The following is a 144,179-nucleotide window of genomic DNA, read 5'->3' as shown; positions in this document are numbered from 1 at the left end:
ACTAGAGACTACACTACCCTCTACACCCCAAGGGTGTCTTATTTCCCTTCACCCCAATAAACTTTGCCACTATACTTAAACTTCTATGCACATGCCCTTTGCAATTCCTTTCTTAACACCACAAGAACCCACTTACACTGGCAACTCTTTGGCCGCAGAGCTGGGATTAGCTAATCCTAGTGCTTTTTCCCTCTTGGCAACAGTGATTGATCAAGGTGTGAGTCCATGACAATGCAGGTCATTGTCTTTCCCTGGAGTTAATGAATAAACAGAGGAAAAAAGTCCTCTCTGTCTAGCTGGGTTACTAAATTGGGACTGCTAGAGGACAGGTTTCCTGCTAAGAGAAGATCAACAGGAGAGATGGACCCCAGATAAAGGATGAGAGCTGGGGGAGATAAGGAAGCCTGGCCTCAGTGATCTCCAGGACGCATCTCTCAGCTCAGCTCCTGAAGCACTGCCTTTAGGTTTGCTATCTACCCAAGTAGTTGAGCAATGAATCATCTTTTTTGCTGCTTAAAAATTGAGTTACTGCAACTTGCAAGCACAAAGTCCTAACTAATACATGTACCATTTTACAGCACTTATTTTTGACTTGTTCTTAAATTTAGTTTTAATTTACATGTAGGAAGACTCACTTTTTTTGGATCTGCAATTATATCAGTTATGTTAGCTTTAGCAAGTACATAGAGTCAATCCAGTCACCATAACAAGATACAGGACAGTTTCATCACACCTGAAAATGCTGACCCCTTGTAGTCAATCCCTGTGCCTGAGCCCAACCCTTAGGAACCAGTGATCTATTCTCTATTACAATAATTTTCCCTTTTCCAGAACATTATATAAATGAAACCATATGATACATAGTCTTTGGTGTCTAGCTTCCTTTACTTAATACACGTTAACCTAAAAGTAAAAAGTCCTTTCTAAGTAAGAGGCAATAAACATTTGAGATCCAAGAATACCTCATCGGAACACACAGGGATTGACAAACTTTTCTTAAAGGGCCAAGTAGTAAGCATTTTTAGCTTAGTGGAACCTATGTTCTCTGTTGCAACTATTCAACTCTGCCATAGTAGAGTGAAAGCAGACACAGACAATACATAAATGAATAGATGTGGCTGGACTTGGCCTGTGAATTAAATAGTTTACTGACCACTGACTTAGCATTGTGCATTTGCGGCTCATCCTTCTTGCTGCCTGGATTAATAGTTTGTTCCTTTTGTTTGTTGAGCAGTGTTCCATCGTGTGGATGTTCCAAAGTGTATGTGTCCATTCAACAGTTGAATAGCATCTGGGTTGTTTCCAGTTGTTGGCAATTATGAATAAAACTTATCAATATTTGCATACAGGTTTTTATTTGAACTTAAGTTTCATTCTCTTGGGTAGAATACCCAGGAGTGAAATTGCTGGGCTGAATAGTTGTTGCATGTGTAGTTTTATAAAAAACTGCCAAACTATTTTCCAGAATGATCCTACAATTTTTGCATGCCTACCAGCAACATATGGCAATTGCATTCCTTATTTTGCTGGCACTTGGCATTGTTAGTTTTTTTAAATATTGCCTTTCCACTTGGAGTGTCTTGATATCTTGTTATTTTAATTTGAATTTCCCTAATGGATAATGATGTTGAATATCTTTCCAGGTGATTATCTATGTTCTTTGCTGAAGTGTTTTTCAAATCTTTTGCCCATTTGTGTGTGTGTGTTGGCGGGGGGGAGTTATTTGCTTTCTTTTTGAAAAGTTTTAAAAGTCTTTATTTATACTAGATATAGTTTTATGTCATATGTGTGATTTATAAATATCTGCTCTGTGGCTCATCTTTTCAGCCTGTTAACATTGTCTTTCACAGAGCAAATGTTTTTAAATTTTCATGAAGTCTGGTTGAACATTTTTTTTATTTTACAGTCATGCTTTAGAGTCATATTAAGGTATCTTTCTCTCATTTAGGATTATAAAAATTTTCTCCTACATTTCCTTCTGAAAGTATTATATCATCATATTCTACAATTATGTTTATAATCTAATTTGGGTAAATATTTGTATGAAGTATGTAATTTCAAGGTTTTTTTCTTTGCATATGGCTGATGACTGTTCTTTCTCTGTTGAATTGCCTTTGCATCGTTGCCAAAAATCAATTGACTGTATTTCAGTGTGTCTACATCTGGGCTGTCTATTCTGTTTCATGGATCTACATGTATCTTCTTTTGCCAGTATCCTGCCATTGTGTTTACTGTGGCTTAACAGAAAATTTTGAAATCAGGTAGTGTGTATCCCCCAAGTTTGTTTTATTTGACAAAATTGTTCTGCTTATTCTAGGTTTTTTTTTTTGCCTTTCTAAATAAATTTTAGTTTTAGGGTTTTGGTTTTTTTGTTTTTTTTTTTTGCTATCTAAAAACATCTTGTCTAAGTTTTGTTAAACCTGTAGATCATTTTGGGGAGAGTTAACTTCTTATCAGTATTGAGTCTTCCATTAACATGACACATCTTGATTTATTTATGTCTGCTTTGATTTTATTCAGCAGTGTTTTATAGTTTTCAGCATAGAGAATCTGTTGGGAACCGCCCTGACTGGTATCAGAAGCTGAAACCCCCGCCTAGGCTAAGGCTAAGGGAACGCCCTTGGAACTGTATGTAAGCCAGCAAGGAGACAAAAGCTTATCTTCCTGGCAGGAATGCTGCTCCTGCTGCTTTATTCATGACTGAACCCCAAAAAGCTTGGTCGGTTAGCCAAAGACGGGTAAGATTCCCCACGGGGGGAACGACCTAAGACAGGCACGATCACTTTGGGAGGCCCCCCAAAAGAAGGATTTGGGGGGCTGCAGCAAAAGGGGGTGATGGACCCTCGCTCCTCGGCTTTGACATAGCCTGAGTTCTCAGCATCTGGGAAAGAAACCTCCTTGTCTCCCAGTTGCCTTAGTTCCCTTGCTCCACCTAAGCCTGAAACAATGACAGGGTGGTGCAGCTCGGTACTGAGAAGTGCAGATTCCACAGGGTGATCAGGCCTAAGAAAGAATATGTAAATTACTGTGAAACCTTCTTTGTTTAGAATGCTCTCAGTTGAATGAGAAGGGTCTTAGGAGGAAGTTATTTTGTTCCTCAGTCTTACAGCTCTTTGACCCCCAACTCAATAGACTGGCAGAGTTCTTTGTTTTCTATAGTTCCTTACTTCCCCCTAATGAGTACTGTACTTTACCTGAATTATTATGCAGAATGAACACAGTAAAAGCAGGTATGGACTGTAAATCGGCGTGCTCCTCACTAGAAGGGGTGGCCATTTCGTCCCTAGTTCTCCACAGAAACTAGTTTGTCTCTGTGCATGTTTTTTCTCACGTGTTTATCGTCGAGCCATCCACAGCGTTCTGTGATCACTGCTGGCCGGTGACCCACACAACAAGAATCTGCATATATTTTGTTAGATTTATACTTAAGTTTAATTTTTTGAAAAGGGTAATAATAGTTTTTAATTTTTCATTACTTGTATATAGAAATACAATTGATTTTTATATATTAACTTTGCATGCTGTGACATGGCACACTCACTTATTATTTCTAAGAACTCTTTTGTAGATTTCTTGGGATTTTTAAAAAAATCATTATCATTGAATAAAGACAGTTTTATTCTATTCTAGTCTTTATGCCTTTTATTCTTTTTTTGCTACTCTGCACTGTTTAAAATATATAACATTATACTAAATAGAGTAAATGTAGTTAGAATTAAATATAGTTAGAAAGAATATCCCTGCATTGGTGCCAGTATTTGGGAGAAAGTGTCCAATCTCTCTCTACTAAGTATAATGTTACTTGTAGGAGTTTTTGTAGATGCCCTTTACTAAGGTGAGAAAGTTCCCTCTATTCTTAGTTTGATGGAAACTTTTATTATGAATCATCTATTAATATGGTTAATAACATCGATTGATTTTTTGATGTTGAACCAACTTTGTGTCATAGTGCTTTGCCTTTTTATGTATTGTTGGATCCTATTTGCTAAGAATTTATTGAAGACCTTTGCATCTTTAATCATGAGAGACATCATTGTGTGGCTTTATTTTCTTGTAATGTCTTGGTCTGGTTTTGGTATTACAGTAATACTGGCCTCATAAAATGAGTTGGGAAGTGCAGCCTCTTCTATTTTCTTGAAGAGAATTTTAAAAAAGGGTATAATTTCTTTTTTAATGAAACTTCTCAGGCCTGGTATTTTCTTCATTGGAAAGTTTGCAACACAAACTCAATTTTCCAAAAGATGTGGTACTATTTTTGAATGACTTTTTGTAGCCTGTATCTTTCAGGCAATTGGTCTACTTCATCTAAGTTACAAAATTTATGGAAGTAAAAATGTCATAGTCTATTATTATTTCTTTAATATCTCTTAGGATCTAATAGTAATAGCCTTTCTTTCATCATTTTACTGGCAATATTCTTTTCTTGGTCAGTCTAGCCAGTTTTATCCATTATTTTTTTAAAAACCTGGCTTTTTACTGCATTGATGTCTTTTCATTGTTTTTCTCTTTTCAATATCACTGATTTCTGCCCTTTATTATTTTCTTCCTTATTCTTGCTTTGCATATAATTTGATCTTATTTTTTTAGTTTCTTCAACAGAAAGTGTAGAGCATTAATTTGAGACTTCTTTTTCTTTTTTATTTATTTTTTTATTTTAATTGTTGTTCAAGTACAGTTTTCTGCCTTTGACCCCCATCCCAGCCCATCCCCAGGAGACTTCTTTTCTAACATGAGATTTCAGGCTATAAATTTCCCTTTCAGTATTGCTTTAGCTGCAGTCAAAAATTTTGATGTGTTATTTTTATTTCATTCAGTTCACAATATTGTCTAACTTCCTTTGAGTCTTCTTCTTTGACCTATGTGGTTTTTGAAACTGTATTTCTTAAATTTCTGAATATTTGAGGATTATCCAGATATATTCTTCTTATTGATTTCTAGTTTAATTCCATTATTGTCAGAGAACATATTTTGTATGATTTCAAGTTTTTTCAATTCATTATTTTTATTTATTTATTTTTAGCCAAGGACATGGTTTATCTTGGTGAAGATTTCAAATACACTTAAGAAGAAAGTGTATTTTGCTATTGTTGACTGGAGTGATCTCTGAATAAATAAGAATATTTTCACAGGATATAGAATTCTGGGTTGACAATTATATTTTTTAGCATTTTAAATTAGATATTCACAGTTATTTGAATCTTTATTCCTCTATAAAAAGACTGTCATTTTTCTCTGGCTCCATTGAAGATTTGTTTTTTTCTTTATCTTTGGTTTTGAGCAGATTTGATTATAATGTGCATAGGTGTGGTTTTCTATGGGTTTATTAAGTTAGAAATTCCCTGAACTTCTTGAATCTGTAAACATGTCTTTCACCAAATTTGGGAAGCTTCCATTCATTATTTTTTCAAATATATTTTCTTCACAGATCTCTCTTTTCTCTCATTCCAGGATTCCCCTGGCAATGACTTAGACCCTTTGATAGTGTCCAACATAGCTATGAGGCTCTGTTTGAAAATCTTTTTCTTTCTCAGTTCTGTTTATTTTGCTGCTGAGCCCATCTAGTAAAGTTTTTTTTCAGCTACTGTATTTTAGAACTGTACTGTTCTAAAATTTCTGTGTTTCTTTTTTATTGTTTGTAGTTCTCTGCTCATAATTTATACTTTTTATTTATTTCAGAAATGCTCACCTTTACCTCACAACACACAATATTTATAATAGCTGCTCTTAACCCTGATAATTCCTACATATTGTCATCTTGGGCTTGCTGTCTTTTTTTTTAAGATTTTGTTTAATTTTGAGAGGAAAGGGAGAGAGAAAAAGAGAGAGAGAAACATCAATGTGTAGTTGCCTCTTGTGCGTCCCCCACTGGAGACCTGGCTAGGCATGTGACCCAACTGGGAATTGAACCAGCAACCCTTTGGTTTGCAGGCCAGCACTAGATCCACTGAGCCACACCAGTCAGGGCAGGCTTGCTGTCTTTTGATTGTTATTTCCTTTGATAATTATTTGTGCTTTCTTATCTTTTTATATGTTCGGTAAATTTATATTATATTCTGGACATTTTGAATATTATATTGTGAGACTCTGGGTTCTTTTAAAATCTTTGGGATAATATTGAATTTGTGTTTGTTTTGTTTTGTACTCAAACAACCTAGAAAGGAAAGATGGCATGTTCTGTCTTACCATTTGTGTACAGTACTTCCCATTTTATGTTTTCAAAGCCTATCTGTGTGAAGCACTGAGGTGTTAGTCTGGGACTTGGGTAGTAGGATAAATTAGGGTTTTATTCTCAAATACTTTACTAATTTTTGCATCTGTTGTGTACATGTGAAGCTTGGGAGTCAACCTGAGACTTGTACATACAGAGAATTTAAGGGATTCCTTTCTCTGAGGGTGTAATTCCTGATACTACCATTTAACTCTGTGTATCTGAGGTTGCCCTTGGGGTGGATTTCTGAGAGAGAGAGATTGAGAAGGAGAGAGAGGGGGTGGGGGAGGAGAGGGAGAGCACATGCAAGAGCAAGCCCTGGCTCCGTAGCTAAGTTGGTTAGACTATGGTCCTGATTCCCCAAGGTTGTGGGTTGATCTCTGGTCAAGCCACATACCAGGAGCAACCAACGAATGCATAAATAATTGGAACAACAAATTTATGTTTCTCTTTTTCTCTTCTCTCTCTCCCCTTCTCTTCCTCTTTCTCTCTAAAATCAATAAATTAAAAAAAAAGAGATAGAGGGGTGGGGGGAGAGAGAGAGTGAGAAAGAGACCCCCACAGGAGTTTTTTTTTTCCTGATTCCTCTAGCCAGAGAGATGGGATTTTAGGTGCTGTAGCAGAGCACCTTCACAGTGGGAGCTGGTGCAAGGCAGAGGGAAAAAGAGGAGGAAAAGGAAGAGCCCTTAGCCTATCCTCTGGTGAGACAAAGGGGGTTACTCTGAGTTTCTCCTATCCAGCTGCACTGTACAGTTTTCAGACTTGGCTCATTATTAGGTCAAAGCTGTCAGATAATGAAGGGAAAGAAATACAGGAAAGTAATCATTGGGCTGGTGGTTTGTGCTGCAGGTTTTGATTCCCTTCCCCAATCAGGCTGCTATGTGTACTTTTCTAAGTCCCCAAGCAGTTACCTTTTATATTCTGTGCAGAGTTTCAGTTATAATCAGTGAGAGACAGACTGGAGTGAGTTTGGCCAACATTGGAAGTTCACATTGCTTATTTTTAAGGCTAGTCCTCATACTTCTTAGAAATTGCTATGTAATCATTTCCCCTTTCATTTGAAAACTCTCGTTTTTACACCCTCTTTTCCTAGTCCTTTTGCATATGATATCCCATTAAATCTGTTCCTATGCCCTACTCTGATTGGGGTCTCAAACTGACACTTAAAAATTGTACCTATAACCTGAAAAATATTTATTTTCTTTTTAAGTTTGATTTGGATGCTAGAAAATAGTTAGCAGTTTTCAGAAGAAAATGCTAGCTATGTTCTATGGATTTTTGAATTCCTTCATGAAATCTAATCACATAAAACCACTAAACGTTCATTATTTACCTGATTTTCAGAAGAACCGAACTGTGTTTGCACCACCTGCTTTCCCATCATCCAGGTTTCTGCAGCCTCTTAAAAACAGCATGGATTATACTAAAAATTTTCAACGTGTAAATCAAGAGAGCTGAACTTTCTTTCTAACACTACCATTGACTGGTTGTGTGACCTTCAGTAGTTTATTTAACTTCTTCAACTTAATATCCTCATTTGTTTAATGGACCCATTGGACATCATGTCTCTAAAGTCTTTTTTTTCAAGGTCAGACATTCTATGCATTTTTAAGAGATGGTTGAAAATAGGCTATGCCAAATGTGAGACCCAAATGGAGAGTTAGGGAATCTCTACCATTCATACCACTGAACATACCAAAAAGGTAGATAATCAGTACAATTCTGTTTTTAAAATAGGCAATAATCACTGAGTAATCAATTTAAATTTTTAAGAGGTAGTTACTATCCAAATTAGATTACAATCTGAAAATGCACGACCTGCAGTTAAGCTAAGGGCAAAGCATGAATAATTCTGAATTTATGATTGCATTGGCATATCAGCGTTGGATTTGTAGTGAGGCTGTGGGTTGTTGACAGACTTTAGATGATTGGAAAGGGACAGCATTCCTTCGAAAGCAGAGGCAGTTATCATATGTTAAATGCAGCTACCCCCATCACCACTCCCCACTCGAAATCTTTGGGAAAAGGGAAAATGGAAACTTTTCAATGTACAAAGCAGAGCTGACATATCTGGCTAAAATTTTTAAATTTAAAAAATATATGAAAAATAAATAATACCAAATAGGCACATGAGATATTACAAAACTGTCTAAGCTTTCATAAAAGAATCAGAAAATTCTTAGAAATTGTGGCAAAAAATTACCAATACATGAACATATCAATGTTAGACCAATTTGTTGGATTTTTGACAATGTTAGTCATTCTCTTCCCTTTCCCTCTCACGTTTTTATAGCTTAGAAATTTAGATAAATGTTATCATACTTGGTATAGACTTTGCAACTTGCTTTTTTGTTCAGTTTATCTTATTGACATGTGCTGTTCCAGGTCATTCACATGACCTACATTACTGTTAACCTTGAACATGCTGCAGACATTTACCCAGTCCTTGGGTGTGGTTGTTTTCCCTACTTACACTACTACAAACAATGCTGTCTTGTTCCTACCTTCTCACTTCATATGTTTTGTTTACTCATGTTTTTATTTCTTTAATTTTCCTCTTGCCGTTTTGGAAGCTATATCTTGTATTTTATGCATGACAAATTACCTTTAGTTTTAAATATAAGTATTTAACTATGTATTTTTCAAACAATACTTAAAGTTTTTCAGTATTTCAATCTTATCTTTTATAGGACACAGACCTTACCATGTGTTAGCTATTTGTTGAACACCACCTTCCTTTCTCTTATTTCTATCTAGTTTTAATTTTTTAAATTTTAATAAAAAAATAGTACAAATAGCATGTTCAATAGTTAATTAAAATAGTTTATTTGAATCCCTTTTATGATAAATTTTGTTTCTTATAGTTCAGGTTTTATGAATTCCTGTCTCTCTGCATGGCACATCCCTTTATAATTCTTTAGTAAGGGTTTATAACTAATACACTTCCTTAGTTTAGTTTGAAAATATCTCTAGTTTTATATCTCAATCTTAAATAACACTTTATTCAGGCTTAATATAATTCTAAGTTGATAGCTATTGTCCCTTTAGCACTTAAAGGATATTAGTGTATTATCCTCTGCCATCCATTGTTGCCAGTGACAAATATGTTGTCTATCTAATTTTCATTTCTTTGTGATAACAGCTAACACTTTTTGAGGGCCTGCTCTGAACAGTGTGCTAAGCACAAAATCAACTCATACTATACAACAGTGCTATGAGGTATATTTCTAACGTTGTGGATAAAGAGAGCTTAAAGTTGAAGTATCTTGATCAATATCCATAACCAATTAGTAATGGAGCTAGAAGTCTGTATTTAACTTTATTGTGTTCAGTACTCTGAGTGTGCTTTTGGGTCCATAAATCAGGCCCTTCAAGTCTGCAAAACTGTCAGCTCAGATCTCTTCAACACTACTTTGCCACTATTCCCTCCTTTCTCTCTTACCAAACTCCTATTTTGGCAAAGGTGCTGTGTGTGCATGGTTGTGTGGGAAGTACACTGCACAACACCCGGGGCACCATTTACACCATAGGCTATAAGCCCTTATTTCCAACCAATTCACCTAGAGACATTTTTGTTAATTCTCAATCAAAGAATTGATGTTTAAATGAAAAAAATCTCTACTACATGTTTGTAAATTAGCCATTAGATATCTTGTACTCCAGGAAAGAAGATGGTTTCTGATGACTAATTGACAAGTAATTCAGGTTAATTTCAGCTTCCTAAATAATAATAATAATAATAATGACAATACCTTTCTCCTATGTTGTGCTCTACTGTGTTAGAAATGATTCATGTAGAATGCATTATTTAATGGATTCTTACCACAATCTTGTGAGACAGTTTGGGAGTATGGTATTGTTATCCACCCTCTGCCTCTGCCATTTGATAAATAAACAGACTAGATCTTAGAAAAACCAGTGGCTTACTCAAGGTTACAAAACTATTGAGTGACAACTGGACCCTTGTCTTCTGAATCTAAAAGTGCTCATGACACTCTCAAAGAACTAGCAATGTGCACAGTAAGGTACAAAACCAAAGGAAGCCCTTTGGAAATCAACAAGGTCTGTTACACTCGCACTGGCTTGTCGTTATAATTATTAACTTTACATAAAGCAGCGATTTTCAACCTTTCTCATCTCATGGCACACATAAACTAATTGCTAAAATTCTGCATCACATAAAAAATATTACATTTTTTGCCAATCTGACAAAAAATAGGTATAATTTTGATACATTCATACTAGATAGCTATTGTTGTGTTAGCCATTGTTGTTTTTGTATTGGACAACCTAAGGAAAAGAAGGTCAGTGCCCATAACTAGTCAGGTATCACACGTTTAAAAAATCTTGCAGCATATTAGGGGCCACAGCTCACCAGTTGAAAATTGTTGCCATAAAGTAAAGCGAATTAAGTAACACAACAAACTATGGTACACAGTGAAAAGTTTTGATTTGACATGGAATTACTTAACATAATATAACTGGTAGTTTCCCATGACTGAAGGATGAAGTAGACTTCATGTAACCTTTGGCAATGTAACCTTTCACATCTTGGCTCTTCCTTTCATATCTTTGGCCACTTTCTTTATTATTCTTTATTATTTCCTTAATATTCCAGGCACTGTAGTTTTTCAACATTCTTAAACACCTCAAAACATTTTAGAGCTGACGTTTCTCTTCTCTCTGGTTTCTACCTCCTCAGCCCCTCTGTGGAGCCCATGGAGCAAGGAACCACCTATGAGGTTACCATGGGTGAGATGACTTCTCTCCTTTTCTGTGCCTGCTTCTTTTCTGCAAACCTAGGAGTTCCTAGAGAGTGGGGGCTAGTTCTTGAATGTGAATCCAGAATCCTTAGCATGGGATATGGGCCATACACAATGAGTGTCCACCATTTTTTGAATGAACAAATAAGTGGAAACACAAAAAGTGTTTCTAATCTAATTCTAATCTAATTTTAATCTAATCTAATTTTATATCTAAATCTAATTTATGAAGTATTACAGTTTGAAAATATTTTATGTCAATATCTAACTTTTTATTTTCAAGCTCTCTGAAAACCACTAAATGCTGAATTAACTTATGTCAAATAAACAGTGAACAAATTCACTAATGAATACTTCACTCATAACAATAAAATAATGCAATACTTCCATGTGTGTTTAATAACTACTCTCATTTTAAAATTCAGTGCATTTCCATGTGCAATTAACTGTTAACCTTCACTGATATTTAAATCTCTAAGCTCACAAACTTAATCCTTAAAGTAAATGCAATGTAAAATCTTTAAAATTTGTCAGGGAATCTGAATGAAAAAGTATGGGCAAATATAACTCGTCATGTTAGATATTGATTCCATCATTTCTGACCTGGGAAAATAAAATCGATGTTTAATATGGCAGTGGATGACAAATGGTGGGGGCTAAATGAGCTTCCTGTGTGCATTCATTCTGATGATAAGTGAAACAAAAGGGATCCACTGTGAATCACATCTGTGGCTCTGTTGATTAAACCTGCCTGCGCAGTCACAGTGTGACTGAAATATCATGGGATCCATGATGAGTTGCTCTTCCGGATGCCATTTGCCCGAGGGAGCAGCAGGCAGGCAGCTCTTCCTCAGTTCAGTGATTTTACTGCATATATACAATTTCAGCCAAGTGCAAGAGAAAATACTCAGAATAAGAGCAGCACCAGAAAGATAGCCAAGCCATAAATGGCAGGATGGCTATTTCAGAGAGCCAGGATGCAAGGAACCAGGCAGCTTCATAAGACTGAAGAAAAGAGCAGTGAAAGCAGGATTCCATTACATTGTCAAAGCTGGACCAGAGAAAAGCATGTCTCTGCTGGCTTTGTAAGCAGGCAAGGGAGGGAAAATACAAGCAAATATTCGAGGAGAGAAAAATATAAAAGAACTCTCTCACCTGCCTCACAAGTACACCACATCAGATTAGAAGAGTAATTTAACAACTGTAGGGGAAGGCACTACTACAGTGACTGAAAATTCTGTCATGTACTTGTTTGTGGGAGTTTACTTCTCTTCTCCATTCAGCAGATATTAATAAGGATCTTGCCAGGACAGGTAGAGAATGCAAAGGGAAGAGGTCACATCTGAGCTCAAGTTTCCTTATTTGGCTAAAATTCACTTTGCCATTATCAATTTGATTGTAGTTGGGGGTTATAATGAAGAGCATCTAATTTTTGCATGAACACATTTCCCCACAGAATCCAGAAACTTCTGTATTACTCTGGATTCCATTATTATTATATTATTATGGAGATCTGCCGCGGCCAGCGAGGCAGTGGGTTCGAGACGCGCAGTGACGGACTGAAAAGAGAGAGCGACCAGTTGCTCTGGTGGCAAAAGGCAAGTTTATTGAAAACTCTTGTCATTATATAGTGAAATGTTCTAAAAATAGAATGCTTGCTACACGAAGAGAGTCTTTGTTCAAGAAAGTTTACACACCCCTTCAGGTCATGTACAGAACATCCTGGTTTAGATTAACTCCAAGGACACGACGCATCGCCCCAAGGCTCCGGCACCTCCCCGTCCTTCTCTTGGGAACAATCCGATAACCAACAAGGCCGGGGTAGTGTCAGGTCACCTCCCCCGAGGCCAAGGAACAGGCCCAAGCATCATTCTCACAATGCAGGACCCTAACTCTTGACCCCTTCCTGGGGGCTTGGTTCCCCACATCTCCCCCTTTCTTGTTTAGGACAATTAAGGCAGATATTCCTGCAATGAGCATTCCTACGAACCATTTTGTGCGGGCCAACATTAAGTCATTAACCTTTTGGATGATAGCAAAACCAGGGTCCTCATACCAAGGGGTGGAAAGGTTAACAGGTACAAAGGCAAAAGAAGGTTGTTTCAATACAGCAAATGAACTAACATTCATAGATAAATTAAGGCAGTTAGTTAGATAGCACTGATCACAGGTTAGGTTATATACAGTATTATGAGAGACCTGCAAGTCTCCAGCAATGAACGCGAAAGGGTCGGGTACACAAGCTATCACAGAAACATTCTTCTGATTTCCAGACCAAGAGATGGCGTCCTGAGCTCCTATGTGCATCCACTGGACCGCTCTCTTTGCTACGGTAATATACTGAAGAGAGGCCACAGCTTTCCACAACATAGTCTGATAGGTTCTATTGTTTTTGGTCCAAATTCCGTAGAGAAGATTTTGAGGCCGCAACGAGCCGTTGCGAAAGTCACTCCAGTCACAAACCCCTTGGTCGCAAACTGTTTGATTGAGATGGCAAATCCTCCAGGCCGGTCCCCATTGGCTGGGCGATGGGGTCCGACTTCTGCAAGTTGGAATGTCGGCAGGGGGAGTTCCCTACGCCAATCGTGGCGGAGGTATTGTTGCGTTTCAAATACAGCATATCAACACCCCAGTGAGTCCCATTACTAAAGTCACTGTCCCAGTCCTCATACCTCTGAATAAGAGTACAGTTTGCCAGAGAGATGGAGAAGCAAAGCGGCTGCGTCGTAGATATGCCTGAATAATTGACCATCGCACTCACTGGTATCACGTGTCCGACGGAAGGGGTGCCCAGTACCTGGGTGTTGTTGACATAAACTGGAATGAACTCGTTGTCTTCCCAAGTGACTGGGTGCATGACAGGGGGGTTCGGGACGAAAGCCCAATACACCTCCGCGCTCACCGACAGCCTCAAGAGCCAGATAAGGCTAAGTAACAGCGCCAGCCGGCGCAGCTTCTTCTCCGGCCTCCTGATCCGAGGCTGTGTCGTCAGCGACATCTTCTCCATCCTTCTCGTCAGCTTGCGAATTTTGCTCTTGGGCATGACGAACACAGCGTTCAGGCAGCCAACGAGGAGTCTCAGCGTCTGTAGGAAAAACACACACATACCCTCTTCCCCATATTAATACTGGGTCTGGGCCATGGCGTGACCCGTCAATGGGATCTCTCCAATAAACTTGTGGGTATTGACTCATACGTGGGCTCCAATGACGGTCAGCTGCAGAGCGCCCCTCGGTATCTAGAGTGAGGAAATTTAAAACGAAAAGGGAATGGGCTAACAGTAACTTTCGGGGACCGAGGATCATACCATCTCCCCCCTTTTTAGTTTAGTAAGCTGGTGTTTCAAAGTAAGATGGGCGCGTTCAACAAGTCCTTGGCCCTGTGGATTATAAGGGATACCGGTTTTGTGAATAATTCGAAAAGAGAGACAAAAATTGTGAAAAGTACGGCTGGTATAGGCGGGAGCATTATCAGTTTTCAGTACACGAGGGGTTCCTAAAATGGCAAAACAGGAAAGGAGGTGAAGAATAACGTTACGGGTATTTTTCGCCGGGAAGAGCTGTAGCGCATAAAAAAATGAGAACAGGTGTCAATCGTAACATGCAAATATTGAAGTTTCCCGAAGGAGGGAAGGTGGGTTACATCCATCTGCCAGAGATCGTTAGGGCGAAGGCCCCTAGGGTTGACGCCAAAATGAGGAACAGGGGATAAGGGAGCACAGGAAGAGCATGACTTGACAATCTGTCGTGCGGCATCCTTGGTCAAGCGGAATTGATATCGTAACGAGCGGGCTGACTGATGGTGAAGGGCATGAGAATCCGTAGCTTGCTGTACCTGTGACAGATAGACTTGTGTATGAAGATCAGCAAAATGATTACCTTGCGTAAGAGGACCAGGGAGCCGGGAGTGACCTCGAATATGTCCGACAAAACAAGGGGAAGAACGAGATTGAAGGAGGGATTGAATTGTAAGGAATAATTGGAAAATAGTAGGGTTGTGAGTATGGATCAGAGGGACTGTTTCAAGGACAGATAAGGCACGAACGATATATTGACTGTCAGTGTAAAGATTGATTGCCTGCTGAAAAAGCTCTAACGCGCGGGACACTGCATAGAGCTCAACTTCCTGTGCAGATGAAAAGGAGGTGGACCATACAAAAGTTTTATCAGGAGTAACTAAAGATGCTCTGCCATTAGAGGAGCCGTCAGTGAAGAGAGAAATGGCTCCTGCGATGGGGTCACTGACGACAACCTTAGGAAAAATGAAAGAGGCAACGTCGCGCGAACTGTAGAATCTTGTCATGCGGGAGGTGATGAGCTATTTCACCTGCAAACCCTTCAAAGGCAAGAGCAAAGGAGTCATTAAAATTCATCAACCAAGAATATTGCTCTGCAGTATAGGGGATAATAATTGTGGGAGGATCCCTGCCTAGGACTTGTATAGATAATTTACGGCCTTGCTGAACGCGCTCCGCCACCAGGGTAGGGTAGGAAAGAAGGGCTTTCCGCGGGGTGGCAGAGCCATGGAGCCACTGCAAAACACCCTGTTGGTAGAGAACGCTTGTTGGTGTCAGCGAGGTGGGAATGATAATTAACTGCCAGGGCCGAGCGCGGCGACGGTCTCGGCTTCCTCGGCCCCGGGATGCGGCGAGCGCTGCTGCCGGGGGGCTGTAACACTCGGGAGGGCGGGCCCCCGCCCGACCCTCCCGCGAGGGGGGAACGAGACGGGGCCCCCCCGAGCCACCTTCCCCGCCCGGCCTTCCCAGCCGTCCCGGAGCCGGTCGCGGCGCACCGCCGTGGCGGAAATGCGCCCGCGGCGGCCGGTCGCCGGCCGGGGGCGGTCCCTCGGCGACCCCACCCCCGGCCCCCGCCCGCCCGGCCCCACGCACCCGCCGGGTGGCGGGGGAGGGGAAGGGCGGGGGAGGGACCGGGAGGCACGGGGAAGCGGGAAAGATCCGCCGGGCCGCCGGCACGGCCGGGACCCGCCGCCGGGTTGAATCCTCCGGGCGGACTGCGCGGACCCCCACCCGCTTTACCTCTTAACGGGTTTTACGCCCTCTTGAACTCGCTCATCCCTTAATTCTTTAAGCACAGACAATAATTCTTTCAGGGTTGGATCCGCCTCGCCGGCCGGCTTCTCATCCTCGGCCGAGGCGAGGAACACCTCCTGAGGGGGGGTGATACGATGCTGTCTGCTCAGCAAGGTCCCCCCCCAATCAACTTCTGCTGGACCGGGAACCCGCGATTTCTCCGATAAGTTCACTTCTGACTGATCATACTTGGGCGGTTCCCATTTTAGGGGGGTGCGGTCGGCGGAGGTGGAGGGGAATATAGATTCTCCGCCGAGCGAGCAGCACGGAGACTGCCCCGCGTGCTGCGCTCCCACTTGGCAAGCTCAGAATCCCCCCTTAAGCAGTCTCGAACAAGAGACCAAAGAGAGAACGCATCTACAGGTGTCTTCTCAGGACCATTAGTTTGATAATGCTCTTTGATGCGCTCCCCCACTTTCTTCCACGTATCTATATTTATAGTCCCTTCTTCCGGAAACCACGGGCAGATCTGCTGAATGAAATCTACAAAGTGATGGATTTGCCCTTTCGACGTGGAAATTCCCCGTCCCCTCAATAGGGAACATAATACCTGCTCAAAAAGTTCCCTCTCAGTAGAAAGTGAAACCCCCCATTTTTATTAGCTCTCTTCGTCTGCTCCCTGCTACTTTCGTTTTTCTTTTTGTTTCGTATACTTACTGGGCCCCTGTAGCAGCGGTCCTGTCAGGCTCTGCTGTCGTCAATCTCAGGACTCTGGTGGTCCCCCGAAGACCTCTGGTTCCGGTCCCTTGTTCGGGCGCCACTTGCCGCGGCCAGCGAGGCAGTGGGTTCGAGACGCGCAGTGACGGACTGAAAAGAGAGAGCGACCAGTTGCTCTGGTGGCAAAAGGCAAGTTTATTGAAAACTCTTGTCATTATATAGTGAAATGTTCTAAAAAATAGAATGCTTGCTACACGAAGAGAGTCTTTGTTCAAGAAAGTTTACACACCCCCTTCAGGTCATGTACAGAACATCCTGGTTTAGATTAACTCCAAGGACACGACGCATCGCCCCAAGGCTCCGGCACCTCCCCGTCCTTCTCTTGGGAACAATCCGATAACACAACAAGGCCGGGGTAGTGTCAGGTCACCTCCCCCGAGGCCAAGGAACAGGCCCAAGCATCATTCTCACAATGCAGGACCCTAACTCTTGACCCCTTCCTGGGGGCTTGGTTCCCCACAGAGATCTCTACTTTTGGAGGCATTTACCATCTTTTGGGCCATAGAAAAGTTGTTTAGAAAATGATTTCTTCAAGTGCCTGAGCATTAGTATCTGTTTCGGCAGAAGGTAGGTGTTCTGGTGTTTTATTTGTTTATATCAAGGGTGTGAGACTCATTTTCACCGGGGGCTACATCAGCCTCGCAGTTGCCTTCAAAGGGATGAATGTAATTTTAGGACAGTACAAATGTAACTACTCCTTAACTAGGGGTAAGGAGCTCTACATTAGGCCCTTTGAAGGCAACCACAAGGCTGATATGGCTCCTGGTGAAAATGAGTTTGACATCCCTGGTTTATATGTTCATATTCAGCAATTTACTTATTTCCTAAGGCTTTTTACTAATCTGGTATTCTCCCAGTTCATTTTAGAAATCTCTTTGAGACATGCCCATTAAAATTGAATTATACTTCCTCAGCAGGTAGGTAAGATATTAATACTAGGTGTCAGTTACTTATAAAGTCTTTTCAGCTTTTATGCTAACATTCCCATGAAAACAGACATGGGTCTGTAAGTTCATAGGCTACAGTATCTGCCTAATGGAAATAGGGGTCAATGTACTTTTTGTGGGATTCTGCATTTGTGAGTTTTCAGAGCAACTGTGTGCAAATATGTTAACATAATCACTTTACAAGTTAAAAATGAGGAACAGAGGAGATAGAGAAAAACATTATTAAATATAAGTAAATGCTTGAGGAAATCTATGCAAAAAGTTATTACTCAGACAGATGTTAAATAGTTTACTACCTATGTTTTTTCTAGAAGCTTTGTGGTTTCAAGCCTTACATTTAAGTCTTAATCTATTTTGAGTTTATTTTTGTATATGGTATAAGAAAATGGTCCAGTTTCAATTTTTTTGCATATATCTGTCCACTTTCTGCAATACTACTTGTTGAAGAGACTGTCATTACTCTATTGTATATTCCTGCCTCATTCATCATAGATTAATTAGCCATGTAAGCTTGCATTTATTTCTCAGCTCTCTATTCTGATCCATTGATCTATTTGTTTTTCTTCCAGTACCATACTGTTTGATTATTAAAGCTTTGCAATATAGTTTAAAACCAGGGCGTGTGATACCTCCAACATTGTTTTTTTTCGCCCCCAAGACTGCTTTGGCTATTCAGGGTCTTTTGTGGAATGTCATTGGTATTTTGAAATGCATTGCATTGAATCTGTAGATTGCTTTACATAGTATGGGAAAGAAAAGCAAAAATAAATAGGAACTCATCAAACTAAAAAGCTTCCGCATAGTGAAGGAAACCATCAACAAAACAAAAAGACAACCTACTGAGTGGAACAATGTATTTACAAATGATATATGGGATAAGGGGTTGATATCCAAAATATATAAGGAACTCATAAATCCCTACCAATAACAAAAAGTAAATAATTTAATCAAAAATGGGTAGAGAACCTAAAAAACTTTTCTCCAAAAAGGCATACAGATGTCCAACAGATGCTCAAGATCACTAATCATCGGGGAAAATGTAAATAAAAACCACAGTGAGATACCACCTCATATCAGTCAGGATGGCTATTGTCAAGAAGCCACAAATAACATATGTTGGTGAGGATAAAGGGAGCTTTGTCATGTTGGTTAGATTGCAAATTGGTACAGCCACTATGGAAAACACTATGGAGATTCTTCAAAAAACTAAAAACAAATCTACCATATGACCCAGTAATTCCACTTCTGGGTTTTTATCAAAAGAAAATGAAAATACTAATTTTAAAAGATAAATATACTCCTATGTACACTGAAGAATTATTTACAATAGCCAATATATGGAAGTTACCTAGGTGTCCCTCAATGGATGAATAGATAAAGACAATGTGAGATTGTGTGTGTGTGTGTGTGTGTGTGTGTGTGTGTAATCTTGAACAGATTCACAGCTTGGCTTCACCTGGAAATCTCCAAATCCAGCATAAATAGCAGCCATTTCATATTGCTTTATAGCTTAGGCAGAAACCAGGTTGGGACTGACCTTGGCCTGCACCACCCAGGAAACCCAAGAGATCACATTGGAGCACTACCATCCTGCCCCTGCACAGCTGATCCTCCACAGAGGGTAGACATTGGTGGTAAGTGGTCATAGTCAGTCCTTGCTGCTGACTGGTCTGGGTAAGTCATTCCCATTGATTTGTCAACAGCAACCAAGACTCAACTATAAGAGAAGGGTATACTCAGCCCATGCAAAGGGCACACCTTGAGTACCCAGGCTGGGTTATAGGGGAGGCTGCGCCCCTGGACCCTACAGGACACCTACTACATTAGGCCACACTACCAAGACAGGGAGTCAAAGCAGCTCTACCTAATACATAGAAACAAGCACAGGAAGGCTACCAAAATAAGGAGACAAAGAAATACAGTTCAAATGAAAGAACAAATCAAAACTCCAGAAAAAGAGCTAAATGAAGTGGAGATAAGCAATCTATCAGATGCATATTTCAAAACACTGGTTATCAGGATGCTCAAGGAACTTAGTGAGGACCTCAGCATCATAAAACAGATCCATTCAGAAATGAAGGATACATTAATTGAAATAAAAAACAATTTACAGGGGAACAATGGTAGACTGTATGAAGCTGAGATTCAAATCAATAATATGGAACATAAGGAAGCAAAAAACAACCAATTCAGAACAACAAGAAGAAGCAGCCTCTCAGACAACTTCAAGAGGTCAAACATTCACATTGGAGAGTTTCCAGAAGGAGAGGAGAAAGAGAAAGGAATTGGAAATCTATTTGAAAAAATAATGAAAGAAAACTACCTTAATTTGGTGAAGGAAATAGACATGCAAGTCCAGGAAGTACAGAGAGTTGCAAACAAGATGTATGCAAAGAGGCTCACTCAAGACACATCATAATTAAAATGTCAAAGGTTAAAAATAAAGAGAGAATCTTAAAATCAGCAAGAGAAAAGTAGGTAGTTATCTACAGGGGAGTTCCCATAAGACTGTCAGCTGATCTCTCAAAAGAAACCTTTCAGGCTAGAAGGGATTGGCAAGAAATATTCAAAGTCATAAAAAGCAGGGACCAACAGCCAGGATTGCTCTATCCAGCGAAGCTATCATTTAGAATCGAAGGGCAGATGAAGAGTTTCCCAGACAAGGAAAGACTAAAGGCATTCATCATCAGCAAACCATTATCATATAAAATGTTTAAGGGGCTTATTTAAGAAAAAGAAAAGGATAAAAACTATGAACAATAAAATGGCAAAAAAAATACAAATCTATGAATAACTGAATCTAAAAAACAAAATAAGCAAACTTGAACAGAAACAGAACCATGGATACAGAAAGTGTGTTGGTGGTTGCCAGATAGGGGTGGTATGGGGAATGGGTGAAGGGGGTAAGAGACAAAGAAGTACAAATACATAGTTATAGAATAGCCATGAGATGTGAAGTACAGTGTAGGAAAAGGGGTAGCCAAAGAACTCATATGCATGGACCATGGACATGAACAATGGTGGGGGATTCACTGAGGTAGTGGAGGGTTCTGGGTGGAGGAGGGGCAAAGGAGGAAAAATTGGGACAACTGTAATAGCATAATCACTAAAATATAATTTTTAAAAAGGAAAAAGAAAGAAAGATGTGCTCATAGGGAAGTTATTTACTATCTTTAGGAATTAGCTAATTCTTTGAGGAGCAGTCCCTCTGGAGTCAGCAAGGTCCCAAGAAGTTGAAGTATCAGGAATTAAAAAAAGGCATGGTTACTACACCAACTGGGTGGAATTGGTGTCTATATTAATGATACAGACATTAGTACTAGAGGAGGTCGTTAATTCAACCCTTAGGGTTACAAAAGGAGTGGTTGAGAATAACTTAATGAAGACCAATTAGAATAACAACTACAAACAAATTACTCTAAATTATCTTGGGCATAGTTCTTTCCTATAAGCTATGAACACTATGTAAACACAGTGCTACTTGTAACTTCTAATGTTATCTTACTAGGAAACCCTAGAACCCTTAACAGTGTGGCTAAAGAAAGTTTTTTGTGTTTCCTCTTCTCTACTTCAGTCCTAGTAACTGGTCACCTGTTGAATCTATCTTATTCATGTCATTGTGTTGACAGGGTCATTTCTTTATATTTCTTATAACTCAGTTCAAAATTTTTCATTCTTTTGATCTATTACCATCAAAAATTTGAATTTTAAAGAAGACTAATTTTCTCCAGTTGTATTTCCACAAATGTTATTAACCTTTAAAAAATTTAGTTGTTGCCCTGGCTGGTGTGGCTCAGTGGATTGAGTGCAGGCCTGTGAACCAAAAGGTCACCAGTTTGATTCCCAGTCAGGGCACGTGTCTGGCACATGCATGGCCAGGCCCCCTGTTGGGGTTATGTAAGAGGCAACCGATTGATGTATCGTGTGCCAATGTTTCTTTTCTTTCCCTCTCTTTCTCTTTTCATTTCCCCCTCTAAAAATAAATAAATAAAATCTTAAAAAAATTAAGTTCTTCATGAAAGGCCCATTGACAATTACTTACTGGAGAATCAGGTTGATTTCCAGAATGACAGAATTCCAGTGCTTTGTGTGGTAAAAGGTTTTACCTAATACTTGATCATGAGATAAGTGACAGTTTCTTTGATCAGCCTTCAAGTTTTACCTTTCATCTTTAGGACTAACCCATTTGGAGTCCACCTCATGTAGTCTGCTTCCCTGTGCTCCATGCAGACTCACTCCGCCTGCACTGAGAAATCTGCTAACATGTGGGGGCTCTAGTGTGTTTTCACAAGGGGAGGGGTTTTTGTTGGTGACATTATTGCATTCTTCCAATCAAGCCCCATGTTCAAATTCTGTTTCTGGCATTTACCAAATGTCTGAAATTCAGCAAGTTAATCTAATCTGTATTAGCCTCCTTTTCTCCCTCTATAAAATGAGGTTCATAATAATACTCTTTTTATAAGTTGTTATGAGAATTAAATGAGATAGTGCACATAACTGAGTACAGCACCTGGTACATTATAAATGCTTGATAACTATAATTACTATCACATATCTCCAAATTTTTTAATTTTTACCCAAGGACATACTTATTGATTTTAGAGGGAGAGGGAGAGATCTCCAATAAAGAAAGAGAGAAACATCAATGTGAGAGAGAAACATTGATCAGTTGCCTCCCATACGTGACCCGAAGGGGGATTGAACCTGAAACCTAGGCATGTGCTGTGAGTGGGAATCAAACCTATAGCCTTTTTGGTGCATGAGATTATACTCCAACCAACTGAGCCACCTGGCTAGGCACATATTCCCAATTTTGCTCCTCCTGTATTTTAAGTAGTTTTGTAAATTATTGCTCTCATTTATTATGTTGACTTACTAGTTTAACACTCAAATATAACTTCATCTTTGTGTTAACACCAAGTACTAGCTACTGGACCTAGAATGCAGAGATTCTATAGTGTCTTCCAGGTTTCATCTCGTTGGGAGCTATATAAATTCCCGTTCATCAGGACCTACAGTGGATAGGGCTGCATTATGACTTGTGAGTCCTCTCCTCCATAAAAATATTATTAAAATTGTAATTTATGACTTAATTGGTAAAAAAGACAAGTACAGTCCAGTTTGCATTAGTTATATTTTCATCAGTTATGTTCATTTTTCTTCTGATCTTAAAAGGAATTAAAATTAAAATATTTTGTGGGCCCCTAAAATTATCGCGGACCCTGCCATATCTTCCACTGTGTATATAGGTAAGTCAGCCCTAATGAGACACTCAGACCACAGTGAGAGTCAAGGAACCCCAGTGATGGCATTTCTGAAAACACAGCTAGAGATACTGCTATAGCTGTTTTGTTAACAGGGACAACAAAGCTATTACCAAAATCATTCTTGTAGTAATATATTATAGAATGACAAAGGTGTCAACCCCCCTTGAGACCACCTAGTTTAAGACCCAGGGTTCACATGTGAAAAATAAAGACGCAGTGTCCCGAGGGCTCAGTGTCCAAGTGAATTTATAAAGAGCTCCTGCTAGAACCAGTTCTCCTGATTCACCAGGCTTCCTTTTTTTCACCACAGTATTCATTATTCTTTCAAGCTTAACTTAAGTGCATGCCAAAATGTAGTTAAAAATCATCTCTTTTGTTTCCCCAGGAAAGCAGTACTCCTGATATTATATACTTTCACAGATATTTATAGACTATTGTGGAATTGGACATGAGCTATTATTTGTGGGGTGGGATTTGAAATCTCTCCCTTCGCCACTGCATTACCAGCAACTGTATTTCAATGTAAACTGACACAAGGTTTATAACACAGTAGTCCCTTCTTGCTCACGGAGGACACCTTCCAAGACCCCCAGTGAATGCCTGAAACTGAAGATAGCACCAAACCCTATAAGGCTATGTTTTTCCCATGCATACACACCTATGATACAGTTTAATTTATAAATTAGGCACAGTAAGCGATTAACACCAATATGAATGATAAAATAAAATATTCCCAATACCCAACCTCTATTTCTATAGTTCATTGTTTTTGCTAACTCTTAGTTATAGTGGTTTATTTACTCTTGAATTTAGTGGTTTTAAATCTGAGGTCATGTTTTCTGGGATACTTCCTAGAACATGTTTCCTCGAGTGTTCTCTGGAACATTTTTGGTAAAATTTTTTTGTGTGTTCTGGTTTTACAATATCTACAGTAGAGAGGAATTCCATGCCCTACTGCTTGTGACCATGTTTGGAGCAGCTCCGTCAGAGCCAGCCCTCACCTCTGTCTTGTCTCACTGTCCCTTCCATGCAGGTCGGTGGCCTGGTCATGGCATTCCTGAAGGAGGCCTCCTTGAGACGTGGCACCTTCCTCGGGTTTGCAGTCTCTAGGCAGGGAAGCAAAGTTAAGAAAAGGGGAACTGACGTTTGTCAGGTGATTATTACATGACAAGGTCCAGCCTGGGTGTTTTATATCTGATCTCCCTTCTGATCTGGAAAGTGGTCAATATCTTCTGTCTTGAACCTTACACCCCCACCATTGGATAAGTAACTCAAACAATTAGGGAGAGCTAGAGATAACTTGTCTCCTCTATATGCTAGCCCTTCTAGATACCATTTTCTTTTAACTCATTATTTTCAAGTGAATTTAAACACTAATGTAGCCTCTGAGGTTTTAGATCCAAGCTTCTCATGACCCACTTGTATGTGAATATTACCTTCTCTGGTGGAATATTTCAAGTGGCCTGATGACCATGATTACAACTTTGCTCTAATATACAGGTTAATTATATTTTTGTGAAAATGCCAAAAAGTTTGGTTTAGGTGCCCAATAGACTGTGTTGCTCTACAGAGGTATCCACAGACATTTCTGAGAAATGCCCTAGCATTCCAAAACCTTCCTAATACAGATAGGTCAGTCCTCTTGTGTGCAAATCAGTAGTATTTCCATAGGATAGTTTCCATATGGATCATCCTTATGCTAACATATTAAAACACTATTTAAGATGAAATATTTAGCCTAAGTGGAGAGGTGTTAAAAACAAAGACCAGCTGTTGTGTCTATGTCCTTGGTTAAAAAAAACAACAACAAACAACATCTGGAATCTATATACTATTTGGAGGCATGGCTGAAGATGTGATTTTTGTATGGAATTTGCCCTTGGGGGAAAAGAACCTTTGCATTTGTGTACAAATGAAGTGAAAAAAGGGAGAATCTTGAAAGCCAGAAACCATCTTCAGATACTTGAGAGGAGTAAAGAGTGAAAACTTTGAACATTATGATTACAAGGAGCCCTCATAAACCCTGGAGTTTTAACCAAATTCTGTGCATTGGCAGCATGGCCCAGACCCAACTTGTACACGTGTTACAAAGTGAGTATTAACAGAGCCACTGAGGGTATGAAAGTGCCCTGCACATAGTAGAGCTGTGCTGTCCAGGATGGTAGCACTAGCCAGTTGTGGCTATTTAAATTTAAATTAATTTAAGTTAAATACAGTTCAAAATTCAGTTTCTTGGTTTCCCTGGGCACATCTCAAGTACTTGGTGGTCACATGGCTGGTGGCCACCGTATTGAACAGCACAGATCGTTCACATCATTGCAGAAAGTTTCTCTGAATAACACTGTACCAGACATTCAATCAACATATGTTAAATGAGTGCATGCATAAATCCCCAACATTTGAGAGAGGGGAAAATGTACTACTTTTATAAAAAGTTCAACTGGTCCTCTTAAAGAAGACAAAGTTCAGTTGGAAAAAATAACCCAGTAGTGAAGTAATAGAATGTCTTTTTAGGAAATGTAATGCCATGGTTTAGATTTCCATAATAAATCATCCTCTGCAATCTTCAGTTAAGTCTATTTTCTTCCAAAAAGGCTTATGGGAGAATTTTTTTTTTTGAGGAGCTCAGTGAAGCATCTGTGACACATAACATTCGAGTCAATGACAAATCCCAATTCCAACAGTGGTCCCCTTAAATTACAATGGAGCTGAAAGATTCCTATCACCTAGTGGTGTCATAACATTTGCACAAAAACAGAATCACCTAATGACGCATTTCTCAGAAAGTATCCCCATTGTTCAGCAGTGCATGACTGTATTTCATAGGAGGGTGTAGAAGAGAGGCCAGACATGGAAAGGAGCAATCAGGAAGTTGAGAGCTCATGATAACATATTACCACCAAGAACAGATAGGAACTTTAGGGAATTCCACAGGCTAGGGAGCCAGGCTCGAGCCAATTTTAGCTCTAATTAAAGTACTTTGGGTGATCACTAAGCTGCACTTTAATATACTATGTAGCCAAATCTGGCACACCACCTGAATTTACAAAGTTTGCATGCCAAAAGTGGCTTTTAGACCTTTCAATGATTGCAAAAAGAAATTAAAAGACTATTTCATGACACTGAAAATAATATGTAATTCAAATTTCAGGGTCCAAAAATGTTTCGTTGGAATATAACCACCTCACTTGTTGATGTATTGTCTATTGTTGGTTTCATGCTACAATGGCAGAGTTGAGTGGTTATGACAAGGACCACATGGCCTGCAAAGCTTAAAATATTTACAGTCTGGCCGTTTATAGGAAATGTTTGCCAACCCTTGTACTGTATCATCAATAGTGAGAAAAAGGATCTGCATCGCAGATATAACAAAACATCAAGGCCAAGAATGAGCTGCACAAAAGCATGGCTGCTCCAAGGAGAGCCAGAACAAAACAGGCTTTAGTAGATTAAAGATAATGGGAGGAGTAGAGAACTGCTTAACAGGAAAAAACCCTCTGCATCAAATGTAAACTGCTAAATTTTTATTGATGATGACAGCAGAAAACTGGACAGATAAAAAGAAAACTGTACAACTTAAGGCAATAAATCATCTAACCTTTCTGGCGATCAATTCAACATCACTCATTTGTCATACCTCATAGGCTTATTTTGAGGTTCAAATACAAAACTATGTATAAAATGACTTTGTAATATGTGTCATACTAGCGTAAAGTATAATTCCTACTGATAAATAAGTATGACTAAGAAGTTGATTCTGAATACTTATTAAAGACAGAGAAGATGATGATCAATACTTCACGGAGGAGTTGGTAGACAAAGTGTTCCAAAATACCCGCTAAGAATATCACTGAGTTGCATTTGGGGTCAAGTGACCTCCCTACATCAGGCAAATTCCAAGTATGACAAGCATTCAGCTAAATGGGCTACGGCTGCCTGCTCACATGCTGCCCCCTCCCTCCAGCCTGTGGACCCTCCCAGCTGCCTATTGGACATCAGGCAAATGTCCATATGCAAGATGGTGTAATCCAGCACCAAATGCTACTGGTCATTTTCTCAACAAATGCCTATTTAGTGCTTCCCACAGAAGGGCCCATGCTGAAGGCAATGAGAGGGAAGAATAGGAAGCCTAAATTGTGGCTCCTATTCTCCAAAATATATATTCTCCTTGGGAAGATAAGAAAACACATTTCATCATTGGTGATAGTCAAGTGGCAAATGAGAAATTCTGAAAACAACTTCCAGAGTTATGTAGAAAAGACTGAATTACAACTAGCAGAAGTGATCAAGAAAGACCTCCTAAAGAAGGAAAGAAAGAGCTTAAAGGCTGATGGGGATGAGGAGAGGGGATGAAAGGCATTCCATGGGGAAATGGACCAGCAATGGCTTAGCACTGGGTGGGAGAAAGCCACCCACTGAAAGAGCAGAGGTCAGCCAGGATGAAGAGTGGGTACGATGGGGAGAAGATGGAGAGAAAGTGGACAGGGGGGTGGGAATGCTTACTTAACATCTGTCACCATGCACAGTTACAGAATTCCTGTATCTTGTGAGAACTTCTTTTTGGCCTCACAGTTAATTTCATTGTTAAATTCCCTTATTAATTAATGGTTTGCCATAGATTCTTTTAGTTTATTTCCATATATAGACATGTCAGATGCAAATGACAATTTTATTCTTCCTTTCCAAGCTTTATAACTCTTATTTATCTTCCTTGTTAAACCAACTAGAACCTCAAGCAATGTTGAATAGAAATGATAATAGTGAACTGTCTTGTTCCTGAATTCAGGGAGAAAAGTGCTGTTTCACTACTAAGTATAACCTTTTTTTTAACCCATCCCCCCAATCATGTCCCTTTTGACAACCACCAGCTTGTTCTGTATATGTATGGGTTAGGAAAGTAGAATTGGATTATTAAAGCTGAAGGAAACTCTTCCAGAAGTAAATTAAAAAAAAAAAAACTTCAAATGAAAAGACAAATTGCTAGCTTGGTAAAAATTATTGTGTAATTTTAAGATGAAAAAACACACTTACATGTGTAGTCTCTTAAAAAGGTTATTTTAAAAACTATGAAGTTTCGGTCAGTTCTGCAGTGAATACTAATAAGTGGTGAATAGTTATTCTGGTAATTTCTCCAACTCCATAAATTCAACAATATTGCAAAGTCAAAATAAAGGGATATGTTTACTTGTCTACTGAGAGCACCACTTCCTGAACCCTAATTAGAGGGCTATGCATAAAACACTTTTTTTTTCTAACCAACCTAACATAGTTTGAGTTGAGATACTGTCCAGGGAATATACATTTAAATGAAAAAAGAGAAGTCATTTTAGGTAATGATTATTCTTGATTATTAAATGTCTCCCTCTTCTCTGCTTAAAATTGAATTGCTCCAAGAGAAGTGTTTATTTTAAAGCAGGAAATCAAGGACAGGAAGGTGAATACAGCAAACTTCAAGTACTATTCTGAATACAAATAAGGAGCCCAGAGGTGGAACCAGGAGACGGCACAACTGCAGTCTCGGTCCACCTCAGGTGGGGCTCCCTACACAGCAGACACAGCCGCAAGGTGGCTGACTATGGGCCTGTCTTAGGGAGGCTCTGCCCAACCAGACAGAATGTGGAACTCAAGAGACTAGAATTATCTGATGGAAGGTACTCTGTTTTGCTGAGAAGAGTGTTTATGAACTGCATGTCACAACACAAGAGCAGACTGTGAAATTAAGTTACTGGGTAAAAATGAGAATGTCATGGACTGCCTTGTGTCCTCCAAAATTTATCTGTTGAAGTCCCAATCCCCAATACTTCAGAAGGTGACTTGTTTGGAGATGGGGCTGTTAAAGAGGGCCATTGGGGTGAGAGTCCCTAGAAGAAGAGGGAATTCGGACACAGGAATGCACAAAGACTACATGAAGATACAGGGAGAAGATGGACACCTGCAAGCAAAAAGAGAGGTCTCAGAAGAAACCAACCCTGCGACACCTTGATGCCAGACTTCTAGCCTTCAGGAAATTTATTTTAGCTTCTGAGAAAATTTGTCATTCTAGTCATGCACTCTGTGATACTTTGTTATGAAATCTCTGCCAAACAAAGACACAGGAATTTTAGAAATGAAGTACACTGAATTAGAAATATCAGGGAGCTCTGTACATTGGAAGAGTAAATAATGCAGCTTTATTATGAATATAACATGTGTTTTTTTGTGTGTGTGTATGTATTGGGTCTTGATATGTGATGTGTTCATCCATGTGGCTCATGGTTAAGAAGTTCAAAAGCTGCTGGTTTAGAATATAGTAGGTGCTAAATGTGTGTGCTAAATGATCACCCTGTCAGGTCCCTTCTGGGGCTCACTGACAGATTTCTGCTCTCTGTCTCCCCTTCTCTGTGAGGACTTCTCTTCTTTTCATATTACTTCTGATATCATATTGTGATCAGTCAGGCTAGATCTTCTTTTATACTGTCATGTCCCTGACCCTGCCTTAAATGAAGTTCTGGTTTTCACAAAGATTTATTCCTCCCTGATTTGCGTGGCTTTCGATCGTTTTTCAGAACATCTACAAATGGTTAATTTCACTCATTATTTGGGAGGTAGTAGACATCTGTTATTTTCATCTAATCAGCATCGCTTCTGTCATCTGGCAATAGCCCTCTGACTTTTTTGGAGGGGAACTACCCCTCACTACTCCATGAGGTTCTGGTAGACTCTCCTTTAGGCTGGGATGTGATCCAGACTGGCCAAAGTTTCCTGGCATTTGACATAGAGTCCATGAGAACCTGGGGCTGTTTCTTCTTTTAGCTTGAAAGATCCTCTTGATGGAATGAAGCCAGATAAGACTCAGGAAGACAGCTGGAGAAAAAGATACCCAGCAACATGGCTGGAGTCTCCAGATGCAGCCACGCCTAAGGCCTTAAGTCCAGTTCTCAAATCAGTATTCTGTTATCACTTTTTGAATTTAACAATTCAGTGGGTTGGCCCATTGGCCTGCCATCCAGAGTCATCCTTGGGCTATAGTTGGCCACAAGCATGGATTGTGTGAGCTGATAATTGACACCGGGTACCCCGTGAGGAGCACTGGTATGGAGAATGCAGTAAGGTTAAGAAAAGACATCGGGAGCTAGATTCAGCATCAGGAAGAAGACATAAGAGCTGGAGGAAATGACAGTAAACGAGTAGTGTTACCTGGATGGAAACCATGTCTGGGAGGTCTCCCTGCAAGGCCAACAACTAAATTAAACCAATTGGCAGGCAATTTAAAAACTTTTCGGATTTATGATATTTTGTTTAGAGAATTATTGTATGTAGTGACTAAGTAAAAATAAAGACTCCTTTAACTCCCACACTTTTAGTTTTAACTACTTTTTATAAAAGAATACAAAAATTATGAGAACAAAAGGACAGCTTCAAATGAAGTTTCAGTGAGTTATTCTAAAATAGGGGAAGGCAAAATTAGACAAAGCCAGTCACCCAGGTGTCTGTGAGGTTTTGTCATTCATCTGCAAGGAAGCCTTCCTGTGGGCTTTTCTTCCTGAGTGGAACAGATCCCCAGAAGCATACAATTTTTGAAGACACTAAAAAAATAAATTACTGTGATAAAGAACCTCTCTCGGTAGCTCGTGGACTGTGAAGCATTAAGACACTACAAGAACATGATGAAGCCTACCCAGTTTCTAACGCACCCAGGAGTGGAATGTGGAGAGGTGACAGGAGGCCAAGTGCTTGGAGAGCTCCCAGCACATTGTGTGGCAGGTATGGCCACTGAGAAGCAATTAGTCATGAAAGACCAATAGGCAGGGTGAACTCCATATACCTGCTCTTAATAAGATGGCACAACACTGAAGACTATCTTAAAGACCCAAGTTTAAAAGAGAGTCACCCATCTCTATCACTTAGGTCCAATTTTCTTCTTTGTTTCCCTTCCGTGAAAATGTCACAGAGCTTCTAACACCTCTGATCTTTATTTCTCATTTTTCCTTCTTATTTTCTGAGCTCCCCATGCTACAGTTGGCTTTTATAAGATTTCAGCTGAAGCATTCTCCTTTTCAAGTGGCTTGCCTGCTTCCACGAGAGTTTTTAAAATCACACCTGCTTACTATAAGCCCACTTGCCCCAATGTGTTTTTTTTCTTCAGTAGTTTTCTACATGCATTTACTGGTCTTATTCCACCTGTATTCACTCTCCCAATTTCAGCAATTCTTTCTTATATATTTTTTGCATGTAAATAATTAAGGAACTTACTCCAGACTTCCAGAATATCAAGTACAAAGGATGTGTTCTGGTAGTTCTTTCATCAGACCTTTTTTTGAAACTCTTCTCCCTCTCATCTTTCCATACAATACTTTCCACTGGTTTTCCTTCTCAGGGTGGTCCTTCATTTCCTGTTCTTCCAGAAGTATCTTATCACAGCCACTGTGTTGTCCACCAGTAAATTTAACCACCTGTGTGTTTCACTAGCACCTCAAACTTGTAGTGCAAACAAGCAGCCTCATCATCTCCTGCATTTTTGTTAACTACATCCATCAACCAAGCCAGAAAGTATGGGTGTTACCCTTCTCCTCCCTCTCCCCAACAGATGATAAAGGCATTTCCATGGCCATGACCCTAGTTCAGGCCCTCTCATCTCTGCATTAATTTTCTAATTGATCTCTCAGCCTCTGTTCTTACCCACATCACCCTTGCCTACACCCCATCTTCTCCGCTCACTGCTAACCCTGTGATTTTCCAAAAATGCAAATATCATTCTTTGACGTGCTTTAAATCCTTTAATGCCTTCTGCAATCTGCAGCAGTGCTTCTCAAACCTCAGTCTGACTCTGAATCATCTGGGAGCTTATTAAACATGATTTTGCTGCTGCTCCTTGGACCACACTTTGAGTATGAAGAGTTCCTGGTTCATGTCCACATGTTAAACAGGGACCCTTTACAGTCTGCACCCTGCTTAACATGACGGCTGCAATTCCTGACATTGTCCGAGGAACTCCTGTGATGCCTCCGTCACTCCAAACCTTCCCTCCACCTGAACCCAGAGACCCTCCCAGTTTCCTAGCCACATCTCTCATGTCTTTTGTCAGTCAGTAAAATAAGCCCCAGCTGGGGATTAGTCCATAGTCAAAAGATAAAAATCAAATAAAATTTCCCTGATAGCAGGGAAATACGTGTGTTACAAGCTCTTTGTGGGAAATGGTTCAATAACATCACATTTGTTTCTCATTTCTTAACAATTCACCTTTGAGTCTTTACCATGGTAATCTTTTTTTCTTAATGAAAATTTCACTGAAATTTTATGAAGCCAGCGGTGAGAGAACAGAACCATATTAAGAGCCTTATGAAAAAAATATATATCTTTCTCCAGATATTGTCTTTTAATATTTTCATTGGATTATCAAGTGCTTATCTTCATTCTAGCTTTACAGCTCACTTTTCTTTTATCATTAGAAGTGGCTAATAAAAAGGTAGATTAAAATGCATTTGGCTGTTTGACCGGGGTTGAACATAATTTCCTACATCACTGGGAAGAAATGTTTATGCGAGGGATCAATCTCTGCTTTTTTAAAGCACAGAACAGATACTATCACAGGAAAGACAGTCTTATAATGTGTTGAGCCATTAGGTTCAGGCTCATCTCCCACTACTGCCAGCAAGACAATGCAACATATTAATCGTGGAAATTACTGAGCTATTTTATACATTTCTGTACTTTTGCATATGCTATGTGCTCTGCTTAAAGCTCCTTTCCTCTCTCCCGTAGCTAACTCTTCTTGATCTTTCACAATTAGGTCAAATGTTACTGGAATGAGGAAGCCTGAACTGATCACCTCAGCTGAGCTAGCTTCTTACGGAGTTTCCTACAATCACCACCATTTGTAGTGCTTGAAAATCTGATTTATTTCTATGACCCTCATCCTCACGCATTTAGAGGCAGGGACTTACAGCTGCTGTACCTGGCTGAGACAGTGGTGACTTACAGGCTGCTTCTGGTAGGCAGAAAGAATCCTCCCAAGATGTCGCCTCCTAATCCCCTGAATCTGTGAATGTGTAGCTTTCTGGCAAAGGGGACTTTGCAGACATAATTAATGATCTTTAACTGGAAAGTTTATCCTTAGATTATTATCTGGGTGGGCCCAATGTAATCACAAGGATCCTTTTAAGAGGAAAGAACAACAGAAATGTCAGAGACAGAGGAGGTGTGAGGTGAAAGCAGCGGTGGACTGATGTGGCCTTGAGCTAAGGCAGGAAGGCAGGCAGCCTCTGAAAGGTGGAGGAGGCAAGGAAAGGAATTTTTCCCTAAAGCCAACAGAAAAGAATGCATCCCTGCCAAAAACCCCATTTTACCCCAAGACCCATTTTGGACTTCTAACCTCCTGAACTGTAAGATATATTCGTAAGAAACTAATACAGTGCTCAATTAATGTTCTTGTTCAGAATCCACGAATAGAATATGTTCTTGGGCTTATTTTCTCTGTCCTTCTGTTTTTTTCTATCTCCTCTTTCTCCTCAAGCTGCCAGGGAAGCTGCAGGAGATGCTCTGATACCTGGCCAAGGCACCTTTCATGCCCACAGGTGTTGAGCCCCTTGCGTTCTGCAGGTCCAGCTGGGTCAGGGCTGCGGAGGGCTACCTGCTATATCTCTCTGCCGAAACTTAAAGCCATGCTACTCGTGCAAGTCTGTGTGGTTGGTTTCATCTGGTCCACTGCAGTTTACTTTAAAATTCTCTAGGACGCCTTTAGAATAAGAACTGAAATAAGGTAGATTTAAACACAACACCCCTTGTGATCAGCTCCTGCTTTCCACCGGTCTTCCCACTCCCTGCGCCCCCTCCCCGCCCCAGAAGACAGGACCACCTACCTCGATTGAGAAGCCGGATTGCCCGACCCACTTAGCATTCTAAAAAATACGTCAAAGATCCCCCTTTCTTAGGCCTTTATTTCCAATTGAACGTATGTAACCATATACAGAAAAAGACTTTTTCAAATGTAGATTTCCTTTTCACAGATAACTTCACAGGTTTCTTTAACTGCTCGGTTTACAGTTAAAATGCAACACGAAAGTCCGTTTTGTAACTTGCACGCGGCTGTCAGGCCTCTAGGTGTCGCCACCACCCAAGTCCTGTTATCAAAGGATTCCTAGCCATTTTAGTATTTTTTAAAAAGATTACCCAGGAAAAAAATGCTTATAATATAGATTTGTTATATAAATATATATTTTCACCTCTTTCATGTAATATATATTTTTCACTCGGTGTGTTTAATAATCACAGAACATTGCCATTTCCTTTGTTTCATTCTAACCCTAGTGTTCTGTGCAAAGTTCACACTAAAAGAGTTAATGATGTACCTGAACGCTTTTCCAGTTTATTTTTGTTCTGTTTTCACATAAGCAGTGGAACGACCCAGACTTTGATTGGCTATCAGAATACTCATGAAAGATGCACCCAGTTGCATTGTTCTCCTTGGACAACACCGTTGCGGGGCTTTTTCTCTCTCTGGATCGTATACATTCTGGGAGGCTTCTGTATGTTGATCTGGATTTCGAAGCAGGAGTTCATTTAGAGGTCTGGAGATAGTCTCAAGTTCACTAGTCACTAACATTTGGTTCTTCTACAGTCTGAAATTCGACAACTTGTAAATTTATTTATGGTATATTGACTCTGAAATAGGAGTGCCAAATGGGAGAATTTAGAAGGGTTCAGAAAGGTTGAAACACTCTCCAGTACTGCCCCTTTCTGATTTTGTAATGTTCTCTACATGGCTCAACTGTCTTGATTTCAAGACATATGATAAACTTCTACAAAAAATGATCAGCTCCTTCCTTTTTCTTTATGCTAGAATTGCCTTCTTGGTTCTTGTGCCCTTATTTACACCATGGCATTGCTACCACTTCTGCAGTTCCACTGGTCACCCTTTCCCTGAGATTCTTCTTGTTGCTGACTTCATAATTATTACATTTTACTTCTGACGGCTGCTGTAGGTCATATTTCACAGGCTAGGCCAAGAATTAAAAGGCGTAACTGAGAAGAACATTCTGTTTAAAGATAGTCCTTGCCTCTCTTTTTTTTAAACTAAAATTTGGTATAATTAAACATTGAAACAAGTCACCGTTATGTGTATACTACACCCACAAATAAAAATGAAAGCTTCTAAATCTTACATTTAATATTTATGCAGTCATTTTCTGACAGCTTTGAATAGAACCAAAGCTATTGTTAGGCAAAGAACTTTGACTACAATCAAGGTTATTGTAAGACAAGAGAACATGCTGTTTTTATCATCCACCCACTTGCTCTACCCAAGAAAAATACTGAACAGCAGTTAGCACATATTGAGGGCTCTATCTAGTTGCTGCTAAACTGGCAGAACTCTGGCAGGTTTCTAAAAGCAATTTGTATTGTTTTCTGACTTTGGAGCTAAAATTAATAAGGAGCCCAGGAAGACCAGGATTTTTCCTTGGACAGAGAAACAACCTCCTGGTTATATTAGTGACTAAACTAGCTATGCTAGTTTTTTTTTATTATGTATATAAAAGGATATCAATCAAATGGAAAAAGTGAGTAGTTACATAATAAAAGTATCTGATTTTGGTCTCTTTTCATTATAAGCTAGCAGTGATGCTTCCATCAGACTCTTGGAGAAATTAGAGTGTGTATTGAACTAATACTTTTGTAAAATAACAGATGAACCCAAACCTCCCTGGCATACCTGTTAACAGGTGACAAAGTCTGGGCTTGTGGAGTAAGGGTAATTAACTCCTAGAATTAACACCAATGTTACTACTGATTTATAGACACCCGTAAAATCCGTGCCATGGAACCTAACAACAGGGTGCAGAGGCTCTGTGCAGGTCCTCACTATCACAGAAACCATTTCTACATGTGGGCTTGGTGACAGTGGCACCACAGTGACATCAACACTGTCAACTCCCATGAGAGAGCCACACTGGAAGTTACTTTTATGTTCCCAACAATGTTCAGAATGATGCTGGTGGTCTGAATACATTACTCTTGACTTTGTAAACCTGTCTTAAATTCACAGGAAACCCTCAAATACTGATGAGAATATCAGAAAAGAAAATGGGAAAAACCAGCATTCCAGCAGTAAGATGAGAGGGTGTGAGAGTATCCTGGACTAGCCATCTTTTGAAGGTAACTACTTTCTCAGTAAAATTAATTTTTCTTTCACTTACGGCTCACTTAAAAGTTAATAAAGGGAGGATATCTGGCAGGATCATCTGTATCTTTGTCTACCAACCCACTTAATAATCACTAGTTGCCACAGACTGTGAGGCTGAGAGCTAATAGCTAAGGACTTTATAATACTGGGGCCTTCCAGTCAAGATGGCGGCATAGGTAAACATGGCACGCTGCCTCATAGGACCACATCAAAATTACAAATAAAATACAAACCAACCATCACTCACAACCATCAGAAATTAAATGGAAGAGTTAATGGAAGAGTTAAATGGAAGTCTGACAACTATGAAATTGAAGAAACCACATCCCTCCAAATTGGTAGGAGGGGCAGAGACACGGAATGGGTTGGTCCCGTGTCCACATGTAAGAGATAAAAATTGGGGAGGGATATCTCAAGAGCAAGGAGTCCAGCCACACACCAGTCACACCAGTCTTACCAGCCCAGGGTTCCATGCCAGGAAGATAACTTCTAGCTGCAAAAAAACAGCAGGGATTAAGTCAGTGGAAGAAACTTTCCATTTCCACTTTCCATGGAAATGGAAACTTTCCATTTCCACTTTCCATGGAAATGGAAACTTTCCATTTCCACTTTCCATGGAAATGGAAACTTTCCATTTCCACTTTCCATGGAAATGGAAACTTTCCATTTCCACTTTCCATATCATAAGTTTCCCTTTCCAAGGGAAACTTATTCTCCTGAGTGGAGGGGAATAAAGGAAATGGGACAACTGTAATAGCATAATCAATAAAATATATTTAAAAAATAAAAAAAATTTTAAAAGGTACCCACACACTGACTTAGACTCACTCCCTTGGAGCTCCACCACTGGGGTAGCAGCTTGAAAGGCACCAGTGGCATACAGGGAGGAACTAAAGTGTCCTGCATCAAGGTGGGAGCTGGGGGACAGCTTTCTCCTAGACAGAAAGGCAGGCAGAGGCCACTGTCCCTTTTCTGAGCCCCCCACCCCCCACAGAGCTGGTAGGCTAGTGCCATATCTGAGACTCCATCAACCTGGCTAATGCTGTTTGCCCCTTTCTGGAGATCCCCTGAGACTATGATCCATCCAACTTATGGGCCCACCCAAACTGTTGTGACTTTTCCATGTGATTGGCTGGTCTTGTCTCATGCTTCACAACTTCCTAAATCCTATTAAGCAAGCAACAGCTGACCTCAGTAAGCCCCCAACCCCATACCTCTTTCTAAGTGGCCCCAAGCCTGGCACTAGCAGTAGCCAACCTAGATTCATAGCATGGTTTTTCCTGGGAACCTCCAAGCCCAGAAAAAGTAGCAGCCATCTCAGATTGCTTTATAACTCAGGCAGTGTGGCCCTGGGCAGAACACAGGTTGGGACTGACCTTGGCCTCTACCACCCAGGAAACCCCAGAACCTGCACAGCCAGTGGGCAGTTAGAGACCACGTTGGAGCACCACCATCCTGCCTCTGAACAGCTGATTCTCCACAGAGGGCTGAGGTTGGTGGTCAGTGGTCATAGCCAGTCCTTGCAGCTGACTGGTCTGGGTAAGTCACTCCCATTGATTTGTCAACAGCAACCAAAGATCAACTATAAGGGAAGGGTATACTCAGCCCACCTCAATTACCTAGCCTGGGTGATAGGGGAGGCTGTGCCACTGGACCCTACAGGACACCTACTACATTAGGCCATACTACCAAGAAATGGAGTCAAAGAAACTCTACCTAATGCACAGAAACAAACACAGAGAGGCTGCGAAAATAAGGAGACAAGAAACATGGCCCAAATGAACAGAACAGATGAAAACTCCAGAAAAAGAGCTAAATGAAATGGAGATAAGCAATCTGTCAGATGCACAGTTCAAAAGACTGGTTATCAGGATGCTCAAGGAACTTAGTGAGGACCTCACCATCATAGAACAGATCCAGTCAGAAATGAAGGCTACATTAATTGAAATAAAGAGCAATTAACAGGAGAACAACAGTAGATTGGATGAAGCTGAGAATCAAATCAGTAATATGGAACATAAGGAAGCAAAAAACAACCTATCAGAACAAGGAAAAAAGAAGAAGAAAAAACAAGGACAGCATTAACAGCTTCTGGGACCACTTCAAGCATTCCAATGTTAACATCATAGGGGTGCCAGAAGGAGAAGAGAAAGAGCAATAAATTGAAAATCTACTTGAAAAAATAATGAAAGAAAACTTCCCTAATTTGGTGAAGGAAATAGACATGCAAGTTCAGGAAGTATAGAGAGTCCCAAACAAGATGGATGCAAAGAGGCCCACTCTAAGATACATCATAATTAAAATGTCAAAGTTAAAGATAAGAAGAGACTCTTAAAAGCAGCAAGTTACCTACAGAGAAATTCCATAAGACTGTTGGCTGATTTCTCAAAGGAAACCTTGCAGACTAGAAGGGCATAAGATATTCAAAGTCATAAAAAACAGGGACCTACAGCCAAGATTGCTCTACCCAGCAAAGCTATCATTTAGAATCAAAGGGCAAATAAAGAGATTCCCAGACAAGAAAAAAATTAAAGGTGTTCATCATCACCAAACCATTATTATATGAAATGTTAAAGGGGCTTATTTAAGAAAAAGAAAATGTTCTAAACTATGAATCATAAAAAGGCAAAAAATACATATCTATTAACACATGAATCTAGAAAACAAACTAAGAAAACAAGAACAGAGACAGAGTCATGCATATGGAGAGCATTTTGATAGTTGCAAGCTGGAAGGGGATGTGGGGGAATTGGTGAAGTGGTGAGGGGATTAAGAAGTACAATTATGAAGTTACAGAATAGCCATTAAAATTAGGATGTTGAGTATAGGAAAGGGAGGAGCCAAAGAACATATACACAGGGACCACGGACATGAACAATGGTGTGGGGATTGCCTGAGGGTATGGGAAGTGCTGAGCGGAAGGGGAATATGGAGAAAGATTGGGACAACTGTAATAGCATAATCAATAAAAATAATTTTAAAAAGTACTGGGTTCTTGGTATTTATTGTTTTGGAATTAAAGAGAAATTTACTGCTAGGCTAAAACTAATGCTCTAAAAATAGTTTGGTCCATAGCCTTTGAATAACTGATTACATGGACTCATTTCTAGAAGTTTTAAATATATATTTTAGCATCATGCTCTCTTTAAATGAAATTTTAACACCTTTATAAAACCAAGAACCACAAAGATGACAAGAACAAGCTTTGCATCTTCCTGTGACATTTATATTTGTGACAAGACACTCACCAGCTTAGTTAACTGATTTGCTAGCTCTCACTATGAAGTTTGAACACTTGAAAGCAAGGCATCTGTATTGTTTGTAAAGCAAATTTTCATTTAAATTACCTGTATTTCACAAAACACTAATACTCCTTGGCTAATTCCAGGTGAGAAGTTACTGAGAGAATCCTTTTATGATGCATGTGAGTTATCAATTAATTTATGGTGTCTTAGCTCCATATTTACCCTCTAGCACATGTTCAGAACTCCTTTAAGCCTCTTTCCTGACAGTGGACATGATTTTAAGCTATCTCGGTTGAGGGTTCTGGAGGAACACTGTAGGAGGAAGGGGCTCCTCTGTGGGGCTCCTACACAGTTGGTCTTCATTGTGGGTCTGATGATGCTGCCTCAGCTCGGGGGTCCCAGAACATGTGGTTCCCTGGGGACCTTGCAGCTGTGGTGTGGTCTGATAACCTCGCCACAACCCCTTGGCATGGACAACACATCTCCCAGGTCTCCTGTCTGCACTGACAGCTTGACTCACTCTGCAAGCACACACTCTGGGCTTAGGCTCCTCTGGCCGCTGCCTGCACTCCAGAGGGTTGCTTCCTGCTGCCAATGGCTACGGCAGGCCCACCCAGGTGCTCAGAGGTTTCACTCAGGGAACCTCTGCTATGCAGCTGGCTGCTACTATCATTTCTCCAAGGAGCCTCCCTTCCAAGTTATTCCTTCCCTGGGAAGTTTTCCTCAGTTCCAGGGTAAAATATATCTGGTACTATTTTATTAGAGTTTAATAATTCTTTATGTTTAATTTCCTGTTCAAATCACCATGTAGTATTTCTCTCCTAATTGGTCACAGTCTGATACAACACATCCATATTTAACAACTGGTAATTGCCCAGCAAAAGAGACATAAAGAATGCAAGTTACTAGTGATATAATGATAATAATAATAAAACTTACTTTTCAGTACATGGCCATGTATTTAGTTATCAAATAGACTAATGAACACATACTAATAGGTCATGTATATCATTTGACTGTAAGGTCAGCTTTTATATAACAAATTTGTTCTAAGTAAAAAGAGAACATACAAGTAATACTAAGCTGACCAAGACTAAATAGTATAAAAATAACACCCAAAAAGCAGCTTCTGAGATACTACACAGTAAATACTTATGCTCACAAAGGACACTACTCTTTCATCACCATCATGAAAATGTAAAATACCAATACCTGGTATCAACAAATCCCACAGAATTGTCTTAATACAAGGCAAGAGATAATGGAGCTGGTTTTTATATCATATTTGGTCTTAATTGGTGAATGGAGATTATGTCCTTACCAAAATAGGGAAGGGCTTAATCTCTCCAGGTAATAAAGGGCTTATTGTTCACCAGGTAAAAGATATAAGCCAGGGTACAAAAAAGGTGATTTAGTAGCACAGAGTTCTTGGGCTTTGGCTGGACAGCTTATTTGGTGATTCCTATGTCTGCCATAAGTCTGCAAAGCATGCTGTTCCAATTAGAAAAAACAAAACAAAAAAACCCCAGAAAGTAAATTAAAATAATATGTACGAGGTCTGTCCATAAAGTGTCCAGCCATTATTAATATAATGAGAACGGTTTGTCAGACATTGGTGTAATCTGACAGCCAAGGAGAGTGGACTGGAATGTGCATGTGTGAACAATGACTTCACTATACTAGTCAGTGGGGGCAGTAGACACCATTGAGTGAGCATGTGTACTGTGTGGCTATCACAGTCAAAATGGGAGTAGAACAACAAATCTGCATCAAATTTGCATTAAGCTTGAACATTTCTCCACAGAAACTATTCAGATTCAGAAGGCTGCAACTATGAACAACTGGTGATGGGCATCTTCACCACAACAGGACTGCTCATGCATCATGCCTGGTGCAAAGCTTCTGGTGAAACATCAAATCACCCAGGTGACTCAGTCCCCCTGCAGACCAGATGTAGCACCCTGCAACTTCTGGCTTTAACCCAAACTACAATCACCTTTGAAATGGAGGATATTTTAGACCATTGATAAGATTCAGGAAAATATGACAGGCAGCTGCTGGCAATTGGGAGAACTGTCTCTTGCTTTGAAGGAGACTGAGGTGTCATTGTCTATGTATGTTTCTTGTATCTTGTGTCTTAATTAATGTCTTTATTTTTCATATGACATGGCTGGATACCTTCTAGACAGACCTCATATATTGAAAATGTTACTGAACAGAAAGTGGGGTTCAGCTGTCTGCCATCACCCATAGGCAAATTCCAGAGGCAGAGATTTTGTGAAAAAGTGGTCTTTTATTCAAAAACTGAACAATCTGGAAGAATGGCAGGCTTCTGCCTCAGAGTCCAAAGCTGCACGTAGAGTTCCTTCTCCCATTTAAAAATACTACCCTTTGGGAACTGCAGCAGGACCATCCAAGCACCTCAGCTTCTTTCCCTGCCATTGTCCAGCTTCACGCTCCTTCCTGAAGTCTGTGTGCAGGGCTGGCACTGCTATGCCCCTGCCTCTTCCCGCACACTGGGAGCCTGGGGCCACTTCCAACCACTGTGGCTGGCCATGTGGAAGCTCTGTCACGCCGGCTCTGGGTCCTGTGCCCACCAGTCCCACAAAGCCCTGGCCCACATGTCTGCATGGTGGATCCCAGAGAAGCACATGTCTCTCCCTTCCCTTGGTTTAAATCTCGGCTGCCGGAACTTCAGTGCACTCAAAGAGGGTCCAGCCTCTCCAGCCAACCCTGTCCTATTCCCAGGCTAGACTGACCAGACAGCACCTCCCCCTGCTGCTATGTTGGCCTTTGTAATACATGTGCTACTGTGTCCCTTGCCCCACCTTTAGTCAGGGACTGGAATGGGATAGGAGGTCATACTTGCTAGCCTTATGCATTCTTCGTGCAAGGCATCCTTCGCATCTTTGACTGGGGTGGGGAAATCTGTTGTCAGGTGCCTTGCGGCCTCCAGGGTTTCCTAAGGCCCCTCCCTCACTCTGGGGCCCATACCAGTATCAAAAATACTACCTAACAAAAGGCCATCTTCAATGAGAATGACTAACAAAGGTTTTCAGTTATGACAAAAACACTGGGGAAAATAGATCTTCACCAACACTTAAAATCCATTCTCCCCTTAAAATGAGCCATTTTAGGAAGACCATTATCTGTTTGGTAGAAACCACTACCACCCAAATTCCCCTATCATTTTGCCTGCTCTTCTACCTAATTCCAGTAGCATCTGTCCATCCTCACTACAGATGTAACTCTTTGTTTTGGAGTCTCTGTAGAGCTCTCCCTAGGGAACTAGGTCTCTCTGGAATGGTCTCAGAGCCACCCTGGTTCCTGAATGAGTCACTGACAGGGTAGGGAAGGAGGGCAGTTCTTGGAAACTGTCCCTAAGTCAGAATGCTGTAGTCATTTTACCTCTAAATAGGTAACTGCTAAAATTCTGCTTGCCCAGTCACCTTAGCATTTAGTTTCTCATTTATGACTGGGACATAGGATAATATTTATTAGGCATGTAAACCAGCACAGTAAGGGAAGCTGCAGCTGGAGTCCTTTGTTCTGGTCATCAGTCTGGGGAGTGAAAGTATTGCTGCTGTTAACACTTTTGCTAATCATTATACTAGTTGGTTGGGATGTGGCCAGAAGCAGATTATTTAAGAGTGGTTCACCACTAAAGACAGGGAAGAGAAAAGGCTCAGTCTGGTGGGATAACAGAGTTGATGCCAAACTGCTGGTCTTTTTGCCCCAGCTACTGATCTGGGAGTCATCTCTGGGCCTAGCTGTGAGCTGTCCCAGGGCCCAGAATCAGCATTTTAACCTACTGATGTTATTAGTACATGATGTAAAATGACTGACAGGGAGAAAAGATAAAAGTATCATCCCAACATAACAGATGGGACAATATCAATAAACTAAATCAGTGTTAAAAATGTTTGTTTATAATGTATTACAGAGAAGTTGTTCCGCCCATCCCCAAAGGCAAAATCCTACGTAGGTATGGTAGGTCATTAGAATGACAGATAATGAGCCCCAACCAGCATGCAAAGTAGCTACAGGAAAACAGATGACTGGTGGCTTGCAAGGCTATACTACTCTTGGCTTGCAAGGCTGTAGTACAGTCACTCTCTTATTTCAGGGAAGGGTCCCAAACTAAATAATCCCCCCAAATATTCTTGCACTCAACCCAGTACTGTTACCATCAATTAATTTAATACCACAACTAACACAGGTTTCCCCAAAAAACTGTTTTGCTAAGAGAGTAGCAAAAAGAAAATGTTTAAAGGAATATATTTTCCCTTAATACTCACATTTTGTTTTCATTTTTGGCAGTAAGATCAAAAGAAAATTTTAAAAAGCAGATTACCCATATATTCTTATGAGCTCAAATGGGTTTTACAGAGTATTAACATTTTAGGAAATCTAGGACAAAATCTTATTAATATTCATCCCTGTTCTGCAGATTACAGATGGTATCTGTGTTTCATTAAATTCCCTCTTTAACAAGGAAAAACACAGAAGTGCCACCGTGACTTAGTTTGCAGATCTGGGTCCATGCAACAGGGGACACCAACTCCACAGGACAATAAAGAAACAAGGGGCCAGACACACCGAGAGACGTCCCGCATTATAATACATACACAGTACTCCTCAGTTCAGGAAAAACAGGACGGCCCCTCCCCCACACTATAAAAATGCTTGAACCGAGAGGACAAAAAAGCAAAATGAGAAAAGCATGTATCTTGGCAGCATAGAAAACCGTATTCCAAGAGATATTTACATTTCCTTTCATAACCACAAATGTCGAAAAGAGATAATTTTGCCCAAACCCTAAAAATCTTGTTCAGGTACTAATTTATTGTAAATCCAGGTGAGAAGGCTGGTACTGTAATGTAAGCCACAGACATAATTTAAAATTTCCTAGTGGCCACATTAGAAATTTAATGTTTAATTTAACACAATATATTCTAAATACTATCATTTAAAAAAGTAATCAATAGAAAAATTATGAAGATATTTTAATTTTTTTATGCTAACTCTTCAAAGTCTGGAATATATTTTACACTCACAGCTTATCACAAATGCAACTGGGTAATTTCAAGTGCTAACAGTTCTATGTGGCTTGTTGGTACCATACTTGACAGCACTGTTCTGTGCTATAGAGCTTTCATTTGCATAACATTAATGACATGTTATCTGCACTAGAGTTTCTTCAGGGGAAAGCTTGCTTATAGTGAATTTTATTATAGAACCAAAAATGATGTATATTTTAAGAGTGTGGAAAGCTGCTTTATAAAAACGTCTAAATCTTTGTGCAATTCATTATAAGCAGTATGAGATTTCCAGCTGATATGCTGTCAAATGCCAGGGTCCTCAGTCTATTAAAAATTTTGTCCTCTGGTTGGCAGGAACCTCACAAAGTAAGACCGCATCGTAGTCTCTTGTTCTCCTACCAGCCAATCAGTTTACGGCAGGAAACATGCTACTGTCCCAACACACTGGGTCTCAGTGACGCTGACCTTCCTCGGGCAGCTTCAGGACTGTTTAATTGTTCAGAGTACAGGCGCAATACAATCTCCTGTGACTTAAATAAGTGGTTTTTAAAATGTTCATTTACATATAATGTCATTTCAGCCTATTGCTGTAAGCTTTTTATGTGATGAGATACTAAGGAAATGTGCATACATAAACATGAAGTCCATATAAAGATTTCTCCTGGTGAAATTCTGTAGCAGAAAACCGAATCATGACATTCATTTCCTACCAAATAACTGGAACTGATGAGCCTTAAAATAGCTTCAGAGAAGGAATACTTTTGGAGCATAGAGAGATTTCCAAAGTACATCTTCTCTGGGCTGATAATACTGATAAGCTGAAAATTAGCACACAATAAAAAACCACAATATATGCATTTAACTTTATTTTCTCCAAACAGAATAAAGTTTCACATGCTTTTCATACTCCTGGAAATGGTGTCAGAAGTTTTCTCTTCTCTAAATATGGTTTCTCTTTAATAGTTAAATAAGTATTAACTGGTAAGAGATTTAAGTATAAATAACTTTTAGAAATTCATAATTAAAAACACAACACAATAGAAAAAAGGTAAAAGACCTGAAGAGGAATTTTCAAGAAGACGTAAGAATTCCCATAATAAAAAATGTTCAAACTACTGGTAATCAAACACTTGCAAAATGAAATCACACAATCCCACAGCTGGTCAGGATCTAGAGAACCAGAAATTCTGGTATACCAGTGGGAGCGTTAGTTCATTCCATTACTTCAGAAAACAATCCAGCCTTATATATTGAAGCTGAGGGTGTGTTTTATTATACGACACACCAATTCTACTCAAGGTATACATCCACACTTGTGTATGTGCATCAGAAATCACATAAAAATGTTCATAGTAACATTTCCTTTTCTGTTTAAAAGATGCAGTTCAACATCCAGCAACAGAAGGGAAAAATTGTGACACAGCCATACAGTGAAATAAAACTTATTAGTGAAAATAAACAACTAGGGTACTTGTTTCAAAATGACAATACCCAATTGCAATGGACATACAAAATAAGTGAAAAGAATAGTTTAATTTTATTATTATTTAAGGATACATACATAGAGGTAAAATTTAAAAGGACAGAAAGGCTATGATCAACAAAGAGCCCAGGAGAGGGGCTCTGCTGTCAAACTAGGATTGGCTGGGGTCGGAGGAGAGCTCACGGTGCTTGAATGGAAAGGCAGTAAGCTGGTGGCAGCACACAGGTTTATCACTCTTTACATGCAGCAATATATATATATAATATGTGTATGCATATATGTTCCATTGCATATATGATATAGTTTTAAATTGGAGTGGTTGTAACAAACACAGAAAAAGATTATCCATCACCTTTCAGATAATGCCCATCGCCTGGAGCGCCACGCACTGACATCAACTCTCACCACTCCGCCGTGACTGCAGTTTTTGCTTCTCTGTTTCTCTCATCCTTCAGTGTGGAGACTATTGTCCTGGCTCAGACAGTGCCCATAACATTCTGAGGGATGATTGAAAAGATGACTAAACTAACCTGACCTGCATTTCTGGGAGAACTGGGAAAACTTTGAAAGTCAGGGTTACAAGTGGGTGGCTTATTTGGTTTTACACTTCAGCACATTCCACAAACTTACAGCCTGTTCTCTTTTATCTCCTCCTTCACCCTCCCCCTGTCTTGGTGTTCAAGGTTGGAAGCAGTTCAGTGATGAGATCAACTTTGGACGCTGCCTTCAGAAATGTTTTCTTCTGCTTTCAGAGATGGCTGCACCAAAGGGGGCCCCCCTATTGAGGGTGGCAGCTACCCTGCACTTAGTTTCTGCCCCCAGGGGGGAGGACAAATCCAGCAGCCTGGGGATTCAGTATACTCAGGAAACCACAGTCATTAGTCAAACCAACCAAAGGACCAGTGACTTGATGCCATTCTTGGCCCTGGTTGCTGTCTGCGATGATTCTGTGGTCACTTCCCAACACACACATGCACGCGCACGCGCACACACACACAGCCCACATCTCCTCAAATGGTCCAATGACACGTCTGCATTTTTACAATGGATCTGCAGCTATGGGGCCCCCAAATGGGAGTGGAAACCCCAACTCAACAGGAAGGTTTCAGCCACACACAGGGCTAAAATTAGAAAAGGTGTAAGAAATGGCAGGGAACAAACACTCCATTTTCAGAAGATGTGTTTTCTGGAATTTATTCCTCTTTAATAATGAATATAAAATCTGAGACGTCACCAATGCCTTTAGAACAATCTCATACAAAGTGAAATGTAAAAATAACAATTGTGTAAATCGAGGTGGGCCCTGACACTTAAGAAAAACTGCTAAATGAAAAGCATTTCTAAGAAAAGCAAAACCCTCTACAGCAAAATCAAATTTTAAAAAACCAAAACAAACGAAACAAAAGGAGACTTTGGTACCTTTCAATGACAGAGGAAAAAATAGGTTTAGTTCATTATAAATTCATGTAATACAAAAACATCTACATGGGATGTTGAATAAATCTATAAAACAGAAACAAATCTAAAATATATTAAATTCTGAGGAAAAAAAATCTTCCTTTTCTCCTCTTTGATTTTAGTAGAACACCAGAATTTAGAAAAAACAAGTACTTCCCCAACTAAATTTGCTTCTGGTCTGCATACACCTAGCAGGATGGCACTCTGTATTTTAGCTAAGTTTGAAACGGCATACTTTGACTTCTGGCAGCACATTTCCTTGGTCCCAACAAGTGTCCTACAGGAAATAAAGATTCTGTCTTGAAATGCCCTTGAAATTACACCTATGCCTGCAATTCTCAGCCACTTTCCTTCCTAGGCTGTTAAGACTGTGATTACCTGAATCTAAAGGTGGCTAGTTAAAGAAGGGAACATGAAAATCATTACATGTTTGAAATTTATCTGGTAAAACAGTGAGAGGAAGGACACAATATTCTCTGATGACAGTGTGGTCCCAGAGCGCAACCCCTCAGAACTCTGCAGGGCCTGGGTATGCTTCTAGCTCACTCAGAACAAGTACAGCACCGGCTGATGCTGATCTCTCCTATTTCTTTGCTGATTTAAAAAAAAAAAGTGAGGTGAGGGGTAGACAGTGTGTAACTGTTGTAGTAATTTAGCACTACTATCATCTAGTCTGTTTAGGAGAATCACCCTGGGTCTACCATAGCCACAGTCATTCAAAAGTTTTCAGAAAAATCTTTGTTTAGCAAGTATTGCATTGATCCTATGACCCCAGAATTTAACTTACAAACCCTCAGTCTTCACAAGTTGGTTCTTGGTGTTCACTGGCAAGAGTAGACAACATAAATTAGATCACTACTGTAATTTAAAAAACTTTAATTGCTGTAGCTTAAAAAGAAATTCTGTCTTATCAGAAGACTCGTATACTCAGACACATTATCCAGTTAAAAAAAATTCCTGGATAGTCCCTGGGATTTATCTAATGGAATTTGACCTGGATCTTATTTAATGCCAACTAAGCAGTAATACCCATGATTTCACAACAGCTTTCCTCAGACAAAAAACTGCCGATCATGTATCTGTTCCAGCCAAGTAGAAGTCTGTGGCATACTTTGCTTCTGGTTGTAGTTCTGGGCTGCAAGTCTCAGGCTGGGATTTCGGCTTTAGCTTTTAGCAAGTCCACATTCAGCAAGTTGAAGGGTGAGAGAACATACGAGACAGGGCTTTAACACTTCTGTTCTTTCAATTTCTCATAAACTTCCTACTCATAATCTAAATGGCAGGTCTAGCATCACGATGCTGAGAATAGCAGAACATTTTAGGCAATCCTCTGATAGTTGATCCCTAGTCAATCAAGACTGTTCCCATGTTTGGCAACTGAAAACTGTAGAAAATGTAAACAGGGACAAGGAAGCATAAAAGTAGCCTCTGCCCTAATACAATTGACATGTTCAGTGTTTATAAGCATCCACTCCAAAGGGAGTAAAGGTTTTACATGCCAAGTATAATTCAGATTTATCTCCAACAGCCCCTTTCTCATGAATGCTGCTCTGAAAACTCACTGAGCTTATCTACAGAGTGAGAACATGTGTCCACATTACTCTGAAAAATCTGGGACTATGCATTGGCCAGAAACATAAACTAGCAAAGTTAGAGAACCAATGGAAAGTAAGACAGGAAAAAAATTAAATTGTGCAGCAATATTAGTATCTTTTGATATGCCTCATCAGGGGTTCATAAAATATATCCAACCAAGATCTTCCTTTTTAAAAAAAAATATAATCCCTTCACAAAATAGAGTAAGCAGCTGTTAGGGTAGCTGCGTTTAAAAATATACTGATGTGTGTACTTACGTATAAGTTGCTAGAGCTCAAAATGCCTTCAGGTATGAGTCAGATACTTTCCTTATAAATTTACTATCTAATTAGTGCAGCTCTTAAAAAATATATCTTTTAAGCAGTCTTATGCATTTAGATGAAACATTCCCCTTGCAAGAGATAAAACAGCATCTATTTTCCAAAATAGCAATTATTTCCGTCCCTATACCTTGGTTCTGAACACACTGTTGTAATAGTGATTTCTGGAAACGTGTAGGAGCTTGGAGGTTTTAAAGGGGTAAGGTTTACATTACCAGAAGGAGGCTAGAACATCCAACTTTTTTCTGTAGTTGCTATCACAAAGCACTAGAATAGTGACATTTGTGATTCTGTAGCAGAAATCTTCATCCCTTTATCAACCAGCTTTTTTTTCTTTTTGATCAATACATTTTAATAGCCCAGCAGACTAATTTTAAGGATACAATCCAGGCAGCTTAAAGAGAAGCAGGCAATACTGGCATCAACTATAACCTAGGGCAGATCCAGCATTTTCTCTCTGATGGTGCCACTTATTTATCTTTCAGTCATTAAGGAACACACCTGTAACAGGGTATAGTACCTCCAGGTGAGTGAGGCAACTGCAGGCAATTCTGAAAATAAGGAAAAACCCAAAACAGTTCTGATTTGGTTTAAAGCAATCATGCAATCCCATTACACCCACGTCTTCCAAAAACACCTTTTCCAAATGCAAGCAAAGTTACTGATGATGAATGTGGCTTTTGTCACAGTGATGCACTAGGTAAGCAGGTGTGTGCTGAGTACCAGAGGGTGCTCCAAAATGCATCTCCATCATCTTCCACTTGTCTTCTCTAAGGTTCTGCCTATTCATTAAAAAAAAAAAGTCAGTTATTGCACTGTGTTAACAAGAAAATTCACCGTCAGTGAAATTTTAAATGTTAGGAACAGAGATTTTGGGAATCACGATAAATCACCCCTGTGTGATTGATAAGAACAAATCCTGGGTTCAGCCTCTCAAAGATACTGTTCCACTTGCACCTGGGTGAGTGGGGCGTGTGGGGGTCACCGCCTTCTGAGGGCCGGCGGGGGGTGACCCGAGGGGAAGAACAGCACTGCATGGCCATGCCTCCTGGTAAACAGCTGCTGCCCCACTCCCCAGGATGGCTCCATGATTCAACCACTGAACAGACCCTTGGCGTAGGGGCCTCCAGGCTGCTCCAGCCCTGGCTGGTCAGGGCCCAGGTTTACCAGTTGCTATCACTCCCAAACGGCAGCATTCTGAAAGCAGAAACTTCTACTTTAGTCCCTGCTTTGAGTCTGTTAAAAGAGCAAACTGGATGGTTTTCTACCTGAAAGTCACTGGAGACAAGGTTTCCTTTTTCTTAAGTAGGCACCACGGTGGGCCAAACACTGCTGGCTCTAGACAGCAAGAGAAGACAGTGGGTTTCCCCCGGGTTTTCATACCTTTCAACTTTTCGAGAAAAGTGGGAAATCAGTTATTTTAAATACTAACAACTCATTTAAATTCTTTAAAAAATTCTTGTGCAGACAAACTCATCCAGAGCCAGTGCGGCCTGCAGGCCATCATTTAGTGACCTCCTACCTGCCCTGTGTGCCTCTGAGAACTGCTAGAGTGTGCACTGCACCTGTGCCCTCTGGGCCCGGAGAATGTTCTTTTCCTACCATCTGTCCTCACTGTGTCAGAGCAATTACAGATGCTAAGGGTGTCTTCCTATGTTCCCTGGCAGGCTTTCTAGCCCTGTTGTTTAGCTCTGTGTACTGTAGAGAGGGTAGGAAAGGAGATAAGAAAAGGGGCTTCCGTCTTTTAGTGCATTACACCTGTGAATGCTCTGCCCAGGCCTTCGTGTACAGACTGTATAATGAATTACCACCGAGGCAAAAAACAAGTAACTAGAAAGGGGGGAAATGCTCTGAAAGATACCTTTTCTTCTCTCCTATGGAGATGAATGTAGTATGAGTTGCCACTAACCCTTTAGGGCCCCAAACGGTTCATGACATGGGTGGCACGAGCCACACCATGCACTTCCACCCTGCTTCCATGTGCTCCTGCTCAGGTATGCCTGACATAAGCACCTGCACACGGTGGGCTGAAGGGTAGGTGTGCCTGGAGCCCTCACTGCCTTTGGAATGGTCTGCTAAAATCAAGGCAATGTCAACACTATCAAAACCAACTTTAACACGATGACCACAAGTCATGTGAGAATGCATATTTTATAGGTCACAGGTTTCTTGAGAAATTTCTGAGAGAATAAATATTTTTAAAGAGTGGAACAGTCAGCCTTGGCCAGTGTGACTTAGTTGGTTGGAGCATCATTCCTTAGACCAAAGGGTCACAGGTTCGATTCCTGGTCAGGGCACATCCACAGGTTGTGGGTTCCTTCCCTGATTGGGGGGGCCTATGAGTAGGCAACCAATTGATGTTTGTCTCTCATATCACTGTTTCTGTCTCCCTCTCTCTCTCTAAAAAGAGCAATGAAACAATGTCCTCAGGTGAGGATAAAGAAAAACACATGAAGAGTAGAATAATCAGCCCACAGTCTCTAAGGAAGAGGAAAATAAGAGCAAAGAAGGCAGGCACACATGGTACTTTTTGAAGGTTTTTGCAGAGACAATGATGACCACTGGGTTTATGCATCCATTAGATTACTTCTACTTCAGTTTTTTTTCCAGTTCTTTGAAGATAAATCTGGACTATTTAATATTCTTAGATGAAACATGTTATAAAATACTATAATTTTCCTAGCAAGTATTCCAGTGTTCCATCTTTATAAAAATAGTCTTAAAAACCTTTTAATATTATATGTGTGGGTTTTGCCTCTATTTAAAACATGTACATGGAAACCGCCCACAACCATCTGTAGACTGACTGATGTAAAACAAAAGCATGATTTCACATTGGTTATAAACTACAGGGCCTGTTGAATAACTTTTATCATTGATAGCCCCTGCCTTCCTTCCCATAGGTGTTCCGGAAATGGTACAACTCTGAGATAGCCTCAAAAAGACCTATTACTTACAGACATCAAAGATCCCAGCAAGGCACTTTCAATTCAGTGTTAAAAATGACACTTTAGAACTTTTGGCCTAGATGGAGTCGTAGGTAGACACACTGTGCATCCTCCCACAACAAAAATAAGGGCAACAATTGAAGAACAAAATAACAACCAGAACTGACAGAAAATTGATCTGTATGAAGGTCCAACAACTAAGGAGTTAAAATAGACACATTCATCCAGACTGGTAGGCAGGGTGGAGTCAGGCAGCCGGGCAGAGAGGGTTTGCAGCACAAAAAGCAGTGGCACCAGGCGCACAAAACAGAAGCAGGCAGACCCCGGGCACGGGCTGGCAATGGGCAGAGCCAGTGAGGTGGCGATCGTGAAGTGAGATACGGCGCGCAAGGAGGCTGGCTGACCAGGCAGTCCCACATTTGCACACAGATGAACCCAGTGAGGCTGGGGAGCGAGACAGACCAAGCAACCCAGGGTCCCAGTGCCGGGAAATAGAGCTTCAAGGCACCGACTGGGGACACGTGTGGGGGTTGAGGTGCAAGGAGTGACTCCCAGCCTCACAGGAGAGTTTGTTGGAGAAAGCCACAGGGTCATGGAAGGTACACAAGCCCACCCACATGGGAATCAGCACCAGAAAGGTCATGTTTGCTTGGGGGTAATGGTGGAAGGGATTGAAATCCAACGGAGAGGGGTGCAAGCTCCATTGTTCCCTCTCAGACTCTGCCCCCACATAAAGTGTCACAAACCAGTGACTGGGTTGCCTGGCCCTGGTGAACACCTAAGGCTCTGCCCCTCATATGTAACAGGTGTGACCAGACCCCCCCCGCAAAAAAAGGGCCCAAACAGAAGAACAGATCACCAGAGCAAATATAATTGAACGACTGAGACAGCCAATGTATCAGATGCACAGTTCAAAGCACTGGTGATCAGGATGCTCACAGAATTGGTTGATTTTGGTCACAAATTAGATGAACAAATGAAGGCTACACTAAGTGAAATGAAGAGAAATGCACAGAGAACCAATAGTGATGGGAAGAAAACTGGGACTCAAACCAATGGAGTGGACCAGAAGGAAGAAAGAAAGAACCAAACAGAAAAGAAGGAACAACAATTCAAAAAAATGAGGAGAGGCTTAGGAACCTCCAGGACATCTTTAAACGTTCCAACATCCGAATGATAGGGGTACCAGAAGGGGGAGAGGAAGAGCAAAAAGTGGAAAACTTATTTGAACAAATCATAAAGGAGAACTTCCCCACTCTGGCAAAGGAAATAGGCTTCCAGGAAGTCCAGGAAGCTCCGAGAGTCCCAAAGAAGTTGGACCCAAGGAGGAACACACCAAGGCACATCATAATTACATTAGCCAAGATAAAAATGAAGGAGAGAATCCTAGAAGCAGCAAGACATAAGAGATAGTAACCTACAAAAGAGTTCCCATCAGACTGTCAGCTGATTTCTCAAAAGAGACCTTACAGGCAAGAAGGGGCTGGAAAGAAGTATTCCAAGTCATGAAAGGCAAGGACCTACATCCCAGATTGCTCTATCCAGCAAAGCTTTCATTTAGAATGGAAGGGCAGATAAAGTGCTTCTGAGATAAGGTCAAGTTAAAGGAATTCATCATCACCAAGCCCTTACTATATGAAATGTTAAAGGGACTTATCTAAGAAAAAGAAGATAAAAAACATGAATAGTAAAATGACAGCAAACTCACAATTATTAACAACCACACCTAAAACAAAACCAAAAGAAACTAAGCAAACAACTAGAACAGGAACAGAATCACAGAAATGGAGATCACATGGAGGGTTAGCAACAGGGGAGTGGGAGGAGGAGAGAGGGGGAAAAGGTACAGAGAATAAGTAGCATAGATGGTAGGTAGAAAATAGACAGGGGGAGGGCAAGAATAGTATGGGAAATGTAGAAGCTAAAGAACTTATGACCCATGGACATGAACTAAAGGGGGGAAAGTGGGTGGGAGAAGACGTGCAGGGTGGAGGGGAATGAAGGGGGGAAATGGGACAACTATAATAGCATAATCAATAAAATATAGATTTAAAAAAAAATAAAGTAAGTAAACTTGCATTTAAAAACTGAAAGTACCTACTACTTTTTGCTACCTTAAATTCTTCTTAGAAGAAGGGGATATAGATGATAAATAAATTAAATTATAAATAAAAAACTCTAATATACAACAACAATTGAGAACTGGAAAGAAAAACTAGGCTTCTTTTTGTGTTTACACTGGCAGTCTCTAATTGTGCATTCAAGAAAGTGAAAGCTGAATATTCAGGGTATATATGCATTCCTCTAATACCCTCAACCCCAACTGAGAACAATTAACAACAACTAAAGAAAAATAAATTTAAAAAAATGTTATTTATCAATTTTAGAGAGAGAGAGGAAGGGAGAGAGAGAGAAAAGAGAGAGAGAGAAAAGCAATGACCTGATGCTCCTCCTACTTATGCATTGTCGGTGGCTTCTTGTATGTACCCTGACTGGGGATCAAACCCACAACCTTGACATAGCAGGATGATGCTCTAACCAACTTTGCCAAGAGGGCAAAAAAAGACAAATTTTAAAACAAGAAAAGATTTACCTACCTTTGATGCCAACCGTGATTTCAGGCCTAAGAATGAAAAGACTGTGTTGCTTTCCTTTGATTCAAAAAAACTGTCATAATCCTAGAAAAAAAGGGGGAGGAGAAAATAAACAAAAGCAAACTATTGTCTTTGTATCTGGTGCTTTTGACAATTCTTTATGGAAATAAAGAAAAAAATGTACCATTGCTCCATCCAGACCAGGGAAGAAGAGCTATATAAATATACTGATTGATTTGTTCTGCTTGAGCCTAAAAATTTCTTTGAGTATGATGGTAAATGTAACAAGTTTTTAACCCAATGCCTATGACACGATTAAAACATAAAACACTGACAACAGAAAGTAAATTGAAACACAGTCCCTGTCTTTCATGGGCCAAACTAACATTTATTTGTGTGAAATCATTGTGACCTAAGATTTTATTCTAGCACTTCAATATGGAAGGCTGCCTCCCAATTCTACTCTTGATATTGTTATCTAGGGCTCTAAAAATATATATCCCTGGGTAAACAGAAACCTGTAAAGGTCTCCCCATGTGTCAATATGAGTGCTTCTATTCTGTTTTTGAAGTAGTCCACATTCTCTAAGACTGTGTCTTTAGAGAGAATAAAAAGATCAAACAAAAACTAGAGAAAACTATATTCTTTATAATATTTACCTTTGCCTCAGAAGCAGAATCATTTTTCTCTCCTTACTTTCACAAAAGAAGCCATTAAAAAACCCTGGTCAGTATGTTAATCAATTGTTTCTTTTCAAAAGCTTGCATGTATAATACTACACAGTTTCTAAGTTGATATAAAGTGGTCCTAAAATTTGGCAAGGTCCCTTTGATAACGTCATCCTGAGGATAAATATGGTAAGCAGACAAGGATCAGAATCATTTTTAGGCATTTCCTTTGTGTTAGGTGCCTTATAGTCACTCTGTCATTTAATCCCCATCACAGCCTACCTGGTTGGAGAGCAAGCAAAAAACAAACAAACAAAAAAAGCCAAAGTTTGACAGTCAATACATGAGAGAACTGAGATTTGGGCCCAACACCCATTGATGTTGTATTTGATTTTTTTTGTGCTCTCTGATGCTTCTCACCCAAGAGGAATGCAAGTGTGGAGCACCCTGTATGAATCTCTAAGCCCTTATGAATCCACTGCTAAGCTGAACCGATGGCATCACAGGTCCTTGTGAAACCTGTCTAGGAACCTAAGTAAGAGTCAATACTTACAGAGTAGAAATCATGTACAGGTTCTGAGCAAAGGAGCTGAACAGTCTAGTAATTTCCTTTAAGAAACCAACTAAGTCAACTCTGTGAAGAATGGCTCAGAAAGAGGGCAGAGCAAGAAGGGAAGCAGGGGAAAGTTAGAAGGGTACTGTGGTTATTTAAGCCAGAGATGGTGGCAGCCTGAACCACTGCAAATGATAGTGGAAGACAAGAGAGAAGTGGACAGACTAGAGGTAGATTTTGGAGGAAGAAATATAATCATAATCAATTGTGGAATTAGTGTAGTGGGTTAGAGTGAATTAAGAATTAAAGCAGCTCTGAGCTTTGTGGCTTGATAGAAAAGACCAGAGAAAAAGCACATTTTGAAACCTGGCTAGGAATTTAAATGAGAGTTGATGACTTACAAAGTGGAGATCTGCTTCTTGCAAAGCATGCCTCAGTTGATAAAAAATCTTTGAATTACATGACTCAGTGTAGAGACCCTTTGTCCAAATGCTTTGTCAGGGTAAGGATGGAATTAAATTTCAAATGTTAAGTTTGAGAAATTGTATGAGACACCCAAGTGAAGAAGATTATAAATAGGCCCATTGGAGGTTCCTAGTGACTTTACAGTATTAAAGATTTTGCAGAATTTTATGGAAAAACTTATAATTTTTTAAATAAGAAAACTGTTACAAATAATACAAGTCTAAAGTTGATGTGGAATTTAGGCAAAATCTCACAAACTAAAAATGTTACAAATATTCTTTATAACAAAGCTACTTCCTAGCAGTTGAGTGGCACTTCCCTGGGCTCAGGAAATAATCCTTATTGATGCATGCATTTTCTGTCCGGTCACTTTTGCTTATATTCAGTGTGGCAACGGGAGGGAGATGGCTGGACCACAGCCACATTTATCCGACCCTTTTGGACGTGCACTGCATGAACACCAGTGAACTTGTCCCTCCCCTTCCACACTCGGCCACTATTCGCTCTATATTCTTTCCCTGGAGAACCTTGTTTAGAGTCACCGCCCTAATCAAATTCACATCTTTACCTCTGATTTCTCCTCTCAGTTCTGGCTTTATGTAAGAACGAACTGTTTGCAGACTCTTAAATATAAGGGATCTAAATTGCAATTCATGATCTTCCTGCCACACCATGAGATGGCCCTCTAAGAAAAATGGCACCGCCATCTAATGGACTCCGTCCACCATGTCAGCAACCAAGGTACCGCAGGCAGGACTCCTCTCTTCCCTGAACCGGGCACTACCTTACACCTTCGTTCAACCTCTCCCTGTTTGACACCCACTTCATCGCCCTAATTCAAGCTAGACCTCTGCAGTAGCACCCCAATTATCACCCCTTGTCCAATCTAACCTATTTCCACCCCAACATTTTCAAGTAAGGACAGACTGATCTTTTAAAAATGGAACACTGACCATGCTGTCCTCTTCTTAAATCCCTTCCTTCTTAAATCTTTTCATTGCTCTTATAATACAGATTAAAATTCTTCATATGGCATAAAGGCGCTATGTAGTCCAGCTCTGACTTAGTCCAGAGGTCTTCATTTCCACACACCAACCACTATCTGGTTCACAGATTCATTTCTGAGAAACTAAGTAGTATATACGCTCAGTCCATTGTGATGTCCTACAGTCTACTGAGTTACATGACCTCGATCAACTCATTTAAGCTCCTTGGACTATTTCTTCCATTCTGCATTGGATACTATCAAAGTTCTTCAAAGTACCAATATTCTATGAAAGGATGGAGCACAGAATGTAGTTGCTGTTCAGTGGGCTATTTAGCTGTGTCCAGGTGTAAAGTGACTCACATATTCCAGTTACTAAAATATCTATTTGAAAAACTTACCCCTTTCTGGTTTAACTGACTAGGAAAGGGAAGAGACAATAGTGAGTGGAAAAAAAATGACTAGTGACTTAGTCATCAAAATACTGTCCCTGTTTTGAATTTTCAAAGGTCTTTACCTGTTTCTACTTGATTAATAATCTCTGACATCAGTACGAAATCCAGGAATGAAGAAACTAATAATGTAAGGAATAAAAAATGAGAAACAATGCCTGACTCAATCTCTGTAAATGTAGCATGCTTTTTACTTTAAAAGACTGAAGTGAATATCCTGCACATAAAAGATCAAAAGACAAGTTACAATGGAGATGTGTACAATTCAGGTTTCAGTGTTTATATTAAAAACCTTAATTTACACCCCAGCTGGGTAGCTCACTTAGAGCATCATCCCGATAAGCCAAGGTTGTGGGTTCGATCCCTGTCAGAGCACATACAAGAATCAACCAATAAATGAATAAACAAGTGGACCAACACAGTGATGTTTCTCTTTTTCCCCTCTCTCTAAAATCAATCAATAAATTTTTTAAATACCTTAACTTAAAAATAAGTACAGTTCTTCAAATCATGAAACAGGACATGTGAAATCTATACATGTAGAGAATATGTAACTATGAACAATCCATTTAACATTGAATCAAAACTGTTCTCAGAAATTTTAGTCATCAACAAAAGTATACAGAAATTTCAGACATTCAGAAATCTCAGAAGGGCTTTCTGATTTCTCATTTAGATTTTAAAAATCCTCTTTAACTGTATCTCTATCATAAACATCATAAGCATTATCTTTATTTTACAAACCTTTAACTCAGTGCCATATAACTTTAGCCAGGGAGGTTCTTACCTGAATTAGATCCTCCTAACGTTTTATAAATTGTCACTTAAGGTAATTAACTCCTTCCAAAGTGACAAATATACAATTTGGTAATTAACTTTAAAAGCAGAATAATTTCATGAAGTCATTTTAAAAGCCAGTTTTAGCACAACACCTGACACACACCAGGTTACCAGTAATACCTGTCAAGTGGACGAAGTAGCTGTCTGCTAATCAATGACTGCTGTGCCAAGTTTTAGGCAGTCTCATGCTAGTAACATAATGTGAATAAATCCTATTTCTATGTTATTGCATACAGGTTTTAAAGAATTATGTACACAGTTCACCGTCTGATGTTCAAAAGCTTTTGACTGGACTGATGAATCTGAAAATGTAAAAGGTTAAATTATTTTCCTTGTCATGTTTAGGCAGAGTACATGATTGATACTTTAAAACCTAGGATTTCTAAATAGTTAATACTGCCTTCCAGAGATAAATTAAATAGTATGATGTGAACTAATTTAAAATAGTGTTAGAAATTTTAAAATCACATCCTACTGACTATAAGTACAAGTTATTATGGCCTTAGGCATTCTCCAATAAAAGAGAAAAATCTGCTTTCTTATCAAATTCATTTCACTTATCAGGCTTATACTTTTAAAAATACACTATGGTTTATACTGCAAATGTTAAAAAGCACTGTATTTTAAAACTTGCTATAAAGCTTCTCAATGGGCTTACTGAATTCCTTATAGTCAGATACTGTCTCTGAAGTGCTTTTAAATACATGCCTGCAAATGACACATTTCAGGACAATCAACCTTCCATTATGACCAGTTAAGAGCACCTTTGGAGAAGGGTACAAACACTTAGCACATTCAAGATCAAAACTGCCCAGTTCCCAATGCTGGTACATTTTTAGTACATTAAAGAAAAGGGATAAAAAATTCCCTTTGTTTCTAGTGTTGACTACTTATGAAAAGAAAAACTTCTGGATTATATAGATATCAATATACCTGAGCACTATTACTAATTTAACATTTATCTGAATGTTGCAATGTTAAGAAGAATAAAGCAAGCTAAATAGCTGTTAAAAAGGGAAAAAAATAACTTCCATCATCTATACTTCTGTTTGTGTTTAAGTGAAAACCAGTATTAGAAACATTTATAAGCTCATGATAAAATCTACAACAGGTAAAGTCCACAAAAGCCTTATTCTTCCAAAGGGCTTACTTAAGGACATTGGCCGTACACTGAGATTAGACTGTTATGGACTAGACGAGCATTTGAGACAAAGACCTTAAAGTTCTTTGCCCTTTTAGTGTTCCCTAAGAGAACAGGAAGGAAAACCCACAGCAGCCACTCTCAAAAGCTGTGCTGCTTCCCATGCTAAGTCAAGGGCACATCTAAACAGGAGGCTGCAGGGAACAAAAATAACACGTGGCCTACAAGGAAAGGGTGGCAGCAATCAATTCTAAATGAGCCAAAGCAAATTGGGTTTATCCAAAAGAAGAAAATGTTTAAAAAAAAAATCTTCCTAAGACTATAAGAGTTGCTGCTGCTGCTGCTGCATAAAATAGGCTGAGGCCCCTTCTTAAAATTTCTTTCAAGCCTGAGGGTACCCTCTAAGGAGAATTTCTTGATTTAGTGGTTAAAGAGAGTTATTACTATATTTATTCTATTTTATGAAATCTTGGTATAGAAGGAAAAAATAGTTGGCAGTTCCAATCCTGGTAGGAGATACAAGATGTAATTGTCTAAAACAGCTTCATTCAGCAATTTTTATGCCAAATACTAAAAATTTGAGTAAGCCAAAAGCTGAGGATTTTAAATTCCTAGCTCATGTCTAACATTTCCAACCACACTGGTACGAGATGGCAAGGCAAACAAATATGGCTAAGTACCAACTGAAATTGGATGAAAAAAATTTTATGCTAAACATAGGAAAAGGAACCAGCAATAAAATTTTAATAACTACCCAGAGGAATAAGTGAAAAGGCTAAACTTAGTTACGAGAATCTCTTAGGTATTGACACTGCTGTCACTCTCCTTTCATGGATTTAAACAGCATTATATACCCTCCCGAACGTGACTCCTCACCGAACTAAACGGTTCCGTAGATAACAGTATTTGTATGTTTAAAACAATATAATATACACTTATATAATAGTTATTATAGTTACAAAAGAGAATGTGACATAAGCTTTAGCAATGTCAAAGTGAGTGCATGTGTAAATCAAAATGGAAGGGAATGAGGGAAGCAATGAGATTACAAATTTCTTTTCATCTTTCAAGGAAAAAAGTAAACACCGTCTACATTTAAAATCAAGGAATATAGATATTAGTATATGAAACGCACAGGTGATAACTTAAGAATCTCATAGAAGTGGCTGCGTCTTGGGAATCTGGGGGAGGTCACACATACAGAAGGGCAGAGGAAAATAGACCCTCCTGTCAACAGGCTTTATTGTCTTAACACTGATATTAACATGGCCTTAATATCTTAACAGTTTTGTTTTCTTTTCATTAGTTTTATCTACACAAGGCTCAGAAAAAAAATGTTAATAAAAAGAAAACTGCCAGTTTGGATATTAGTTAAAATACACTACTAAACAGGCACCTAGGGTGGCCTGAAACTGTCTGGGTGAAGATTTGCAATATTCAGAACACAAGTCATCTTCATGAAAGACATGTCCCAGGCACTCATCACTGTTGAATATTTATTTAGTTTTTTAGAGAGAGGGGAGAGGAGGGAGAAAGAGAGGGAGAGAAACATTGATGTGCCATTGGTAGCCTCTGGCACGCTCACAACGGGATCTGGCCGGTAACCCAGGCCTGTGTCCTGATGGGAATCAAACCAGTGACCTTTAAATCTGCAGGCTGGCACTCAATCCACTGAGCCACACCACCAAGGGCGGCTGTAGAATATTGAAGCAAATATCTCAGGAGAAATGGTCAGTTAAACATTTATACACAGAAGAATAAAACCTAGAGTTATACAGAAGAGATAAAACTGTGAAGAATATCTAATTGAATTGTAATGCTTTGGGCATACAGCTGATCAGCCATCAGTGGGAAAGAGGACTTGGTATCACCCATATCCCAACACCCAGCCTTTCCTTTCCTAGCAGCTGTCAGTCTGGATGCCGTATGAGATTATTTATAGTAAAATATCTAAAGGAGAAAATTCTTCTTGATTAGATAAGTGATCTTCTAGACAGAAGGACTTGGAATACAGATTTTCAAATTCAGATCAGAAGTCTTCTAAGGAAACTCTACCCATGGGATATGTGAGCTTCTATTAGAGGTAATTTCTGAAATAGATGTCATTGTACAATTTAGAAATTTCAATAAGCTCGCTTATGAGATATTTGGCTTTGACTTTTATTAATAAAATGTGAATAGAAATGCTCAGAACCTTGACAAGGCAAGACCCAACATAATGGGGATAGCTCCCTACTCCACTAAAAACACCTGGGTAGTCACCCATTCACTGAACCAAATTTTGTTAAATACAGTCTATGTTCCCAACATTCTGATAGGGAACAGATACTGCAATAAATATGCCACTGAGCCTGCAGAGGGTGAGCACAGGGACTCAGAGACTGGCTGAAGGTAAAGACATGGGGGAAAAAAAGAAAGAAAGAAAATTCTGAGATAAATGTCCTAATAGCAGTAATAAGGCACAGGTTTGCTGGGCATGGGGGATAGGCAGGAATAAGCAGAGTCTTAGTTAATTAGAGAACATTCAATAACAAGGCCCTTTTAGAGTGTGATAGAGAAACAGGGCAGAATTATATAGGAGGTAAAATTACAGGACTTGGTTACAAACTGAGTATTGAGATGAGGAAAAACAGGTGTATGGTGACTTTTAGGGCTTTGCCTTTAGCACCATGGAGATGATGCCGCCATGAACCCTACATAAGTAACACCCATATTCTGGAGACAGCACAATTTCCTGGGGGTAACCAATTTTGAACTTCAGTCCCCCTCTTTCCTTTCTTGACTCTCACCAGTTCTATTAACACAATTAATGCAGACAGGCTTCAACATAGGTCAAAATTTCTGTCTATCACCATAGTCTATTCTGCCAGAAGACACAGTTAATTTTCATGAAGGAGGCTTGGGAAACAGCTAATCCCATGTTTCTCAGATATAAGCAATGAAGATCCCCAGGAGGCAGAGGAAAATGTGAATGGACCATCTAGAGAGGGGTAAACTATGGCAGGGCCTGAGAGCCCACTATGGTGTTGACGTTTTTAAAGATCAGAAAACAAGCAAAAACAACCAAACAGAAAATAATATGCAGCAGAGAACTATGTGGCCTGCAAATTCTAAAGTATTTACCAGGTGGCCCAACCCATCACCTAGAGGACTGGAGAATGTATTTTCAGGCAGCCGCTGACAGTGTGAAATTTCCCTGAAGCCTTGTTCATCTTAAAACTTCATGGGAATTAGTCATCCTACCCCATAATTTATTAGTGTTTGTTCTGCTGTTTAAAAATACTGTTTTGCCACATACTCAAAATCTTCAAGCCAAATGGCTGCTCTTGGCAAACAGGGAGTCTTTATTCCACGACTTTGGGTGCATCCTCCGGCCCTGAGAAACCCAAATGGTTTTTACCAGCAGCAAATATAATACACATCCTGTTTCAACCTTTACTAGTTTTTGTTTCACCAAGTGACTTTTTCTTGACCTTGAACTTGAATTCTGGGGCCACCAACAATAAACCTTTACATTTTGATAACAGTATACCTCAACATATTTTTGTTATTTGACAGAGGACTCTAAGGAAAGGAGGAAGAGTGGAATAGTCTAAAATGAGAATGCACTTTCTTCAACCTAATGCACTCTTCAGTAAGCTTGCCAGTTACAAACTATTGTTTCCAGTGGCTGGAAACAACTAAGTAGCCGGCTTAAGGGGAATAATTATGTTAATGATAATAATCCACCAACGGCAATAATATGCAACCTTTAAAAAGTTTACAATTTCATGAAAACTTTTGGTTACAGAACAAAGCAGGGCACAAATGCCATAGTATTTCCTGCCACAGTATGGTCAAACTATGTGATTAAAAAAGATTAACCTACTTATAAGAAAAGAGTGTATTAGAGAACTAAAACTGTTCCTCCTTTCTTTCTCATTATCATTTAAAAATTTTCTCCCACTTGCATATTCATTTTAGTGCTGGGAAAAAAAAGAAATGATGATGATGATGGATAACCAGTGCAATGTGAAAACTTTAAATATCTCTTTCCAACAAACTTCTTGTGAGATCTTTGGCTAAAGATCATTTATTCGTGTATTCATATATGAGGTTGGTCTAGAAGATATCCAGCCATGTAATATGAAAAAGAGACATTTATTAAAGAAGACACAAGATACATTGTACATAGGACAATGACACCTCAATCCCCCTCCAAGTAGGCACCTTGAGACCTCACAGAGTTCTCCCAATCGCCATCAGCTGTCCCATCATATTTTCCTGAATCTCACTGACAGTCTGAAATTTCTTCCCTCTCAAATGTGATTTTAATTTGGGGAAAAGCCAGAATTCACAGGGCACCAAATCTGGGCTGAAGAGGGGCTGAGTCATTGGGGTGATTTGCTGTTTCACCAAAAAACTGCACGAGACATGACACATGAATGGGAGTGTTATTGTGATGAAGCTGCCAATCACCAGTTGCCCATAGCTGCAGCCTTCTAAATAATCTGAATAGTTTTCGCAGAGGAATGTTCAAGCTTAACACAAAATTTGATGCAGATTCATTGCTCTACTCACTCAGTCATTTTGAATGCAATGGCCACACAGTACACATGCTCATTCAGTGGTGTCTTCCACCCCCACTGACTAGTACAGTGAGGTCATCATTGTTCACACAAGCCCATTCCAGTTCATTCTCCTTGGCTGCCAGGTTACATCGGGGTCACACAAACCGTTCTCGTTATATTAACAACAGTTGTTAACATAACAAGACAGACCTTGTATATGCACACACACACATTACTTTTTTTTTCTTTTTTTTAAATTTTATTTTAATCATTGTTCAAGTACAGTTTTCTCCCTTTTACTCCCATTCCAGCCAACCCACCCAACCCTTTATTAAAAATAAAATTATATGTATGAATCAGGAATTTGTAAAACTGATAATTAAAGCACTTGGTTCTTCATGCTTTCAAAAAGACCCCAAGCACAATTAAAATAAATTATCCCAAAACAATCTTCTCACAAGTCTTAAATAAACACTGCAGTTGGAAACAACACAAGTCATACATTTAGGTGTTCTTGTGCTGTGCTTCTGAGCCTCCGCTAAATGTGATGTAATACATTTCCTTGTCTCCTCATATTGGAAAGACAGCACAGGGGAGCAGATGCCACAAAGAACCACTGCTAGTCACTTAGCTTTCCTGTGTCTCCTGAGATCAGTCTAACCCTCTGCAGTCCACTTTCAGGCTCCAATTAATCAAGATAACATGGGGAAAGGCCAAATCATTACTTAAACTGGTCAAGTGCTTTAATTGAACCTTATTTGGTTAGCAATACACGCAATGTTCTGGTGCAAATTTAACATTCTGTAAGTACCACCTAAAAGTACAAAAGAGTAATTTGATAGTTTAAAACATAAGTAATCTCATGGAAAATGATCAAAGTTTATTTTTCTATAAAAATTGTCTCTCAGCTGAGCTCTCTCTTCATTGTAGGTAAGACAGGGCTTTACATGAGTAACTCTAGCTCCATGTTCCACCATACAACCATCTCTCTCCCCACCTTCTCTTGCTGAGTATTGGTATCCTCAGCCACACCTATGCCCACTTGTCTTGACTACCTGAATGGGCACTATGTTTTTCCCCCTTGACGATTAATTCACAAACTGGTTAATGTGACCCTTGGTCAAACGAAATTTGGCTGCATTCCCATTTCTACCAGTTTTGATTAAAAAATAAAAACTAATACATTAATTTAGCAAGGTTGCAGGACAACATATAAAAATCACTTGTGTTTCTATACATTAATAATGAATAACAAAAAGTAAATTTAAAAATAATTGCATTTACAGTAGCACAAAAAGAATAAAATATTTAGGAATAAACCTAACCAAGGAGGTAAAACACTTACACACTAAAACCTACAAAATATTGTTGAAAGGAATGAATGTCGACAGAAATAAATGAAGACACTCCATGTTCACATTGAAGACTTAATAGTTAAGATGTGGATATGACTCAAAGTGGTCTAAAGATTCAGCGAAATCCCTATCAAAATTTCAATGACATTTTTTGCAGAAATAGAAAAAAAATCATCCTAAAATTCATACTGAATCTCAAGGGACCCCCAAGTAACCAAAAGAAGTTTTAAAAACAGGGCAAACTTTCTATAAACTTTAAAGGACTCACATGTCCTCGTTTCAACACATACTATAAAACTGTAGTAATCTGTGGGCTGGGGTGGGAGTAAAAGAAAATTGTACTTGAACAATAATTATAATAAAATTATTTAAAAAACACAAAAAAACTATAGTAATCAAAACAGTGGGGTACTGGCATAAAGACAGACATATGGACCAGTGTAACAGAATGGAGAGTTCAAAAAAGTAAGCCCTCACGTACGTTGTCAAATGATCTTCAACACAAGTACCAAGACCTCTCAATGGGGAAAAGACAGTCTGTTCAACAAAGGTGCTGCGAAAACTAGTTATCAACACGCAAAAGCATGAACATGTACTCTCACCTTATTGCATATATAAAAATTAACTACAAATGAATCAAAAAACTAAACATAAAGGCCCAAAACTATAAAATTGCTAGAAGAAAAAAAAAGTGGGGGAAAAGCTTCATGATGTGGTATTTGGCAAATAATGACTTCTTGGACATGACTCCAAAAGTACAGGCAACCAAAGGAAAAATAGACAAATGGAAGAACATTAAACTTAAAAATGTTTGCTCATCAAATGATATAACCAACTGAGTGAAAGGCAACCTACAAATGGCAGAAAATTTTACAAATTAGATGTCTGATAAGGTGTTAGCATCAGATTATACAAAGAACCCTTACAACTGAAAAACAAAAAATCAAATAATCTGATTGAAAAAAATGGGCAAAGGATGTGAACAGACATTTCTCCAAATATGATATACAAATGGACAAGCATGTGAGATGCTCAACATCACTCATCAGCAGATAAATACAAATGAAAACCACAATGAGATATCACATCATACCCGTTAGGATGTCTACTTGCAAAACAAGACCAGGAAATAACAAGTGTTGGCAGGGATGTGAAGTTGGAACCCTATGCACTGCTGGTAGGACTTTAAATTGGCACAACCACAACAGAAAACAGTATGGCAGTTCCTTGAAAAATTAAAAATAGAACTACCATCTGATACAGAAATCTGATTTCTAGGTATATATATCCAGAGGAATTAAAAGTAAGATCTCGAAGAGATACTTACAAACCCATGTTCATAGCAGCGCTATTCACAATATCCAAAAGGTGGAACCAACTTAATGTCTATCCACAGATGAACAGATGAACAAAATGTGGTATACACATGCAAGGAAAGCCTTAAAAAGGAAAGAGATCTTGTCACAGTTTCAATGCTCTAGGCTGAATGTGTGTATCCTGCCAAAATTTGTATGTTGAAATACTGATGCCCAAAAGACATCAGTATTGGAAGGTGATTAGGTCATGAGGGCTTAGAGACTGATGCCCTCCTAAAAAGGTCTGAGACCTCCCCTGTCCTTTCTATCATGGGAGAACACTGAAGGAAGTTGGTAGCCTGCAGCCCAGAGAGGTCCTTCACTGGAACCCAGCCATGCTGTCACCCTGTTCTTGGACTTCCAGCCTTCAGACTGTGCAAAATAACTTTTTGATGTTTTTAAGTCACCCAGTCGTGATTAGTCCATAGCAGCCTTATGGACTAAGACGTACAATACGGGTGAATGCTGAGGCCATTATGCTAAGTGAAATGAACCAGTCACAAAAGGGCAAATACTGTATGAGCTATGTCTATGAGGTATCTAAAAGTAGTGAAATTCATAGATATACAAAGTAGGATAGTTGCCAGGGACTGGGGGGTGGGGGATGGGAAACAAATAGGATTTATTTAATGAGTATAAAGTTTCAGTTCTGCCAAATTGAAGCGCTCTGGAGATCCGTTGTACAACAATATGAGTATATTTAACGTGACTGAACTGTACACCTACAGGTGGTTAAGGCAATGAATTTTATTATATATATCTTTACCACAATAAAAATATTTTAGTAAAAAAATGAAACAAGAAAAATATATGAAGAAATCCAAATCCTTTTTTTTTTTTGCTTAATAGGGAGGAAATAAAAAGAAATGGAAGGGGAGTAAATATTTTCCTTTTGCATAGATGTAAGGATTGTCATTTTTAGTGCATTCCACCCTTGCCAGTTTCACAGCAAAGTCTGCATCTTGAACATGACGACATGAACTTTCAAAAACCCAAATCAGACAGTAAAACCATCAGAAAAATCCTGATTTTTCAGGATTTTTTCAGGGTGTTCAGACATTTAGTGTTAGATCCCCATCTCCTGAGAAGACTCTTGATCGTAGTATAACACTCCAGGGTGACAGCATGAACAATCAGTCTGTGCCAGTTTGAGTTGTGGACGACAAACAACAAAAACGGACACTGACGACTTGGAAGGGATTTATGGAAATAATGTGGGGAGTTCACATAATCTACATTTAAACCTGGAGAATTCAGGAAAAAAGGAGAAATTTCCACATCTGGGTAGCCAAGAATTCACCCAGGCCACACCTCAGGATCAGCCTCATGAAGACATACACCATGGCTATGTCTGGTCCCATCACCTCGAACACTCAATGCTAACTTTCAGCTAATCATGTGTTTCTGCATTATCTGCTCCATGTTCAAATTCTGGGGTGGGAAGAACTGATGAGGCATGCCAGGGAGTTTCCTTTCAATAGGGACTTCCCAATAGGCAGAATAACGAAAGGCTGAAAAGAGAGAAGGCAATTGTCCACATTGATTATTACCATGTAGCTTGGCAGCTGTGTATGTCTCAACTGTCCAGCTCATCCATTTAAGATAAAGCAGTAAGTTTCTAGTCAATTCCAGGAAATAGGAGAATCTCCATGCTTACTGGGTCCTGTCACTTCCAATGTGGCAGTTTTCCACAGGTTATCTAATCAAGGAACAACACTCATAACTATCACTGGGTAAAGCAAGATGCATAGGAGCAGCTGGGATGTATGATGCCATGGTTATTAGTTGCCCTCTAATGCTTTTGCTTTTGTCAGTCAAATTTACTTGACCTTTATGAGAGCAGACACTGTCTTCAAAACTCCTGCCAGAACAGACTGTACGTCAGAGTGAGTGTATCAGCACTGCTGTGACCATCTCCATGGGACCAACCCTGCTCAAGCAGAGAAGATGCTGTTTATCCCACACAGTTTTATCAATTGTAGCCTCTAGCCAGATACCAGTCTATCTGAAAAAATTTCCATTGACTCTAAAAGGCAAAGATACATAGAGATTCAGAAAGTCATAAACAGGTAAAAATAAAAAGATTTATTTCACAACATTACACTCAAATACATTCCTCTATTCAAACTGCTCTGAAGAGTTCTGTTTTTATGATAGAGCAAAGATGTCTCTACCTCCTTTCTCTTGCAAAGTCAACAAAACAACAAATATTTAAAAAGCCAGAATCTCCATTTAAAAAAAATAAAGCTAGGAGACATCTATCGCCCTGAATTACAGCATATGCAGGGAGTGGGTAGAGAAGTGGCGAGGGCTGTCAGAGTGCAGGACAGTCAGACCTTAGTGTCTGCAGAGGCAGCATCAACAAGGCACAAGCTGCAGGGCCCCCAGGAAGCATCAGGACCTGGAGGCATCTGCTATTGTGAAGGTGGGGTGAGTGGGCAATCAGAAAATAAGGAGACTGTTTGAAAAGCTATATGAGCAGTAGTGAGACTCCAGGGTGCCTCCCAAAGGAGCTAGAAGGTACACAGCTAACAGACATGGTTTCTGGGAAGCACCAAGCTTATAAACACCAGCGATGGAGAGAGTGGGGGTGGAGAGTGGGGGTGAATCTACCACAGGGATATGAAGTGAAAAAACGTGTGTAACAGTGAGACCCTCCGGTTCTCTCACTCTACACAGCCAGAACACCGTCAGCCAGGCTGATATTTCCAAAGCAAGAAACCAAAAGGCCATTCTCTGAAAAAATTAAACTATCATCTGAGAAAAGACTTACAGTTACTACTATAACTATATGCAATGAGAATGTTGACAGGTTACCCAATCATCCTACAGAAAAGGATGAAACACAGTCCGGAGGGAAACATAGCTTCTAATGAGTTTTCTTGTGTCTCACCTACTAAACAAAAGTCAAGGATCACTCAACATCTGAGGAAAGTTCAACACACTCCAGAGAGAAGACCAAAATAAACAAAGTGAAAAAAAAAGGAAGTTAGGGAAACAGGGACAATACTAGCAAGAGAAGAAAACTTCAAAAAAAATCACATTAATATGTCCATTGAGGTAAAAAATCTTGCATTCATCTCACAAAAACACAACTTTATTAAAAACAAAAGACCAGAAAGTAAGAAAGGGGGAAAATATGACATAAAAAACTGCAATGAAAGGATTCAGAGGTTAAGTTAAAGAAATCTCCCAGAAAGCAGAAAAAGTTAGAGAAGTGGACAATCCAAAAACAAAACAAACAACAAAAAAAGAATATTAGAAAAATCAATGTAAGAAGTCCAATATCTATCTAAGTTAAAAGGAACTCCAGAGAAAAGGCACACGGAAAAAAATTTCTCAAAGAAAATAATATAAGAACATTTTTAATGACTCCATTATATAACTCTTAGATTATAAGAACCTGCTGAGTACTCACACTAATGAATGAAAAATAGCTTATATTGTAGTAATGCACCAAAAAAAGTCTAGAAATCACATATGTGTAAGAGATCTTAAAACCTTGCATAGAAGAGACTGACAAAAATGACAGATCAAAGAAAATGGTATTAGACTTCACAATTGCAGAGCTTGAAGCTGAAGTTGAAGGACATTGAAGCAAAACCATCAAAATTCTTCCCAAGAATTCTATACCCAGCTAAACTACCATTCAACTACCAAACCAGAATAATGGCACTTTCATACCTGCAAAGTCTGAGAAACAGAAAACTACGGTTTTTATTTAAGCCTTCTAGCACTATTTGACTAACAGCTTTACTTTAATTTCATACTGTACAGTTTCCACATTTTCAACTATTACCTCAGTTTGGGCTGCAAGCACAAGAGTACATTTTCTAGACTTAGTAGTCATGAATGAAATCTACCACATTCTTACCCTAACAATATATGAGATCATGGTATTAAAAAATCCCACAGAATAACCTTCATTCTTCTATGATAATGTACTTTAAAAGCACTTTAGAAACAGTCATAAATATTTCGTGAAGATAGATATTATCATCCCTTGCTTAAAGATGAGAAAATTGTTGAGCACTGGCTGTGAACCAAAGTGTCGCAGGTTCGATTCCCAGTCAGGGCACACGCCTGGGTTGCAGGCCACGGCCCCCAGCAACCGCACATTGATGTTTCTCTCTCTCTCTTTCTCACTCCCTTACCTCTCTAAAAATAAATAAACAAAATCTTGTTAAAAAATTTTTTTAAAAATGAGAAAATTGAGATTTTCAGAGATGATTTTCCAAAAGCACCACAGCCAGCATGAAGTAATACTAGAACTCAAATCTATATCTAGTGCTATGTTCAGGATTCTCCTCTTGGCATGTATGTGAAAACTCTGTCCACAATCCTGATGGCTTTATGTTTTGGTATCTCATTCTCCCTTATGCACACTGGAAACTATTTCCTTTCAAACCACCGAAAATACTCTGCTATCCCTTTTCTCCCCACTAATGACAACCCCACCATTCATTTCCCCTCAGGCACCGAGCACTGTGGCCTAGCCCCTTGCCCTCCTCCAAGACATCCTTAAAGCATTCTAATGAGTCCCAAAATAAACACTGACTTATACAGTCAGAGCTCTGGCACATTCTAACTACTTATTAGAAAGAACCTTCTTGATTTTTTTCTTAATCTAAGGGTGAGAAGGAAAATAAATAATTAGACAAAAGGGACTTCATCTTCTCATACGCTATATACGGCAGGAAGGCACCTAATGTATTTTAGATATTCATAATAATCTATCTGGCTCATTATAATAAAAAATAAAATATTGTTTATAATCAGCTATTAGTTTTTTATACCGTAAAGGGATAAAGGTTCACAAATACTCCTTCCAGTCTGCTCCTGAAAATGTATTAATAAAAAAATATGCTCTGAAATTTAGAACACAATAAAAACATGCACACAGCTTCACCTCCCACCCCATTTTCCAAGGCCAGCAGGGAGACAGGAAAACTCCCAGATGTACACGACTCAGACTCAAACACTGTCTGTGATTTCAGACTCATATCCCTTCCTCCTCAACTTCACCCTCTGTTAGACTTGTGGACCTGAATAGGCACTGGATGAAGAGGTTACAGTCCTCACTGAAAAAACCCACTGTACTGTAGGTAACTTTCTGATGTGAGTAGTGCAAAGAAATAGTGTAATAACAGTTTAGCAACTTACTCCACAGTACCGGTCACCATTAAATATCTGAGGTGGCAGAGGGTTGCCCTGAGCAGGCTTCTTTTCTGGAGGGATGTTTTTGTACATCCACTGCCTCTGTTCTTCTGACATTGTGATATCCACCTCCTCAAACTCTATCTTGTTGGCTTCCAGAAATCTAACCACATCTTGCTGCTTCTTCTTTATCTAAAGAGAGAAAACAAAGAAAGAGAAATGCTCTTCTGAAACAATATATAGATATTTCCAAACTAAACTGGATTTGATTTCTCATTGTCAGAGGTCACTGATACAGAAAAGAGGTGATTTATGTAGGTGCTATGCACTGTCCACTCCGTGGACATCCAGCAGTGGTCTAAGTGAGTCTGGACACCATGATTTCTTCACCTAGACTCCCCAGAACCCTGGGGCACAACTAGGATTGCTTAAAAGAACAGACTAGATATGAGGTGAGAGATTCATATAGTACTGAGAGGGCCACAACCACTCCTCCCTCACACCCAAAGGAGGTGACATTTATGGTCGCCACCAAAGCTCTCTCTGCTCAAAACCATTTGAAAACTATGCATGGCCTAGCGGAGATGTCGACCTTTCATTGATTCCTGGGAGCAGCAATGTTTTTATCCCTCTCAGAAACCTCCTTCAGATATTCCACAGCTGAAGCCACTGGCACGAAAGCATCCTTTCATCAGTTCACAAGAGAAAAATGTTCTCCACTTCTAAGGTGAGAGTAAGTAACAAGCACCACTTAATTTTGAAATCTATTTGTTAACCCTTTTCATTCCTCTGATCTTTCAGGTTTCCTTCCTCAATCACTAGGGGTCAGGTATGTTCTTCAAGAGCTGAAAACACATTTGTAGTTCTCAAAATGTTATCAATCTTCTTAATTTAAAGGTTTATATTAATAACTAATTTAGATAGGGGTGACAATATTCACTCCTTTAAACAGTGTGTAAAACATGAGAAAACAAGCTTGCTTTTCCTAAATGATTCTGGAAAATCTGCACAAGGAACAAACTTAAGTGGTGAACTAAATGTTATAATGGCTAGAGAATCATTTTCAGAGGTCAAGTAGCCTGGAAGACCTCTTGTCATAGGAAATAAAATGTTTGAAAAACAAACTGTCACATAGCAATTGCTTCCACCAACCCTTCCCCACCAAGCCTCAGTGACAGATGTCTCTGAGTTGGAACTCTTGTCATATGCCATGAGCAAAGAGATTGTGATCACTGGGTTGAGGTCTATGAATGGCTAACAAGAGCAAAGTTGGTAAGAAATAAAAAGCTGACAAAATAGGACATCTTTAAGCTCAATGATATTGTTAAATATCAGTATTTTCCCCAAATAACTGTATGATTATAAATCCAAATTGATATGGGCATTATCTTAATTTCTTGAATTAAGCCACTTTTAGTTTCTGAAAAAGTTCTTTATTTTCTGATATACAATTTCAGAAATGTAGTTATATTATTGCAAAAAAGTATCATCCATCCTACTTAATTTCCCCTTATATCCCTACAAAGTAGATTTTATTATTCCTGTGGTCAAAGCAGTCACCTATTTTGATCAAGATCCCAGTGTGTTCTTGTCAAGATAATCATGTCATTCCCCTATTGAAAATTGTTCTTCAGTAACCCTCACTGCTTTGGGAAGAACATATAAGGTATATCTAGAAAAGGTCCAGCCACTGTTAATATAACGAGAACAGTTTGCATGACATCAATGTAGCCTGGCAGCCAAGGTGAGTCAAATGGAATGCACATGTATGAACAATGATAACTTCACTGTACTAGACAGTGGGGGCAGTAGACACTGTTGAGTGAGCATGTGCACTGTGTGGCTGTCGAATTCCAAATGACTGAGTACAGCAACAAATCTGCATCAAATTTTACATTAAGCTTGAACATTCCCCTGCGGAAACTATTCAGATGATTCAGCAGGCTTTGGGGGGATGATGCAATGAGTGCAGTGCAAATAAAAGTGTGGCACACATGCTTCAAAGATGGTCAACAATCTGTTGAAAGTGACCCATGTTCTGGAAGGCCTGCAACAAGCAGAACATGTGAGAGTGTTGAACGTGTACAGGCTGCAATCAACAAAGACCTATGCCTGAGAGTATGAGAACTAGAAGTTGATCTAGGGATTCCAAAACTGCTGCATCCAAGATTTTGATGCATGATCTTGGCATGAAACCTATTATGGCAAAATTCATTCTGTGGTTTCTGCTACCAGAACAGAAGGAACATCAGGTACTGATGGAACATCAGGTACAGAAGGAACAGAAGGTACTGCAGTTGCTAATGATTTGATTGAAACTGCTACCAATGAACCAGATTTCCTCAAGAAGGTCATAACCAGAGATGCATCATGGGTCTACGGCTATGATTTGGAAACAAAGGCCCAGTTGTCCCAATGGAAGATGCCTGCTACTCCACAACCAAAGATGGTGCAGCAAAGTTGCAGCAAGATCGAGACCATGTCAACTGAGATTTTTGATTGGGAAGGTGTTGTCCATCATGAGTACGCCCCTCCAGGCCAAACAATGAATAAGGAGTACTACCTCAATGTTCTTCACCGGCTGAGAGATGCAATACTATGAAAAAGGCTGCAGCTATGGGCAACTGGTGACTGGCAGCTTTATCACAACAATGCACTCGTTCATGTATCACATCTCGTGTAGAGTTTTTTAGTAAAACATCAAATCACCCAGGTGACTCAGCACCCCTACAGCTCAGATTTGATGCCCTGTGACTTCTGGCTTTTCTCAAAACTAAAACCACCTTTGAAAGGGAAGAGATATCAGATCTTAGGTAAGATTCGGAAAAATATGACAGGATAGCTGATAGCAATTCCCACAAAGGATTTTGCAGAGTGTTTTGAACAGTGGAAGAGACACTTGGAGAACTGTGTGAGGTCCCAAGGTGCCCACTTTGAAGGGAACTAATGCATCATTGTCCTCTGTACAATGTTCTTGTATCTTGTATCTTCTTCAATAAGTGTCTCTATTTTTCATACTACATAGCTGCATACTTTCTGAACAGACCTTTCTGAGCATAGAGTACCATGTCCTTTGACTATAAAAGGAATGTATTTACATATTTAAAAGTATAGAAATTGTAAAAACAAACAAACAGTTACCTACAATCTTATTACTCAGACAACCACTGTCAAATTTTAATTAGAGGCAAGAGCCTGGATTGATGTTCCTATATGGAAATCTACATATCTAGGACATTTCCAATGTTCATGAGAGTGATCAAAAATGAAGCTGTTATATAATCAAACCTTGGTTTTCCATATGATGTATATACATATAACATCTACCTCTACCCCACAATGTGAGTACCTAAAAACTCATACATTCTCAATACTAGGATACATCAAAGACACTCATACAGTGTCTTTATATACCCACCCCCTGCCCTATACACATAGATAGATCTCTCTCTCACACACATACAGCATTTATCGCTGGACTATAATCCCCTATGCATCTCAATTGGTCTTTTCCTTCACAGGACCACACTGGGTAAAAAAGTAGCTGCACCTTGTTCCTTTCACTGAGCAATAAATCATGAATACTGTCCCATCATTAAAAGTTTACAAGAGAATAAATTTTAATATCTCCCTGGCAATTCCATCATGTAGCTGTACAGTGAACTATCTCTCTATTGTTGGATACCTAGTATACTCGCAACTTTCACCACTAGAGATAATATCATGCAGTGAACATCTGTATTTATAAATCTCTTATTGTATCTCACAATAGTACTTTAGGGCAAAGCTCTACAAATGAAAGCCAAGTGAAAGGGCAGAGACATTTTTCAGGCTCCTGGTAGATAAACTGCTTTTCAACAAGGCCACATCGGTCAAAAAGTACAAGCTTCCAGTTATAAAATAAATAAGTCCTGGGAATGCAGCATACAGCATGGTGCCTATAGTTGATAATACTGCATTGTATATTTGAAAGTGGCTAAAAAAGTAGATCTTCAAAAGTGTCATCAAACAAGACATTTGTAACATGATGTGGTGATGGAGGTTAACTAGACTTACTGTGGTGATCATTTTGCAATATACATATATATTGAATCATTATGTTGTACACCTGAAACTAATGTTGTATATCAAATATACCCCAATAAAAAGTATAAAACCACATCAATTTACAGTCCCATTTAAATATCAATATTTATTTATTTATTTTTTTAAAAGATTGTATTTATTTATTTTTTAGATAGGGAAAGGGAGATAGAGAGAGAGAGAGAGAGAGAGAGAGAAACATCAATGTGCGGTTGCTGGGGGTCATGGCCTGCAACCCAGGCAGGTACCCTGGCTGGGAATCGAACCTGAGACACTTTGGTTCCCAGCCCGCGCTCAATCCACTGAGCTATGCCAGCCAGAAAATATCAATATTTAAAAGTATCCATGTCTCAACACCTCTCCCTCCTTACAGCCAATATTTGAAAGTTGTATTGCAGAAGATTAAAGCTCAAATGATGGATGTTAACTAAATTTAACTATAGTCATATCACATATATACATACATCAAACCATTACACTTTACACCTTAAAGTTACACAATGTTATGTCAATTATATCTCAGCAAAACTAAAGAAAAAAAGAGAAACAGCTGTTCTAAATAAATTCAAATGCATAATTCCACACTGACAATGCTCAGGAAGCAAAAGACAGTTCCTCACTAACAATGGTGATGACTGACAGTCATGTGAGGAAAGAAGAGTAAGTAACGGTATCTCTGCTTTTAAAGGGGAAAGCATGGGGCGGCATGACCAGGTCTGTGTTTCCAAGAGGTCACTATGATACTAGGCACCTTAAAAAGACGAAAGGAGAAATTGTTTGTGTTATTAACACTGCTATGAAAAGGTCTCCAAGATAAATATACAAGTGAAAAAGAACAAAGAGCAGAACTGTAAGTAAACTAGGTATATTTTTCTGAAAAGAAAAAAAGGAGAAAAATAAAAACATTTGTATTTGCTTGTATTTACATTTTAAAAAACTGTTGAAGGTTACAGGGGCTGGGGGAATGGAAACTGGGTAATGAGGACAAAGTGGGAGCAAGAGTTTACACTCTCTACATGTATAAACTTTAAATGTTTTTGAACAGTGTGACTGTGTCAATAATCAAAACATTACATAGAAGAAATTTACTTTGAGAGACAGCGAGCTTCACACAGAGCTTCACAGCCCAGAGGGGAGCAACAGTACCCGGTCATAGAGATGCAGCATTTCACACAAATCAAGTTTCCCCATACATGCAGCAGGACTCGGAGCATTTAAAATAAGATTTTGAAAAAGGGCTAAGGTTACAGAAAATCAACTAATACTACAGTAAATCATCCAAATAAACAAAAAGGAGAAATTTAACGCAGGGAAGGAGGTTTTCACGTGGATGTTTGTGATGTGAACATCAGGAAGATGAGTCATGCCACCAACCACTGGTTTTAAGATACGTCAAGGTGAATGCGGCCTGGAACTGGGGGAGCCCTGGCTTGAGTGGCTGGGGGCAGCCGCCCCAGAGGCCTGCACTTGGAGACAGCAGGACCCTGGGCAATGGAAAGGCTTCCTATGTGAAAACAGGAGGGCATCAAGGGCACTTCACGTCTGGGCATACATCCACAATTCACATAGCAGTAACTTACATAGTCATTTCCTTACCACTAAGAGCTTTCTTCTCCCCATAACTGACTGTTCTGAAATGAGGTAAACCTCACAACCAGTATCAAAATAAATTTGGGAAGCAAATAGAAAAGAAGAATTGTGGGATAACAGTCACTGCTTTCACTGCCTTCACTCGTGTCAACTCAGCCAAGGCAGAATTGGAAGGCAGGGACCTGGAACTCCTGGTTGGTTTGCTCAGAAGCCATAGCAGACAAAAGTTATTACCCAGTAGCGCTCTCCCTTTCTTTCTTAATACAGAAGCCTGGTTTTGTTTAGGAAAGCAATGTGCTCAACTCCAAAGTTGTTTACCCACACTCTGCAGCTTGGGGTGACCACATGACACAGTTCTGGCCCATATGAGATAAGGCAGATGATCCCCAGGAGGGTTCCCCTTAATGAATGGAAAGACAAAGTCCACCATGCCCTTCATCCCTCTCTGTCTCCCTTGTAGACATTCAAAGTGGTGCCTGGAGGTACAGAAATATTTGTTTTCACCATTTTGCAAATGTGAAAACAAACGCCATATGCTAACGATGGTCAAACAGAAGGGCAGGAGCCCTGGTCCTTGATGACATTTTACAAGTGTCAGCCAGTCTTGCACAGCCTACTCTAAACCTTTGTGTGAGACAGCAAACCTGTAATTAGTTAACCCATTCTTTATCAAGTTGTCTACAGTGTGCATCTAAATGCAATGCTATTTGGTTAAATTCTTAATTGCTACTTACAATGTCTTCAGAAATACTGTAGTATGATGGACTGAAAACAAAAGCTATTACTGCACAGCAGAGCCTAGAAATAAAAGCTGTAAGACATGAATTTAATACAAGTGAAGTAAATATTTGTCATTGAAATAACCAGATGGATTTTTATTTTCTTCATAAAACAGCAACAAAGTTTTTGAAGCTAAAACAAGGAAATATCTACAAAAGCACAAAAAGTACACTTCATCTTTTCATTCAAGCACAAGCCATTACACATCATCCAAAGCAGGGAACACACACGGCTAAATCTCTGAATCTAGTGCACAGGTAGGCAAGCTATGGTTCACAGGCCAAATTTAGTCTTTTTAAAAAAAGGTTTTATTTATTTATTTTTAGAGAGATGGGAAGGGAGGGAGAAAGAGAGGAAAAGAAACATTAATGTGTGGTTGCCTCTCATGTGGTCTCCACTGGGGACCTGGCCCACAACCCAGCATGTGCCCTGACTGGGAATCAAACCAGCGACCCTTTGGTTTGCAGGCTGCATTCAATCCACTGAGCCATACCAGCCAGGGCCCAAATTTAGTCTTTATATTTTTACCTTTATTTTTTTCAACTTCTTTTTTATTGTTCAAATACAGCTGTCTCCATTTACCCCCCTTGTCATCCACTTCCCCACACCACAGCCATCCCCACTTCCCATCCTTGATCCTACCCACCTTTGGTTAGTTTTTATATTTTTAAATGGCTGGAAAAAAAATCAAAACAAGAATAGTATTTCATGACCTGTAAAAAGCACATGGAATACAAATTTTGGTGACCATAAATAAAATTGCATTGGTAGACAGGTACACCCATTCATTTACAATGTGGTCTAGGGCTGCTTTTGCCTCACAATGGCAGGGCTGAGAGGCTGCAACAGAGGCAGTATGGTTCCCACAGCCTAAAGTATTCACTAGCTGCCCTTCACAGAAAAGGTTTGCCAACTTTGGGCTGATCCCAGATCTTCATTTCCAGCTCAAAGTTCATTTACTCAGTGAGGACTTTCCTAACCACCTGATTGTACCAGCCACTCCAGTACTTCATACTCTCCTTCAATGCTTCATTTTTCACCTTGGCACTGAGCATCTCACATGCTGTATGTCGGATGAATTTGTTTTTCCACTTCCCCCGACTACAACATAAATTCCAAAGGCCTGGGGATTTTTGTCTGCTGCTCTGTTCACTGCTGAATCCCCAGAGCCTAGAGTGGTGTCTGGCACACAGGAGACAGTAAACATTCGTTAATGAATAGACAGGGTTCTCACAAGTAGAAATGAATGTAACAGCAGTGCTGATTTTCTTATCATTTAAAATGAGATACCTTAAGCATCATCTCTTTGGAGACCCTCTCTAACCACCTGAGCTGAAGTTTTGTCTAAATTTATTAAAACTTTATCTCTGTACTCATTTTTATGATCACCTCTCTCTCCACAATGTCAGTTTTGTAAGCAAAGGGACTGGCAAGCAGGAGGCCTTCAGTGAATATTAATTGAATGGATGATTAAAGAATTGTCACTCCAGTGCTGAACATCGAAGATTTCTAGGTGATGTTTAAGAGCTCAAACTTGGTAATTCATTTAGGAACAAAGGTGACTAAAATTTAGTCAAATAGAAATGTAGATCAAATACTACTATTTCTCAGTGAATGCTAAAGCTGTATGAATTTAAAATTAGTGTGTCTAGCATGTTACATCTCACTGTAAATAGCCTAAATACTCAGAAGAATTTCCAGACCCTGAATGTGAAAGTCTTCACTTCTAACATTGACACTGATATTGAAGAAAATTATATGTGATTTTATGTTTAAAGAAATACTATTGTCAGTTAATTTCAAAAATTGCAAGTGCATAAGGTAGTATCTTATTTTGCCCACATTTTTTGTTACATTGTTGATATATTTGCAGATTGATGAAGACTGAGAATTACGCAAATATTTCCCTGATTCCACTTCCAATCACTACCACAGGATTCTATCACCCTTAACCATTTGCCCCAATTATCTCCATCTCTAAAGTCAGTTCCTTCTGTGTGCCTTGAGGCAGCCTTCTTACCTACTGCATCAGTAAGGGCTAAGGTCTGAATGTGTCTCCCTCAAATTCATTTGTTGAAAACTAACCCTCAAAGTGATGACATTAGAAGGTTGGAGAGGGGTGTGGGATGGCAGCAATTAAGTTATAATGGCAGAGCCATCATGAACGGGATCGGTGTCCTTATAAAAGAGCCCCAAGAACTCCCTTGCCCCTTCCACTATGTGAGGACACAACAAGGAGTCTATAGTCTGTACCACAAGAGTGCAATTACCAGAATCCAGCCATGCTGGTACCCTGAGTTTGGACTTCCGGCCTGCAGAACTGTGAGAAATGAATTTCTGTTGTTTGTAAGCCATCCAGTTTTTGGTATTTCGTTACAGCAGCCTGAATGCACCAAGACAATAAATCTTCACCCTTTCCACTCAGGACCCTTGCAAGACCCAGATCTGCTGAGGACCCTAATACCTGCACCCAAGCCCTAGTGACCCACCCTCACAGTTGCCTGGGTGATAAACTGTCTGGGCTGCTGCTGCTGAATCTGCTGCTGTCACATGAACACTCAGTGACCCATGTAAATCTGTGAAGATACTTGTATCTGGCAATCTCCTGGCTCCACGAGTCCACAGGGATTAGATCAGAGGACAGGCTAAATAAGTTGTACTGCACTTGACTGAGATTTATCCTCTACTCTGTGGCATTGACTTCTAAGTAAACTTGCATCCTCCATTCTCTTCTTGTAGGATTAGTTCTTCCCAGAAGGCTGCCAGTTAACTTATGTAATTAAGCAACCCCTGCCAGATTCCTTCCATAGGCTTCCCGACATGTCTAGTCATGTTTGAATCCTGGGGTGTGTACACAGGTGGTGCAGCACCCTGGCACCTTGGGAGTCTCTTGTAAATAAAGAGACATAATCAATTTGAATTAAGATAGATTTTAAAAATTGACATTTACTGTGAGCAATTCTGGGAAAGCAAGTTTAAAAACAAATGAGGCACAGATGGAGGACAATGAGAAAAAATTTTTTTTAAAGAACATGTATTTTAGCCCTGGCTGGTGTGGCTCAGTAGATTGAGTGCTGGCCTGTGAACCGAAGGGTTGCCGGTTTGATTCCCAGTCAGAGCACATGCCTGGGTTGTGGGTGAAGTCCCTAGCAGGGGGCACATGAGAGGCAACCACACATAGATGTTTCTCTTCCTCTCTTTCTTCCTCTCCACTGTCTAAAAATAAATAAATAGAATTTTTTAAAAAATAAAAAGAATACGTATTTTAGAGTTAGACTGTCCTACTTTTAATTCTGGCCCTGTCAGTTAAGTAGCCTTGGAGAAATGACTTGGCTTCTCGCTCAGATTCAGTTTCCAAATCTGTGAAATGGAACCAATACCTTTTTTTATTGGTTTGCTGGGAGGATTAAATAAGAAAAGAACCAAGCAGTAATAGGCACTTGCTCAACTGTTTCATCCATTCAATTATATTACCTTTACTTTTTTGTCCTAGACGTAGCCTTCCATAAAAAATATAAAGTGACTTCTGTGTGCTTTCAAAGGCTTTAGGTATTCAATGCAACAGTTATTTCACCTATTTTCATACTTCAAATATACAGTTTTCTTTCTTCTGATTTGAGGTACAGCTGATTAAGGCCTTTCATGTGTCTCACATGGAAAAAGTCAAAGCCAGGCAAAGGAAAGAGAAAAAAAGAACAGATTTTCTAATAACCTGACAGAGTTTACAAAGAGATTGAACTATAGACTAGGAGAGGTAGAGGACCCTAATATAAATTCTCCTTTCAACTAAAAAGGGAGGAAATGACTGATAATCTTTTCCTTTTTGAAGACTCCAAAAACTTTCTAATCATTGCATAGGGTACCTCAAAATTATATAATTTCATGGCAAATTCTTCACTGTTAGCCTCACTAGGCATTATATTGCAATAAAGATGTGATGGCAAGAAGTATTGTGGCAGATGCTAGATTAGTTACCCCAGAAGCTATTCTTCCTCGCCTATGGAGGCTGTGAAACTCAAGCTTGTTTTCCTACCCATCCTTGTAGCTGGGACAGCCATGTGATTCAGATCTGGCACTTGAGGTGTGAGCTAAAGCCCACCAGTGCAGGGAGGGGGGCTTCTGGACAAGGCTTTGCTCTCCCATTGCAACAGATAGATTAAGATGCTATGCCCCCCGTTTCTGCCTTTCCTTCTCCTTTCTGTTAGAAACACAGGCATGAGCACTGAAGGTGCAAAGGCAACTTTTCCATTGTGAGGCAATGAGCATCAGGAAAAGGACAACCAAGAGAATCCAAGAAACACAAACCTTGAACAAATCAGCCTCCAGATTTACCAGGAAAAGACCAAACACATCTACCCATTTAAGCTCAGGTTCTCTCTTACTTGCAGATGAACACAGTCCTAACTGAAATACTCACCAATGTGTCTCATTTGTTGGGAAGCAAGGCAGGGGTATAGAATAAGCCCCAACAAGCCATCTGCTAACTGTCAACATTCCAATGCTGTTTAACTAAACATGAGATTACACAAAAAGTAATGTGTTTCTAGTGTCCATTTCAGTTTGTCTTACTTGAAAGCAAATACCAGGGTACCAAGCCAAAGATAACAGTAAGAGATGCTGTTTTGCAAGAGATTGAAACTTGAGTTTTAGGGAATCAGTGTTAGAAAGAGGGATTATGAAACACAGAGCAATTGTGAAAGAACCATTATGATATTTTATAAATTAAGCAATACGATTTTTATCATGGAAAAGACTGCTTTTTCATCTATTGGCCTTAGCATAGTCCCTGGTACTTACCAGGCATTCAATCTGTTTGTATTAAACAAATAAACATTATTGAGCTTTAATAAATATTTTTAACATGTTTCATTTTAACCAGTTAACATTTTTGGCCCTGTTTTCTTAATCAACTTACATTGGTTTCTTTTTTCCATGTTTATAATGCTAAGTCATCTTTTTAATTAAAAAACCCATAATCTCATCATCCTGAAGTAATTATTTTTCATATTACCTTCCAAGAATTCAACATTTAGAACATACACACTTTACTTGGTTGCTATATAATAACGTAAGTGTTTTAGTGTAGGATATTGTGGCTATATTATACTTTGTTTTTATAATCTTCAAAGTTATCTTATTGAGTGCATAAATTCTATTGCATATTTACTCTAACATTATCCTACCATTGGATATTTGAGTGCATTCTGGAGACTTTTTCTTCTATAAAAATGTTACCTGCCCTGAATGTACTCACTTTTTTTCCACAGTGACAAATGGCATCAATAGTACACTGCCCAACAGACAGTAAACCACACACATGCATACACACCTCTTTCCTTCTGGATTTGTCCCGTCGAGACAATAATTTATCAAGTAACTTTCTGTTTTTAATTTTTTTATCAAATAGCTTTGTTTAACTTTTACAAAATAAATTTTACGAAATGCTTGGTACTTTGTCAATGAAAACAATACTTTGTTGTCTATAAAAATTGTCGCTGTGAAACCCAGAAAGATAATTTTCTAATCTAAAAGTATTTCAAATGAAAAATTGTAGTGAATTTTTTAAATATAAAAATATAACATCTTTTAATTGGTTATCAGGAACAATTAATTAACATCAGGGAAGACAGTAGGACTGTAATTATGAAAATTTTAGCACCGCTGCATGATTGACAGGTGGGATGGAAGATGAGTGAGTACCACCGTTCTTCAACTGCAATGACGCGCACTCTCCATCTGCATCTGTATCTTCTAGAGAGGGACCTTCTCAACAATTTAACGACAGTTAAAAGCAGACCTTCAAATCATAGTACTGATCATTACCTTACATTGTACTCACTAAGAAAAACTTTTGGGAGAGAAGTTTTATCATTAAAATATAAAATTAATAATATTATTTCAACAGTAGCCCATCATTTTAAATGCTATTTTGTGGACACTTTATAATGAACAAATTGTATAAGTATAATAATATACTTATTATATATTATTTATATTTAAATGCACTTATATTTAATAAAAGATATTTAATAAAAATTTATATTTAAATATATTTATTTAAAATATACAGATATTGGGGATATATCCTCAAATAAACTTTTTATTACTGGGTTATGTGATCAAAACACATTGTAGTTGACTGCACTAGAGAACTGTAGGACCAGGAGAAACGTGGGTGTGCAAACACACAAGTACATATTATTTCCCTTTACAATGTGCGTCAAAAATAACTTTCAGGACAGAAGGCAAATCTCTGTTCCAAACATTTGAGAACCACTGAATTCTATTATTCTCATCCTTCTGTGTTTTTTTCCCTTACACCAGGTTTTAAAAGTCAATTTATAAAGTTCTACTTTGTAAAATCAACAAAAATAATGAGGAAAAGATCCCATCAAATTTTTTTAATAACCTATGTGTAGCGGCATGGGGGCTCACTTAATTTAGGTAGGTTAGTTTTGTAACAATGTTAGGTTTTGGATCTTATGGCTTAAATTTTGATATTCTTTACCTGGAAGCATTCTAGCAACCTATGATGGAAAAATTACTAGACTCATAAAAAATTCCTAGAAAACTAACCTGGGCTTTACTGTTAATATAGAAGTATACTATATACCTAATATTTTTTCTATAGGTTAACATAAATGAGGCAGGGTAATAAATCTCGAGGCAGAAAACAGGAATATTAGCACATACTAATGTGCCTGAATCAGACAGAATGAAGATATCATGATGTCTCGCAATATCTTTTATAATCTATTTTTTCTTCATACTAATACCTGTGCTCTTGAAGACATCACATACTTCCAGGACTTCAACTACTCACCTTTATGAAGATATAAGCAAAATCTGCATTTCAAAATTGACCTGTTTTTGACCTATTAGCTCCAAAGCCTTTCTGAAAATTTGTGCTTAAATATGTAAACATCACCTCAAATATGATTGATAAAAAAATAGTAACAAAAACCTTGTTTCACAAGGTCAACCCATCAATTCACAATTCACCCCCTTCTCCTTACTTTCCAGTTTACATTAATAAAACACCACTTTGTTGATGACTAAGCATGACAATATGCTGCCTATAAATCCAAAATTTAACATTGTTACAAAAATAACCTACCTAAATGAGAACATATTCTCTCTCTCTCTCTCTCAGTCTGGTCGCACTAAAATGGGGATGGTGTGAAAGTAGGTGGGCAGGTAGTCTGGCCGCTGCAAACTTGACTCAGGTCTGTGTGAGGCCCTGGTTCTCTGTCCACAGTGGTTAGGGCACTTTGATAATGATGCCAAGGGCAGTGGGCTGATGATCCTCATCTGGGCCACTTAGTTTTGATTTATGTTCTAGTGCTGGACGGCCAGAAAGGGATCATCTAGTGCAAGTTACTTATTCTATCAAAGTTTCTGTTTCCTCATAGGTGAAATGCAGATAATTCTGCCCAGAGCATAGTGAGAAAATTATATGACAGAATACAGAGATTTTAGTGAATGGGACACTGAAAGAGCTCCATACATATTAGTTACTACTATTACTACAGTAATTTTTATTCTAAGGCCACAAATCCACAAGCTATTCTGCTCTTTAGCAGGCATACAGCTAGTCACCGGGGGTACCTGATCCCATCACAACTCCATGGGAGTTTGGCCTTTCTTTCTCCATCCCTTCACTTGTTCACTCATTTACTCATTCCACAGAGATATTTTGAGAGTGTAGCAAGTGGGGGCACTGTGCTTGGCGCAGGGCTACACTCCTGCCTCTGCCTTACTTCAGATCACCCCCAAGAAAGCTGTGAATTACAGGTGTCAGTGGTCAAAGCACTGGCAGTGCCCAAACTAGAGAACTTGATTTACAGAGATGATCCACTCCCTGGGAACATACCTTTACTAAGAATGGGTTTCCCTTTAGCTATGAAAACAATGCTGTCACACCAGCAGAACTTGTTCTCTAAGGGTTTATTCTCCACCCAGGTTCATGCTAACCCAGCCACTGTCCCATCCCAGCCCGGGGAAGCAGGCTAAAGCAGACTGAAAGGGATGAGGGCAGAACAGGGCCTGCCTGGGCACACCCCTGCACAATCTTGTCATGAGCAGAGTGATGTCCAACTGCCCCATCTAGACTAGCCAAACCCAGGAACAAACAGGCGCTATTCACTGTTGAGTGTTCGTTCACAAGAGTAACCTCTTTGAGTTCCCCATCTCTGCTGTGTACAGGGACTAAGAAGGAATGCTAAAGATAAAACTAGAAAGTGGAACAAGGAGGACTGGCGATTTCAGCCAAGTAAAGAGTAATTAACAAATGTCCGCAAAGCAGTCCCCTAGGACTTATGGATTTCATCCTGGCATATTTTTAAACTGATAAACAACATCAAATTAATACCTTTTTATTTTGAGTACACTCATCTCTTAGAATTACAGATTAAGATCAAGAAGTTAATATGTAATTAAAAGCAATCACTTCATTTAGTTCCCAAAATGAAACTTAGGCAGGTATCAGAGTTTATATGGACTTTAGGCAAGTCTATTACTCTTGAGCTTAAAAAAATGTTTCAGAACAGATCAAAGAGAGCTTACTACTGCCCTGCTGTTGGCAGAATGACTTCCCAGGAACTACAATCTAACCCACCATTAACAAAAATGTTACCTGTGTGGACTTTCTGATTGGTAACCAACACTTCCAGGTCATAGGTTAGGGAAACAATTTGCTGCTAATTCTTGATATAATTTTAATAGATAGTTAAGTAAGACAATATCACAATGGAAACAAAATAAAAACAGAGATGGTTTCATATCCCTGTTTAAAAACATTTCAATAGCTTCCCATTATCCTTGAGATGAAAGTAACAATCTGGGCCAGGGCTCACAAAGCCCCCGCTCCAGCTTCAGGCCTATCTCACTCGCCCTGCAGCAGTGGCTGTTGGCCCACACGAGCACCTGGGTGGCCTGGGGGGCCTGTCAAAGCACAGACGGTGGAGAGGAGGTCAGCTCCAAAGTTACTCATTCTGTAATACTTGGGTTGGGCTCAAGAATTTGAATTTCATATCCACACAATGGAGTATATTACATGGCCAGAAAATGAATGAAGTACTGATACATACAATATAAATGAAACTTGAAAACAAGCTAAAGTGAAAGAAGCTAGTCCTCAAAAGGACACTATATTCTATGATTCCATTTATATAAAATGTCCAGAGAAGAGGCAAATCTGCGGACAGAAAGATTAGTGGTTGTCCAGGGCTGGAGTGAGGAGGATGGTGTTAGGGAGATGACTAAGGAGTGTTGGAACTGGCATTTGAGGTCCCACGATCTCCATGTAATCTCCCACCTCTCCCTTACCTCCACTTATCTCCTAGTTTCCCTCGCCTTGAATGCCCTCTTGACTTCAAAATTTAAGTCCTCCTCTTCCTACAAGGCCCAACTTATAGCCCACCTCTGACACTGTAACACCTTAGTCCCGAATATTCTCCACTTACTTCCAAAGAACAGGATATCTGTATTCAGTTTGTGTTTTAGAGCTACTGGGTCTTGTCTAGTCAAATTCTAGAGGGCAGGGAACAGATGTTATACTTCTTCAACTTTAAAGTACCTTGCATACTACCTCAGCAAACAGTGAAGCTGCAGAAAAAAGGGATGCAAAATCGCCAATGCATGGACCATAATCTGAAATGACTCATTTGTCCTACAACTATCCAATGACCTGTCCATCTACTCTTTTTTTCTTTTTTCCAGTACTTCTACTGTGATTTTATTTAATGTGAAATATTTTTTTATTTTTCCATTACAGTTGATGTACAATATTACATCAGTTTCAAGTGTAAAACATAGTGAGTAGATAATTACATAATTTATGAAGTGATCAATTACCCCAGTAAATCTGGTACCCTGACACTATACATAGTTAATACATTATTGACTATATTACACTTTATATCCCCATGACTTCTTTTGTAATTTATCACCAATTTTGTACTTCTAAACTCACTCCCTTTTCACCCTTTCTCCCCAACTTCCCTTCCATTTGGCAGCCATCAAAATGTTCTCTGTATCTATGAGTTTGCTTCTGTTTTATTTGTCCGTTCATTTATTTACTTTTCTGATTCCACATACAAGTGAAATCATATTGCATTCGACTTTCTCTGACTTACCTCACTTACATTAATACCCTTTAGGTCCATTCATGTTGTTGCACATGGCAAGGTTTTATTTTTTAGGGCTGAGTAAAATTCCACTGTATGAAGTACCACTTGTTCTTTATCAGTTCAACTACTGAAGGACACTTGGATTGCTTCTCTATCTTGGCTATAGTAGATAATGCTGCAGTGAACATATGCATGTGTATGTCTCTTCAAATTAGTGTTTTGACTTTCTTTGGATAAATACCCAGAAATAGAATTCCTGGGTCCTTCTGCGTCTCTTATTACAGCCTTTGTTTTAAAGTCTATTTGGTCTGGTATAAGTGTTGCTATCCCAGTTTTTGTTCCCTATTTCCATTTTTCATGAAATATCTTTTTTCCATAGCTTTATTTTTAGTCTGTGTATGTGTTTCAATCTGAAACAAGTCTCCTGTAGGCAGAATATGTAAGGGTATTGTTTTATTTTTCTTGCTATTACATTTTTAAGATTTTATTTATTTTTAGAGAGAGGGAAAGGGAGGGAGAAAGAGAGGGAGAGAAACATCAACTGTTTTTTTCTTACTTGCCTCCAACTGGGGACCTGGCCTGCAACCTAGGCATGTGCTCTGGCCAGGAATCAAACTGGCAACCTTTTGGTTCACAGGTGAATGCTCAGTCCACGGAACCACACCAGCCAGGGTAAGTCTTGTTTTCCTATCCATTCAGCCATTTTATGTCTTTTAATTAGAACACTCAATCCATTTACATTTAAAGTAATTATTGATAAATATGTAGGTATTGCCATTTTATTATTCACAGTTTTGATCTTTCTTTTCCTTCTTCTTCTTAAATAGGTCCCCTTAACATTTCTTGTAATACTGGTTTGGTGGAGATTAACTCTTCGAGCTTTTTCTCATCTGGAAAGCTCTTTATCTGTCCTTTGATTCCAAATGATCACTTCTCTGGGTAGTTATCTTGACTGTAGGTTCCTGCTTTTCATAACTTTGAATATTTTGTGTCAGTTCCTCCTGGCCTGCAAAGTTTCTATTAACAAATCAGCTGAGTCTTATGGGAGCTTCTTTATAGGTAACTAACTGCTCTTCTCTTGGTGCTTTTAAGATTATCTTTTTGTCTTAACTTTTGGCATTTTAATTATGATGCGTCTTAGTGTGGTCCTCTCGGGGTTCATCTTGTTTAGGACTCTCTGTTCTTCCTAGACTTTTATGTCTGTTTCCTTTGCCGGGTCAGGGAAGTTTTCTGACATTACTTTTTCAAATAGGTTTTCAATTCCTTGCTTTCTTTCTCCTCCTTCAGGTACCCCTACAATGCAATTGTTGGTATGTCTGATGTTGTCCCGAATACCTCTTAAACTATCCTCATCTTTTGGATTCCTTTTTCTGTTCTGATTGGGTATTTTCTACTATCTTACCTTTCAAATCACTGATATGATCTTCTGCTTCATCTAATCTACTTTTGAGTCCCACTAATGTAGTCTTAATTTCAGTTATCATATTTTTAATTTCTCACTGATTCTTTGTGTTTTTATCTCCATTTTTATATTACCTACCTATTTGTTGAAGTTCTCACTAAATACCCTTATAACCAATGTTTTGAACTCTATCTGATAGATTGCTTGTCTCCATTTTTATTTCTTTTTCTGGAGTTTTGTTTTATTCTTTCATTTGGAACATGTTTCTTTGTTCCCTTATTTTGACTGCCTTCCTGGTAGAGCTGCAATGTCTCCCAGGCTTGGTAGAGTGGCCTCATGTAGTAGTGTCTTATGGGGCCCAGAGATGCAGTCTCCCTGGTCACCTGAGCCAGGTATTCCAGGTGTGTCCCTTTTGTGGGTTACATGTGCTCTCCTGTCATAGTTAACAGTCCTTTGTCAAAATGATAAAACTGAGATACAGAGGTTTGTAAGTAGCAGGAGTTGGGAGTGGAATTCAGATCTCCTATAAGTACCCAATATCCAAATACTTTACATTTAGGAGATGGGAAACCAAGACATATTGTCCCATAACATCATTCCAAATGAAAATACAATGCCTTCAGCTCTATTTATTATTTCAAGCAATTTATTTCAAGATATAAGCAAGGGAGCAGTTAATATTCAAAAATTAAGCATTCCAGGAAACACATAATGCATCATTACCCAGAGCTACAAAAACAGAAGGGTGGAAAAAAACCCACAAACACTTGATACTGAAATGATCAAGTATGCAATTTAAAATAGGTATGTTTAACATGTTCAAAGAAAGAAAAGAAGGGCAAAAAAGTAGGGACAGGTGGCATTTAGCAAACTGAAGTTCTTCAAAGCTTCTAGAGAAGATGTGAGCCCAGGTCCATCGCCATAGGCCACGCAGTCAACCTCCACACCATCACAGCAGTGCTGTCCATAGGTCCAAACGGAAACCCGATCATGAGTAGTTACACACAGATCACCAACACCACTATACAAACAGTGCCAAAGGCACAAACCTTTTTCTATTCACAGAAAACATAAATGAACCAAAAAACGCACCCTCCTTTATTTCTTTAAGGGACAGCTATAAGAATCACCAAATAATCACAAAAGTTACTTTGTGCCCAAGACATTAAAATGTTTATAAATCCAAAAAGGGAAGGATACACATAATTTGAACAAGTTCTAAAATGTACAAATTAAAGTTTCAACTGGGCAATTATCAGTTCAAAATTATGGACCAAGGGCAAGCAATGAGAAAAGGTTTCTAAGTGGGGATAAGCAGATGTCTGGAAGATTAAAACCACAGAAATAAACTAAATGATATTAACATACCCTTCTAAAAGTCACCTCCATTTCTAAAATATCTCTAGGTGCATTCTACTCTTATTGCAGGCTTTTGAAGTATTCATTCATTTATCTTAAAATTGCTTTTTGAGTACCAAGCCTAAGAAGATCTCAGGAACCTGTCTGACCTGATGGTCCACCTGGGCCATACCTAGCCCACCTTATCGCCCCTGTACCACACATCCTAAATTCAGTCTGCTCACAGCCTCCATGCTTCTCAAAGTACCAGTGGTAATGGACTAGTTTGCTGTAGTTCTTGTTGTTTTAAGGTTCCAATCTGTCACAAACTTACACTTTCAGAAATGAACGTTCAGATAAATGATAAGCCAAAGATAGACAAAATAGAAGCCTGAAATTTTCATTTATAATAAAAAAAACATAAACTTACTGTGTCAAGTTGCTATAAAAATGTTTACTTTCAATTACAGTACTTCTATTAGTAACAAAATGTAACAGCTCAGCTCTAGGACTGGCTGGTGTAGAAACTGACTGGGTCTTTACAGAATGGTTCCCTTCCACTAAAACCATCCCAATATTGTTCACATTTCCAATCTAGGTTCTATTCATTATTCACACTTAGCCCCAAGCCCACACTGTGCTCAATCAAGTTGACCCAGTGGTTCTCAACTGGAATTCTGCACCCCCTCCAGGAGACATCTGTCAATGTCTGGAGACATTTTTGGCTGTCACAACTAGGGGGCGCTACTAGCATCTAGTGGGCAAGGGCAGGGATGCTGCTACCCCCACAACAAAGAATGATCCAGCCCATAATGCAGTAGTGCCAGTGTTAAGAAACCCTGACTTCCACCAACCACTGCCTTCCCAGATCATCTCCTTCACCAAACTCCCATTACACCCACAGTCTCCACCAACCCAGCCTTCAATGATTCACAGCCTAGCACCATTCAACAACAGTTGATTATATCTGTGTCTCTTCCCCCAACTTAACTATACACTCCTCTGGAGGATACAGACCATGTGTGTATCACACCTACATCCCACAGGGGACTCAGCAGGGTAGCTTCAGAGGAGCTACTCATCATATACCTGTCGGCCGATATGTCTCCTTTCCCACCTGCTTGATAAAATACAAATGGCAATAACTAACATCCATACTTGTATAGAACTACTCTTGGTTGGTATTAAAAAAAAAGAACTTGTATTACTTAGCAATGTGAAGCTATAATAAAACATTAGCAAAAACACTGAATGAAAGATGTGGGTGGTTTGATTTTATAGTTTTTATATTCTCTGTTAAGATTATATGTTTACTTTCTTAAGAAAAAAGTCAGCCAAGTGCAAAATATGTTCTGAATGCCACCATGAAAATTATATACAACTGTTCATACACACGCTTCCTGTTAATTAGAGGACACTTCACAGAAAAGCTGCTCTGGCAAAACTTGCTTTAATAATCAAAATCTGCTACAGTAAAGAGGAAATCCTGCTGAGCATAGTATTTTCCACAGACTTTAGCCAAAAGCCGTGCCTTTACCCACAGCTGGAAATGCTGCTGTGTATCGCAGTGGGGGTCTGGAAGATGTTCCCATTTCTACATTAGCCCATCCTCGAATGTGTGAAAGTAATCCTATAAGATGATCTAGAAATTACTTCTACTTACATTTGAAAAATAATTGGAGGGATGGCAGATCATTTTCACAATTATTTTTCACAGGGAATCATATAATTAGTTCCTACTTCCATGGTAGGCACAAAGTGCGACCTCTAAGAGACAGCGTGGAGGCTCTCACCTGCATTTGGTGGACCCGCACCCTTTATTGGGTTGGCCATGTCATCAGCTTTCTCTGCCCTCCTTGGGCTGCATACTGAGCGATGCCAGTATGCCCTGGCTGCTGAAATCCAACCATCCCACTTCAGCTGGACACAACTGTTTTGATCCTATACAACCACCACTAGGAGCTTTCATAGTTTTTGCAAATCTCCACAGGCCTTTGCCCTTCCCACAGATGACCCTAATTCCTGCATTCCAGGTAAGATAAAGTGTGTCTTTAAGAGTACCTCCAAATTCTGGTGTCTGCACCTCAAATTTCTCTATGACTTCAGCCACAGACATATGCATTCCATCCTGACTCAAAAGAGCAAGCACAGAAATTAACAAAAGAGGATTAGAGAGAGAGAGAGAGAGAGAGAGAGAGCGCGCGCGCGCGAGCACAGAGGGTCAGCACAAAGGAAAAACAAAGACTCTTAAAGGTCAAGGAGCTGTTGTTCACTCAACAGGTTTTCACAAGACCTTGCAAAGACCTTTCCATGTGCTAGACACTGCCCTGGGCACTAGGGGAACATAGGTGACAAAACGAGGCCTTTAAATTGATGCAATGCAGTCTGAGGAGGGGGCAGGGTGAATGGAGCTTGCCAACAAGTAACTTCCGTAAGAAATGAGCAGCAACACAGATGTGCCTACAGGGCCTGGGCAGCTAAAAGGTGGGGCTCTGCAGGGAAGGTGCACAGGGAGGGACGCAAAGCTAAAGTGATGCTTGGAAAAGAACAAAAGCACAGCATCAGGCATAGAAAAAGTAGTAGTATAAAATAAATATATGGCAAGGAGGAAAAAGAGTCTACAGCTGTATTGGAGGGTAGAAAGAAAGGAAAACAGAAAGCAAAAGAGGCGTTGCAACATGGAGACAGTTAGGAGCAGATAAGTCAGTTTTTCCTGGAAGTACAGATTGAGGCTTTCTGTATAATTGAAGCTCATCCCTTCAAACACAAACTTGTTATTTTATTTTAAACTATTTTTCGCTGGAAATCTTTCTAAAATGTACCAGGTGTTCCTGCACTGTTCGGCAGAGTGCATCAAACCCAAATATGCCAAACCTGATTGAATCTGTTCTGGATGAAGAATCACCATTATGACCCATTTTTGTATTTGATGTGGCGCACTGACATTCTCAGAGTCCACTTATGTGTGAAGCCTGCTGCTTTACTTTATACCAAATGGCCAAAGCTGTGCTTCTGGAATTCTCCACTTCCGCCTTCAGAAGAAGTAGCTATCACTTCTCAGAGCTTCCTCTCAGTGGGTCAAAGACCACGGTGGCCTACGTAATTCACACTTTCCTGGGCAAGGCTGTGAAGGGCAGCCTGCAACCCTGCTTAACGTAGAACAGCCAACTGCCTCTCAGGGGCCTGTCCACTTCCTTCTAGGTCTCTCACCTCATTCCATACAGGAGATCTAGATCGGGTATCTGGATGAGAGGAGTCATACTATAATAAATGACCTGTAATAATACAGATCCTTCATGCCACTTATTTAAGAAGCAGTAAAACCAATCACATCCCTCACAGCCCTTGTAGTTCCCAAAGCACACTTCTATCTACATGCTCTATTCCAGTCCTGCTTTGACGTGGTCATGAACTTTTGATACAGCTTCATATCTTTGATGCAGAAGCTACAGCAACATATTTCTTTTTCACCTGTTCAATAAATACTATATGCCAAGTTTTCTAATGGGAAACTTGGAAGAATAAAAAGATGAATGGAATAGTCCCTAGCCTCAAAGAACTTAGAACTTATAGTTCAAACAACCTGGGTACAAAATAATTATAACCCAGGGTGCACTGTACTGAGGCCACAAGAGAGAAGTTCATAGGCTGTGCCACAGAGGGCTGGGAGTCCTCCCAGTGTGGAGGGCAGAGGAGGAAGGGAGGAGTGTGGGGTGCACTTCATTGGGAAATGTTACTGGCCTCTGCTTCTAATGAAAGAGGGGACTCTGACTAGTCCCAGTGCAGGCTGAGCCACTGTCAAGGCAAAGAAAATGGCATGGGAAAATACACAGAAGGCAGAGAGCAAAACAAGCCTGGTGTATTTACATAGTAGCCCCAAGAATACTGAGAGAAAAATGCTGCAAAGGCAGGTCAGAATCAGACCACAGAGGTGCCCAAGATATCAGGCTAACATGTTTGGTCTTGAAGCTATCAGCTCTCAAGGACCAATGAGGTTTCTCTAAGCTTTCTGAAACACACCAATTTAATCTTTTAAAAGGATGAGGCTTCCCTCCTCCCCCCTTTAATGGAAAAGGAATTCAAAAAGTGAATTATTAATCATCTCATTCCTGTTAATTATCTCTTGAACCAAGCTCACTATTAAAATATCACTGAGGAACTAACTATAGAGCATCCATTTGTCTTGCTCTCACACTACAGCAAATGCCAGTGGAGAGGGAGTCATCTAGTCTAAAACAAAGGGTTGCAGGGATGTGCAAATCAGATCCATGTCTGACGAGAAAGCACTGGCAGAATGACATCTGTTCCAGTTCACAAACTAATACAAAATATTGTGGAAACAAAAAGTCTTTTAACCAATATTGTATGTGCCCAGTGGAGCCTTTTATCTAAGGGAAATCTAAAATCTTAAAAACAGCCACCTTCCCAACTCGGGAGATGCTTTTTTCTGTCTAACTTTGAATATGACTTCCTTTGCCCTCATCCAAATAAACACACCTGCTCTTGAGACTTACTGACAGGTTGGGTAATTTTAGCACTGTGTTCCACCTGACTGTGTTGCCCTCTGTTTCCTGTGTTCATCTTTTTCCCCAGTCAGGTTATGAGTTATTTGTTATGAGTTATTTATTTGCAGGGAGGTAGAGTAACACCATATACTCATTCCGCACCCTGAACATGAAACTGGGCGATGGGAGGTTCTCATAAACATATAACTGATGAACTCAATCAATTTCCAAAACAGATATCCCCTAACAACTCAATTCTGTGTTACTCACATTGGTTTATGTATGGAATGGAAGACAAAAAAAAAAACACCTCAGAGCTCAGAGAAGCCTTTTAAAAAAAAATCTAAACCAACTGTTGAAAACACCATTATCACTTGTTAGGGAAATACAAATCAAAACCACAGTGAGATATCACCACACACCCACTAAACTGGTAATGATCTAAAAAAAAAGACAATAACAAGTATTGGTGAGGATGTAGAGAAACTGGAACCCTCATAATTGCAAGTGAAAACGTAAAATAAAATAGCTGCTTTGGAAAACAATTTGGCAGTTCCTTATAGTGTTAAATACAGAGTGACCATATGAACCACTAATTCTACTCCTAGGTATATATCCAAGGGAACTGAAAATATATGGCCACACAAAAACTTATACAGAAATGTTCAAAGAGTATTTATAATAGCCCAAAATGGAAAAAAAGCCCAAATATCCATCGACTGATGAACAAATGTGATACATTCATACAGCTGAATACTATTCAGATGTGCAAGGAAACGAAGTGCTGATACATTCTACAACATACATGAACTCTGACTACATTATGCTAAGTGAAAGAAGACAGACCAAAGGACATATATTGTACGATTCCATTTACATGAAATGTCTAGAATATGCAAATCCATAGACAGAGCAGATTAGCAGTTGCCAGGGGCTGGAGGGATGAAGGGATGGAGAGTGACTGCTAATGGACTTGGGGTTTCTTTTGGGAGTGATGAAAGGTTTCGGAAACAGATGGTAGTGATGGGTGCACAACAGTAAATATACTAAAAGTCACTGATACAACTGAAAAGGGTGAATTTCATGGTATATGACATAACAATCAGAAAACAACAAGAACACCACCATGAGAAACCTGAAGCCCAGAGAAGCTAACTTTCTTGTCCAAAGACACAAAGCTAATTATATGGCATCAACAGAACCAGACTCCAAGTCTCCCAGCACCCAGTGCAGTATTCTAGGTCCACAACACACTGTTCTAGAAGTATCAGGACAAGCAGTGTTAACTTAACATAGTCATTTAACAACTCACACCTCATCAGAAGAGGAAGATGAGTTAAATGATCTCTTTGGTTCCTGCTAGTTTTAAGGCAATCTGAGTCTTCTCATATCGTGTGCATTTCCTCTCTGCTCCTACAGAGTAGAGCAGGGGTTCTCATCAGGGGTGATTTTGCTCCCCAGGGGACATTTGAGGATGTCTGGAGAAGCCTTTGGTTGTCACAGCCGGGATGCAGAGAAAGTACTAGCATCCAGCAGGTAGAGTCCAGGCATGCTGCTCCAGGATCACAATTCATGGGACACCCTTGCATAACATAATATGGTCATGCTATAGAACCCTAAAATGTTCGGATCTTCCTATATATGCATTTCATCAAACTCAGGACCCACTGTCTGATAATCTGAAAAAAATTAAATCTTAATAGCTTATTTAAAGTTGAGAATTCACAAAATAATTCTCTTAAGAATTATTGTTGGCTTAAATTTAAATAAAACTCACATAATTAATGGCTAGCATTTCATTAAGTTCCAGCAACTAAAATGGGGATGCTGAGATCCAGAGAAGTTAAAAGGCTTGCTAAGCCAACCTCCTGGTTAGGGTACTAGAGTCACAATTTGTACCCAGGTCTTTGTGTTCCTAAAATCCACCTCTTTTCCCCATACCTTGCTTGCATCACACAAATTTCTTCTGTTTACCAAGTTTATGAGGCTCTCTCTGTAAATTACATGTGAAGTATCTGGTCTGTGTGAAGTGTATGAACAGCAGCTTTGCATCCCCGCTCCTATGGCCCTCCTGCCTGCCTGTGGGTGTTGACCACAGTATTCCCTTTAACCACAGCAGGAGCCTGCACTCCCACAGCCCTCCTTCCATCCCCTCCAACCACCGACAGCCCTGGCCCTGGCATCCCACTTGCTGTTCACTTTTGCTTTGAACTCCCACAGTAGGCTGTGATAGTTTGATAAACTCAACCAAATGGATACTTCATTTGCAGGGTAGAAAAAGGTATATCATCACCCCATGGAGAAAATGTCTTCCAGGAACCCAGGATCCAAAATAAACAGAATGAAGGCACACACTCCCACCACTACCATTTATCCCAGCACATTTCATGTTGCCTACAAAGTCCCAACAGATATATCTGCCCTCAATCCCATCCCATCCATGGGTTCCAGCCACAGGGACTAAACCTTTCCTTCTCCCTTATTACCCTCTCATCCCATCTTGCTCCCTCCAATTCAACACATCAAGTCAGTTCTACTCAACTTTACCACACAAAACAAGAGAATCATATTTGAAGCAAATGTGGTTTCGGGACACCCAATAAAACATTCAACATTCTGTTCAGAGCACTGCCTATTCTAATTTCTCCTTAATTTCCGATTCCTTTCTCTGGCTCTGGGACATGGCCATTAGGAAACAGGATGGTACAGATATGGGTATCTGGACCTTCTGGAATCTATGAAAAGGCAGGTTATTGAAAGTTTCTGAACTTCAGCAGTTTCCTGAGAGAGAGAGAGAACACAAATATGAATGGCTACCATCCAAGTTACTTTAAGAAAGAAAAACAACAAACAAAAAGCCCTGAGTACTTCTTGTAGGAGGTTTAAGTGATTGCTGTAATGATGATGATGACAACAACGTAATTCACTTTCCATTTCAACTCATATTCCTTATAGCTTTTATCAGTCTCTGCAGAAGCAAAGCCATTGCTTTCATATGCCCTGAAGACACTGTGACTACAAAGACTTGCTCAATAGCTGAGTGGGGACCCCTGGAACTGTTCTTTAGGAGTCCCACCCCTCCCCTTTCTTTAGCTTGACCTCACACACTGTAATCCTAGCCAGCTTTCTCGGTCGCACGATCCAGGTTCTCACTGGTCTCTGACTGTGGGATCTTCTAGTGGACAATGTGAGCTAATGAAAAAGTACTAGACACAAACTCAGAAGATGGGGTTCATATCTGGATTCAGGGAGCTGAATGATCCTAATGTTGCTTAACCACCTTGTACCTCAATATTCTCATCTGGAAAACAGGTATAATAAATCACAGTTTATAGGGTCATTGTAAACTTTAAATAACTGGCAGGAAAAATCCTATCACATTGTTGGGCCCAAGTAAACACTCATTGTTCACTTGAACCTGACCCTTCAGTGTCCCAAGGCTCAGCATGGTGGATGGGCACATTCTAGAGTGGACCTATTCCAGGATCTTCCTCCCTCTCCTGTCTCCACCACCTCTTCCTGCAAAGCCCCTGTTACTTCATTTATCACCCATCCACTTGCCATCTGCCAGGTATGAAAGCACCCCACATTCATATCACAAGCACTAAGATTCAGCATTCAGTTTCACAGTCAGGACAATCACTATCTTTGCTGGGAAGTACCACTCATCTTCATTAAACACAGAGATCCTGGCCCTTCTCTACCACCTGCCCCCCAACTTAGGGGTGAGACATTTGCAGAGGATATTATCCATCAATTCAGTTTGGTGTCTCAAATTTCTGTCATAGACTTAAGATAGTCTACATTACACAGGTACACAAATCTGAAAGGTGGAGTCCAGCTGCACAGAGTCTAAGACAGAGCTGGCATGTTTGTAGCATAAGCCCTGGCCCTCCCTCCTCTGGTGCCAGAGAAGACACCAGCAGTCAATCACTGCTTGTTTCCCAGACAAGGCTCCACAACCCAGCTCTCCAAGCAGCCACCATCAGTCAGAGCTATCATTTGGGATGAAATCTACTCACCAAGTATAGGAAGCTCTAAATCAAGCCAGAACTCTACAATTGTGCACTACATATTCATGCACAGCAAAAAATAGTGCCCATGCGCATAACAGTAAGCACTTTGTAGGCGATGAATAAATATAGTTTAATGACTCGTGTACAACATGCTATACAGCCATAACATGTTCAAAAATTACAAAACTCTAATTTAGTAGTTTGTATGGGGAATGACCTCAAATTATAATGTTCTTATTAATTCAAATTTCAACTAAAACTCTTTATACTTAAACTTACTAAAAACTGTCCAAAAATTATACCAGCATATACCCTCAGCTAATAAGTACTATATACTGCACATAATATTTTGATGATTAATGATCTTATATGACCCAAGTTTATAATCTTTATTATTTATTACTGCTATTACTATTATTGCTGCTGCTGATGATGATATAATAGAAATAATAGATAACATACACTGAGTATTTACTGTGTACCTGGCACACTGCTAAAAAACTTATGGGGAATACTTCACTCATTCAATTCATGCCCGTGATAATCCTATACAGAAGGTAGTAGCATTTACAAATGAAGAAGCCAAGGCTGCTTACCTAAGGTCACATCCCTCATGAATGGCAGAGCTAGGGTTTGGACTCAGTCCCTGCCTTACTCAAGAGGGAACTCTGTCCTCCAATGATAGATAATCCATAGATGGGAAAGAAGGAGACACTGGGTTTAACACAACTTGACTTCAGAATTAACTATATCCGCAGATATTCAACCCAAACACCTACCTTGGCCAGGATAGTGCAACCCAAAACTCCTATCAACTGAGGATCCAGGCTTAAGAAATGGCCAATTCCCACTTGCAGGAACTGTCCTGATGAATATAATTACCAAAACAGAAAACCAGTAAACTTCAATCCACATGGGAATGTCATGAATGAAGAAGACTACACTCCCACTCCTTAGGCACCCACAGAAGGAAAACAAACTACTCAAAAGCTATGTTCTTGTTGTTACTTTGGGTTTTTAGTTTTGCTTTGTTTTGATTTTAATATGAGATCGGTATGCAGCAAGAGCTGCTTACTTTAACTCTATATGCATTTACTAAATATCTCAACTGACTTGTCAAGCAAGTCACCTAACTGGGTCTCTCTTATGCTCAGCCCTCCACTCCCAAAGCCAGTAGATCAAAGATGACAAAAAGTCATTTCCTGATCTGGGCCATTACCAGTATGAAATGGAAAATGCATCCTATAATACTTAGAACCCTGTGCCCTCAGTCACAGCCAACATTCCATTTCCGGCTTCTGGAGCTCTGAAGCAATATTGGCAGAGAGCCCACAAAGGTTCCACAATAAGACAGACACACCCTAATGTACACACGCCCTGCTTTTCCACTTTCAGGGGTCAGTCCCAGGAAAGCCTTTTGGGGGTCTGCCAGATACTGAGCCAGCCCAAAAGACTCAGGCCATTTCAGAAATAAATAAACTGCCAATGACAACAGAGGTTCAGACCATCGTTTCTCAGCCTTCTGCCTAAGATCAAGTGCAGAGGGAACCAGATCCAGGGGACCAACTATATTGCTCTAGAGTCTCCCAGGGGCTGCACCAGCCTAAAAGTACCCAGGTTTGTAGGTAGCGGGGTCTTCAGTCTGCCAGCATCTAGTTCAACTTTCAATCTGATAGCAAAGCTGTCAAGAGTCCAAAAGGGAAATATTCAGTTAAGTGCTTTTCCTAGATGGATTTCTTTTTCAGAGTTTAGGAAAAAACAATCAAACATAAAAGAAATAACAACACTAACTTTAAATTACCATAGCCTAGTGCCTGAGCAACTAGCCAGTGCTGGCAGATAAACACAGATAAGCCTATTAAAAGACAACAGAAGGGCAACTGCACTGCTTTAAACGGGATCGCTCAGTTGCATGGGATGGGTATAGGCTGCCAATCTCTAACTCTTCTTCCCAATCCCACTTCTCTCAGCACCGCAACCAACCCCCCAAACTAGGCAATGGTACATACTGAACACTAATGGTCTGAAAAACCACTCAACAGAAAGGTTCAATGACATGTTTCCAAGCCACATTCATAAAGAGGGACCTAAAACGATAATTGTACATAATCAGTAGAAAATTTCCAACAAATATTAATAAGCATTTGCCAGTTCATAGAAAAATATCACTAAATTTCTAATTTGGAAAGCTATGGTCCTTTTTTTTACATAATAGGTAAATAGTATAACAGAAATTAATCAGAAAAAAAACCCAAATACAGGAATGTAATTTCATTTGGGACAAGTTACATTTCTATGAACTCTATACAATAACACAGATAAGAGAGGTTCCTGCGGAAAAATTGCTGAAACTGAAAAGGGTCTCATTCCGAGTTTAGAATTTGGAGAATAATTTTTTTAAAAAATGACATCTAGCACCTTAAATAATTTCTTGATCCCATTTTTTAAGTGTGCACTTCAAAACAAAGTATTTTAAACTTTTATATATAATGATCAGTATGTTATGTTAATTTTTATTTTTTAAAATGAAATATTTACTAAGAATCTAGACTTTTTCTACTCCATTACCCTATTCTAAGTTTACTGGGGGGAAAAAACACCATGATTCATTTCTACATGCCAAGGACCTTTTCATAAATTAAACATTAAAAAATCTAAAGAAAAAATATTTTTTGGAGTTAGTATCTTACACCACTTCCTATTGAACTATTGAGGTTTTGGGGTTTTTTTCCCCCACCATAGCTGCTTTCTTTTTCCATTTTTGATCAAAAAATCGAAAAACTGAAATATAGATTCATTAGTCTTACATTCCTGCAATGTGGAAACCATTTTATATTTCATATTATAAATGTCTGTCAAAACTTCATTTCCTCAAATAGATATATTTATTGAAAGTGTCCTAAACCAAATGGGTAAAAAGCCTCTAATTTCATAAAGGAGTCTATCATCTTGATTATATCTATATTTACAAGTTTAAGATACCACTGTAGAATAAAAATATCAGGTTTGGGGAACATTAAAATGAACTAGAAAAATCGAGGTGAAGTGCTCACTTGGGGTAGTGACAAATCTCCCCTCCCAGCAACAGACCTTGTACATGGACCCTCATTCCATGTAATCACATCCAGCTGCTGTCTTTAAGATCCAAAATTTGCTAAAAAATCTTTTCAAAGAAAGGGGGAAATTCCATCAATTAGTCTTTCTATTTCAACCCTCATATTATTTGCTGTTATAGGTACAATTATGTCCCCAAAAGATGCTGAAGTCCTAATCCCTGGTGATTATGAATGTGGCTGTGTTTGGAGAGAGGGTCTGGGCAGATGATGAAGTTAAGGTGAGGTTATCAGGGTGGGCTCTAATTCAGTATGACTGTGTCCTAATAGAAAGGGGAAATGTGGACACAGACAGACACGCACACAAGAACGCCAGATGAACATGAAGGCAGGTATCATGGTGATGAACCGACATGCCAAGGAACCCTAAAGACAGCCAGCAAACCATCGCAAGACAGGAGAGAGGCATGGAACAAGGGCCGCTCAGACAGCCCTCAGGAGGAAGCAACCCTGCTGACACCTTGGTCTTGACATAAAGCTTCTGAAACTGTGAGACAAGTTTCTGTTGTTGAAGCCCCCCAGTTTTTGGTACTTTGTTAATGGCAGCCCTTAGGAAACTAATACACATGTCGTCCCAGCCTGATCTCTTACAAGCATATCCTCTTCCTTGCATCCCAACATATTTCTGCTTCTGTTCATTTCGTGTATGCTCCCACCTCTTCCTGACCCTCACTCCACACTCTCCCCTTTGGCACTGCTCCTCCTCACGGGTCCCACTGGCATTTTGCATGGGGCAGTTCTCACAGGGGACTGCCCAGCACACTCACTGCAGGATGTCAAGTAGCCCTGGTACTCTCATTCACCCAGGGGGCCACAGTGCTCACAGTTGGAGAACTTCTGCTCTAGAAGCTTTGGAGCCACTTGCCCGCCAGAGTGTGACTCAGGGTCCCACCATCCACTGTGTATGATCTCATCAGGTCAGTTAACTTAGGTCTCTTTAACTATAAAATTGGAGTAACTATCAAACCCTGGTCATATGACTGAAGATCAAATGAGTTACAGATGCTACGGAGCCCAGGCTTACCCTTACTAACTTCTTCTTGCATTAGAATTACTTAGTAAATAATGCCCAGTCTGTTCTACATAATCACATCCTGACTTTGACTGCCTTGAAGCACCTTTTGGTAGCTTCCTCACACAGTGAAGCTTCACTAAATACATTCTGTGGAGATGCAATTGCTTAACTCATCACTGCATGTTTAAAATAGTTACAAGTTAAGCAGAGCAACTGGGTATGCCTTCTACAGTGGCAAACAGCAAGACAGCTCGAAGCATAGTTTCTATATGTCTTCCCACCATCCTCACCCTACCTGAAAACATAACATATTTTGCTGCATCTAATGCACAGTTTTTTGTCTAAATTTTTGAGAGAAAAATAAAGTTGCACATTATACATGAGTATAAAGATTACATGCCATGGGTATAATAATCCCATGTATAATGCACACAAAACCATGAATGCGCATTATACCCGCCAAAATATGGTACTTGATGCCCTGGGTAAAGCTCCATATTTTCCAACTTTGCTTCCAGTTTCTCTGTAACTTTTTTTCCCAGTGAAGGTTCCACTCCAACATCCAGGGATATACTGCTGTCTAGCTGATTTTACCGTGCCCATGGAAACAACCCCCAAGGCATCGAGTCCCTCATTCTCTTTGATTAAACGCTTACATCCCAAGTCTGAGCTGTAGAGAGTCAGCAATGATTTGTGCTATGAGAACAGAGATTAAATCTGTTCTCCTGACCATCACATACACCACACCTAGCACCTAATAACACCTAACACAGTCCTGGTACTCAGTAGGCTTTCAATGATTGATGAATGCAAGAATCAACCCATGCATGAATGAATGCATTGCTGAATGAACACATGAATGAATACATTCAAGAGTCAGGAGACCTGGCTTCCATTTAACCCTCATCTCTGCACTGACTGACATAAATGACCTCAGGGAAAGCCACTGAATCTCTATTCCCAAATTTCCTTCTTGTGAAACTAGGTGGTTGGACTTCACTAAAAATCTGTTTTCTTCCTGCTCTAAAAATTGAGCCCATGAACTTTAATGAAGAGTAAAAGACTATCTTTTATGAAAAATTTCAGTTAACGCCAGTGGGTGGGGAGGGTGCATTTTTCTGAAATCTTATACCAGCGGTCCCTCCCTGTCAGAGAGTACCTTGTTCCCCTGGGGGGAGGGGGGAGGCTCCAGAGATCATGCAAGCTGCAGATACTGAAGACATCTCTGAGACAATGAGTACGATGGAGTTTGTGCATTATTGTGAGCTTCTTTCAAGGACTCAGAGTCTATACTGTCCTTAAAAAGGGTCCATGGGGACCTCTGCAGCCTGCTGTCTCCCACCCAAAGCTCCTCCCTTTCCAGCCTGAACAAGGTGGGCTTATGCACTGACTCCCAGGCTCCAAATCTAACTCAATACCTCTCTCTGCCATCTGCCTAAGGCTCCCACATGAATATTTCATGATTTCTGGCACATTTCCTCCTTATCTGACATCCTGCAATGCATCCCTCTGCTGCCTATATTATTTCCATCTCTGGTAAGAATGTTCCTGAAAGAGGCATATTTGTCCTTGAGCTGGACTTTACTACGAGTGGTTTTACCTTTCCTATCTTATCTCCCCATCTGGCCCCTATATGAATTCCTCGAGGACACAGACCACACCCTCTATTCCCTTCCAGTTCCCCACCAGACCAAGAACAGAGTTAGGCAAGGAGCAAACCCTTCGAAAAGAGTTATTGAATGATTTAAATAATGAACAAATGAAACAACTGACTGATTTCAATGTTTTTAAATTAAAAATTCATATTAATACATTTCCTGCTTAAAGTTACAAGACCCCCCTTTAGGTATACAAGCAGTATAAGCCAAGTATACTGTTGTTCTAAGACTGAAATAAAATGTCCTTCACTACAATACGAATGACAGCAACATTATCAGGTGCGTAAGAAATCTGATTTTTCAGATATCCATTATCATAATGTGGAATCACTTTTATTTCCTAGCAAAAGCAGATTTTACCTGGAGCCATGGAGGATAAAACAGCAATTGCCCTTTGGTGTTAATTATTTCAACTACCACTTCTATATGTTGAAACCAGAGAGTATGGGGAAATCAAACAAGATATGAGCATTTTCTCTAAATAGAACGTTTGAATCTATTGCTGACTGGGGCAGAGCATCTTTTTAGAAAATCCTGGGACATACTTAGCTAAGTCTAATTCTAGTCACATTCTTCCCTTGAGGTTTAATAAACTTCAGCTAAAATCAAACTGACTTGGGAATCAAATTATTTGTTCTCCCATGCACAAATTCTACTCCCTTTTATTTCTTGCTGGTCAAGAAATAAAAGAGTACCAACGGTAAACACCACTCTGCTGGGGGGAAAACTTCACAGCTACACCATCAAAGCTTAATATACCTTAATGCTAGAAGCCCCATTAGCCTCCCCAACCCAACAGCTGACTTAAACCACTTCATTATCTCTCAGAAATCATTATTCTTGCACATGAGCATAACGTTATCATTGCCAAAAGTATCAATACTATATAATTACAGAGAAACTATATGGATATAGGAAATACTACAATTGGAGAGACTCTATGACTGAGGATTAACTGAGAGTTGAAAATACTGAGTCCACTAAGTAGATAGTGTTTATGGGCTATACATAAGTGGTAACAGTATGTCTTCCAGCTCAAATCAAACCATGTCAGAATACAGGATCGTGAGTGGAGCCCGAGGCACCACAGTAAAACACCCAAGGAAAAATAAATTCACTTTAAGGCTTATGTGTATATTGCTAAATTAAAAGAAGCTGTTTTGAGGGTTTATCCACATTTACCCAACTGATGAAGTCAAAGCATTTTAAAGCTGAGTATAGTTCTGAGTTATTAATCACACAATCCTTCATTCTACAGAAGACAGACTCAGGCAGAGACAGGGCACCTTACCCAAGCTTATATCACTAGTTAAAGAGTTCATTCAAACTTATGTTTCCTCCCTTGCCCATGTGGTTCAGTTGGCTGGGCATCTTCCCACAGGTCAAAGGGTCACAGGTTTGATTCCTGGCCAGGGCACATGGTGGGTTTCCCAGCCCAGGCGCGTACAAAAGGCAACCAAGAGATGTTTCTCTCCCTCTTTCTCCCTTTCTTCCCCTCACTCTAAAATCAACAAGCATGTCCTCAGGTGAGGATTTAAAAAAATTAAATAAAAAAAAAATTACGTCTCTTAAGTCTAGCTTCATATGCAAAACATAACATTAAAATTAAAAATTAAAAAGGCACATGGCATGCTGTCAATAAATATTTGTTAATGGAATTGAGGAAATACAGATGCGGGGTTGCCTTGACACATTGACAGGATAAGACAAGTAATTATCTCAAGTTTTGACTTTGACTTATCTAATATAGACTAGCCTTCTTAATACTTTAAAGCATCCCTTGCACAATCAATAAAATGCTATTGGAACAATTATTGAAGCATGCTAGTTGGTGGTGAAACCAAAAGCTTTGTAGCACTCTTATGAAGGAGTGTGTTTGTAAAACTCTACAAAACAGTATAGGTTTTCAAATACATGAAGGGTAGCTTCAGTGGAGAAAATCTATAAAAGGCAGGTATGACTAAGCAACCACAAATAACTAGAAACACCACAACTACTAGGAAGGAGTCTGGGGACCAGAGCATGCCTGCATATAAAGATAAGTTGGCATTTCCCATCTATTGCTAATGCAAAAGGGAGTCAGTCTATTTTGTACTACAGTGTTGATTTATTTTTAAATAAAAAGCCTCAGTGGCTTATATGGATTTGCAAACAATACTTTATTCCATTCACCATCCCACCTGTTTCACAAACAAATTTTGGAACAATTGGGTTGAGTTGCTGGGCAGTCAACTGGCCAGATCAAATTTTAAGCAATCAATACTGCACTTTTTGATGCATTTATGTATGTATTATATATCTCACCCAGAAGCCTCTTAAACTATCTCATCCATAGTTTAACTCTTAGCTAAGCAAACTAAGTCTTAATAATCATGTAGAACACTGCTACATGTCTTACTCATTGGGCTATCAAGTATACTACTGAATTTTCCTTAAAGTCTTAAATCTACTTATTTAACTTCTCTTCTTTTTACGAATATTAAAGAATATCGACCAAACTAAGTAACTTACAATAACTAAAGAGACCACCATTTATACTTCCCAGAGATGAAATTGACCCCAGCATTACGGGGGAAGAATCAAAACACACATTTACAAAAAGATCTAAAAATATTTACAGTATTCAAAGCAAAAAAAAAAATTCCAGGCACAACAGGAAAAACCTAATTTACTTTCCTCTTTGCGCAGGTATAACACTAAAGAAATGCACTTGGTGGGGAAGGCGGGTAGAGAGCAATTTCCACTTAAAGTTGTTTCATTCAAGAACTAGGACAGCAAACTAAGCAGGCGAAAAAGCTCCCGTACAAAACTTAACCAGGCTTGAAGTCCAAAATCAGGAGTAATTAACACCAATGAAAGTAAGACCCTGAAGCTCCTAGACCACCCCTTCTCCAAATTTCTGAGCCCCACAACCAGAGCTGGGGGCTTCCAGCGCTGTCCCCCTCTCTGGCGGTGGAGGATGAGCTAGGGAGAGCTGGGGTGAGCCCGGGGTCCCCCACCCACCTTTGCTCCCGCCCTTTTCATTGTCCAAGTGTGAATGGATCACCTGGCGGGCTCCAGCTAGCACCGCCGGACTGACGTGCCGCGCCGGAGACGCGCAGGGGCGAGCCCAGTGCGCTTCCCGCAAGACCCGCACCCGGCGCCTCCGACCCCGGCTAAGCCGACCCTAGCCCGCTACGGGTCCCCGCCGTGCTCACCGCCACGAAGCCCGAGGAGGAGGCAATGAACACGCGGATGACCATCCTCTAGCTGTGCCGGGACACACGTCTGCCGCCTTGGGCTCTGGGCTGGCGCGGAGGCAAAATTCGGCGAACCGCGGGCGCCACAGGGTAGAGCGCTCCCTTCGCTCCCTACGGGTAAGATCTGCGGGATCTAGGTCCCTCCCTCCTGGTCTGCAGATAAAAAAGCTCCGCGTCTCTCAGCCGCCAGCCTGAAGGGGAGGTGGTGAGGGAGGAGAGAAGCAGGGGCGGGGCATGATGGGAGTTGTAGTTTCGATCCCTCCCTGGAGTGGCTGGTGGACTGAGTTTGTTCAGGTTTGCTGCTCGTCAATCCCGTCCGCCTGCAGGTGGCTGGAAGGGAGCCTCGGGAGAGGGAAAGAGAATAACAAGGGGTGGCGAGGATGCCAGGGAGACGAGGAAAAAGAAAACTAGGCAAAAAGACGCAGCTCAAAGTCCAAGCTTAGGTTCAATGTTGTGGTTTACTGGTTTGGAGCATCCCCACCCAAGGCCATCTACGTAGGACAAGCCCCAGGGACCTGTGGCCCTCGGGACTCAACGGGCGGGGCTCTCTGGAGGCGGCGGTGGAGGCTGTGTGCGCCTCTTTTCCCAGCGACTCTGGAGATTGAAGAAAGGTTATTCTTTTAGATAAATGAGAGATTTTCTTTTTCTGCAGACACTGAAAATTAGAAACCCAGTTGAGAGCACAACCGATATTTTATTTTTCTTAGCAAAACTGTAATTGTAGTAGAAAAAATGAATACCAAGCGAAATTAGAATCCTGCTATCAACATTGGAAATCAGGACCCCACCCGCCCCACCCCCTACTCTTACACAATAGCTTTGCTCTGTGCACCTAATATTTACAGTTGAGCCAAATCTGTGCCTTTTTCAGACCGGCTGCACATTCCAGCGCAGTCTCCCTGGAGGATGCCGTTAAATAAAAAGCTTTTATGTAGTTACTGATAGTTTAGGAATAGTTCTTTAGCAAGTGCTTCTGTTAACAAAAGTGGAAGCCTCTCGCAGTTGAGTGGAAATGAACTAGTTTTCCCTGCAGCACTGTATTTACTTTCTTCCTTTCAGCAGGGGAGATTTGCAGAGTTCTGGGAACAATGTTAATTAATAATTCTAGACACAAAGAAATTAGGTGATGAGGTCTCTTGGAAAATTTCTTGGACAAATACTAAATGATTTGGACCATTTGTTTTTTAGAGCTATTTTGAACATTCTAAGTTTATAACCTTTCCTATTACTTAATTCTGTAGTTTTCCTTTTTAAATTAGTATAATAACAGAAGATCAATCTTAATGGGACTTTATTTCTTCTTAGTATTCAACAATTTTAAATGTTTTGCTGTAATTACTTTCTCCAAATATACTTCAATTTGGCTACCATAAATGTGGAAATGTATGTTTATAAAATTTAAAATAATTTTTGTGAAGGTAGATACTTATTTCCTGCATAAATGCAACTTTATAAAAATCAGCTTTTTTTGGAGTTTGAAATTATATAGCTTTGAAGATACCAACAAATAGGAACCCAGAGCCTATTCTCTGACAAGTACGAGAATGTATGAAAAGATGAATTAAGTCATTTTCTCAGTCAGCAGAGCACCTATTGTCTGCAAAAGAAAAAGATACAGAAATAGTTACAGCACAAAAAACACTGTACCAATGGAGAGGGAAAGGGTGACCTTTTAGACAGACTTTAAAGGTGAGTAGAATTTCTGCTGGCAGATAGGGGAGAATGCAGGGTGACACTATGCAGAGTATTTGAGAATAGCAAGGAGTTGGTTTTGCTTCAGAAACGGAAGTGAGGGGACTTATAAGGGACAAAGCTGAAAAAAGAGGTTTGAATGAATATGGCAAAGGACTCTCCTGGGTTTTCTGCCCAGTTCCTTGCCCTTTTCTGGAATCTGTTCCTTCTCTCTAACCCAAGAGATTGTAGTGATGATGGTGCCCCAAATCCTGTTCAGACATCAAGACCCACACCCTTGGACACAACTGATTGTCTAGGAGTGAGCACCTGACCCAAGCAAGGCTAGGCAATGTTCCTGGCCCTAAGGATTTGGAATTAAGACTGGGAAAGAGAGAGAGAATTTGAACTTCAACTTGTGACATAGAAGCTCAGAGCTTTCAGAAGCCATGTTCTAACATGAGAACCAGGAAAGCTATGGAAGCTAGTCAACCAGAAGAGAACAGCAAAGCAGACATGGGGAGGGTGACAGATGATTTTCAGAGTGTCCTGACTATTCCTTAGTCCAGTGTGTCAAATCCAGCTGGTTGCCTGTTTTGTAAATAAAGTTTTATTGGAACACATTGCTTTTCATATTGTCTATGGTAAAATGACAGAAACCACATAGCCTGCAAAGCCTAATACATGCACTGCCTGGCCCTTTACAGAAAAAGTTCACCAATCCCTGTTTATGTTTCACCCTATTTCTATATCCCTGCTCTTGAGGCCTGTGTAATACTATCTCTGTATCTGTATCATACATTCCTCATCTTAAGCTACCTCAAATCTGACAAGCAGAAGGATATGATCGGAGGTATCCTTTAAGAATTACTCTGGTGATAATTAGCTGTTTTTTCCAGCCTGGGTGAAAAAAATTTGTCTCTAGAGCTTTTGTGCAGGACAGAGTGTTAGCAGTCCTGCACACTTAGCAGTCAGGGAAATCTCAAAGGCCAAGGTAGAGTTGAGACGCAGAGTTAGTAAAGAAAGTGAAAAAGTGACCAAGAGTAGAAAGCAATCTGGGATACAAACTACAGGTCCAAGATCAACACCAGGGTATCACACTACTGAGAGGATTAGATGCCCATCTGACAAGTGAAGGCTGCAGATAAAGCAGGCAGCTGAAACTGAAGGAGAGAATGCAGAAAATGGAGTAGGTCATTAGGTTTTAGGGAAGTTGCTCCTGCATTGCTGGAGACATGATCTTCTTCACAAGACCACATGGCTAGAGTGGGTTTTTTGTTGTTGTTGTTGTTGTTGTTGTTTTGTTAGCTTTACTGAGATATAATGGATATACAACATTGTGTAAATTTGAGGTGTGCTGCATAATGATTTGATATACATATATGTTGTGAAATAACCACCATAATAAGGTTAGTTAACAGACAAAATGTTTTAAAGCAGGAGTTCTCAACCTTTAGCAGTTTGGTGAAGAAGTCTCTGGACACTTTCTCAAAAAAAAGTTTCTAATCATGAAAAATAAAAGGGACAAGATTACATAGGAAACTACTTATATTCCAAAACAGTTATCAAAATAATAAATAATTGTTGATATGGTAATATACATACTTCTTTATTAATGCATTAAGTATTACAGTTTAGTAGTGGGCCATATAACCACCATGAAAAGATTAAAATACTGCTATTTCTATTGGTAACAAAGTCACAAATGTTTGCTGCTATTGCAGTGGTTTGTTGCCTACATTCATAATTGGAAGAATTGGTAAGTTTTGGTTAGAGTTTAGCAAAAATATAATGATATTATTTTTTTCTTATTCAAGTCCATGAACTCCCTGAATTGTGTCCGTAAGTTCCTTGTGGGATGGGAGTGGAGAGCGTTCAAGAACCCCAGATTAAAAAAATGGGGGTGTCTGACTCCATCCAAATCTGAAACAGCCAATGAATTTGCCTAAGAAAAAAGTACAGGAAGAGACAAGGAGCCATGAAGAATCCCTTGGAAAACTGCTCCATTTAAGAATTGGAAGGACAAGGATTTTCAGAATGGAGGAACGAGCAGAAAAGTACAAAACCAAGAGTCAGGAAGTAGAGAATAGCAAGAGTTACTCAGGTGGGAAGTTAGGAAAGACAATAATGAAAATGGTGGTTTTGAGTTTCTTAGTTAAGCAGCCTGAGGTAGCTTTTCCACTTAACTAGGTGGGCAAGTTTTGTCACCTCTCAAAGTCTCAGTTTTCAAGTCTATAAAATAAGTAAAAATAATGACTATCACTCGATTGTTATGGGGGTTAATTATACTTAGGATGTTCTCTAAGTTATGCCTTATGGTGTCCATCAACCCACAGCCCTCATGAAGGATACTCCCAGCTCACCGGTTACAGGTGTTTGTACCACACCTGTGTACTTACCCCAGGGTGACCTGTTACAGCTGGAAAGTAATTTATAACATATATGACCAAGCTTGAAAATACAGATTTGTCTCTTTCAGGACTTGACAGAATTTAATGTTAGAAAATCGAAAGGCTAAGGCAATTAGCAGTAGGAATATAAAGGAAGATGCTGTGAGGGGCCTGAGAGTGGGTATGAGAAGCTTTGGGCAGGTGTGAGACAAGGAGGGAACTGAAATGAAGAATAAGAAGAGGAAGTCAGTCTGTGACAAGAGGAGAATGGGGCCACTGAGGAGGAAAAGTGGAGACACTAACAAGAAGGCTGGTGGCTGTCTGACTTCCACTTCTCTGTTTCCATGAATCCAGGTCTGCCACAGTTCCTGCCCTTGGGTTGCTGTTCAAACCCCCCAGTCTTTAATCTGAGCTAGTTTAAGTGGGGCTCTTTTCCCAGACACCATACACTCCTGACCAGGATATCCATGTAGAGCATGGATAGTAAATCATAGTCCTATAGGGGTTGGGCAGGGGACATGAGTAAGAAGTGAGGAAAGTCTACGTGCACATGTATTCTCCGTGAGGACTGCAGCAAACTGGATAGAACATCACAAAAATTCAGATATTTGTCTGAAATATTTGGATTTTTCTATGTAGATTTAATTTTTTAAAAACTGAGCCAATCAAGCCAAAAGCATCTGCAACTCCAGGTTCTTCAGGTTTCACCCTCCATTGTAAATAAAGCTCTGAGCCCAGTGTTCGGTGCCCAATAAATCCACAAGAAGTACCTGGGGGTCTTATAATGATGGTTTGTTATCACTGCTGGCCTCTGTGAGAGCACTTCCAGTGGATGGGTGGAGGCAGAAGTCAGGCTGCAGTGGCTTGAGGACTGAGCCATGGAGGCTGCAGAGGCTGTAGAGGCTGTAGAGACTACATCCAGTGATGCAGTCTTTTCTAATTAGAAGTTGAGGAGTAGGACGAGGGGACAAGCAGGAACATAAGTTTGAAGGGAAGTCAGAGAATGTGAACATTGTTCATTAAGGTTTAGCTACAGATTAAGTAAAGAGCTCTTTTAAGCTATCTGAAGCATCAACTGTCCTGATTTATTTATAAAATATAATTGAACCTGATTGACAGAACAGAAATTCTGTTCTGTCAGAGCTTCCCTCTTCTTAACAGCACTTAATCCAATACTGTCTGGCTCCCCGAGGATTTAAGGAACTTCAGGCACCACACCATGCCTGTCAATCCCTGCTCTGCTCCAGGCAGTCAGGCCCGTGAAAGTTGAGTCAGCACATTTGGCTGTTAGTGGGTGACAGATTTGTGGGAGAGGAGGTTGTAAGCCAAAGGGCGGTGGTAGGTCAGAGTCATTAAGGGAGGGGGGCCTCCTAGCCAGACTGGATTAGTGTCGCAGCTGTGTGACCTTCCTCAGGCAGTTTACTTGACTTGCCAGATACCTCACCTTCCTCATTATTGTTGTGGAGCCTATTGGAGAAGGAGTATGTAAAGTGATTTTTCACACAGTGCCTGGGACGTAGTTAGGCCTCAGTATTAATCGTACAAAGTAAATCAGGGATGGCCTTCAGCTGTATAAAGTATATAAATCCTATAAATATTTCTGTGTCATGTCTGTGATTTTAATTTTCTAAATAACAAGGATCTGGTTGCATAAACCTCTTTGTACAGTGCCATGTTCAGTTAAAATACTTAACAAACACTTTTTGATGTTAATGAAGTATAGAGGCCATATTTAAGGAAAAAAAATAGTGTTCTTGAAATGAAGCAGAAATAAAGTCAAATAGTGTAGTTTGAATTTCTTATGAGAATTCATCCACTGCTTTTATGTTGCTTCATCAGGCCCCTTCTGTCTATTCTTAATAAAATAAAATCCCTTATTAACAGGAACCATATTACCCAATCCCTGAATTGGATGGAACTTTGGGCACTTGTGTTAAAGGCCTGGAGACAAATCATAAAGCAAGGAATTAGGCTTGAAACCAACATCCAGGACTTAGTGTTGAATCAGTTCACATTCAACCCAACCAAGAGGGTTCCTCTCTGACAGGAGAAAACACTTCTATTTCCCCAGTGCCTGTGCCCACCAGAGACTGACAAAGGGTATGAGAAGAGAGAATAGCTCAAGCACCATCTTAGAACTGTAACAATGAGGCTTTGAGATGTGCTGGTAACCAGAAGACACACCGAAGATGTTGTGTGCAGTTCATTTCTTGACACTGTATTCATTCACTCTGTGCCAGATACTGGGGATGCTGTAGTACGTCAAACATAGGCCTTGCCCTCATGGAGACTATAGCTAATTGGGAGATGAAAATTGAACAACGATATGCCTAGTGCTTGAAGAAAAAGACTAGATTTTTGTTTTTTTGATTAATCTTGTAGGACTTTCCTAATCAACTTTTTTGGGGGGTGGGGAGGGGAGATACATATACAATCCCCCTGACCCCAACAAGATGACATCATAGGTCGGGATATGATATCACCATAACAAAATAAGAGTTAAAAGTTGATATTGCTTAATAGAGACAGACTCATAGATAGAGAGCAGGCTGGCAGCTCTGGGGGGAGGGGTGGGCTGGGGTGGAAGAATTGAGCAAAAAAGCAAAAAAGAAAACTCATGGGCTAGTACAACAGTGTGGTGATGGGGGGGTTGGGGGAGGTAGAAGAGGGTATGGGGATAAATAGTAATGGAAAAACACAATATAAATTAATTAATTAATTAAGGTTGATATTGCTTAAATAGTTCTAGGCAACATAAGTTAGAGAAACTTTTAATACTCTACAACATTTTGGTTGTTAGGTTACTACTTTAGAAATGATTACCATGTTATAATAAACAAAAATTTACATTTAGATTATTGTTGAATTCTGAAACATTTTGATTTCTCATGAATACATGCTAATGAGTTTTCTCATTATAATTTCTCATGCTAGGCATAAAGGCCATTTAGAGTAATTACAACAGACAGAGGACATATAAGAAAATGTTTATCCATAGCTGCAATTAGAGAATGTGGAAGTTAGGTTAAATAAACATAAAGTGTTATTATTGTAGCAGTTATTTTTATTGTTGTTTCCTATAATTTCAAAGGGCCTACTGGATGGAAATTATGAACATTTGCTTTTAAGTACTTTTTGATACCTTAAACCATAGTGTTTTAGAAAATAATGATTTTATAAAGGTCTTTACCTTTACCATTAAATTCCTCAGCTCTTTTATGAAAGTAAAATCAAAAGATGAGAAAAAACACGGAGTGCTTTAACATTGTTACCAGTTCTTGTCCTCAGATCTTCACATCCTCCGCTATCCAGCCCATTCAGGGGCAACTTAAACTGAGGCTATCTCCCCACAGCACTTTGGTCTTCGCTGCAGTGCGAACCTCTAGGTTTACACAGAATCTTTTGAGAGGAGAAGCAGTTTTGCACTATGTGGAATTTTGCTGAAAACTGATATCAGGGAGCCAGACTTCCTTCTATATGCAGCTCGCCGCACTCAGAAGCCACAAACTGGCCCAGGTATCACGAATTAGAGTACTTAAGAGTGGTGTTCTAGTCCTTCCAGTGGTAATTGCTCCCTAGTTGTCAACCAGGCATATTTTTAAAATTCATTGAATTCTTCTTGCCCCCAAGACAATGTAGTGAAATGCCCTATTCTACCTTAACCATGGTTTGCATTTGTCCAGAACATGTAGTTTTTAAAAGCCCAATCCGTTCAGTTCACTTTATTTGTTGAACACCTGCATATCACTAACCTATCAAACTGTCTCTTGTCAGCAATTTGCATTTATTTAAATGTTTAATAATTATTAAGAAATAACCTCTCAAAGCCAGAAAAGCTTTATGCCCTTGAATTCCTCCGAAGCCTGTGACTTTGACAGCTGTTCAACAGAGGGGGTGTTATACACTTTTAATTCCATACCACAAACATTTATCCAATTTGTGCTAGGCACTTGGCATTCTGCTAGATCCTGAGAATATGAAGATTAACTAAACAGAGTGTTTGTTGGGGGTGGGCTGAGACCATTTTAGCACAAACTCAGGTCCTGAGTGGAAGTACAAAATCAGTGAGTGAGAGGCTGTGTGAGAACAATGCAGGGAGACATGGAATATGAATGAGTCTCTTGAAAGGAGTCATTGTAGTATGATCTAAAGTTTACTTGCAATATGTATCATTGTTTTCCCTGTTTGAGGTATAAAATAGAATCATATTTCAATTAAAATCTCATCGGTGTCTGTTTTCCTGTAATTCGCTACATTTTGCATTTGTCCCTTGGTTAAAAGTAACAAGTCCCTACTGGAGTCAAGGCTGAGAGTGAGGGATGCTGGAGGAGACAGTTCTGTAGTACCAAATGGCAACCTGTCAGCCTAAAACAGACAGTCTGTCCAAAATCCACTTCATATCCAGTTGATATAAATGCAGCTGCAAGTTTGCTAAACCTGACAACTTTCTAGCAGTCATAATGATGTTTGATTATTTCACATAACAAGAAGAGTGCAGGGAGGTGAATCCAGATTTACTCTAGCAGTCCAACAACACCCTGAAAGCCCAGAGCATTTTCCACTTTCCAATCTGCCATCCTTAGCATAGTGATGTTCTTCCTGGGGCTTGCCGCCCCATGGTGGCAAGGTGGCTGCCACAGCTGCAAGTACAGTATCTTCATACTACCATCCATGTAGGAAGAAAGAAGGCAAGCAGAAAATGTGCTTTTTCCTTGTCGTAGAAGAAAAGCTTCCCCAGAAGCCCTTTAGTCTAGCAGGCTTCTCCTCAAACCTCATTGATCAGAACTGAGTCATTGGGCCACCTGTGAAAGGGGCTGAAAATGTATATTACGAAGGAAAATGTGAGAGCCAAGATGGGTTTAGGTCTGTTATCATTCATCCCCTGGGAACAGAGTGGGAGGGCGGGCATATTGGCAACCCAAACTCCTGGGGTTCCACTAGCAAGGAAGACAATGGAGGCAGTGAGTGGCAACAGTGATGCTACAGTTGTTTGCTTAGTGTGACCTCAGGTAAAGTATTTAGCATCTGTGCCTCAGTTTCCACATTAGTAAAATGGAGATAATAACACAACCTAATCCTGGGCTTGGGTGAGAATCTAGTGACATAATCCATGCCAAATGCTTGAGTAAACTAAAAGTGCATGTTAATTACTCATAAATATTGGTCGCTAATAAAAAGAGACACATTATTTCCCAAAGTGCTTGATTTACAACCAAATTCCTCAGATTCCCTGGATAGCAGCACTACATGCAGAAGATATGGAACTAAAAACATGGCTTCCAACCCTCAGAGATGAGTTTTTTTCACCAGACCTACGTCTGTGATACAGTTTAGACCCTTTCCACTCCTCTCCCCCATTCCTCTCCCTCGCTCCCATTCTCTTCCTCTTCCCTACTTTTTCTCTTCCATCTTCTTTTCCCACACATGTTTCTTTTCTTGCTCATGACCCCCTCCCCTTCCTTCAGGCCAGGAAATTATTCCTGTTTCACCCTAAAACAAAGAAGAAAGACTTCAAGGCTAAAAAGGATGCTGACTCTCACACAGGACTTTCCAGATTCCTGGAGACAGGTATCCTCCAAGGACTAATGGGCAATATATTCATAGCTAGGTTAATTTATTCTGCATGTGCTAAAGCATAAGTAATTCACAGCTGGGTGGAGGCTGGGAATGCCAGGTGCATGCAGTGAGGTGTGCTTATCATCTAATCCACACAGGCGCTGAGCATTAGTTTCTCTTTGCCATTCCACTGTCATAAAGGTCAGAAAAAGAGTAGGACAGAATTAGGACAAATAACTTAAGACATGAACTTTGAATAAATAGACTTGCTAAAGAATTACCCAGCAGGAAAGAACATTTATTTGCCATCTCTAAAAAGGCGAGCCTGGCTCCAGTGGGACTGATGAATGACGTAGCAGAAAGAGGAAACCAGAGGAGGTGTGTTATGAGCTTTGAAGATGAGGGAAAAGGTCATCACAAATAGGACTCACATATACTATATATAAAGCTGTTTTTAAGGGGAAACAGTCATCATAAAGAGGACCTACATACACTATATATAAAACTGTTCTGAGAAATCTGAAACTTTTTTGAGATTTTATTTATTTTTAGAGAGAGGGGAAGGAAGGAAGAAAGAAAGGACAAGAAACATTGATGTGAGAAACACTGATCAGTTGCCTCTTGTACATGCCCCAACCAGGGACCGAACCTGCAACCCAGGCAAGTGCTCTGACTAGGAATCAACCCTCTACCTCTCACTTTGCCAGCTGATGCCCAACAAACTGAGCCACACCAATCAGGGCAGAAACACGTATTTTTGAAAATGGAAGCTCAGCTTCAGTGAACAATAAAATCTTTCTTTAACCAGAAGGAATGACTTCCCAATGTTAGTAAAATCCCACGTTCCTTTTTGTTGAAATGCCTCTAAATTAGCTCAGGAAGGAAATCACTCCCATTCATGCCTGCTAGACAAGGGAAAGGGAATAGATGGAGTTAAAACCAGGCTGTGTTAAAGCCACACCCTGCCCTCATTCATCACTCCCTAACTCCACCTAAACAGGAAGAAACCCAGGGTACCTAGGGCTAGACCTGAGGGAAAATAGCAGCAGTTCTGTTCTTGTTTACCTCATCTCCACCAGAGGCAAGTGGGTGGACGTGATGAGTCCTCTGGAAATCAGCTGTACCTGGTGTTCCCTGCCTCCACTCAGCTGGAAGGCCTTCGCACAGGTCAGATGGCTGAGAGGACCAGAAGAGCATAAACAAAGGCAGAAATGGCCACCGGGGAGAGTATGTAAACTAAACTGCTTGTTTTGAACTGAAGAACAACAACAATATAGCACTGCCAAATAAAATATGCAGTAACAGAAAAGAATGAGGGTGATACATTCATACATAATTCTCAGGGATATACGATGGTTAATATTGTTAGTAAGGAAAACAATATCCAGTGCACAGAGCACTGGATATAGTTTACTTTCTTTTGTGTAATAGGGAGGAAGAAATTACACATGCAGATATAAAATATCAAACTAACAGAGGTAAAATAATTGATTACCTATAGAGGTCAAGCAGTAGGGGGAATGAGAGACAAGGGTGGAGGATACATGGATGAATATAATTAATTTCTCAGAGTATATTTTTATATAGTTTTGATTTGGGTCATATAAATACTCAGACATGTTTCACCTATTCAAAAATAAAATTTAATCACAAAGAAAAAAAATAAAAGTAAGCCAAATTTGAAATCAAATGGAAACAAATTACTAGGTGATATACAGAAAAATTAATTCTTTCAAGTGACTTTGGAACACAGTACTCTTATTGTTCATCTTTAATCAAATATATTCTAAGAACAACAAAGAAATCACACCTCCCCACATCTAAAATTCACCAAGTAATTCTCTGGTATTTCAATTTTAAATTTCATATATGTATATATGTTTGTGTGTGTGTGTGTATATATATACATATATATTAGACTAATACAAATTAAATGTGATTTTGACCTTAGTAAATGAGATTTTTCTGTGTCAGAGAAAAGAGGTACAAATATAAAATCATAAAAGTTAAGGAACACTGTAATATTAAATTTTAATTGGAAGTATTATATTTAACTCATGATTTAAATAAGTAAATTTCTTAGCTTTAGCTACTGAAGAGCTTAGAGGCAATGATACTGCAATGGCAATGAGCTAACTGAGTTCAGAGATCTCCGTTTTTAAATACTATTTTCTAATAAAAAAGGTTCCAAGGCTCCTTGGAGCAATGGCTGATCCCCAGCCAGGGGCTTAGAAGTTACAAGGTAAGCCTATGACATTTTCATGTGCCAAAAACAGGGAAGAGCTCAGAAAAATGGAGACATCTCAAAGGACACAGGAGTCAGCTAGCTTGAAGGAGCTCCTGCTGGCCAAATGTGGGGCTACTGGGCACCAAAAATGACTGCAACTAGTTATAAAAGATGAATAAACAAAAATAAAGGCCCTAGATGAGTAGCTTAGTTTGTTATAGTATCATCCTGATCCACCAGGGTTACAGGTTCAATTCCCAATCAGGGGACGTACAAGAAGCAACCAATGAATGCATAAATAAGTGGAACAACAAATTGATGCCTCTCTCTCTCTTAAAAATTCAATTAAAAAAATTGAATAAGTAAATAACAGTTGAATAAATAAAAATCCATAGGAGTGTTCAAAGCAGGAGAGAGAGGGAAAAAAACTAATTTGTCACAATTGAAAGTGAATATAGCAAGTTTTACTCTGAAAGTTAGCAAAGAGAAAGAGGCTCTCACCTTGCCTTTTGGAAAGGAGCTTTAATTCATCCCCAATAGGTGTGGAAAAGCTCTTGTTTACTGAGGTATGCCTGCAAATAAACGAACAAGAAATGATCATTTAGAAACTCACCATTTTGCAACTGTCAATTAAATTATATATGCAATTAAATAAACATCAACAGATGCTTATATCATTAAATACAAGGTTGCTGTGGAACAGATTACCCAGGCCCTACCAAGCAGATTCTCAAGGGAATCCCCCCAGCTCAACATTGGAAGGACCTGTGGGTCATCGCATTAGCCAAGTGACTGCCTTTCGTGTCACTGTTGTTGACAGCCTGGCATTCTGTGTCTCCTGACTGAAGTGACAGGAAATACAAATCACCTATGAAGTATCCCTCTCAAAAATGTTTAATTCCAATCCAGCCTTTAGAACCAATTTACAGTTTACAGGAAAAATTGGGGTGGGGGTTGAGTAAACATCACAAGGGAACTATCAGAGAAATGCACAATGTAGGTTTTTTTATCAGACTTTGGCCTGCACTCTTCTAAAAGTCGATGTCATAAACCAAATGAACATACTAAAGTCTGATGAACAATTCTTATTTAACTTGCTTAACCAAATACAATGAGTGAAACTTGATTGGATCTTGGTTCAAAAAAAAAACCTCTAAAAGTTTTTGGAGGTAAGGAAATTTTAATCTGGAGTGGCAATTAGGCTTGCATATAAATAGGAAACTATTGTTAATTTTCCTTGGTGTGATAATGATATGTCGTTATTATGTAAGAAGATGTCCTAATTTTTAGGAGATGCAGGAGGAAATATTTAGGAGTGAAATCTCAAGATGTTCACTACATAATTTCAAAAATTTAGATGGTATATAGAAAGATAGATATGAAAGAATCAAATATGGCAAATTTTTAATAATTGTTGAATCCAGGTGTTGGATATTTTTCAAAACAAGTTAGCTTGAAATTTTACATGAATTAAATTGACAAATCTGGCACTTAGTAACTCCTCCATGCATTTTTCTTTTTCCCTGAATCATTGAGGAGAGAGCTTACCGAAGTGACAGGGGCAGCATATGAGAGGGGAAGGGACCTTGGAGGTCATTAGTGCAACCCCTTAATGTAACCATGAGGAAGATGAGGTCTGGACCCTGTGCCCAGTGTTTGGTGCAGATTGAGGATCAGCCTCTTTGAGGTGTTGTTGTTCTTTCCAGTAAGAGAATGAGCCCCGGCATCAGGAAGACATGGATACAAAGGCCCTGTGTGACCTCATGTGAGTCACTTGACCATTGCCGAGAGGTATCTTCTTCCTAACAGGATAAGAAGTCATCTCTCTCACAGTCATTTAAAGACAAAGTGAGAAGAATGTGTATGAAGAGCCTAGAGCAGAAATGCCACATAGCCAGGAATCCCAGTAAATTAACGTTGGGTCTTGTTACTCCTGCTTCCAGCTCCTCACTACCCTTACCTGTATTTTTCTCCTTCCCCCGGTTTTTCAGCATTCATCTCTCTTGGGCTCTGTGAAAAAGGCCAGCGCAGGATCATGATGCCAGTTGGCCTCTGCTGCTCCTTGTGGCTGTTCCCACCCTGCCATCTGATGTGAGCCGTGCTGTGTCATTAACAGCTGTTCTAGGCCTCGTGCCTCCCAAATGCGACAAAAGAAGGTGACTTCAGCCCACATCCTTGCAAAATAAAACTGAAGAAATCAAGGGTGGTTTAAAACAGGTTTTTAGAAAAGAAATATAAGGTATTAAGAAAAATATAAATTTGGAAATCATTTCATAATAAATAGGCACAGTTTATTGTATGCTGCAGGTCAGAGACAGGAGGAGCCCGTGGCTCTGGAAGGAAAAATAAATAGCCACAACTTGTGAGTATTTAATATGTACCAGCTGCTACACTGGGCACTTTACAGGGGTGATGACACTCCATCCTCACAGCAAGTCCTTGAGGGAGATGCTACTCCCCTTGGATAGGTGAGGATGCCCAGGCTTGGAGAGATGAAGTGATTTGTCTAGTAAGCTGCAGAGCTGCGTTTGCCTCTGGGTCCCACTCCAAAGTCTTCACCTTTATTAACAAATACAGTGCTACAGGCTGCAGAGTCCCCTGAACAGAAGTGGCCTCACAGAGGTTGCTGTGGTAGTAGGGTGGTCCATGCTGCTGGACTCCATCCGATATCTTTCTGACCAGACCACATTAGCCAGGGAGGATAATCAATGTGTCATCTCTTGTAGCCCAGCCTCTCTTGCTGATTGATTGGCTGAAACCAGAGCTCCATTTGAGCCCTTCACTCTTCTTACTCCAGGAGCTATGATCCCCTCAGTGGGGTTTCTGAACTTAAAGCAACCTTGGGCCTCATGACCTCCTATGCAGTGAGGTGGCACCCCATGCAGAGTGTCTGAGTGCTGAGGCCACTGTCCACTGCAGTTGCTATCAGTGAGCCCTCTGCACTGCCAGTGTCCGTATCAGACCCTTGCTCAGGAGCCTTTGGGCTGGGCCTTGAGGGGGCCCTGGGTGTGACTTACTTGGAGCAGAACTGCTTCCCAGGGAATAAACTCCCAGGCCACCTTGTGTTTCTGCTCCCTGAATGGCACCAAGTCAGAAAGTGGCTTTTAACCCTCTTCTGCACATACCCAGATTCTATCTGTCCTGGGTTGTTGTCCCAGTCCTTCCTAAAGCCGCCCTCTTCCACTCCTGTGGCCATTGACCTCCATGGCCAGGAAACGCATGCTTCCTCTGTGATTCAGGGTTTGTCTCAGTTTGAATCAGAGGCTTTTCTACCCAGTGTGCCAAGTACGTACTCGTAAGCTCCCCCGAGTCCTTCCTGGAACTAGTTTGGTAAATAAATGAGTGTCTACTCTGTATAAAGCTCTGCTCTAGGTTCAGAGGGGGATATTCAAAATCCAGCAGAGAGTAAGACAAAAGCAGAGGTGGTTACAGTGTGAGGCACAATGCAGATGCTCAGAACACCACCAAACAAAATGCTATTTGGGTTCAAAAAAAAAAATAAAAGAAAGGAAGAAAGGAAGAAAAAAACCTCTGGTTGACATGAAGAAAGCATTCAGGGGCATAGCATTTCACAACATTTTGAGCCCTGAACATTATATGCCAGGGGACAAAAACAAATCAAATGTATATCTTGCCCACCTTATGTCTTGCCATTCTACATTGCAGCCAGGCTAAATTATTTGCTTTACTCATAGTGTTCTCTACCATTTTCAACTCTGAATCTTTGCTTTTCTCCCTGGATCACCTCCTTTCAACCCACAATCTGCAACTGGTTAAATCAAAATTACCTCCCAAAACTCATGCAGGGATTCTCTTCTCCGGGATGTTCCCTGTGAGGTGCCCCCTACTGGGCTCCCTCAGCCACACGTGCCTCTTTATCACTGACGGTGAGGGATGGAGCTTATTAGCATGGCTCCTGAAGCCAGTATGTCTGTCTGGCTGTGCATCATACCAGCTAAATTAACTTTACTTAAGAGGACTGAGTTCCTACCCATAAGGCATTTAGCATAGTGCCTGGTCATAGAGAGCACCAAACGGATGTTAATTATTACTTCTGTTACTAATGTTAGTGCTGCCACCAGCAGCATCACATATGTCACTCTGGATTGTGGTTCTTTATTTGTCTGTCTATCCCATGATTGGGATCTTCTTGAGCACAAGATTGTGTATTATACAACTTGGCATCTTCCACTCCTCATATATTATCTAGCATATAGTAGCATTGAATAAATGCTTGCTGGAATTGGAGGTGGGCAGAGAAGTAAAATGAACATGGGCAGTTCTACAGGAGAGCACCTGAAAACAGTTTTCAACACTGGTAGGCTTAAGGCAAGGCTTTGTTTGAGGTGATACAGGAAGAATGGAGGTCATCAGAGTCAGGGGAGCACAGACCTATGAATTCTGGTATTAGAGGGATCATTTCAAATGGGTCTCCAGGTGACCAGGGATGGTATCAGGAAGTGCAGGGATGTCCTGGGAAGGCAGGCAGTCCAGGAATGAGATCCTTGCATCAGATGAGAATGGGTGCAAGGACCAAAAGATGATGTTAGAAAGAAGGAGAGAAGATATGGCATCAAGAAAAGGAAAGATTGCCTCTCCCCTGCTCTGCATCCCCATTACATCTTCAGTGCTCTGGCCACCGAAAGCTGACAGCATAAACTCTGCAGGTCGACTGCCTATTTGAATCCTTCCCTGTCTCACATAGCTTGTGGAGTTTGTGTGTGTGAGCATGTGTGTGTGTTAGGACACAGAGAGCTTCATGTTTGGGCCTCGCTCTGCTTTGCTCCCTCTTCTCCACCCACCTCTGCTGCATCTATTTCAGTCCCCCTTGCCTTGGAATTTGCTGTTCTCTGTAGCTATTTGCTCTGTGATTTTGGACAAGTCACTTCCTAATTCTGAGCTCTGTTATCTCTGTAGCAGTGAAGAAACCAATTTAACAGGCCAAAACACACATTAAATTATGAAACAGAATGAATGAAACACAATATGAACTAGAATATACATTAATTAGACATGTGTATGCATGTGTGCACCGGGTCATATATAAATGCATTTCTTATTGTGATTCATAGTCAAAAACACTGAAAGCACTTCTCTTTAGATTCTTTCCAGCTCTAAAATTCAAGATACGTAGTATATTCCCATTGTTCTTTGCAATTTTGAGGGTGGAAATGAGCAGAGAAATTTTATTTTTAAGGGAGAATTACTCATGCCAACAGCCAGCAGCTTCAGTTAGTGCTGACAAGGCAGCTACCCTGTGCTTCTTCCATTCAGGAAATTGTTCATGATAGAGCAACGACAGGGCCCAGATTTCTAAGGTAACAGTGTCTAGCTCCAGATTTCACAGTGAAGGGATAAGGGGGAAGCCCTCTGGGGTCTTCAGGGTCAGCCTTCCATTTGGCTGTATTTTCATACTGAACACAATGCATCTGCCAAAGGATGAGAGGGAGAGGAGGAGGAAGAGCAGTAGGAGAAGAAGTTAGTGCTTCTTTCTCCCAAATCCTAGTATATTTACGTGAAGTTTCCCTTTCTGATACATACAACGCCACTGTTACCAGTCTAGTGCTGCCTGTTAATCACTGCTCTTTCTAAAGATCCTGAAAGAGTTATATGCTAATAAGGTGCCACTTGAGCTGGAGCCTGGAATTTTGTTAGGGTCCTGAGTCTGCTGCTCACGGGAAAGACAAGATCAAGTCCCTGCTCTGATGTTTCAAGTGTGGGTCACCTTTCAATGGTGTCTTTTGAGCACCTATTTATTTAATCTCTTAAGTCTGTTTTTTCTTCTCTAGTACAAAGCTTAATTAGAACTTCTTTGAGGTTTCATCCATCTACACTACCTCCATGCACTAAGATCCCACTACAATAGGGCCTTTATAAACTTTTTACTTTTTTCCTCACAATAACCCCACGACAGAGGTATTTTTATGCCTAGTTTTTGGATGTGGTATGGAGAGTTCAGTGACAGGTCCCAGTCACATGACCAGAAACCACCTCTGGTCTCTGTCTCCAAAGCCTTTGCTCTTCCCCTGACACTTGTGGTTTTAGACACTGGGCCCCTTGGGCCTGCCTTGGGGACAGCAGTCCTAGCATCACCCAGGCTTGCTGACTCAGAACTCAGGACAGTAGACAGCTTCCCAGGTGGTCTGGTTAGTCCCAAAGTTTGAGGACCACAGCATTAAAGAAATATGTAAAAGAGCCTATGACAAAACACGTATGCCACACTATAGTGAGGGTGGGCCGATGAGATGGGATTTCTGAATGAGCAAAGCAGCACCTAACATTCATAGCATACTTTCTAACAGCCAGGCACAGTGCTAGGTTCTTAAGGTGAACTCCTGTTTAATTGGTCGCATTATGAAGTGAGTTGTAGCCATGCTTAAAGGTGAGAAATCTGAGTTGAGGAACTTGCTGAGGTCATCCAGTTAATAAGTAAGTGGCAGAGCCATGAGCCAAGCGATGTGACTTCACTGTCCCCACCTATAATAAGTGCAGCAGCTGTCCCTCAGGGCAGTAAAAGAAGCTCAAGCAGCACAAGAGGACAAGGAAGTATGAAACCTGGACAAAGAGCAAGAAATGGGACTGAGAAGGAAGCCTGGGGGTAATGAATGCAAATATACTTTCAAGTTTTCTATCAATAGCCTTATTGAAAGTTTTAGAGGAATCCAGACATATTTTGTGGCATTTATTATGAGGCAAAATGAGAAAATAACATTTACGGTTTCAACTTCTGGTTAAAGGAAGGGGCTTTGCCACTGAGGAAAGAGTCGGGACTTAGAGTGTAAAGATGGGACCAGCTCTGCGTCCCTGTAGAAACAACACAAACTTTTATGGATGGAGCTTCTGCCATTTGACAGTGGACACCTTCACCATGACCTTTCACTTTAGCTCTCTCAGGATCTTCATCTGCAAAAGGGGCATAACTGTTCTTCATAGAGTTGCTCAAAGTATCAAATTGCATTAAATATTTGAAACTTCCTTGTCAAAGCATAAAACACTTGACAAATATCTAGGAACATTATTATCAGTATCCACTGTCATCATCATCATCACCACTTGTTTGCCAAATACCCAGTTTGCCCAGCATTGCCCAGACATGGGTCAAGGAGCTAATTCATGGGTGGTGCGGCTTGGAGACCAAGAGTGGAAGAGCCAGAGACTGGGTATCGGTACTTCATTAGTGCATGGCTCTTCTTCATTCAGTGAGTGCCAACTGTGTCTTGCAGATAAAAACTGCAGGGTAGGGAGGTTAAATAAACTTCCCAACCTCATGTGTCTTTTAAAATGCAGAGCAAAAACCAGAAAAGCAGTTCTTCTCGTGCCAAGGGCACTGGCTGTAGATGAATGTAACATTTTTGATGAAATACAAAAGATAGAGAAGGGTCCCACTCTTACAACATTTGTTATTACTTCTGATCAGTGAAAATTGTAGAACTCTCAAAGCTTAAACCCAGGCTGGTTTGAAAACAGAAAGCCACCTATTCCTGCTGATACGACTCTCTGTTCAAAGTGTATTTTTGCCAGAAATAGTGGGATTTTTTCCTATTATCTATTCTACTTAATCTTTACTTCAAGCCTCTACCTAAATAGCCCTGAACTTCCATTTAGTCAGTATTGGGGCCCTTCCCCCCTTTCCTGGGTTGCACCAGAATCTGGGAGGGAGGCTCACAGAGGGCTAAAAATGATGAAAAGTTCTCCAAATAGTGGTCTTTGATGTGTGTCCTGGATAGTTCAGACTGCTATAACAAAATACCAAAGGCTGGGTGGCTTAAACAACAGACTTTTATTTCTCTCACAGTTCTGGAGGTTGGGAAGTTTCTGATCCGGCTGCTGGCAGATTCACTTCCTTAGTGAGAACTCTCTTCCTGGCTTAGAAGGCCACCTTCTTGCCGTGCCCACATGGCCTTTCCTTAGGTGTGCTCAGGGACAGCACCCCTGTGTGTCTTCGTCTTCTATGAGGGTACTGATCCCATCCTGGGGGCTCTGCTCTCAGGACATAATCCAAACTTAATCACCTCCTAAAGGCCCCACCTCCTAATACCCTCACAGGTGGGGTTAGGACTTCAGGATATGCATGTTGGCAGGACACCCACATTCAGTTCATGACACAGGTGATTGTGCTTCTGCCACAGGCCTGGCACACATAATGGGCCCTCAGGGCCTGAGGACGTCCTCCTTAGGAACTATCCCCCTGAGGCTTGGTGCCCTCGCCAGAACAGAGTCCTCCATCCTTGCACAGCACCCAGCAGCGTCCCACAATGCTCTCCCTTTCCCTGGGCAGAGGCCTACTCTCCCACCAATGTCTTCTAGGTTTCTGCCTCTCCTTCTAACACTGTCCTCTATCATGGGTGTGGCTTTTGGAAAACAAAACCCAGAAGGACCTACAGCCCCTTCTGCTTCTCACCTTGCCCTGTGTCTTCTTTGAGGCAATGAAACGCAAAAGGGGGGAAGTAGGTGGGGGTGGGGGACAGAAAATGTGTATGGAGAAAAAACAACTTAATAGTGCATACTATCTATCATTCAGCCACAGCATTCGATAGAGTCTCTTTTCAACACTTAGGACAGCAAATGTGGCTTTTCCCTGCACACTGCCCCCTGGCTGGGCTCTGATGGGGGCTGCCCATTTCACATCACCTAATGCCCCAAACTCACCTTCCTTCAGGGACCATACAATAATGTCACTAAAGGAAGCAGGTCAAGATAATTTGCTTTTTAGGAGTGACTGAAATAGAATTATCTGACAGGCAGTAAATAGTTCCAAAGTTCAACCAAACTTATTTCTGAAGTTTACACAAAGCCTTACCTCTAGAGTACAAATACTGTCAGGTGCTGAGAAAGACTATAATTCCTTCTCTATGTTATCCACACACACACACACACACACATCAAAGTCCCTGGAAACTACAGATTATAATGTACTATAAACCAAGATGCAATAGTTTGAAATGAGCCTATTTCACTCACTCAAGTGAATGCAACTCACTCTTTACCTTGACCATTGCTCACCTAGGCACTTATTTCAGGCACTTTAGGGACAGAGACCTACTTCAGGCACTCGGACAAGCTCAGTTTTGATGTGGTTTTTGATGCTAGAATAAGAATGAAGAGAAATGCCCTTCAAAACTGTCCTCTTTGAGTGGCAGATTCTTTTGATTTCTAACTCTTTTAGAAAGAACATACTGGTTGACCTTTTATTCACTCTGGTCTAAACCAGGGGTCCCCAACCCCAAGCCCCAGACGGCTTAGGACTTAGGAATCATGTAGCAAACAAAGCTCACCTGAGCTCCACCTCCTGTGTTGTTTCCCCACCTCACCACAAAACCGATGTGAGGTGCCAAAAAGGTTGGGAACCACTGGTGTAAACAGAGTGCTGCTTGCCCTTAGGGTTAGCAGTCCTGCAGAGGTGTCTTCACAACTGACTACCTCTGCCTCTGTCTCTCAGGTAATGAAAATACCAGTAAATCTGTCCTTCCTGCCAGTCGGGGAGCCTGAGGTCCCTGGGCAAAGCTGGAGACAATGGGGTGGATGGTCAGAAGTCCAGAGGGCCTCACCCAGACCCCTAGATGGCCAGGAAGGGAACAGGTGCATGTGCATAGGACTGGCCAGCACCTGCTGAGTCCAGAGTCAATTCTCTGCACATTTCCCACTTGATGAGTAGAAGAGTTTTACTTCTATGCACTTTGTGGATTGCTGGAGGATTTCTGTGGCAAATATTTAATGTTGAGCATGGTGGGTTTCTCTGAAGTCGAGTAGATTTTGGAGCTGCTTCTTCCTGCTTTCAGTTGAGGTAAGCTCATGAAATAAGAATTGATTTCATCCAAAGCAGAACTTAGAGGAAGTTTGTTATTGAAATATCCCAAGCTTCATTTCAAAGTCAAATCAATATGATTTTTAAATTACTCACTGGTTTGGATTATGTAGGTGTCTCAAGCTTGTATTCCAGCAACACTGGAACAGGGAGTTGCATTAACTGTCAGTATTATTGGAACAGGGCTACCTTTTCTCACCCACTTATCAGATCCTCAGTAATAATCTGGAAGTTCCTAGACAAAATGGGTGAGGGGATAAAACCCTCCTAGGGAATGATGGGAGAAATTACTGTGGATGGAGTTGGGAGAATGTCATTCAGTAAACTACATGTGCCTATTCTTTTCTATGGATGGTGAAGTTATAAAAAAAAAAATCCTGGAGCTCAGCCTTGCCTAACAGCATGGACTTGTGATTATAGCTGATATTTTTGAGCCATTGCTATGCCATGGCATACAATGCCTTTTTAATTCAGCAAAAAAAAAAAGGGTATAATTACCTATGCTTTACACATGAGGAAACTGAGGTTCTGAGTAGTTAAGAGACCTAAGGTTACACAGCTAATAGGCAGCTGAGCTATTATTAGAACCTAGATTTGCCCAACATTGGAGTCCATGACTGAATCTTTTCAAAGTAGAGAAATGAGTTAATTTAAGGTCAATTGATTTAGCAAAATTCATTAGCTAAAAGACTGGCAGAAAAGCTGTGATTTGATAATGAAAACAGCAACAACTATCATTTGCTGGGTACCTTCTATGCATCAGGAATGTTTCTAGGTGCCCCGTGTCCCTTGTTTCACATAAGCCACAAAACACCCCTTGGATCATTGTCCACCTTCATAGGTCAGGACGAGACTCAGGGAGTTTCCCTAGCACCCATTCATGGAGCAGCTCCAGGCTAGCAGACCATAGCAGAAAAGTAAATTGGATATAAAATCTTAGAGCAGAAAGGGATAGTCGAGATGACCTAGTCTAACTTCTCTATTCTACATGTGGGACAACTTAGGTTTAGAACCTTGCCCCCAAAATTCACACATCATCTGGTTAGTTGTAAATCCAAGGCTACAGTACAGGCTCAATTCAGTTAATCAATTTTGATTTGAGTGCCTACTATGTGCCACACATGAACAGGTCTCCTATCTCCCAGACCCAGGACATTTTCTGTCAGACCTTGTGTAGAAGGGAGGACATGGGGCCTGAGGTCATAAAGTTCACCCTTAGTTCCACAGGGGACAACCCAGCAGCCTAAACAGAAGAAAACAAATGATGACAAAGACTGGGGAGGGAATTGTGTTCATTCACTCATTCATTCACTCATTCAATCCCCATTCATACAATATACCTCTAGTAGGGTCTTACTTGTACGCCTGGCACCATTGTTTTTTTGAACTGTGAAATATGACACATGTTCACACAGTTCCTAACTCTGTCAGACCTTGTGTGGCCAGACATGTCTTACATTGTGTAAGAAGACTGTGTAGCCAGGACATGAGCTCTAAGTTATGGACTGACCATAATTAGTAAGAAAACTTTCTGCCTGCCCTGAAGCCAGAGGAGAGGGCTCAGACTGGACCATGAGGTATAACTTGATCCTAAGTGTGGATGTAAAAAGTACTATTCTGAGTACTTTCGGAATGACTTGTCCTGCATGAAATGAAGTCTAAGCCTGTTGATTAGGACTTTGTTGAATGATTTATTTTAATGCTGTTAATAACAGTAATGAAAAGCATCTGTTCCTGTAGCATAGGGCCATATTCATCTACTTCATAATTTGTGGGCTGCTGGGGGCATTTATGAAGACAGCAGCATGCCCAGTGTGCCGAAGGCAGGCACAAGGTATGGCTTCAAGTGTATGAGACTTCTGTCTCTCCAAGCTGAAAGCATGAATTCTCAAAGTACTTTTTTTATGAGACTCTTTTGGCTTTAAATATCTGCACATTTGAAGAAATGTTTGTCAAATGAAAAAATATGTGACTGAGAAAAGTGAGCTGAATGAGTTAAGTGACTATCCAAGGCTGTATATAACGAATTAGCAGCAATCTGGACTTGAAGGCTCTGTCCAATTTTTATTTCCTTCTCCCAACTTGCTTCTTTGGAAACTTACCACATTGTAAAAAAGGATAGTAATATTGTGCCTTCCCTTGTTCCAGAAGAAGAATGTCAGGAAAATTTCTTGCTGTCTTAGAAGCAGCAAATGTAAAGGCAGCGTGTGGAAAGGCAGGCGTTATCTCAGGAGCAGATCTCTAAAACTGTAACAGGTTGCCTGATGACATTTCTGCAGTTCACTCATTTGACATTGGAAATGTGCCTTCCATGTGCAGTAATAACTCCATTTGCTGGGCCACATGAGAAATGAGACTTGAATGGCCTGCCTTCTTTGCCCAGATGAATGGATGAGGAGATTCTAGCCAGTCTCTTGTAACTCTGTGTCCACAAGCATATTGGCAGCATTAGTGGTAAATAAGATGATGTTTATAATAAGGGCAGCTAGGCTGAGACATAAGTCATTCAATGTTTTGGAATCCTGACAGCTAATGGAAATATAGCTATGTGACTGATTGGATCAATATGGCTATTGGATCAACTGTGGATGAATGAAGTATTAATAGTTGCCATAGAATAGAAGATTGTGCCAACTCAGATGGCTCTGTTGATTTAACCATGCTGTGGGACTTGGATGAATGAGGCTGGAAGAAACATGAGGAGTGAAAGAAATAGACTCCTCTAACTGAGAGAGCCAGCTGCCTGTCAGCAGGGGAGAGGGCAAGGCCAGTGCGGGTCAGGACCCTGGGTCTAGGAAGGCAGGGCACATTCTTGAGTGAAAGCCAGAATCAGGTACGGCCATTCATTCTCTTTCAGTCAAACTCGTCTGGATATGTCTAATCAATCAATGCCTGTGGTAACACAGACTTTTCAAATAATACATGCTTCCTGCTCATTTTTTTCAGTGATTAAAAAAATATTTTAGAGACATAGAGAAAGGAAGAGAAACATCAGTGTGTGAGAGAAACATTAATTGGTTGCCTTTTGCACACGCCCCAACCGGGGATGAGGCCCACAGCCCAGGCATGTGCCCTGACCAGGAATCCAACCAGCAACCTTTGGCTTTGTGGGATGACACTCAACCCATTGAGCCACACCAGCCAGAGCACTTACTGCCCTTGATGCACATTTTTCCAATATCCAATGTCACGAATGGAAAAGAGGTTATCATACAAGGAAATATTCTCTTGCTTACCACTGCAGAGTCACCTCTAGCACCAACAGACAAGGTATGTTTAGTGTAAATGCTCAACTTGAATCTCCACCCCATCCTGTTCCAGCCTCAATAGGGAGAAGATTGTTAAGCCCACGAAAAGTTACACCCTCATCTTGCCAACAGTTTTGCAGGGTGTGGAAGGTTAGTCTCACCATTTTCGTAGCACATGGCTCTCCACATGTCAGCATGCTCTGGGGGCAGTGTACCCAAACCTTGCCAGGCATGAGACAATCAGCTAGGCAACTTAAAATAAATGCATATTTTCTACAGTATCCCATATCTAATGAGTCAAATAGGTTGTGAGGGGAATGGGGTTGGGGACAGACAGGTCAGCTATAGTTCCAGCAAGCACATCAGAGGGTCCTGATCTACAGCCAGGATGGGAAATCAGATTCCTAGGTTGAATTCTGGGGTGGGGGGATATTTTGTGGGTCATAGGACAGAATTTTCTCTCTGAATACTAACTGCCGAGACACCCTAGGAATCTTTCTAAAATTATGGCCATAATTCCTCATGTTATTGATATCACTGCCCTTAGTTTGAACTGTAATCTTTTTGGAGGAAGTTGTGTATCCTATTAAGTCAGAACTTCTTGAAATCCTACCATGAGCCAAGCCCTTTGGGTAACACATTCAGTAAAACATGTTTCCTGTCTACAGGAAGCTAATGCTGAATCTGGACTGTGGAAAATAAAACTCACAGACATGAATGATCTTATGATAACCTAGAGATGGGAAGAGCCAGACGTATTGAAGGGAGGATCCTGTGACTTCTTGGTCCAGGTGCTGTTGGTAACTGTCCTCCTAGGAGACCAGAGAGGAACCTTTTTCAGTCTACTACTTCTTTTTCTCATGATTGATGAAATGCCCAAGAGTGCAATGCATGAGTTCTGGGTGCTGCTGTCCAATTAGGATTTGAATTGAGCAGTATGGAAGCACCTCCCAGTCTCTGAGGGAAGAACTGAAGAAAGGTCATATCCAGTAAGGCCATCGGTCTGTGAAGTCAGGACTCAGCGGGACTAAGGGGTTAAAGAAGGGAGGGAGATGGTGATCATGAAGGTAAGAAAAATAAATAAGAGCCGGGAACTGTCTTCTGCTAGGTACACCAGGAGCCCAGCTGGTGCAGTCTGCCCAGCTGTGGTGTCTGACCCTAATATTCCAGCGCTTTGTCTTCTGTACTGGATCTTGCCATCAAACTGCTAAATTTTTATTTATGCATGCTCTATCACAAGGCTAATGTCCCACCGCTGTGGTTTTGAAGCTACAAAGAATCAGCTGGGAGTAGAAAACTCCAAACTCCAGAAAATTTTAAGAGCAGCTGAACCAAACTGTCAACTGAGATCACAATGAGTCTGGGAGCAGCCAAGGGCTGTGTACAAAAGGGTGTGTTGTGAAACGAGGTTATTTACATCCTCACAAATCGAGTGCTGGGGGGAAGGATGGATGGGTTCTGGTAGCGGACTCAGCAGCAAAGTCCTTTTTATAGGTCGGAAGAGTTGTAAAAATGTACTGTAGAAGAGAGTTTAGTTTGCTCTATCCTAAGCAAAAAGAAACAAAGTGTGTTTTCCTTTTTAAACAACTAGAAAAAAAATATTTATGTCTATCTCAAAACTGGAGCCCAAAGTTTAATTCTGAAAATAATGAGTGTCCAAAACTGAAATAGTTTTATTTTTAAAAATGTCATAGGAGGTGACAGTATTACTTATACAATGGGTGCCAGTAGCAGAACTTTCCATCCAGATTTTCGTGTGTAAATAAATGACAGAAGTTGTTCATTTATATAACTCATCTGAAAAAGGAAATTGTCCTGAGCTTAAGTAGCAAAAAATATGGCATTTAGTAAAAAGAAAGGAAATGTGGCTTTCTGATTTCTTTAAAAGCCAAATATCAAATTTCCTTGACATAGTAAACTGTGACATTTTAACCAAAAACAAATGGTTTCTGAATGGTCTGCCAGCCACCCAGGCAGCAAGGGTCACCTTGTTTTTCCACGATGTACCCATGTCAGTCCCAGTTATGATCACCCAGCAGTGCTCAGCAGGGTGGGGGAAATGCAGTGTCACCAATCCTGTGACAGCAGGAAGGTCCAAATTCTTCCAACAAGGTGTTGAAGGCCCAGCATGAAGGAAATATGTTTTCAGAGACCCGAGGATACAAAGAAGGTAATTATAGATGTGTACATGATGAAGAAGAGTTAGAAAAAACAAAATGCTATATGCCCCACCACCTAAAACTGAAAACATTTGTTATTAAGGACTGTCCTGAGACTTCAGGCACACCCAGAGACCTAAGCAGGGCACACTTGTCCTTTCCCTTAGCAGAAAGGACACTTTGCAGACCAACCTGTGACCAGCAGGACCCCATGTGGTTTGGAAGCACTCCCTCAGCCAGCTGCTCCCTCACCTCTGGAAGGGCCTTTTCTTTCTACCCTTTTAGCATCATCAGTTTGCTGTCTTGCAAAGTCAGGTTTTGGAGATCAATCTAGTACTACTATAATGTTTCATGACATTATTATTGATTTTAAATTAGAAGCCTCTGGATTCTTTCTAGTGGGGATTAATATGATGAAGTCAGCAATCTTATGTCCAGACGAAGAACTCACTAAAGTAAAATTTGCCACCAAGATTATATTTCCAGTGAAATTTGCTTCCTAGTGACCAACTCTGCCATAATGCTTTCAGGCACTCATTTTCCTTTCTGGTCTGCTCAGCAGAAACAGTATCTCTGCTGAATGTGTTTAATCCAACTGACTATAACAACCACACATGTTCAAAATTTTCTTTAGAGAACTTGTATTTTGACTCTTATGTGTTGAATAGTGCACCGAAGTCCATGAATGGTAACAACGCTGTTCAGCTGCTTGAGGTCCTATGCCACAGATTTTATATTGGCATTTAACATTTGAATCTCAGCATTTATTAAAATAATTCTCACATTTTAAAATTTACTGTGAATGTTGCAGCTCTACCCCAACATTGCAAAGTCAAGGTGGTTTTAGATAATACCCTATGAAGAAAGTTATGGTCTTAATAATTGTCTAAGTAATTCCTCATGTGACTTCAAGGCAGGGAGTAGGAAATTAAGCTGTAATGGAACAATGGAAAATGATCCTGAAGGTACAGTAAGTCCTTAATGTGGTTGATAGGTTCTGTGATATTAAGTGAAATGATCTATAGCAAAACCAATTCTTACCAGAGCTTAATCGATATAAATAGCAGTTAAGTTCCTATGGCATCTCATCAACGTTATAATGAAAAGATGTTGAAGATGTTGAATAAAAGGACATTATTGTAGGACCTGCTGTGCATATTCATGTGCTTAATAGTTTAACAATTTGTTTTTTTTCTACAGTGGGTTGTGGGCCCTTTTTTTGCCAGTTGTGATCCAACAATTCTTTATCACAGTTCCTGTGAAGTTGAACAAGAAAACTCTACCATTGCAAAGGGTAAAATTCTCATCTTTTTTTACAGCCAAGTAGAATTCCATTGTGTAACTGTCCCATAGTTGTTTTATCCACTGATCTATTGATGGACACTTGGGCTGTTTCCATATCTTGGTGATTGTAAATAATGCTGCAATGAACATAGGGTGCTTATATTCTTTTGAATTAGTGTTTTGGGTTGCTTCAAATACAACCTCAGAAGTGGGATCACTGGACCAAAGGGCAGATCCACTTTTAATTTTTTGAGGTATCTCTGCACTGCTTTCCACAATGCCTGTACCAGTCTGCATTCCCACCAACAGTGCAAAAGGGTTCCCTTTTCTCTAGAACCTCACCAGCACTTGTTGATTTATTGATGATAGCCATTCTGACAACAATCACCCTTTTTAAAAATAACAAAAATAACTGGTTCAACTCTTAGGTCTATTTTAATATTTAGCTAGTTACCAGGTTATATAACTCTTTGGTGTAGGGTAGGCAAGAACACAGATGGTACAGTAACCATAGCAACAGCACTTGGGCCTGTTTTCAGCCTGTCAGTTTTTTTCAACATCATATTCCTTTTGGAGCAGAGACATGGGCACTCACTCTCTCTCTCTCCCTCTCTCTCTCTCTCTTTTCCCACCCCTAGTACTTCCACTTTTTCCTCTCCCCTCTTGCACTCTCTCCCTCTGACCCTCTGTCTCAGCAGACTAAAAAAGAACAAAGAACTTTCATATAACTTTCTCCTGGTTTTTCAATTTCTAAATTATTCAAATTTTCATACAAATATGAATTATAATATTTTTATTTATTTATTTTAATTTTTTTAAAGATTTTATTTATTTATTTTTAGAGAGATGGGAAGGGAAGGAAAAAGAAATTAGCTGCCACTGGGGACCTGGCCCACAACCCAGGCATGTGCCCTGACTGGGAATCAAACTGGCAACCGTTTGGTTCATAGCCTGTGACACCCACACTCCATCCACTGAGCTATACCAGCCAGGGCTATTATGTTTCTATTTAAAAATGCATTTCTTATTTGTCTCTCTTTTACTTACATAGGTGATGTGGGAGGGAAAGCAATATATGCCAAAAGCTACTAAAATGAGACTATTTTTCTTTTTTAATATATTTTATTGATTATGCTATTACAGTTGTCCCATTTCCCCCCTTCACTCCCCTCCACCCTGTACCCCCTCTCCCACCCACATTCCCTCCCCCCTTTAGTTCATGTCCATGTGTCATACTTATGAGTTCTTTAGCTTCTACATTTCCCATACTATTCTTGCCCTCCTCCATCTATTTTCAACCTGCATTCTATGCTACTTATTCTCTGTACCTTTTCCCCCTCTCTCCTCCTCCCACTCCCCATTGCTAACCCTCCAAGTGACCTCCATTTCTGTGGTTCTGTTCCTGTTCTAGTTGCTTGCTTAGTTTCTTTTGGATTTGCTTTAGGTGTGGTTGTTAATAATTATGAGTTTGCTGTCCTTTTACTATACATGTTTTTTCTTTATCTTCTTTTCTTAGATAAGTCCCTTTAGCATTTCATAAAATAAAGGCTTGGTGATGATGAACTCCTTTAACTTGACCTTATCTGAGAAGCACTTTATCTGCCCTTCCATTCTAAATGAGAGCTTTGCTGGATAGAGCAATCTGGGATGAGACTATTTTTCTTAATCTTTGAGTTCAGGCAAAATCACAGAAGCCCAAGTAGGTAGGCATGTACCTTCAAGGACTCTTGGAAGCAGATTCTGCTGCTTCTTGAGGTAAATCTAACTGATAGCCACTCTCACATTGAAGTCTTCCTTGACTCTCTACGCCAAGAGCCTGATACGTAGGCATTTTAATTGAAGACTCTGGAGCCTGTATTCCTGTTTCTTCCTTTGTATCATTGCTAAGCAGGATATCTGACAAACACACCAGGAGTTCCTCTACCTCAAAAATCGATCTTCTGTAGGAGTACTTCAGGGCCTTGTTCTCCCCAGAAACAGCTCTGTGCAGAAAATACATTTCATCTCTTATTTATTTTTTACATGTTACCCACTCAGAGAGTTGTTCCCACTTGGTTATTCTCTTAGACCCCTGTATACTTCTTCAATTGTGATTTGTATTTACTTGCTTGATTACTTGTTTATTGTCTGTCCCTCCCGATAGACTCTAAGCTCTTTGAGGGCAGAGATTATTTTTGAAATGTTTAGCATTGTATTCTCAGTATCTTATCTAGGATTTGGCTCAAATGAATGAACATTTGAATGAATGACTGTTTCCTTTTTTAGAAATGCCTTTTAGGTTTGGTTGTAAAAGAAAATCAAACCTGTTTTTATTTGAAGTGTTGATGTGGTCTCTGTTTCCCTTTTTACTTTGACTGCTAGGAAACTCAAGTTGGCTTAGTGCTCAGTCCTTGTAGTTGTATTTGTCACTAAGCTAAACATGTTTATTTCCTTTCTTTTGTGTAGCTTTTATTTTCTTTTACTATTATAGTTGTATTATTTTTAGTTTAAGTCACCTCAAAATCTTCTTGAAAGCAATACTGCATAATAATAATAAATAAATATAAGATCTCTCATGTTAAAATAATTTTTCATGAACTCCCTAGAGAGAATGATGTGTACTATGAATTGTTAACTCCTAAGTATTGACATGAATGTGAACAGTGACCAAAAAACCTTTAAATAGTATTAAATTAAAAAGTCCATTTTTTTACTCTTCAGCTATCTTACAGGGTATTGAATGAGAATAAGTAAACATTGCATATAAAACTGATCATGTTGATTAGCAAAATAGTTGAATTTTTAAAGGATAAAAACCACTTGAATTGCAGAAGCATTACTACATTTTATACATGTATATTTTATATATGTATATGCATTCTTGCAAACACACTTAAAACTCCTTTCTGGGGCCTATATTGTTCCTTGCTGCCTTTTAGTAGACAAGAAAACCTGTCTGACCTTCATGATTCCTGGATTTTTCCACCTTGAATAACCAGTGTTGCCAGATGATCCAAGTTTGCAGATTCAGGACATAAAATCCTTCAACTGACTCAGATTTGTTTGCAGTTGTTGGAGGGGGAGGAGAAGAAGCTTTGGGAGGGACCTCTGAGACATTTTTAAGTATCTGTGGCCAGAAGAAGAAGCTATGGTGAGGTAGCAAATCAATGATTTCAGTGTCACTTGGGAAGATGGTATGACAAGTGAGAATTTATTAATAGAAAGGACGCCTGAGAAAATGTCACACACAAAAAAATGATTAGTGGCAAGAGAATCTGAGAACCACTTCAGATGGAAGAAAGAAGTACTTTTCCCAGCCGTGAGAAGACAGTATCTGCTTCTGTGCCTGAGGGGACAGGAATGAAAACAGGCAGATCTGTTTGCTTTTCTCTTTGGCCTCCTGTAAGTGGGTGGAGAGTGGAGAAATGGTTAACAAGGATAGGCAGATTCTGAACCAGTTCACAAATGAAGGTTCCAGGCTTCCTCTGTCCATGCATCTTATTCTCTGGTGCAGGGAGGGAATGTAGCTAGAGGACAAATAGAGAGTAATCTGCCTACTGTTACTTTCCTGCCTGCATAGCAAGAGACAGTGTCCCTCACCTTGCAGAGGTCCCTTCTTGCCCCTTGAAAAATACTTTGTTCCCAAGCCCCATCCTCTGTACTCTCACAGTACTTCTTTCTCTGAATCTGAGCTTATGCTGGGCTAACAATAGGGTGCTTTGCTTTGTAGACGTTTGAAGGAGTTAGGTAACACAACCACATTCCCTGTGGGTTAGGAGCCTATGGGGAAAAAACCCACCCTGGTGTGCAGAGGGTATTTGTTTTGTCAGTGGTGTTCGTTTCTGGCCATTCCCCTTTCCTAATATTGTACGGTTTCCATTTTCAGAATGTCCTCTGACTCATTATGGTCAGTTTCCATGGGACAATTTTCATTAAGACTGAATCTAGTATCTTTCTGGGAGTCTAAGTGAAGCTGAATTGTCTATAATTTGCAGCACGATCACAAATTTTCATGAACAAATTGCCCAGTCCCAGCCAACTGAATCCATTCCACAGTTGATGGACATTTGGGTGGTACCAGTTGATGCTGACTTTAATAGATGATGTTATAAACATTATTACACTTGTCTTCTGGTGTATATATACAGAGACAGGATGTGCTAGGTCACAGGGTGTACACAAGTTATTTTGAAAGTGTTTTCCAAAGTTGTGCCTCTAATTTGCACTCCATAAGCAGCGGATGAGAGTTCTCATTATTCTGTGACCATGCTAACATTTTGGTACTTTCCAAAATTTGAATTTTCCTTGTTTGTTTGTAGTAAAATGACATATCTTTGTGGTTTTAATTTTTATCTATCTGATGTTGAATGAGGTTGAGCACTTTTTAATTTTTTATAACAACCTCATTACAATATAATTCACATGCATTACAGTTACTCATTTAAAGTATATAATTCAGTATTCTTTATTTACAGAGTCATGCAACCATAGTGACAGGCAATTTTAGAACATTTTTGTCACCCACCAAAGGAACCCTGTACTCATTAGCAGTTATTTCTCATTTTCCCAAGTCCCTCTGCCCTGGTAACTTTTTGACTCTATAGATTTGCCTACTATGGACATTTTCTATAAATTGAATTATATAATATGTGGTTCTCTGTAAGTGCCTTTTTCTACTTGGTATAATGTTTTTAGGTTCATCCATCTCGTACCATGTACAGTATCAATACTTCCTTTTTATTGCCAAATATTCCATTGTATGGATATACAGTATTTTATTCACTCATTCATCAGTTGACTATTGTAGAAATAGAGTATATGAGTTATTTCTACTTGTGAACATTTGTGTAAAAATTTTTGTGTAAAAATATATGGATATATATTTTCATTTCTCTTGCCTAAGAGTAGAATTGATGGGTCATATAGTAACTCTCCCCCGCCCCTTTTTTTTGTTCTGTTCTATTTCCAGCACATTTCCTTCAACAAATATTTATTGAGCACTATCAGGATTAATCAGGCATATTAAGTGCTGGTGACAGTGAAGAAAACAAAAATCTTTGCCATCATGACTCATACATTCTAGTGTGAGGAGACCAAAAATAAACAAAACAAGTTAATTTGTATAGTATATTACAGGCTGTTTACGTTGTACAGAAAAATTAAACAGATACAAGAGGATGAGAGAGATGGTGGAGGGAATGGCGCTCAGGACACCTGCTGTATAGTGTGTCCTGCACAAGGCTGTTCTGGGAGGCCTAAGTAGGGTCTGGAATCCAGGCACCTGCCTAGGAGAAAGGCGCAGTTTCCTAACTAATCAGGGTGGGGCTTCAGGAGGCTGGGTGTGGTGAGTCAAACATCTGCCCTTAAATGGGGCACTTTTAGAAATATCCTTCTGGCAATATTGAGTTCTTGAACTTTTTAACTCTTTGGATACAAGCCTTTACCTAATTTTTACAAACCTGATTACTATCATTCTAAATCTCTTTTGTTAATGAAAAAATCAGGTGTTATAAGAATTAAAATCTTGTTCAAGTCCACAACACCCATCAGTTGCATTCATCCTGTCTACATAGCCCGGCTGAGTGTTATGGAGTGAGTAGTAAACAGATTTCATGAGATTTCCTTTCACAAAGTCAGGCTGAGCATTCTTCCATACTTAGCATTGTTGACGTTTTTGCATTGATCACGTGAAGACCAAATCCAGCATCTTCCCAGAACTCTAAGAGAAGGTGAATTATCTATAATTTTCAGGGCTGTCACAATTTTTCACTAAAAAAGGACATAAATAACTTGCCACTTTCAGGATACCATCCATGTCCTGACTTCCAGTGTTTTTCAGTAAGAGCTAATGGCTTGGCCCTGTAGGCTTGAGTCCTTTAAGCTGCATGCCAATTAGTCCTCCCCATCTAAAGCACGTTTCACCATTTTCTTCCCAAGGCAAGTCAGTCTTGACTTGTCTGCCACTCTCTGGGTACTGATGGCACATATTTCATGTATTAAGTTGCAGTTACTTTAAAAAATTAACATTTAGGTCTGAAAACTTCTAGTCTACTTAGAGATCCCATTTAGAGTATGGTATATGAAAAGAAGGCAGCGTTTTTACTGCACTCTTCTTTCTTTGGATATCATTAATAATGTTTTCCTTTGATTTTTAATTTTCCTTGCAATTTGTTAGATTGCTTGAGTCAAATGAGTTTTTAAATAGTGTTTGTTATTGTAGTTTTTTCCATTACTATATATCCCCCTTATACCCTCTTTCATTTCCACCCACCCCCACTCCCCCGGCAATCAGCACACTGTTGTTGTTCAAGTCCATGAGTCCTTTTTCACTCGATCATTCCACACCCAGTGCCCCCACCCAGACCTGTCAGCCTGCTCTCTATCTATGAGTGTGTCCCTGTTTTGTGTGTTAGTTCAGTTTGTTCATTAGATTCCATATATGAGTGAAATTATATGATATTCATCTTTCTCTGACTGGCTTACCATATTTTGCAGTGTGATGCACACTTTTTTGCCCAAATTTTTGAGAAAAAGATACACATTATACAGGGATAGTACTAATTTCATTTCTATATACATGTTAACTCTTTTATTTATGCTTACATGTGAAAAGTGTAACTAGAAAGCAATAACA

At 40.0% G+C, this 144,179-nt stretch overlaps 1 protein-coding gene across 1 annotated transcript; it reads right to left on the bottom strand.

Annotated features, from left to right (window-relative positions):
• Positions 1-47,100: 47,100 nt before the first annotated feature.
• On the bottom strand, positions 47,101-109,425 carry SH3BGRL2 (SH3 domain binding glutamate rich protein like 2). The gene is made up of 4 exons (XM_045843514.1): positions 109,185-109,425; positions 72,364-72,549; positions 54,840-54,920; positions 47,101-50,076 (listed from the first exon to the last, which is right to left on the bottom strand). Exons 1-4 carry the CDS (start codon positions 109,227-109,229, stop codon positions 50,065-50,067), a joined length of 324 nt encoding a protein of 107 aa, XP_045699470.1. The 5' UTR covers positions 109,230-109,425; the 3' UTR covers positions 47,101-50,064.
• Between the last annotated feature and the right edge of the window lie 34,754 nt (positions 109,426-144,179).

The sequence above is a fragment of the Phyllostomus hastatus genome, unplaced genomic scaffold (assembly GCF_019186645.2).
Source record: "Phyllostomus hastatus isolate PE091 unplaced genomic scaffold, TTU_PhHast_1.1 phas_contig_40, whole genome shotgun sequence".
NCBI lineage: Eukaryota > Metazoa > Chordata > Mammalia > Chiroptera > Phyllostomidae > Phyllostomus > Phyllostomus hastatus.
The sequence above is the reverse complement of the archived record's forward strand: the minus strand, read 5'-3'. Positions and strand labels throughout refer to the sequence as shown.

Bases quoted from the DNA above. Each gene is read 5' to 3' on its own strand.
- SH3BGRL2 (XM_045843514.1), bottom strand. From the start codon at position 109,229: ATGGTCATCCGCGTGTTCATTGCCTCCTCCTCGGGCTTCGTGGCG. The intron at 72,550-109,184 runs GTGAGCACGGCG...TTCTCTCTTTAG, and splicing joins CCTCCTCGGGCTTCGTGGCG to ATAAAGAAGAAGCAGCAAGA. The intron at 54,921-72,363 runs GTAAGTTGCTAA...CTTTTTTTCTAG, and splicing joins ATGGTGACCGGTACTGTGGA to GATTATGACAGTTTTTTTGA.